The following is a 144,179-nucleotide window of genomic DNA, read 5'->3' as shown; positions in this document are numbered from 1 at the left end:
TCTCGTCTGTCCTTACCCCCAGGTGCTGCGGCCGCCGAGACAGGCCCCGGTGGGGGAGAAGAGCGCAGTCTTGGGAGTACGTGGCGACCAGGGCGGGCGAGAGCCGTGAGGGAACGGCGCGAGGCCGGTGACGCAAGTGATAACGAGCATCACCTAGGAGGCGCACAAAAGGAGGAGCGACGACCGTGAAGGACGAGAGAGGACCAGGCCTGGACTTTATTTTATGTTTTATTATGTTTGTGTGGCCGGCAGATGTCCGTGAGGGTCTGCCGGCATTACTTTCGTTTGTATTTGTTTATTTTGAAGTTAAGTTTTGTTGAATGTTCGCCAGTTCCCGCCTCCTTCTTCCCATATTTACGAACTGTGTTACAGTCACATACAGCAAACATCTCGTCACTATCCACCAGCTGCCTGTCCCCTGAACACACTGTAAAAAAAAACACGGTCTCTATAGTCGCCACAAGCTTCGAAAATGGCAATAAAAACAAACTGCTGCAGCCTGGACCACGAATCATAATAAACATGCTCCAGCCAATAACCGACAAGAATGATTTTAAATGCGCATTCATGACTGTTTCAGGAAGCACGGAGAGGAGGGGAGGAGGAGGAGGGAGGGTTTAGCTAGCTGCTGTTTTGTTTGACAACACTTCAAACGTCAACAGGAAGTTACTCCACCCAGGATCACTTACAGCACCTTTAATCAATAAGTAAAACAAACGGCAGAGAGGAGCGGCAGCCAAACGTGCCAGCGAACCCTTTCAGCTGAAACTGGCTTTAAAAGATCCTACTTGCTCAACTTCCTCTCCATTAATTAACAGAGGCTTATAAAAAGTATACCTGCATTATTAGTCCCACAGCACATGTCTTTAATTTTACTATTAAGCTGCGAATAACTCTCCTTCTCTCAAAGAACTGAGGGGCTTAAATACACAGCGAGAGTAATCAACATAAAACAGAACAGGTGCAGAAACAACCAGGGATTACTAACAATATTCAGGCAAAACAGAGGAAACAGTGAAAACAGAACCAAAACAGAACATACCTATTGTTAGTAGAATATTCAAGCTATTAAAATCCACCTCTACATTGTACATCAAATAAAGTAGAAGTGGTGAAGGCTTTAGACCACTGATATGAACAAATATGTTGAAAACTTTTTTTTTTTAAGTAAAAAAAGAAAAAAAAAAGTAAAAATGTTTGCACCTTTATTCACTTTTATGTACATATGAACATCAACACTGAGTCACGTACACAAATCCATCACAGCATACTCTAATCACCTCTCTAGACAAAACAAACTGATTCTGACTCTCTGTCTCTCTCTCTCTACTACATACACACACTGTAACTCACTCATGCTGTTACTTCAATCAATTCTCCCATCCTGCAATTGTTCCCACAATGTCTCGAGGTGGGGTTCTGTCCTGTTTTCAGCCCACTGACCCCACAACTATATTTCTTTGTGGCCCATTATGAGAATGTGCCCAAGTCACAAAGTGTGTCAGCTGCTGTGTAAGAGATGTTTGTGTTTATGGGATTCTTCAAGCAGTTTATTTTAAGGAAAGATTTGTCATCTTTTTCTCACCCTCCTTTCATTTCAAACCTGTATGACTTTCTATCTTCTGCGCAACACAAAAGAAGATATTTTGAAGAATGTGGCTAACCAAACAGTTTTGGTGACCTTTGACATTAATTGTGTGGATGAAAAACAGAAATATCTCAAAATATGTTCTTTTTTCTTCTGCAGAAATGGTTTGGAATGACATGATGGTGAGAAAATGACAGACTTTAAATTTTTTTGTGTGAAGTATCCTTTTCAGTCATCTCTTCATTCCCTTCCATTCAAGAAGTGTGTGTGTGCGTGCTTTTTTGTGTACTGATTTGTGAACAATAGTTGTGTTAGTAAGGACACTATTAGTTAGGGTGAGATCACTTTGGCTGATAAATTTTGCTAACAACTCATGGACAGATAAACAATCCATCATTGTTCTTGTTTAAATATGTCAGTCTCCTATTGTTTATTTTCCCATATCTTGTCTCAAATGAGCCCTAAAACCACAAGATCTTCTGACTGATGCTGACAAAATATCTGTGTGTGAGTGTGTGTTTGTGTGGTTACGGTACGAACGGAAAGGCATCGTGGTCAGGGAGGGGAGTGGTTGACCTTGTCCAGAAGACTCCCCCTCCCTGTCTGTCTCTCTCCTGCTCTTTCTTTCAGATGGAAGATGTATGATGCCTAATCAGCAACAGACAGAACTAGCACAGGAAACACCTTCCATCTTAAGATGCAGGAAAATAACATCTCAGAGAGAGAGAGAGAGAGTGAGAGAGAGATCCTGTAATCGTCTGCACATCTTCCTCTCTTCAAGGTTCTAATGGAAACCCATCATGAAGGTCAGAGTGCAGTCAAAACACATGCTAAGTTTGTCTGTATGAGCAAATGGGATCATAAAAGATATCATATACTCTTAAAGGGTTAGTTCACCCCAAAAAATTGAATCTGTCATTAAAGGATTAGTTCATTTTCAAATAAAATTTTCCTGATAATTTACTCACCCCCATGTCATCCAAGATGTTCATGTCTTTCTTTCTTCAGTCGAAAAGAAATTAAGGTTTTTGATGAAAACATTCAAACGGTTGAAGGTCAAAATTACAGTTTCAGTGCAGCTTCAAAGGGCTTTAAATGATACCAGACGAGGAATTAGGGTCTTATCTAGTGAAATGATCGGTCATTTTCATAAAAATACAACTGTATATGCTTTATAAACACAAATGATTGCCTTGTACGTGCTTCCACTTTCCGTATTCTTCAAAAAGCTTACGCTATATGTCCTACGCCTTCACTATTCTACTTACAGAAACAAACGGAACTGTCGTTTGTTTATCAGGAAAAAAAATATCAGGAAAATTTTATTTGAAAGTGGACTAATCCTTTAATTACTCACCCTCATGTCGTTCCATGACCTTCGCTCATCTTCAGAACACAAATTAAGATATTTTTGATGAAATTTCGAGAGGTATCTGACTCGTCCATAGACAGCAATTTAACCACCACTTTCAAGGTCCAGAAAGACATTGTTAAAACAGTCGACATGACTGCAGTGGTTCAACCTCAATTTTATGAAGCAACGAGAATACTTTTTGTGCGCAAAAACAAAACAAAAATAACTTTATTCAACACTTCTACTGTTGTTGAGATACGGCTAAGGTTAGGAACAGGTTTCATGATATGATTAGGTTTAAGATGGAAGGTTAGGATCAACAGTGTAATTTTAGATTTAATTACACAAATTAATTAATGTAAAAACATGTATTTACGCAATAATTGCAGTGTATCAAATGATTCATTTAAATGTTAGTACATAGTAGTTTATCACAACATGGTCTGATAAAGTCAAGAGAGGGATCCAAATACAGCAAACAATGTTTGGATAAAGAAAAACTCTACACTCGGAAACACAGAGAAACACAGGTAACAATGACAAGAATGGACAAAGAACAGAACTAAACTGGGGATATAAATACACCGGATAAAATAAGGAACCAAACAAGACACAGGTGAAAATAATCAATAATGAGGGAAACCAAATCAGTGGAAACTAATGGAAACTAAATGAGGACACTACAAATCCATAGTAACAAATGATAACAAAACACAGGAACATAACTAAACACAGACTAAGGGGCCGTTCACACAGAACGTGTTTTTCTATTCCAATGCGCTACTTTCCCATTGTTTTTCTACGTAAACGCACTTGACGGCCAGCTGAAAACGCTAGGCGCTCTGCTTAAAACGCCTATCTGTGCGCGCTTGAGAGCACTTCAACTGCGCAGCGTTTTTTTCCGTTGAGACGCTTTGTTGCTATGATACGGAATATCCACGGCACTGTTACTTATAACTGATTTTGCAGGTAATTTGTTTCAGACTTAAAATGTTGACACAATGTGAAATTACTTTGCTATGTATTTTCGGAGAGCAGCAATATTAATTTCTCATCCATTTTAATGTCGTTGTACAGCAAGAATGTGACAGTTGGTCGGAGTTGTATTTGTCTCGCCCCTCCTCCACTCTGATTGGACGGCTGGCTAAAAAGTGACAGTGATGAGCGCAGCGTTTTACTCAAAGTTGAACATTCTTCAACTCGAGGCGACCAGTAAAAAATGCAGCGCTTGAGCGTGAAAAAGACGCTCAGCGCCTCGTTACGCTCCTGGCATTTAAAAAAACGCGGCGCTCCCATTGAAAACATTTGAAAAAGTACGCTAGCAGCTGGAAAAAACGCTTTGGTGGACACACGGAAATTAATGTGATTGGCTGTAATCACTATAACGGTCGCGTCAACACAAGCTTCAGACACGCCCTCCGTCAAGCGTTGACGCTGACGCCCCGTGTGAATGCAGCGTTACGCTCGCGTCTCGCGTCTTTTGCAGCGACTCTCACATGAGCGCTGTGTTTTTAAGACGCGTGTCGAGTTAAAAGAATTTCAACTTTTACACGCAGCGCCGCTCATCAATGTCAGTTCCAAAACAGTGGACCAATCAGAAGAACTTGGAAGCGGGGCAAGCGTTGCGAGTTGGCATGACAACTGTTTTATATAATGGCAAAATGGCGGAGGAGGTGCTCATTATTATATTATTTTCTTTTTTTCCATGTCAAAACTTGTATCTGTAAATTCTGCAGTTTGCCTATTTATATTATTTCCGTTATTGTCGTTATTGCATCACGTCTCAAAGGCACGTCTCGAGACTCTCGCATTCTATGCTGCGCTTTTTTTAAAACCACTCCTGAGCGCTGCTTCTCACGTTTCTGGACGCAAAGATACGTTCTGTGTGAACGGCCCCAAAGGGTACATTTACACGACAACAACGTACTAAATACAGAAATGTTTTCCCTTTGCATTTTTCGCATATAGACGACAACATTGTCAAAACATTCCCCATTCACACGGATCCACGAAAACAACTAAAAGCACTGTATTATTTATTCCAGGCCAGTAGTTGGCAATGTCACTTTGTAAAGAAACACTACACGCCTATAGACCATTTTCACAAATTTGCGTTTTTGCAGTTTACACAGAGATGATAATGGTATCATTTTCAAAAACGTACTCGGTTACTAACGTAACCTCGGTTCCCTGAGATACGGAACGAGTACTGCGTATGGGGAAAGGTCTCCCTTTTTCCCCGCTGCTGAAGCCTTTTTCAATAACGCAGTGTAACTGCACCGTCATTGGTTCACTCATAGACAAGTTGTTGAACCAATGGCGGCGCGGCATAGCTGCGCGGCCTATGGCGACAAAGCGCGCGAATATTCCCGCCGAAATGGGCGGGGTATAGGGCTATATAAGCAGGCGTTTCGCCATAGGATTTCAGTGTCAATCGACTGAAGCGACGACCCTGAGCCGCAGCCTCGTGGCACGGCAAGTGACGCAGTACTCGTTCCGTATCTCAGGGAACCGAGGTTACGTTAGTAACCGAGTACGTTCCCTTTCGATACTTCACTCGTACTGCGTATGGGGAACGAATTCAACCACGCCGTGCCACGGCTGGGAACGATATAGCTTGCATTTGGCCACCCAGAGGGGGGGCAAAAAGGACAAGCGGAGGCAAAGCCTAACCGAACCCATGGTTACACTGAAGGAAGATACTTCCTATGGTGGCGTGAAGCGGGACCTGTTGGAAGCCGCTAATCACACCGACAGGACCCGAGCTTGTAAGGTCGGGACATCGAGGTGATAGAACCTGACAAAGGTGGACGGCGAAGACCAGCCGGCCGCCTCACAGATGTCTTGGATGGAAACTCCGTTGGACCAAGCCCACGAGGAAGCCATTCCTCTAGTGGGTGGGCCCTGACTCCTATGGGGCAATTAGTGCCCAGTGAGGAGTAGCACAGGTTAATAGCATCCACTATCCAACGGGAAATGCGTTGTTTCGAGACCGGAGACCCTTTGGTGCGGCCGCCAAAACAAACAAAGAGCTGATCCGACAGTCTGAAAGACTGTGATCGGTCTATGTAGGTCCTCAATGCCCTGACTGGGCAGAGTAGCTGCAGCTCTGGTTCGTCCGCCGAGGGAGGAAGAGCAGAGAGCGAGATGACCTGAGCTCTAAACGGAGTTGAGAGCACTTTAGGGACGTAGCCATGCCTAGGTTTCAGAACGACCTTAGAGTCACCAGGCCCGAATTCGAGGCATGCAGGGTTCACAGAGAGGGCCTGCAAATCGCCAACACGCTTTACCGATGCTAGTGCTAGTAGCAGAGCGGTTTTTAGTGTTAGGGGCCTGAGGTCGGCTGAACCCATTGGTTCAAATGGGGCTCCCTTTCAAGGCCCTGAGGACCAACGAGAGGTCCCAGGAGGGAATAGTGAGAGGGCGAGGGGGATTCAAACGCCTAGCACCTCTCAAAACGGATCACGAGCCCGTTTCGTCCCACCGATTGGCCAGCAATAGGAGCGTGGAACGCTGCAATGGCTGCTACGTAAACCTTAAGCGTGGAAGGGGAGCGCCCCATTTCCAAGCGTTCTTGGAGGAAAGACAGTATGGAAGATACGTCACTCTCCACAGGGTCTATGTTGCGTGTTGAACACCAATCAACAAAGACTGACCACTTCTGGTCGTAGAGGCGCCTCGTAGATGGGGCTCTAGCCTGAGAAATGGTATTTAGGACGTCCTCGGGGAGGCTAGTCGGCTCCCATCGAGGGACCAGAGGTGCAGAGCCCAGAGCTGCGGCTGTGGGTGCCAGATTGTTCTGTTTGCCTGAGAGAGGAGGTCCCGTCTCAGGGGAATCGGCCACGGGGCTCTTAGAGAGAGCCTGAATAGCTCTGAGGACCAAACCTGGTTCCTCCAGAGCGGGGCCACCAGAAGGACTCTGTGCTGGTCTTCTCTGATACGCCTGATGACCTGGGGGATCAGTGCGATCGGAGGGAAAGCATAAAGGAGCGTGCTGGGCCATGTGTGGGCCAGAGCATCTACTTCCTTCGAGAAAAATGTTGGGCAATGAGAGTTGTCTTCTGAGGCGAAGAGGTCTACCTCTGCCTTCCCGAAGAACTCCCAGATCGTGAGGACCACTTGGGGGTGGAGCATCCACTCGTCGGAGGGGATGTTGCTCCGTGACAACATGTCCGCACCCAGATTGTTCCTGCCAGGAACATGAGTCGCTCTGAGCGACTGAAGCCTCGGAAGAGCCCATTCCAGCAGTCGTTTCGCCAGAGCGCATAAGCGGCTGGACGAAAGACCGCCTTGGTGGTTCAGGTATGACACCACCGTCATACTGTCTGACCGAACTAGAACATGACGTCCCGTCAAGTAAGCCTGAAAGAACTGAAGGGCTTTCATCACTGCTAGCATCTCTAGACAGTTGATGTGTAGATGGCTTTCCTCGTGGCTCCACGAGCCGAAGGCCGGTCTGCCCTCGCACACAGCGCCCCAGCCCAAGTTGGAGGCGTCTGTTGAGAGCACCGTCCTCCGTGAGACCGCCTGTAAGGGGACTCCGCGTTGGAACCATACTGGATCCATCCAAGGTTTCAGGGCTAGAAGACAGGCCCGATTGACCTTGAGACATAGGCGGCCGTGCCGCCATGCGCTGGGAGGAACCCGGAACTTCAGCCAGTACTGAAGAGGCCGCATCCGAAGAAGGCCTAGCTGCAGCACCGAGGAGGCGGAAGCCATCAGCCCTAGCAGCCTCTGGAAAAACTTCAGAGGGAGATAGGCTTTGTTCGTGACAGATGCCGTGAGCTGCTGAATTGCCAGGGCGCGCTCTGGCGAGACTACTGCCGTCATACGGACCGAGTCGAAAACTGCTCCCAGAAACGAAATTCGTTGAGTGGGGCATAGCGAGCTCTTGGCTAAGTTGACCCTGAGACCCAGGCATTGTAGATGGCTGAGGAGCACGGATCTGTGGCGTTCCAGCTCGTCTCGCGAACGGGCTAAGATGAGCCAGTCGTCGAGGTAATTCAGAACCCGGATTCCCATCTGTCTCAGAGGGGAAAGCGCCGCGTCCATGCACTTGGTGAAAGTGCGGGGAGCCAGAGACAGCCCGAAGGGCAGGACCGTATATTGGTATGCCACCCCTTCGTATGCGAATCTCAAGAATCGTCTGTGACGGGGGGCTATCTGGATGTGAAAATACGCATCCTTCAGGTCCAGCGAGCAGAACCAGTCCTCGGGGCAAATGTGCGCGAGGATCTGCTTCAGCGTCAGCATTTTGAACTTCCGTCTCATGAGGGAGTGATTCAAAAGCCTGAGGTCTAGGATGGGTCTGAGACCGCCATCCTTTTTGGGGACCAGAAAGTAGCGGCTGTAAAAGCCTGTCTCGCTCTCTGACGGAGGAACCATTTCCACAGCTCCTTTTTCCAGCAACGACATGACTTCGGCCCGGAGGACATGAGCGTCGTCCGGATTGACCGATGTTTGAAGCACCCCGGCGAAGCGGGGGGCCGTCGTGCAAACTGGAGCGAGTAGCCCTGGTTTACGATCCCCATGACCCATTCTGACACATCGGGGATGGCCTGCCAGGCCTCGGCCCGAGTGGCTAGGGGTTGAATAATGTTGGGTGACAGACCGCCGTTGAGAGGGTCGTACACCGCGAGGGGTGGAAGAGGAAATTTGCTCTTTTTGTGATGAGGTAAAAATTTGTCCGCCGTGAAAACGGCGTTTGGAGTGGGCGCAACAGGTGTGGGCCCAGCTGTCACTGGAGTATGTTTCCCACGCCCGGAAATAAACGAGGCGGAGGGGAAAGTACCCGTGGGGGCTTTTGGGGTGGTCCGGTCGTAACGGGACGGTCCCCCATCCTCTTCCTGTCCGACGAATCAGGACGACTTCGGAGGCACCGGGTCCAGCACAATCCTGGGCCGGGGTCCCTGGCGCCTCGGGAAGGGAGGGCGCTTCGCAGGGCGCGGCGCTGGCGATGCTCCTGGGGCGGCGCTGCCTGTGTTGCAGGTGGGGCTGGTTTGTTCTGCTGAGCCGGCGCAGTCCTGGGGCGGCTAGACGCAAGCGGAGCTGGAGCGCTTAGGCAAGAAATGCCTCATAGCCTGAGACGATTTCTGCGCGGCAGTAAAGCGCTCAGTGAAGCCATCCACTGCAGGCCCGAAGAGACCAGAAGGCGAGACCGGGGCGTCTAAGAAGGCCGTCTTGTCTAGGTCTTTGATCTCCGTTAGGTTGAGCCACAGGTGGCGCTCCAACACGACCAGGCTGGCCATGGAACGACCGATGGCCTGGGCCGTAGCCTTCGTAGCTCGCAGGGCAAGATCCGTGGCGCTGCGGAGATCTTTGAAGGCTGGCGCGTCGATTCCAGACTCATCCAGAGAGCGGAGGAGTTTGGCCTGGAATGCTTGAAATATGGCCATGGTGTGGAGCGCAGAGGCAGCTTGGCCCGCCGAGGTGTAAGCCCGTCCAGCCAGAGTAGAGGTGGTCCGACAGGGCTTGGAAGGAAGGGCCCTCTTCGTCTTCCAACCCACAGCCGCGGGAGGACAGAGGTGAGCAGCCACCGCTTCATCTAGGGGTGGCAAGCGCTCGTATCCCTTCTCCTCGGCGCCGTCGGCGGCGGTGAGGGCGGAGCGGTGCGTAGTGTGGAGGCGGGCAGAGTCAGGAGCGCGCCACGACTTCGTCAGCTCTTCGTGGACCTCAGGAAAGAAGGGCGCTGAACGCTGGCGAGGTGCTGGGCGGCGGCCTGGCAGAAACCGGTCGTCCAGGCGGCTGCGGGACGGCTCCTCTGGAGGGGCCCACTCGAGGTCCAGCTCTTCAACGGCTCTAGACAGGATGCGGAAGAGCTCGGCATCCATGCCCTGGCCATGCTCGATGGGTTCCAAGGGAGGCGGTGGAGCGGGGTCTTCCGGCTCGCCAGCCCATCCTTCCGCTTCGGAAGCCGCAAGAGACATGGAGTCGTCTTGTTCGTCGTCTGTTCCCCCGAATGAGACGAGGTCACTCGCTTCTGCGGAGGGACGCTGCTCAGGGCGAGAGAACAGAACTGGAGAGAGTTCCCTGGGAGGAGAGGGCGAGGCACGCGGGGGCTGGGCCGGCGTGAGCTCGCTCAACTCCTGGCGCTGAGTCGCTCTACCCCGCTGTCTTTTCCTCGCCGGACCGCGGGAGGAAGGAGACGGGAGGGCGCGGCGGCGAGATCGCCCTCAGTGAAGAAGGCGACCCGCGGCGCAGGGAAGCGAGACTCATACACTCGCAGTGCGGGCATGAGTCTCCAGCGGCGCGCCGTCTGCGTGGGGCTTGCCCAGGCAAGCGACACACTCGCTGTGTCCATCGTCGTCGTGCAGGGGCCCTGCAAGTACCACATGAGTGGCGGGGCATCGTGAGACGCCGCTGCCGTGAAAACGGCAATTGGGTGGCTCTTTTAGAGCGGCGAGGGCCGCGGAAGCTCTTAAAGCGGTGAAAACCGCTGGAAATCGCTCTTTTAGAGCGGCGTTTAAGCCGCGGATGAAGCTCTCAGGCGGCGCGCCGGATGGCGGCAGGGGACGCACAGGAAGCGGCCGGAAGCGGGAAGCGGGAGGCGGCGGCTCGGCGGCGGCGCTAGAAGCTGCAGTCCGCGAGGGCGCCGGCGCTTTCTTCCACCGGCGAGTCCAGGCGAGTCCGCTGCGGGAGCCTCTTCAGACGGCGGCGAGAGCAGAAGGCGGCGAGCTTCTTCGGCTTCAGGCGGAGATCAGCGAAGAGAAGTAGATGTCGTCGCTGAAGGAGAAAACACTGAAATCCTATGGCGAAACGCCTGCTTATATAGCCCTATACCCCGCCCATTTCGGCGGGAATATTCGCGCGCTTTGTCGCCATAGGCCGCGCAGCTATGCCGCGCCGCCATTGGTTCAACAACTTGTCTATGAGTGAACCAATGACGGTGCAGTTACACTGCGTTATTGAAAAAGGCTTCAGCAGCGGGGAAAAAGGGAGACCTTTCCCCATACGCAGTACGAGTGAAGTATCGAAAGGGAACTTGCCCTTTGAATCCGTTTTCAAAAGTTTGTGTTTTCAGGCTGCCAAACACCGTTGTCATGGAAATGAATGGCCAAAACGTATAAAACGTTTTCAGTTTATAGTTGAAAATGGTGTCATGTAAATGGCTCCTAAATGTGACATAAAAACATTAAAGATAAAGTGGGACCAAAGTGTCTTTATCCTATTAATCAGGGTTCTTTTTTAAGTACTAATTGGAACGTTTATAAATACAAATAACATAGAAATAGAATACAATATAGAACTATAGAAATAAAATAGAGTAGAATGTATCTCCTATCAACACACACACAGACACACACACAAATAAGACCTCTTTAATTTAATATCCCCTTTCTCCAGCAATGATATAAGATATTTAGATGTTTTTATACTGAAGTCTCTTGCTTCTAAGATTTCTTCCTGAGAAAAAGACCTCAGAAATCTCACATATCATCTAGAGTTTCAGAAGAGATCCCAACGTCACGCACTGTGTTCAGACCTGTACAAAACTCTGCAATCAAACATCTGAGATTTCAGTATGAAGTTTTTTGTTTTCAGTTATCTGAACTATTTTATTCGCATTGATAAGCAGAAACATACCACACAAAGTTGTTGTGTCATTGAAAGGGCAACCTCTGACTGCAAGGTGAAGAGCAAAGTGAAGCAGAAGCAATGGTTGTGAGTTTCAGCAAGTTTGTTCTTGTTGTTTGCTGAGAGCTTCTTAAAGAGCTCGAGTCAGTTCTTCTTTCACTCACCTGTCACAAGGAATCTTTTGCATCCATCAGTAAAGTCTTTTTATCACATTCTTTGTTACCTCCCCTCTGTCTTTTGATTTTTTTGGACCACCAGGCCTTGTCATTATCCATTAAATGCTTACTTGGATTACAGGACATAAAGCATAGAGTAGCACACAAATCCACACAGACACAAACACACAAAGGATGGTCAATGGGAAATTATGTTGTTTGCTGACCCTTTGTTAGAAGCCATGTTTGGGACTTTCCATTTACCTTCATTTATTTTTATCCCATAAAACTATACCTAACCCTGAGAGAAAAAATGTATACATCTTTATTAAAACATTAACCACCATTATTAAAAAAGTACCCCCACAAAAGTAGATGATTTCAGGTTTTTCTGTCCAAAATGTGATATGCAAACACACACATAAAGTACCATTCATAAGTTTGGGGAGTAAGATTTTTCAGTAACACTTTCATTTAGGGTCCAATTCTCAAATCTCTAATCTAAAATCATCTAATCTAAAGAAATTAATGCTTTTATTCAGAACACAATCAAAGGTGAAAGTAAAGACATTCATATTGTTACAAAAGAGTTGTTTTAAATAAATGCTGTTCTTTTGAACTTTATATAAATCAAAAAAAGTTTTCACAGTTTCCACAAAAATAATAAGCGCACCTATTTTTAATATTGATAATGATAATAAGTGTTTCATGAGCAGCAAATCAGCATATTAGAATGATTTCTGAAGATCATGTGACACTGAAGACTGGAGTGATGATGCTGAATCATCTTTATCATCACAGGAATAAACTACATTTAAAAAAAAAAAAAAAAAAGTTTATAAGTGTCCAAGTTTGGCCACTATACACATTACTTAGATTATTTCTCCACTGTAACTGTGAGGAGTTTAACTGTTTATAATTTTTAAAAAAGCATTACTGAGGTGTGTGTGTGTGTGTGTGTGTGTATGTGTGTGAGAGTATGTGTTGATAGGTGCAATGCAGCTGTCAGCATTTAGAAGATGAAGGTCAGCTGCTTTACTATTAGTGTGTGCATGGAGACCATTCCTTTTTCCTTCCCTGACTGTTGTTCACATCAGCGTTTTAGAGGACATTTCTTCAATTTGTTAAATCTGTCTTAGTGACTCCAACCTATAATGCTAATACTGACTGGCAGTTTACAAGTGCAATATGTCTAAAGAAAGTAGCCAGTGCAAATATTTTTCCACAGTGACCAGTGGTGCTTGTTATTTGTGTGCGTACGAGAGACACACACATGGCTTTGACATTGGCTTTGAGCCCATGTGCCATCGTTAAAGGGCAGTTTGTCAGTGCGCACTAGCAGCAGGCAGACGTAAACACGAGGGTCTGTCTAAAGTGCTCTAAAAGAGTAACCTCTGCCTGTTTTAGAGCACCACAGAGTCTACACTGTAAAAAATGACCGTGATTTTAACAGTAAAAGACTGTAAAAATGCTGCAGTGAAAAACTGTCAATTGGTTTACAGAAAGTTTCTGTACTATATACGGTGAATAACTGTAATAGATCTAACGGTACATTTAATGTAATTTTACGGTAAAATACCGTTTGAAAGTGAAAAATAACAATTCATTGTAAAATTTACAGTGAAAAAACGTAAATTGACATTCCCACAATTCCCTGCGTGATACTTCACATTTGATATATTTTTGTTGGAATAACTCTGTTTCTTCTTAGTTTTTCTCATTTTTTTCTAATCAGTTATGTACATTAGGGTTTTATGTTACATCTAATGTTGTTAAATTAATGTTTATTGCATTTTTAAAATTTCATGCATGTTACCATGATGATGTTTAGTGTGTGTGAATGACACTGTGTGCACCTTCTATATATTGGTATTGTCCTCCTCAGCTTGTGGAAAATCTGCTTGTGATGAACTTTGATTCATCATGTGACTCTTATCACCACTGTGTTTGGTGACTGTCAGTGTATTATAAAGATACAAAACAGATATTAGTACTTCATTAGATTGGTAAATTAACATTATATCAGTTAATGAAATATGTTATTTTACCGTAAATTTTACTGGGATTTTTTACAGTGTACTGAAATCCAATGTTAAATATACATATTTAAAATGTAAAATTCACATGTAACTCCGTAAGTATGTTTACGGTTTGATGTCATTTTTACAGTATTGTTCTGGTAACCACAGCTGCCAGTATTTTTCTGTAGAAACAACAGGATTTTTTTTTACAGTGTAATAATGGCCTGTTACAGACCATAACTTGAGTGTGTATGTGCCAGAGGTCCCAAAAATTATTTGGTCACTTAAGATAGTCTCAAAATAAAAGAATGTTATTGCTTTAAATACTAAAATAGCTTTTTGCACTCTTTAAGCAAAAAATTTAACAACAAAGTCACATGAGATATAACGTGACATTGTGATATGTCACAATTTTAACCCAGCCAGTTCAATCACAGGAATGGATTCATAAATTTAAAAATATTTTATTGTATTATTATTATTATTATTATTATTATTATTATTTAATTTATGAATAGGAATCACTTCAACTGAAATGGTCCATTCCCTTGCTCCATTAAGATAATAAGCTCTTTTAAGAAAATAAGCTCTTTTAAGATAGTAAGTTTTAAGCTCTATTTTATTTATTTTTACTCATTTAAAATTCTGAATTCAAGGATTATTCAATTTAATTTAGTGGAAATTTACTATATATATATAGTATACATATATATATATATATATATATATATATATATATATGTATACATATGAAATTCATAATTCTTAAAAAAAAAAAATTGCTTAATTTTTGTGTGTGAGTGTGTGTGTGTGTGTGTGTGTGTGTGTGTGTGTGTGTATGTGCGTTTCTCCCTTTTTCACATTCCCTTGCTTGGTATGATAATAGCCATAACCTTAGCCTTTAATGACTGCATGTGTGTCTGTTTTAATCGTCTATAAATAATAAAGGTAATAATAGAATCAGCTGTTGAGAAGGAAATACTGAAGGACTCTATCATCCCTTGTGAAAAGAAGTGTGCTAAATTGTATTGAATGTACACTTGTAGTATTTTGTACTTGTACTTTTATACTTCTAACTGATAATACAATATTACCGAAATAAAAGGCAACTTAAGTGTACTTAGGGTACACTTTCATGACTATATTTCTTAAGTACACTTTTAAAAATGCATTGTTGAAATCAAAAGTTCTATCTATTAAAATTATTTAATGGATCTGAGTTAAGGAGTTTTATTCAACCGCTAAACAAGAGAGAGCAATATGAGGAATAGAAAGAAGACGGGGAATTGAAAAGACTTATAATTTGCTGAGAAGGAAAATAGCAGAGTGGAAGGCAAGTGATTTGTGCCAGTTCTTGATTGGTTCTGGCTGCAGTGCTTGATTAAAGGACTAGCATGAAGATAAGGAAGTTTAGAGTGAACATACACAAGCACACGAATACATAAACACAGCTACTGGATGTCAATGAATGCATGGTCTTACAAATTGTTTGTTGTGTTTTACTGACTGCCCACTGAGCAATAAGAACTCCAGGACACACACACACGTGCAAAGAGACGACGTACCGCCAATAATTCTCATGCTAGCACGCGCCTGTTAACAATAAGAGCAGAAGCTATTGTACTTGAGAACAGGATGATGATTGTGCCTCTCAAAGGAGCAAAACAGACGGCCAGATAACAATGCAGCCAGGAAGCTGTAACATTACGTGCTCATTTATCATATACAGACGATCATTAATAAGATCGTATTCTCTTGCAGCACTGAGATTAAATCTTAAAATTTTAAAAATGATTCAAGGGATAGTTCATACAAAAATGGAAATTCTGTCATCATTTACTTACCCTGCATGAAAAGTCAATGGGGTCCAAAACTGCACTTAAAAAAGGACAAAAACAGATATTTTTTATTTATTTATTTATTTTTTTAAATGAGAGCCATTAAATGATGAATGAATTTTCATTTTTGAGTAAACTATCCCTTTAAATGAAACAAAGGGTATTTTTTTTTTTACATTTTTGTAAATGTACTTGCAGATAATATAATATTACTGAAATAAAAGACAACTTAAGTATACTTAGAGTACACTTTCATGACTATGTTTCTGAAATAAAAGACAACTTATACACTTTAATAACTGTTTCTTAACACACTTAAATATACTTTTAAAAGGTGCATTTTGTAATCAAATTAAGTTAAAAAATAAAAAAACAGACATTTAAAAAAAATGAGGGTCACTAAATGGTGAGAGTTTTCATTTTTGAGTAAACTATCACTTTAATTTTTTTTTTTTTTTTTACCAGTTTACAAATACATTTACTCATTATTCAACTGCCATCTTTAAAAAAAAAAACTGTACTTCATATTACTGAAATAAAAAGCAACTTAAGTGTTCTAATTTCATCACTGTTTTTAACACGCTTAAGTACACTTTTAAAAGGTGCATTTTGTAATCAAATTAAGTTAGAAATAAAAAACAGACATTTTTAAAAATGAGGGTCACTAAATGGTGATTTTTTTTTTTAATAAACTATCACTTTAAATTATTTTTTTTATTTTTTACCAGTTTACAAATACATTTGCTCATTATTCAACTGCCATCTTTTAAAAAAACAAAAAAACAAAACTGTACTTAATATTACTGAAATAAAAAGCAACTTAAGTGTTCTAATTTCATCACTGTTTTTTAATACACTTAAGTACACTTTTAAAAAGTGCAGTTTGTAATGACATCATTAAATGTTTTACTTTAAAAAACAAACATTTTTTTAAAAATGAGGGTGATTAAATGATAAAATACTTTTCATTTTTGAGTAAACTGTCCCTTTAAATAAAACATACAGTAAATTAATTTAAAAGGGTAATTTTAAATTTTTTTCCCAGGCTCAGAGATACATTTTTTTCAACTGCCATCTTTCTGTCCATTCAGTCCTGATCATTTGGTCCATTTGGAGCACAAGAGTTTGTCTGTCTTTAACATTCACTGCGGTTTACAGCTACAGTAAAATCTCTGGAATAGAAACACAGCTATCTGGTGAAACAGAGTATGAAATGTTTAAAATCCACCTGTCATTCAAACTGTGACACCTCTGCCTCTCAGCAGGACGCCACTATGGGGGTCTGACAAAGCACATACACACAAGCACAGAATTAGTTTAAGTGGCTGCTCAATAACAACCACATTTGGGTCGCTGTAAACCATATGGCAAAAGAGGTTTTGACAGAGTGTAAAAACAATCTTGGCCTGTAACAGAAACAGCCCTTCAGGGGCTCATGAATAGCACACACATATATTTAGAAAATTTTCGGTGGGAACAGTCTAAAGTTATGAAGCACCTCTCTCTTCAGGGACAATGTTTTGTGTTTGTATAAGGGCTGCAGAGTTTATTCCCAGCATCCTGATGAATGCATGAGCATAGAACTTATATCATATATATTTTGAGGTGGCGTTTGTATATTTAGCTATTTCGCTGAACTAATCGCTAAAGTATCCGGACATTTTATGATTTATTTCTCACTTGTACATATTTCATTGTCAGTGAGTCTTGAGAAGCAAATATAGGAGGTTCTTCTTGATAATACATTGCTTTTTGTGTGCTACATGTATAGTATGTGTGTTAAAATAACAGACAGCTACTGATGAAAGTACTTATTACGGGGCATCAGCTAAAAACAGAAAACCTTTTAAGTGTTTTGGCCATGCATTTACATGACAATGTTGTTTTGGTAGCCCTAAAATGCAATTTTTTAAAAACAACACCATTATTGTCTCTGTAAAAACTACAAAAATGCCGAATTTGTAAGAACAGTGTCATCATGAGCATGCGTATTACTTTTTCAGTCTATAGATGCGTAGTGTTTCTTTACAAAATGACATCGCCAACTACTGGCCTGGCATGAATAATACAGCATTTTTAGATCAGTGTGAATGGGGATCATTTTGACAATGTTGTAATCTGTACACAAAAAAACGCAAAGGAAAAAATTTTCCATTTTTAGTGCATTGTTGTCGTGTAAACGTACCCTTAATTAACAAGACAATGTCACATTATCTGAGAGATTTTGGTGTGTAATGGAGAATATATTTTGAAATATAAAATTAGTTGTTAGTTGAATTAGTTGAATTTTAGCCATTTTGCGAACTGTGCCATTTCATCACTGTTACATTGTTTATTATCTAGAATAAAAATTTATTATACTTAAATTTAGCTTTTATTAAAATTAAAATACCACACTTTTACTATTTTAATATGATACATTTATGAAATTCTTTATGTATTTTCTGAAAATGCAAAGTTGTGATGCAGCCTACTTGCGACATAGTTTAAATAAAAATTATTGTTTAATCTTCCTGAAATCATAGAAATTTGTCAATATTATGTTTAAATTTATTAGCCTAAAAAATGCTGGGTTGTTTTAACCCAAATTTGGGTCAAATATGGACAAACCCAACCATTGGGTTAAATTTTTAAATGCATTTTTAACCCAACGGATGGGTTTGTCCATGTTTGACCCAAATTTGGGTTAAAACAACCCAGCATTTTTTAGAGTGCACCTGTTATTAGACGTGATTTTGCTTCTTTGGTCACAAGTGGTTAGCTGAGGTGCATTTTGTTGTTACATGTGTTAGAATTTCACAGGACCATCCCCTCTTATTCTACTTTTCACGGGAACGTCTAATGCTACGCCCAAATAAACGGTTTATGAATGAGTGAGGAAAATTGCATTTCTTCTACAGATGTAATGGGGTTGCATTCATTTTGTCCGCCAGACTTGTATTTAGCACTGACTGCTTTTGATTAAATCAACAAAATGCATCTTTATACCAGGTGGATGATCAATTTTTCACAGTTTACAGCACAAAACATATAAATACTGGGTGTAATGTGTTTTGGTAATGTAATAATTAAGGTCACTGTTAGCCATTTTGGACCTTTTGACCTGCAGCATTAATACATACTGAATGTACTGGGTTTGACGCAACCAAAAATTTTGGGACAAAACTGTCATGGGTGATTTATTATGCACACAAAATTACAAGCATATGACTTCCAAACTTACTGTGACAGGGTTGAAGTTCTGTAGAGTGTAGGTAATGGAGAAATATGATTTCTTGAAAGTTTAGCAATAAATTATTTAAATGAAAAAACATAATTTTCTTAAAATTTCCTGAGAGTGACACATTTGTGATTTAGTTTATGACATTGAACATTATAACCATTATAACAAGCAATTACTCTAACTTAACATGATGACCAGCTCTTTTGCTTTTGAAAACTGGTCTGAATTAGTTCTCTGTTTACTCTTGCACTGTGCTCTGTCTTCTTTTCACACAATCTGTCTAGTGTGTGTGTGTGTGTCTTAGGTAAAGCTGTGGAGAAGCTTTTGTTTTCTGCAGGATTTGGGTCCAGATGTGTCCGAATTCCTCTAAGGCCCCCAGGAAAGAGGTAACCAGATAGGCGGTAAGCTTTATCCTCATGTTTTAAATGTGCAATGGTGTGAATGCACATTGTGCATGTGTGTGTGTGCACGATTGAGTATTTATGTGTTTCGTTCTCCTCTAATCCTGCTCATTATCCATTCCTGCCTCTCATCACCTTTATCTTCTACCTCTGTTTTTCCTCCTCTCGTTGTTTTTCCTTCACATGTTTTCCCGCCTGTTTCCTCCCTCTCTCCCTCCTTTCCACTATCACCACCTTCCTGATCCACAGCCCAAGGGCTCCACATAAATGCTAGTTATACAAATAATGATTAAAGAAGGCACTTCCTGTTAATTCAGAGATGTGTTGCATAGCAACCACCGAAGAGTGAAAACAGCAACACCAGCTTGTCTTTTGGTTCTCAAGACCTTTAACTCTCATGGCCTGTTTGACCCCAAGACCATTTTAATCATTTGGAAATTGTACTTAACATAAATATCAGGTCAATATGAAATATGATGAAATATGTTTTGAGAGACCACATGCAATGAAGTTTCACATGAAAATGATGAGTTAGAGGTTGATACTTTTTTAGTTTTAAAAAAGTACACTCAAAAAACTGTTCATTAAACGTAATTGAATTAAGGAAAACTTTTCCACACAATTAAGTTAGGTTCATACAACAAGACTACAACAAGTCCATTAAAAAAATAATAGTTTGTTGAACAATCAATTTAGGTTCTTGTGTCAGAAAAATAATTTGTTGAGTGACCTTAATTAAATTAAGTAAAAAGTTTCCATGAAATTTAATTATATTCTTCCAAGAAAAAGAATTAGTTTGGACTGATTTATTGTAGTGTTGTTGGATGAACTTAAATGGATCAAGTTACCATTGTGGTGAAGAGTGAAGCTTGTGCTTAGGTTGTGGGTAACTACATGAGAGTTCCACGATTGTCTGATGGGGGGCGCGGCCACAGACCGTACGCAGATGGCTTAATCTGCATATGAAGAAGAGCAGCACTGTAATCAAGTGCTGCCAATTTAGGGATTTTGTCACTAGATTTAGTGACTTCCCTGCCCCTTTTGAGACTTTAGGGACAAATCTAGCAAGTTCTTGGACAAACCTTATCTAGATTCTTATTTTGCCCACTGATCTCTATTTATATTTATATAGATCAATGAATTTGCCTTTATGTTATCTAGTGACATTTAGCTTCCAGTATTAGCTACTTTTGAAAACATTTGGCAACACTGCTGTAAGCAACTAATCTTACTTCAAGTTACAATAAATAGCTAGTCTGGACCATGTTCACAAAACTTTTTATAGCAATTGTATTTGAATATAATGAACAAGAAGTTACCTGTGCATTGATGCCAACAAAGCTATGGCTCAATGATTAAAGCAACATGCATGATAGTTGAATGTCGAAACACAACACAACTAACAACAAGCTCTCTTCAGCACAGTGGTAACCTCAAAAATTTAAACATAGAAACTCTTTTAAATGTCCAGCATATCTGAACATTAAACACTAACAAGCTTTTCCATTTACTAAAAAAAATACATTAAAAGCATTTAATTTCAACGGTACATTTAATGTAATTTTACGGTGAAATACCATTGAATTCACAGTTTTTGAAAGTGAAAAATAACAATTCATTGTAAAATTTACAGTGAAAAACCGTAAATTGGCATTCCCACAATTCCCTGCGTGACACTTCACATTTGATATATTTTTGTTGAAATAAGTGTTTCTTCTTAGTTCTTCTCATTTTTTTCTAATCAGTTATGTACATTAGGGTTTTATGTTACATCTAATGTTGTTAAATTAATGTTTATTGCATAAATTTCATGCATGTTACCATGATGATGTTTAGTGTGTGTGAATGACACTGTGTGCACCTTCTATATATTAGTATTGTCCTCCTCAGCTTGTGGAAAATCTGCTTGTGATGAACTTTGATTCATCATGTGACTCTTATCACCACTGTGTTTGGTGACTGTCAGCATATTATAAAGATACAAAACAGATATTAGTACTTCATTAGATTGGTAAATTAACATTATGTCAGTTAATGAAATATGTTATTTTACTGTAAATTTTACTGGGATTTTTTTTACAGTGTACTGAAATCCAATGTTAAATATACATATTTAAAATGTAAAATTCACATGTAACTCCGTAAGTATGTTTACGGTTTGATGTCATTTTTACAGTATTGTTCTGGTAACCACAGCTGCCGGTATTTTTCCGTAGAAACAACAGGATTTTTTTTACAGTGTAGAATCTTTTTTTTTTTTTTTTTTTTTTTTTACTGGTTACAGATATGTGTGTGTGTATGTGCGTGTGTGTGTGTGTGTGTGTGTGTGTGTGTATGTGTGTGTGTGGTGGGATCCATGTGGGCGTTTGTGAATTTAACCTTGCAGTGCACATATAAATATGAACCAAAGACAACACTATGGTCTATTAAAGCTTTAGAAGTCCTATATTTGGGCCTATATTATCTGCAAAACCTTCTATAAAAACAACTCTAAATGTTATTTATGTGGAAGCAGACCCCACACAAGCACACACACAGCATCTTCCATTATCCTGAGTCCAGAGCTCTTCCTGCTTTGCTTGCTGCTTTATCCATTCAGGGGACGAAGGGCAAAGGAGAGGGGCAGGTCAGAGGTCACTAAGCCCTCAGTGCAAGCAGGGAAACACCTTGCGAACCCTGTTTGTTCCTGAGAGAGTGAGGAAAAGAGAGTCCATTTTAATGATGTTGAATGGTATATAGATTATTTCATGATCTTTGTGGGTGTATCAGGGTCAGAAATTAACGGGGGCTTAGGGCAATACAACCAAAAACCAAATGTCCCCACAATGTAATATAAACCTGAGTTCACCAGCCAGCGGTCCCCACAATTTAAATTGATTAATACACATAGTAAATGATGTTTTTGTGAGAAAGTAAAAGTGTGCACAGTTTCCTGTGATGGTTAGGTTTAGGGTTAGGGGTAGTGTAGGGGGATAGAAAATACGGTTTGTACAGTATAAATGCATTCCGCCTATGGAAAGTCCCCACAATTCACAGAAACACAACATGTGTGTGTGTGAGTGTGATCGCTGCGTTTCAGTTCAAGCGGCACATGAACCGATCATCTCTTCCTACTAGTAATAAACATGGATTAACATCAGTACAAACTGTTTTTTAATTTCAGTGATAAGGCGCTCTTCTGCATGGACTGTGCACGAGCACCAAGAGAGCACAATTGCATGCCACTGATAACAGCGGCAACATCAACGAACGCTCAGCATGATTTCAAAAACAACACCTTCCAGCACCAGATCACCTCTTATTTAACAAACAAATTAAATGAATGCTTTGCTATTCAACTGGAGATGTTTCATGTGTATTACGTACATCCATGCCGCAAGATGTTTCAAAAAGTGGTAGGGACAATATCAACGCTGGTGAAAAGTGGTGGGGACATGTCCCACCCGCAAATTACGCATATGGCACCACGCGGTTGCTGCAGTTTTGTCGGATGCACATCCATGATGTGAATCTCCCATTCCACCACATCCCAAAGGTGATCTGTTGGATTCAGGTAGGCTTTAGTGTTTAAACAATGCTCAATTGGTACTAAAGGGCTCAAAGTGTGCCAAGAAAATATCGCCCAACTCACCATTACGCCACCAGCAGCAGCCTGAACCACAAGCCAGGATGGATCCATGCTTTCATGTTGTTTACGCCAAATTCTGACCCGACCGCCTGAATGTCTCAGCAGTTCACACTTACAAAAAATTAAATAGAGTAAAGGTTGTGCGAATTTGGTGTGCTGTCCGAGGGGTGGGAACTTCTCTATTTTTACATTTAGCGTACTGCCAGTTTTCCTTGTCTTCCCGGCACTTCCGACATGTTGCATGTACGGAAGCCCGCCGCAGCCTGTCTTCTCCAGTAATGCGTTTTAAACCAAGCACTTCTCCAGTAATGTGTTTAGGCTCTTTTATTTTTTCACTTCAAGCACTGGGGGTGGTGGAGAGATGCTGGAAAACTGTCATGGAACAGTGGTAGGTCTGCTGTATATATAATCAAACTGAGTTGATTAACTGAATGTGCTCCTCCTGTGTTAATTAGGTTAATTATCTGAACGTACTCCTCCTGAACTTTGTTAATAAAACATCATAAATTGAGACTCATTAGACCAGACAACATTTTTCCAATCTTCTATTGTCCAAGCTTGTGCGAACTGTAGCCTTAGTTTCCTGTTCTCAGCTGACAGGAGTGTGTCTACTGCTGCTGTAGCTCATCTGGTTCAAGGTTCAACATGTTGTACGTTCAGAGATGCTCTTCTGCATACTTTGGTTGTAACGAGTGGTTACTTGAGTTACTGTTGCCTTCCTATCAGCTCCAACCAGTCGTGCCATTCTCCTCTGACCTCTGGCCTCAACAAAGCATTTTCGCTCACAGAAATGCTGCTCTCTGGATATTTTCTCTTTTTTGGACCATTCTCTGTAAAGCCTAGAGATGGCTGTGCTTGAAAATCCCAGTAGATCAGCAGTTTCTGAAATAACATAAATTGCGAATCGAATGACAAATATTGATTTTATACAACAATAAGTCCAAGTCCAAGATCAATATACAAGAAGTTAATATTGTGTTTTAGGATTGTGATTATTGTCTGTTTTTACTCTATTTCGCCTACAAAATTTGTTCTAAACAAAGAGCAGAACTGTTGCGCGCCTCTAGACCCAGGTGAAAAAAAAGTACATTTCTATAATATGCTTCAAGTGCTTTATTTTCATTCACTAATTTTGTACTTAATATACTAAAAATTCTTCTTTAGTACTTCTTAAGATCATCTTAAGAACATATAATTGTACTCAACTGTGCTATTTTGAGACAGTTTGAAATATGAACTAAAATGTGCTTTTAATATACTATCTCTGTATTTTAAAAAAAAGTATTTAGATACCACTTATAGTACATTTGAACCCATAGTGTAATTTATTGCATGAAAATAGAGCACTTTAAGTACATTATAGAAGTGTATAATCTTTTTTTTCACCTGGGGAGTCTAGACCAAACACTGGCGTTTGTTAAAGAATGAATCACATTTATGAACGAATCAGTTGAGAATGAATCAACTAACAATTCATAAAGACAGTCACTTGCTTTATTCTGGAATGAATCGGCTGTTTTGACTGAATCAGTTGAGTCACCACTTCTCCAGTGTAATAGATTCTGTTGATACTGTTTTCATTTGATTGCTAACAGCCCTATAGTGTCTTTTATTCTAATGGATTTTAGTGTAGTGTGTATTTGAGTTTATTTGCAGTGGTGTACGTGTGCTTTTCAGCCTCTGACATGGGAAGTTTTTATGTATAATGGTGTAATTAGGGTCAGAAACGGGAGTCAGCCACCATTGATCCCCTGATGCAATGGCTTCCTCTATAACAATGGTCTTATCTGATCCAGCACTCAGCATTCACACAGGTGTGCCTGTATGTGCGGCCCCTTAAGGACACTATGTATGTGTGTGTGTGTGTGTTCATGCACCATTATGTGTGTCCATTGGAGACAAGCTATTTATGAGCCACATAATTTATGGAGGATTCTCAGGAAATAGTGCCATTTGTGTCTTATGTGTGTCCCTATTACCTACATCTGATATATTTAGCAGGATACTGAACTTAATCACGTCATTTTAACTCTTTGTGTGTGTGTGTGTGTGTGTGTGTGTGTGTGTGTGTGTGTGTGTGTGTAATCATGAAAAAATAAAACATTTTTAAGTGTTTTGTTTTTTAAGTGGAATATGTAAGTATGTACAGCATTTACCCGTCTTGATCAGTATTTCATTACGATTTACGCTTATATCTGCCTTGTCAAGCTAGTTATTCATTTTTTTAGTTATTACTTTTTTACAGTAAATAAGCACAAGCTTTGAATGCAAATAATGGTGTTGTAGTGCAGTGAAATTTGCTAGTTAATGCCGCCATTTTGCACTGACCCACTGAAACATTTTGTTGTAACAGTGTTGGCATAAAACATATTTTGAAAGACAAATGTCATGATTTATTATTTTTCAATCAATGTTTAACTTATTTCAATGTACAGCAGAACTGATTTAATTGAATTTACTCCATTATTGTTACTTTTCAAGACTGTAACCACATATTTGAATTGGCCATTGAAAAAAAACTGTATTTGGTAAATATTTTTGCATGAAAATATGGAAAGGAAGAACACAATCAAGAAATGTCAAAAGCCACACTTGAACTCACATCACCCACATGAGCAACATGACCACTGCTTCTGAACATGTGTCTTAACTCCAGTAAATGGCTTTGGGAACATTGCTTTTTTTTCATAGTTGGAACACAAGTAGTGAAACTTGAGAATTTCCAAACAACAACAGAGGTGACAAATCTGCCTGGAAGAGGACGTGTCTATATCGTCTTAATGCACGGTGAGGAGGAGTGTTTGAGTGGCCAAAGACTCTCCAAGTATCACAGCTGGAGAACTGCAGAAATTAGTTGAGTCTCGAGGTCAGAAAGCCTAAATATATCAAACAGGACCAGCTTCTATGGTCAGATGAAACTTAAAAAAAAAAAAATTTTTTGGCAGCGTACACAAGATGGGTTTGGTGCAAACAGAGATAAAAAAAAAAAAAAGTAGCCCATGACCATAGTTAAATATACTGCTGGATCTTTGAAATAGTGGGCCTATTTCTGCCAGAGGTCCTGGACATCTTGTTCAGACACATAGCGTCATGGATTCTATCAAATACCAACAGAAAAAATCACAACCCGACCGCCTCTGCTATTAATCTTATAATGGGCCGTGGTTGGATCTTCCATCAGGACAATGATCCAAAACAAACATCAAAATCAACACAAAAATGGGTCACTGAGCACAAAATGAAGCTTCTGCCATTCTGACCTGAAACCTATAGTAAATGAGTGGAGTGAACTGAAGATGAGAAGCACCAACATGGAGCTGGAAATTGGAAGGATCTGGAGAGATTCTGTATGGAGGAATGGTGTGTGATCTCTTCTCAGGTGTTCTCCAAACTCATCAGGCATTTTAGGAGAAAGCTCAGAGCCGTTATCTTGGCAAAAGGAGGTTGCAAAAAGTATTAAAAGGGTGTAAAAGTACACTAAAAGTATAAAAGGGTGCCATTAATTGTGGCCAATATGTATAGGAGAAAAACATTTACTTCTTTTCTTTTGTTTGTTTGTTTGTTTGTTTGTTTTATAAATTATCAAAAAGATTAACAATGCAGATTTATTTTTACAGGCTTCTTTGTTCATATTTACCAAGGGTGCCAATAATTCTGACCATAACTGTAATTACTAAAAAACAGCCCATAAGGAAAGTCACCCAGCTAACAAAAATATGTTCTAAGAATGTTTTGCTAATGTTCCCATTAAAGGTGCCCTAGAATTAAAAATTGAATTTATCTTGGCATAGTTGAATAACAAGAGTTCAGTACAATGAAAAGACATACAGTGAGTCTCAAACTCCATTGTTTCCTCCTTCTTATATAAATCTCATTTGTTTAAAAGACCTCCGAAGAACAGGCAAATCTCAGCATAACACCGACTGTTACGTAAAAGTCGGGATCATTAATATGTACGCCCCCAATATTTGCATATGCCAGCCCATGTTCCCAACATTATGAAAGGCATTAGACAAGGGCAGCCAGTAACGTCTGGATCTGTGCACAGCTGAATCATCAGACTAGGCAAGCAAGCAATGACAATAACAAAAAATGGCAGATGGAGCAATAATAACTGACATGATCCATGATTACATGATATTTTTAGTGGTGTTTGTAAATTGTCTAAATGTTTCGTTAGCATGTTGCTAATGTACTGTTAAATGTGGTTAAAGTTACCATCATTTATTACTGTATTCATGGAGACAAGAGCTGTCGTTATTTTCATTTTTAAACACTTGCAGTCTGTATAATTCATAAACACAACTTCATTCTTTATAAATCTCTCCAACAGTGTAGCATTAGTCGTTAGCCACAGAGCATAGCCTCAAACTCATTCAGAATCAAATGTAAACATTCAAATAAATATAATACTCACATAATCCGATGTATGCATGCAGCATGCGTGACCAACACTTTGTAAAGATCCATTTGAGGGTTATATTAGCTGTGTGAACTTTGTTTATGCAATGATAGAGTCGAGAGCTCGGGAGGGGGCGGAGAGCGTGAGCAATTAAAGGGGCCGCAGCCTGAATCGGTGCATAGTTAATGAGGCCCCAAAATAGGCAGTTAAAAAAATTAATTTAAAAAAAATCTATGGGGTATTTTGAGCTGAAACTTCACAGACACATTCAGGGGACACCTTAGACGTATATTACATCTTGTAAAAAAACGTTCGATGGCACCTTTAAATGATCAAAACGTTATTTCTGAACCTTCTCTAAACTTTGTTTTAAAAACACATTTTCTTGGTTATGTGAACATTAAGGGAACATTCCATTTGATCATTTTGCAAACATTGCAAAGTTCCTTTTGAATGTTCTCTGAACATTCTGAAACAAGTAGTAACATTTAAAAAATATTTGATGAACGTCCAATTAAAACATTCCATGAATGATGTATAAATAATGCTTTTGAGGTATCATTTGAGAACATTATGAAAGTACAGAGCCCCACATGACATGCAGGAAAAAAAATAGTAGGCTAAATTGTGTGAATTTGGTCCCTCAATTTGCTAAATCATGCACACAAATCAATTTACTTTCTTTTCCTGCATGCCATGTGCGAGCTCCGAATAAAAAAGCCCAGATAACCCTGAACGTACATTCAATTAACTTTACTGGAAAAATGTTTGTTCATAACCTTGCCAGAACATAACTAAAGTTCTGAGAACATTCCCTGTTAGCTGGGCATATGGCATTTTCATTACGGCCTATAGATTTAAGGGAAACCACGAAAAAGAAACACCATTTTAAAACTCCCTTGGCTATGGCTCCAGGTGAGTATGCATGTTATCAGACTCATCAGTGAGGGCAGTCTCGGGGTAAAGAGTCAAAGAGTCGGGTGGCTGCCCGCAGGCGCCATATTTCAAACATGCCTTCAATAATGAGCTGGGCTGGACTGACCCAGAGCTACAGAATGGCAACTCACTTAAGAGGAGGTGAAAAAAACACATTCATTGACAGAACAACTTGTCGGTATCCTCCACTATGTGATTACTGAGTACACATGGGGGAGAGCGAGGGGGTGAGCAGACACATGTTTTTAGGGATTTCAAAGACTCACAAGACTCTCTACATCAAATCAGAAGGGAATGCTAACTTGCTAAGCTAAAAGGCAAACAAACCATCATGATTGCCTTTTAAATCTCAATGAATTAGCTTGCAGGCCTAAGTCAACAGAAAGATGGTGATCTCTCTCTCTCTCTGTGTGTTGGGGTGTTGAATGGCACATGGGTGTGATATCGTCTGAGGAGGTTTCTTGGTGTTTAGCATACTCATATGAACACTTGGGACGTTGTCTTTACAACAGAGAGATCCAAACAACCAATACACAAAATACAAGGGAAAATTCTCCCTTTCAGTTCAAGCGGACAGCCTCTTGAGACTCCTTCTTTTTCATTGCCTGAAGTGCCTCTGATGACACACAACAGCACAGAAACACACACACACACGCACACCTTGTGTAATTTGTGAGGTTTGAAGTTCCACAAATCAAGCCATGAGATCAGATCTGACGTGTTAGGTGCCTGACAGCTGTATACTTCAAACAATCCCCAAATTGCAGCTCACACCCCTCCTGTAGCTTCACCTCTGCTGGCTTCAGCCATGCCAAAACGCTTGGTCTGTGTTTGAATGTGAGTGTGCATGCATTCAGACGTGTGTGTGTGTAAATGAAACATCACAGCTCATGAAATGGAGGACCACTCTAGCCTGCTATGTAGCAGCGGTCCGGTCAGCTGTACAAGGGCAAAAAACAACACAGCTGCTATGGGGTCTCTCACACATACTCACTCGCAGGCAAAGTTGCGGTTTCTTGTGTGGTCTTACTCTTCACAGCTGATAGAAAAATAAAACTCACTAAAATAGTAACTATTGGAAAACTTACATTTACTTAAATTGCATCATTTTATTTTATTTTATTTATTTTTAATTTTCTTTTGCCAGAACAATAATGAGGAAAAATGTCTAAAAGTCATGAACTTTTTTCTTTGTGCTCTTAAATTGTTTTATACCTGATGTACTATATATAATTTGATTTGATGATTTATGCTGATTGTTATGTTTGATATATTTCAAGATTTTATAATCCTGCCTTGGCCAACTTAAAAATAAACCTCAAACCCCATTTCAAATAATTCTGTTCTTTCTATTCATCACTGAATCCAGAAAAAAAGCATTCCCATGAAATTTTAAGCAGCACAACTGTGTCAACATTGATAATAATAATAAATGTTTCTTGAGCAAATCAGCATATCAGAATGATTTCTGAAGGATCATGTGACACTGAAGACTGGAGTGATGATGCTGATGATGATTGCCATCACAGGAATAAATGACATTTTAAACTATTTTAAAACAAGAGTTCAGGTAAATTGTAATAATGTTCCAGAAATATACTGTTTTTACTTTTTTTTTTTTCTCCAAATAAATGCAACTTGGGTGAACATATTCTTTCAAAAACTTAGTAATCACATACTCAATAACACAATACTCTCAATGTGTTTATCTTTTCATTACTGTTTACTTTGGTAAAATATTTCCAGTGTATGGCAGTTTTTATGCTGATATGCTACACATTTATATCAAACTCAACCTCTGAATTAACCTCTGACCTCTAACCCCCCAGTTAACCCCATCCGGTCAGTTTGGCTTCACTTGAGCAAGTACAGTATTATCAGTGTGATAAAATGTCCATGAGTAAATCACACTCAAACAAAGCTTTCACTGAAAAATTTTGATTTGTTACAACAAAGGGCTTTTTGGTGAAGATCTCAATTTCATCTGCCTAATCTGGCAATTAAAGGTGTGTGTTGAGTGTTTGAAAGCCGTCTGGCTAATCTGACCATCTGCTTCTTATCAGTGTTTCTTTTATTTTTAAAATGTGTGGATTTATTTATTTATCTTAAGGATCTATTAGAGCAGCAGGCAGCCACATCTCTCCGCAGTCAATCAGATAGCAGCCTATCAACCTAGCTGTGTGTGTGTGTGTGTGTGTGTGTGTGTGTGTGTGTGTGTGTGTGTGTGTGTGTGTGTGTGTGTGTGTGTGTGTGTGTGTGTGTGTGTGTGTGTGTGCCTGGTATTCCTTATACATTATGGGACCAAATATCCCCACAAGGATAGTAATACCAATAAATTTTGACCTTATGGGTATATTTTTTGGTTCCCACAAGGAAAACAGCTTATAAATCTTGTAAATGTAAAAGTGTTTTGAAAATCTAAAATTGCAGAAAGTTTTCTGTGATGGGTAGGCTTGGTGTAGGGTGATAGAATATACAGTTTGTACAGTATAAAAATCATTGTCTACATAGAAATCCACTAGAGGGCGCAGTCTCGTCTGAGGGCCTGCCAGCTTGATTTAAGCAGGAAACTGTCTGTTGTTTTTGCCAGGCTGTCTGCTGTGGGTGTGTGGGGTGTTTTAGTTTCTCCCGATATGAAGCACTGAGGTCCAACAAAAACAACATGCAGAGGAAGGGGTGAGGGGCAGACTGGGGCAGGGCAAAGGATTATGGGGGCACGGCAACCCAGTCGCCTTTTTGAACAGCAGGAGCTCCTCACTGACTTTATGCAAACTTCAAAATTATAATATTTATGGTTACAAGTAATATTTCAACAAATATGAAAGGCATGATTAATAATGCCAAAATATGAACCATGACCTCGCTTATTCCTTGCCTTTAAAGTAATTTCAAAGTATAAGGCAGTGAATTAATCATCTAACAGGTGTTTTGAGGGATAAAGACCCATGAGGGATCTGATCTACAAACCTATGAAGAGCATTTTCAGTATATACTTTAAAAAATAAAGGCTTTTAAAGGGGGGGTTTTGCCATAGAAGAACCATTTTGGGTTCCCTAAAGAACCTTTCATTGAACAGTTCTTAAAAGAACCATTTTTTTTCTTAGTGTGAAGAACATTTTAACAAACTAAACTAAGAACCTCTTTTTTTACAAGTGATATGTAAAGTATTGGATCAATCTGTTCGATATGCATCATTTTCTATTTGTTTTCAAATAACCACCTTAAAATGTGAGGTGAGAATGTCGTTCAAAGTGAGTTCTGAATCTAAATCTTAAGATGTTTACAAACTGAAAAAATAAAGATCATACCACAGATTCATTGTGCTGTATCTAGAATGTTCTGATGCCAAAAACTGATGCCACGAGTGGACATGTGCAGACAGTATCCTCAGAATAAATGGTGAACATCCTTTTATTCAAATGTATGCTTTGCCATAAGTGCCACTATTCACACATTTTATATCTAATCTGATGCATTTAAACAAATTTGTCAGAGATGCATGTCTTTATTAGTTCTCAGTGTTAGTCACACATTTACTTCACACTATCAGTGAAGTGTTATATACGCTTTAACTCATTTTATTCCTTAAAAAAATGGTTACAATCACACTTGAGTAGAAGATACTGACAGCTCATTAAGTGACTGAGAAGATCTGCAGATGATCTCATCAGGGACACTCTGGTAGGTTTTGATTGATGGATTACACTCTGATCCTGCTAAATGTGATTGCACATTAATTTAAGGAGCATCGTGTGTGAAACAAGATAAATAGTGGTGGAGATATATGAAACGACCGATTTAGCTCATGGGAACTTCTTGAAGGATACTCATCTGTAGAACATCTCAGATGTATAAGGAAAAATAAGTTAGGTGTAGCCTATAGTTTTCCTGTTTGTTTTGAATGGGAATTGCTCTCTATTCAGCCTAAGCTATTTCGCTTTAACTGCCCTTTTTCAGGTGCTGCAAATTGGGTGTAACGCGTGAACAGCGCGTCCTTAAGAAACTCGTTAACGTCAAATGCGTCGTTTCCTTTTGTTTTTGTTTATTTTGCGAGTTTGTGTCTGCTATTATCATGCAAATAAATGCAAGAAAGTGCGAATTAAATTCACACATATCCAAATCCTTTTTCTGACATGTAATCTAATCACCAAAGACACTCAGAGCGCTTTATAATATATAGCGAATAATGTTTTTTTTGTTTTTTTGTTTTTTTTTTAGAATCGCTGAAATGAATTGGATTTGGGCTTTTACGAATAAATATCAGTATAGATCAGAAGTTCACAACGTAAATAAATAGCAATTTATATGATGTAGGCTAATATTGTTAAATGTAATTTTTAACGAGTCTGTCTTTTTAAGAGTTTGAATAATGTGTCTGCAGGTAAATCTCTTCTTTCTATTAAAGAGTCTGCAGTGATGTGTCGTATAGTGTAAGTAGAGTGTTTGAAGTGACTGCATGTCACCTTCATGTAATGTTTGAGTGAGAGGAAATCACAGAGCAATGCCTTTTTTGCATTATCATTTGGTCCCAGGCGCTGGTTTCACTGGGAACCTGTCCGAAACCTGTTTAGGCTTGCCATGTTTAGTTACTTTTTACTTTAGTGCCATATACTTGTAGGGAATAATAAGCCTATTTAGACTTGCTGTTTTTAACCATGCATGTAATTTCTCCAAATGGAGGCTTTTCTCAAAACATGCTGCTTAATTGTAACAATCTTTTAATTATTATAGCATCATTGTTTCCATTCATTTAACGTGTTACATTAATCCAACTTGTCAAATAATTCTGTCACACCTGAATAAAAGAGTCCTCTCTCATTCTTCACATAAAGTGTCGGAAAAAATGAACGCCTCACTGCAAGTTTTACATAAAACATTGAGGTAGCAATTTAACTAAAGCTCATAGTGTGTTGACGGAAAATAGGCTACCAAAAATAGCCTAAATGAATTTATTCATTTATTTATTCGGCCAGGATGTTCAAGTCTGCATGACATGAATGAACAAATGTTTAGTGTGTGGAAAAGTTAACAACATCCATTGAAATTCTGCGACTGTGACTATACGCTGTTTCTTTTTTTTTTTTTTTTTCAAATGAGCGGTAAATGAGACGTGACGCAAAAATATTTTTTACAATTTATGCTAAATCTAACTTGAAAGACGAGCAAGCCATTACTTTTTCATTAAGAAGAAAAACAAGAGTTAAGCTCACTTTGTTGACACACTCGCTCCTGTCGACTGCGTGGCCCGGGGGGGTTGGTGTGCCGTGGTGGGTGGGAGTGTGTGTGTGTGTGTGTGTGTGTGTGTGTGTGTGTGTGTGTGTGTGTGTGTGTGTGTGTTTAGTGGAGATAAGGGGGTTCGATATATGGGTTCAGAGGGAGGGGTGAGAAGTCTGGAGTTTAAAAAGACAGGGCGCTTCTCTCCCTCACACAGACGCGTTCAGCTTCCAGTGAGGGAAACTTACCACAGACTCTTGTTTCAGACAGAAGAATCCAAACATTCCCACTGAACTCTTTCAAATTAAGACCAGAGATTCGGATACAACTGCCGAACTAGAGATTCGGATAAAACTGCCAAAAAAAAAAAAAAAACTGAAGGACTCAAAGCTAAAGCCTCCTCACCAAATGGAGCCAACGCCGGAATACGTCGACACTTACGACTATTATGACTATAATGAGACTGTGTGCGACTATTCGGAGTGGGAGCCGTCTTATTCTCTCATCCCCGTGCTGTACATGCTCATTTTTATCCTCGGTCTCTCCGGGAACGGCGTGGTTATCTTCACTGTCTGGCGCGCGAAATCCAAACGGCGCGCGGCAGACGTTTACATCGGTAACCTGGCGCTTGCGGACCTGACGTTCGTCATCACGTTGCCGCTGTGGGCTGTGTACACCGCGCTGGGTTACCACTGGCCGTTTGGCGTGGCTCTCTGCAAGATCAGCAGTTATGTGGTACTTGTCAACATGTACGCAAGCGTCTTCTGTCTGACCTGTCTGAGTTTTGACCGCTACCTTGCCATCGTCCATTCTCTGTCCAGCGGCCGGCTAAGATCCCGTGCCACCATGCTGGCATCGCTGGGTGCTATCTGGTTCCTCTCATGCCTGCTGGCCGTGCCCACACTCCTGTTCCGCACTACGGTGGACGACGCCGGGAATAACCGCACCACCTGTGCGATGGACTTCAGCCTGGTCGCTCACAATCAGGATCACGAATCCCTTTGGATTGCGGGTCTGAGCCTTTCCTCCTCCGCTCTCGGATTTCTTCTGCCTTTCTTGGCCATGACCGTCTGCTACTGCTTCATCGGCTGCACGGTCACCCGCCATTTCAGCCACCTGCGCAAGGAAGACCAGAAGAAGCGGCGTCTCCTCAAGATCATCACCACCCTGGTGGTGGTCTTCGCATTCTGTTGGACACCTTTCCATGTGCTGAAAAGCATGGATGCGCTGTCCTACCTGGACCTGGCGCCCACCTCATGCGGCTTCCTACACTTTCTGCTTCTGGCTCATCCGTACGCCACGTGCCTGGCATATGTGAACAGCTGCCTCAACCCGTTCCTCTATGCGTTCTTTGACCTGCGGTTCCGCTCGCAGTGCCTGTGTCTGCTGAATCTGAAGAAGGCCATGCATGGGCACATGAGCTCCATGTCCTCGACCCTCAGCGCCCAGACTCAAAAGTCGGAGGTGCAGTCGCTGGCCACCAAAGTGTGAGGGAATTCAATGAGAAGAACAGAAAACATGAAGTTGATGAGAAAACACTGGGTTGAAGGGGTTAAAAAAGTGGAAATCTACTGACGGCTGGTCCGTTCTGACTGGTGCTGAACTGATGGACTTTGGAGAACATATTGCTTTATGTTTGTAAATAACACTCATAGTTTTGTGTACTCTACTGTATTCATGGATGAGTGGCTGGAATGATGTGACTTTGTATGAATGCATGTGTGAATTTATGTTCGCTGACACCTTCGTCAGCTTTGACACACTCAAAAACACGCACACACAGAAATATCCAAGCAAACAGGAGGTCAGTTTTGTCGAAAACATTCAAACTGTATTCTGACCGCAGTGATGCTGCACTGAGGATGAACTTGCTTGTGTGGTTGTAAGAGTGTGTGATTGTGTTGAAGCCTGTATACACTGGTGTAGAGATGCAAATTGTACAGTATTTTCGTACTATTTTCCTTTCTGTTAATTTGCAATGTTCAGAAATGTGTTCAGTATCTGTAGCACTTGTTAAGAGGAGATATAAAAATTATAATTTTTGTTAAACTCCCTGATGTGAATGTGTGTGTTTTTTTGATGAGCGGATCAGTGTGTGTGAGTGTGTTATAGTGCAAAGGTGATGCTGCTTCATTAGATAGTTTAAAGCGCAGACAGATAGTCAGGGTTTGGGAGGGGTTGGGAGGGTGGTTGGGGGGTGGGCAGACAGACAGATGGCTGGTGACAAATGTCTCTGGGAAAAAAGGAAGGCAAATGCGGAGGAAGGGAACAAATGTGTGGGGTGTAAATGGATATATATATACATGAAATTATGTTATATTTTTGAAACTTCTGTAACTAACTACTACTACTGTATTAAATATGTTCCTTAAATACAATACCGTCTTAGCGTCATTAAACATTATTATGGGTATGTATTGGTGTGCGCACTGGAGTTCACATTGAAAGTCCATCCTTCCTTTTTCCAAATTGCTTATCCTACCACTTAATTGTATTGAATGTGCACTTGTAGTGAAGTTCAAATCTTAAAAGTATATTTTAAAAAAAACTGTACTTGCAAACAATATAATATCAATGAAATAAAAGGCCACTTAATTGTACTTAAAGGGATAGTTCACCCAAATTTCATCATTTACTCACCCTCCATGTTTTTCCAATCCTGTATCAGTTTCTTTATTCTGTTGAACACAAAAGAAGATATTTTGAAGAATGTTGGTAACCAGACAGTTGACGGCACACATTGACTTCCATAGTATTTTTTTTTTACTATGGAAGTCAATGGTACCGCCAACTGTCTGGTTACCAACATCACCCATTTTTGGGTGAACTATCCCTTTAAAGAGAGTACACTATGGTTTTTTTTATCACACTTGAGTGCACTTTGTAGTAATGTCAAATTAAAAATGTTACTTTAAAGTAAATTTTAAATCAGTGTTTAATATTTTGTTGTGTTTTATTGCACTGACAACATACTAAAATATGTAAAGTACTTGATTATAATGTAACTGTTACTTTACATTTACAGTTAATATATTTTAAATCGACTAAATTGCTACTTCATCATTACAAATGTGTAATTACAAATACATTTAAATACATGACACAAGTCATGTTTTATTTTAGCATAAAAGCTCAAGGCTCAAAGCTCATAAAAGCTGTCAGTACATGTGGCAGTAAACTTTAACTGGGGTATTTCAAAGAAAATAGAAGTAATTATGAAATTACATACAAAACATTTACTTAATTTATTCTTAAGTGTGTCAAAAAGCACTCTTAAGATCAACTAATTGCACTTAAAATAAATTAAAACTACAATACATTTTATTTTTAATTGTGAAAAGCATGCAGTTAAGTGTCCGAAGACATTACATTTGGATCACACTTAATTATTTTATTTTTCTATTAATATGCTTTTTAAAAGTATGCTAAAGTGTAAAAAGTCACAATGTAAAATCTAAATTTATGCTTTGCATACATCAAAACAACAACAAAGATGCATAAAAGACTTAAAGTTCCTCTGAAAACCAGGTTCTGTAGATAGACTGAAACTTTTCTTACGTTTGGTGAACATACAGAGAGTTTCAAATATCGAAAAGAAAAAAAACCCCTCAAATATCTGATTTGTAATAAAATTAGAGAAACCAACATAACGGGTGGGGTGGTCCACACATTAAAGACCAGTCTTACAGGCCTGGAACACACACACGGTCTACTGATGGTGACTAATTAACAGTGACATTGTGAGGCCCCTATGATTTCTAAAGAATGAAACAGGATGGATACATATCTGTTTGAAGCTATGTGTAGCTATTATGGGGCAAGTGAATTTTTTTTTTTTTTTTTGAAAAGATGACCGTTAAAGAAGGGGGAAAGGGACGCTACACACACTCACATAGAGGGACATCAACCAATAACAACAGAACCGACATGACCAATAGGATCCAGACACTTTCAAATCAAAGAGAGCGGAGAAAAAAGTGAATGGACAGAGTAACAGAGAAAAAAGACCTTGAGCACTTGTCGAAGCCCCTCGTAACATGCAGAGTCCCATGATAAATATCGCCAGATTGTTTTTGGCAGACTGTCTGCTATACGCACTGTCTGGAAGAGAGATATGATGAGGTAATCTCATTAGCTGGATAAACCAGACCAATGATGTCATCTCAAAAAAATCATAACAAACCTTAAAAGCCTGATGCATTTGTTCACAACGCACTAAATGTTAAGCAGCTATTTCACATATATTCTTTTCACATATATTCTTTCCAGTGACAGTTTACTGTAATTGCAATAGCATAAAGTAAATGCATTTGCAATCGTTTGTCAGATGCTTTCATCAACATTGATTTAGAAATGAGGAACATTGCAAGCAGTTCATCATAAGAACAAAAAAAACTGCATTGCTCAAAAAAAAATTGCATTACTCAAGAGTTTTACATAAGCTTAAGCAGAAGTGAAATACATAAAAAATTATAGAAAAAGAGCATCAAGAATACGGAAAGTATTCAGACCCCCTTAAATTTTTCACTCTTTGTTATATATATATATTTTTTTTCTCATTAATGTACACACAGCACCCCATATTGACAGAAAAACACAGAATTGTTGACATTTTTGCAGATTTATTAAAAAAGAAAAACTGAAATTTCACATGGTCCTAAGTATTCAGACCCTTTGCTGTGGCACTCATATATTTAACTCAGGTGCTGTCCATTTCTTCTGATCATCCTTGAGATGGTTCTACACCTTCATTTGAGTCCAGCTGTGTTTGATTATACTGATTGGACTTGATTAGGAAAGCCACACACCTGTCTATATAAGACCTTACAGCTCACAGTGCATGTCAGAGCAATTGTGAATTGTGGCAAGGCACAGATCTGGCCAAGGTTACAAAAAAAAATTCTGCTACACTCGAGGTTCCAGTGGCCTCCATAATCCTTAAATGGAAGACGTTTGGGATGACCAGAACCCTTCCTAAAGCTGGCCATCCGGCCAAACTGAGCTATCGGAGGAGAAGAGCCTTGGTGAGAGAGGTAAAGAAGAACCCAAAGATCACTGTGGCTGAGCTCCAGAGATGCAGTCGGGAGATGGGAGAAAGTTGTAGAAAGTCAACCATCACTGCAGCCCTCCACCAGTCGGGGCTTTATGGCAGAGTGTCCCGACGGAAGCCTCTCCTCAGTGCAAGACACATGAAAGCCCGCATGGAGTTTGCTAAAAAACACCTGAAGGACTCCAAAATGGTGAGAAATAAGATTTTCTGGTCTGATGAGACCAGGATAGAAGTTTTTGGCCTTAATTCTAAGCGGTATGTGTGGAGAAAACAAGGCACTGCTCATCACTGGTCCAATACAGTCCCAACAGTGAAGCATGGTGGTGGCAGCATCATGCTGTTGGGGGTGTTTTTCAGCTGCAGGGACAGGACGACTGGTTGCAATCGAGGGTAAGTACAAGTACAGGGATATCCTGGACGAAAACCTTCTCCACAGTGCTCAGGACCTCAGACTGGGCCGAAGGTTTACCTTCCAACAAGACTATGACCCTAAACACACAGCTAAAATAACGAAGGAGTGGCTTCACAACAACTCTGTGACTGTTCTTGAATGGCCCAGCCAGAGCCCTGACTTAAACCCAACTGAGCATCTCTGGAGAGACCTAAAAATGGCTGTCCACCAACGTTTACCATCCAACCTGACAGAACTGGAGAGGATCTGCAAGGAGGAATGGCAGAGGATCCCCAAATCCAGGTGTGAAAAACTTGTTGCATCTTTCCCAAAAAGACTCATGGCTGTATTAGATCAAAAGGGTGCTTCTACTAAATACTGAGCAAAGGGTCTGAATACTTAGGACCATGTGATATTTCAGTTTTTCTTTTTTAATAAATCTGCAAAAATGTCAACAATTCTGTGTTTTTCTGTCAATATGGGGTGCTGCGTGTACATTAATGAGGGGGAAAAAAATCAACTTAAATAATTTTATATATAATAAAAAAACATTAGCTAAATGATGATATGTTTGGGGTTCTCAGTTTCATTCAGAATCTAATGGGAATCTTATGTTTCAGGGCTTTTGTGCCAAACATAATAAACCAAGCTTTCAAAAAGGAGTTTCAAATGAAAAGGACCATGCTTATTTCATCCTGCCAATCACAACACACTTTTCTTCACTCTTTCGACAAGTCTTCCAGCATCCCTTCAGCAACCCAGCTGTACGTTTATTTCATTAATTAGGTCCAGGGGGAAAGAATGCTTGTGCCCATCGATTAGAGACTGCAAGAAAAAAAAAAAAAAAAAAAACAGTGAATTGTCCTTTTTTCCAATAAAATAGGCTATATGAACACATGGACCTGAGAAAAATCATTGATAAATCATGTCATCATGCTGGGCATTTTAATGATTTTACTGTGATTGTGTGTTTGGTCAGATATGCAAATACAGAAATACATTCATACTCAAATGCCTCCGTGTGAAAACAGCAGCAGGTGCTGAGCTACAGTGTTGGAGTGTGTATTCAGGGCTGTTATAAACCATTAACCTTGTCTCAGAGTTAGATTATGATATACATGCATGTATGTGTCCCAGCTGCTAAGCTTCATAATAAAGAGCAGAAGTGCATACCCTCTGTCATCACTACTCAAACTCACTACTGCTCACATCCCCCAGTCCTCGACAGGTGTGTTTCCTCACTGGATTTTGCCGTCACTTGGGCATCCTATGTCATGCCTTCAAACTTACATTGAACAACTGTCTAAATGCACCACGATGGACAGCTCTCAGGAGGCTTGGGTGCACTTTATCTGACCGCACTCCCATTCCTGACAAAATGATCTTAATTGGAGAAGTACTGCAATTTAAGTGTGTCATTATGTTTTATATTAAAATGTTACGTTTGTGTTGCAGCAAGTTATGAAATCCATTTTTTTGCCCAATCAGGAAAAAAAACTGCAGCTTTATTTCTCGTAATCATGACTTTATTTCTCATGACTTCATATTTCCCACTTGTGACTTTTAATGTCTTAGGTCACCCAAAAATTTAATTTCTGTCAATTAATTACTCATTCTCATGTCATTCCAAACCTGTAAGACCTTCGTTCATCTTCAGAACACATAATAAGATGTACTTAATGACAGAAATTTAATTTTTATGTGAACTAACCCTTTACGGCTGTAATACACTATATGACAGAGTTTTGCTCTGATTTACAGTTAGAAGGAGTCTACACTAGTTGCTAAAAGTCAAAGCCAGTCTGCAAATTTTGGGCAGTCGGAGATGACAAAATTTCACAGAAAATCATATAGTGTATGATGGGACAGACTCTGATTTTTAGCCTCAAACTGTGATTATTTCAATTCAAAGCAAATCAAAGAAGTTTCATATTTTGAGCCTATTTTTGAACATATATTTGTTTTTATTTGTCATTTTATTTGTCTCCAAGGAGGCGAATGTTTCTGCATGAGTTTGTTATGTTTGGAATGACTCACATAACCAGACATTTGCATAATGACATAAGGTCAGCGCTCTCAGAGTGACTTCCCTCAAGATTTTCCTATGGGGTTTTATAATGGGGGTTTTCAATTTATGAGTAAAATAAGGTCTGTGGTAAACATAAGTTGACAATACTTGAACGTTTTGCACTACAAGGTAAACTGCACACACCGATATCGAAAAGGCATATTATGAAGTTTTGAAATTTTAAAGCTGTTTTTATTTTTAAAAATGTAATAAGTAACTAGCAGAGCTGGGTAGTAACAGATTACATGTAATCTGGATTATGTAATCAGATTCCAAAAATCAAATACTTGTAATCAGGGTAAACTACTTTTTAAAATACTCGTAATCAGACTACAATTACTTTTTATGGATTACATAATTACATATTATTTAGACAATGGCACTAAGTTGTTCACAATTCATTGATTCTCCTAATTTTTCTTTATTTTTTTCATAATAAACCTGCTGCTTATATACGTTCATGATTCTTTGAGTTTTTCCGGCGGTGAGGGGGAGGGGTGTGGAATCGTGCACAGAAATCAGCAACAACAAGAATATTTGTTTTTGTAATGTTGCTGTTTTCTAAATTGACTTAATTTTAAGGAAATATGTTTTAAAATCATAAAATGTGATTTTGTTTTAGTCAGTGTTACTCTCAGCAAACGCTAACAGGTACTTTAGTGTTAGTATTTTGAAGTATGAACTCTCCATACATTAAAAAGAATCTGTTGAGGCTCTTGTTGGTGAATAGAATATATTTTTGGACTATATTTTTTCTTTGTATCTGTGAAAATAGTACAAGATTATCCTACAATATATGTGACATCAAATAAGGGTTAGCACAAAAGTAATCTAAATGTAATCCAAAAGTGGGTCAGATTACGTTACCAGAAATGTGTAATCTAAGAGATTATATTACTGATTACAAATTTTGTCATGTAATTTGCAATCAGTTACTGATTACAATTCATAAGTAATCTACCCAGCTCTGGTAACTAGACAAGAACATTTGGGATGTGAGTGGAAACTAACCAAAGTCTGATATCAAACAAACCCGCATCTCAAAATTAGCTATTCTCCTGAAGTGGTTTTCGTGATTGGATGACAATCCGTTTCAAGTATGTGTGTGTTGATGAATCTACTGCATTTGTCTCGCAATATGAGGTTATACTGCGCAATTGTGACTTTATTTCCAATTACTTTCAAATTCTCATTAAACACTAATTTTCTCTGATTTTATTGTCAGGCCTAATCCTGCTATCAAACAGAGTTCTCTTTTACTCTTACGGACAGACATCAGCTGCTCTCATCACACACCCGCACACATTCACACACAGAACGACCGACGCAGTAAGTGTCAAGTCAATAACGCAATGTGTCTGGCCTAGCTTGACAATGGAGCCTCTCATCTATAAAAACACAGAGGCCATCTTTGAGCAGAGCTTTGCTGAAAGACACACACTCTCACAGGAGAACATACTCAATGAGTTGTAGGGTTACTGTGAGATGGAGCACAGAGCACTCTTAGAATGTGTAACACATTAGCTCCTGGATTTGAGTGTTACACAACTGTCCGTATGACAGATGAGAGTGATGTCTACTCTGGGAATTCCTACATTTTCTATCTTGGTTTCTCTCAGATAAATCACATATGATGTTTGGCATCAGATCAAGTGTCTAAACTAAGCCAGATGGGTCTTATTTCAGTCTTTTTTGATATCGCAGGTTCATCATTCATGTACAATCAAAAGAAATCATCCTTTTAGCCTCCCTGTCATGATGTTTTCTCTCATTTATGGGTAGAGTTGTACCTTCTTTCCATTCTGAAACCAACTTGTCTGCTAACAGATTTGTTCATTTAATCATAATCTCCATACCTTGAAACTCCCATGAAACTTTTTACCCACTTTTCTCTCATCTCTCCTCTCTTTCCCTCTTTGTTCAACCCTGTGGTTTGGACTCTTTTGATGTTTAATGTGATTTCTACTCCTCTGTTTAAGCTGTAATGAGCTCTGGGAGCCTAAGGATAAACAATTTTACCACAGAGAGGTTATATGTTGTTTTATAGCACCCATCTACTACTATGACTTTGGCTTTATATTTCAAATCCTTTAAGTCAAGATGAAAATGTTAATGCAACCCAATGATTCATTGAAGCACATTATTATTATTAGAACAGATTACTTTAAATACGTTTGACAAGAGACCAGATAAGACACTCTGTGACATTTAAACAAAAGAATACAAATTCTGAATCATTCTGCTGGCACATGTACAGCATGACTAGTCAGCCAGAGGGGTTTTGTGTTGTTTGGGTTAAGTTGTTAGAAATAATCTACAAAAGCCTTGTGAAGATTTAAGGCTGAATTTTGATAATTTTCCAGCTGTTTCATGGTGTTTAGGCCTAAGGGGACATTAAAATAACAACAGTGTACTGAAAACTGAAACGTTTTCCCTTTGCGTGACAACAACAGTCAAAACATACCCCTTTCACACGGATCCACGACTAAAAATTGTGTATTATGCATCCAGACCAGTAGATGGCGATGTCAGTTTGTACAGAAACACTACACGCATATATATATATATAAAATGAACATGTAATACGTATGCGCACGACGTCACCGTTTTCACCAATTCTGTTTTTGTAGTTCACACATCGTTTTCAAAAACTTGCCTTTGAAATGTTTTCAAAAGTTTGTTTTCATCCACCCAAAACGCAAATGAATGGTGAAAACACACAAAACATTCTTCGTTTTTAGTTGAAAATGATGTCTTGTAAACATCCCCTAAATGTCCTGGAAAATTTGATTCAGAGGAATCTACAGTATATTGCGTGTGAGCTTACAGTATTGTGTGACACGGAATGTTTATCAAACTAATTTTAAACAGACGTCATAAGAAGTTACATTCAAGCCAGAAACACACACGCACTCTCTCTTTACACAGGTGTCTGTGATCTTTCATTCATGAATACATATTTGGCTCCAGCTGCAGATGCTGTTTACTATCGAAGCTTGTATGGCAAGTCTAAGGGGTCAAACCTGCTTTAGGATGTTTTTTCTGAGTGAGACTACTTTTCCTTTCTACAATATTGCATTCTGAGAGCCGAATGCAGCTATTAAGACAAATCTTGTAATTGAAGAAACGGTGATTTGGATGAGTGATATCCATAATAATGAAGGAGACAAGCAATACACACAGCTGATGTGGATGATCCTCTTACACAATGTCAAAACCAAAGGAAAAGCTCGTTGTTGAATTGTATATTCTTTACAACTCCCGGTGACCACACCCAGAGAGGACCAAACCTGTCCATGTGTGAATTCAGATCAGACAAAGGCTGAAGTGGCCCCTCCATTCAAGTGCAGACAAAAGCTAACTAAACTTGTTTGCACTGACTTTCATTCAAGTTCAGTGTAGTTTTTCAGGCAACATTTGAGGGTCTCATTGTATGTGCCTGTATGTTTGGCTAATAAAAGATAATATAGATAATATAACACAGCAAGCAGAACAATAACCATATTGTACACCAAAATCACCATCTCTCATCCAGTTCCTTTTGTGTTGCACAGAAACAAAACATCATATGGGTTTGGAGTGACATACATTTTTGTAATATTAAAATATTGCTCCAGGTGGTATTCTTATTTTTTATCATTAACATATTAGGTGTATTTTTTGTAGCTTAAGTTAGATTTCTTTCAATAAAAAGTAATACATTTTTCATTAATCAACAAAGCAGCTATACACTGCAATAAAACGGTTATCCAAAAAGTGATATAAAGATGAATGAAAATGCTGTTAATGTTTTTCACAGCAGTTTTGTATTTTAAAGTTTTATTTGTATTGTTGGCTCCTTTATGTTAAACTGCATATGTATTTCTTCATTTGTAAAAAGCATAACCATACACCACAATCACCATTCTTCAAATATTGCTCGAAGCAGTATCATTTATATATATATATATATATATATATATATATATATATATATATATATATATATATATATATTCAATATATATATTTATATATATATTTAACAAAATAATAGAACAATGTTGCCTAAGTTAAATTTCTTTAAAAGAGTAGTTTCATTATTCAACAAAACAGATAAGACTGAAAGTGTATATATATATATATATATATATTGTGCACAAAATAAAAAAATAAATTGTTCTGCATCACCATGCAGTTTAATATAAAGGTGCTCACAATTTTAGCAGTTAAGTTTTAAAAAATAATAAAATGTTAAAATATTGCAAAACTGCTTTGAAAAACGTTAACAGTATTTTCTTTCATATATATGTAAGAAAGTACTGTTAACATTTTTTAAAGCACTATAGTTTAAAAAAAATGGTAATAAAATATGACGATCTCAGAGTTAAACTGTGTCAGAAAAAAATAATCTTAATTATGTCAGATAACACTTAAACAAAACATGGTCAGATCAAAGTGTCTGAATAACTTTTGGTTCCCAATTTTTTGTCAATTTTTACTGGTAGTGCACCGTATGAATTTTTGGGTATAATATATCACAGTTTACTTTATTTTGTTATCCTCGCTTACATAAATGAACTATAGTGTCATGCACTCTAGTAAAAATATTTTAAAAATATCAAAAATTTGTCTGAATAATTTTTGTTTGACTATATATATACAAACACATCAGCTTCCATTAATAATGTGTGCGGGCTGCGTGTGTGAATACGTGTCTTTGCGTGTGTGTGATACGACCAGGAGGGGTGAATCTCTGACTGCCCTGAGAACAAGCAGCTCTTCCTCTCACATTGTGCTTCTTAATGGATTAAACATGTTGTTTCCCCAGGATGCTACAACTGGGTCAGGATTTGACCGTTTGAGATTAAAGCGCAAGAAATGCACATGCAGCGCTATCTGCAATCGCAACACTTATATAATTCCACTATACCACAGTGAGAAGTTAAAAAAATATGCATAAAGTATTAATAATTGGACAATATTACATTATGAAAGATTAAACACAAGGTGCATGAACCACAGTCAGTCTGTCTTTCACTGGAGCGAGATGTGGCTGCATCCGATGGTGATTTTGGCGGGAGGATGTCGTGTGCTTATATGAGTGTGTCTGTATGAGTGCCCAGCTGGACTGGCAGTGAGAGCAGAATCATTTAGCTTTCTAACGGGCAGCCAGGGGTGGACGGCCCGCACAATGCCATCCTCTCACGAGCACCTAAACGGCCTCTTTGTAGCTCCAGGAGGAAGGATGAGTCGTCTCTGCATCCAGATCCGGCCTTGCACACTCCAGCACACACTCACATACAGGTGTTCAAACAGACTAAATTTGTGCTGTAGCATTCCTCTTCTTTCCTAGACTCCTTTTGCTCACAAACAAAACTGGGTCAGCACCTTTATTAAGCTTTCTTAAAAATAAAGGTGCCAAAAGGAGTTTTTCACTCTGATGCTACACAGCAACCATTTTGGGTTCCCCAAAAAACCTTTCAACCCGATTTGGACTATTTTTTATTTCTTAGTGTGCAAACATTTGAATCATTCTTAAGACATTTTTTTGCACTATAAAGAATCTTTTGTGCAGTGAATGATTTCACTGATAAAGGTTCTTCATGAAAGGTTCACCAATGCCAGTAAAGATCCTTTATCTTTAAGAGACAAACAATAAGGGTATGGGGAGGGGGGTATGTATTATCGTATTGCAATGTATTTTTCTCACAAAACTGTATTGATATTCTCATAAGAATAAATATTTTTATTTCAATTTTTCGCATTTAGTTTTAATTTTTTACATATTGGAAAAAGACATTGGCCACCATTCAGTTATTTCCCTAGTATATTTGACCAAAATCTCAAAACAAGCCAAAGATATAGTTCTAACAAGTCCAATGGAGATGAAAAAGAAACAACTGAATTAAAGATCCCAATATGACACATTAAACATAAAGAATCATATTACTATATAATGACCCAGATATCAAAATAATATCATGCCAATTAATATAATAAGAGATTCACACCCTACACAAGTTAGACCACTTTTTAAATGTTGTGTTTACATTCTTAGCCATATTTTGGGGACAAATTTGTACCCAGAAATAAAAATAAATCTATCAAAACCTCTTTTTGGGGACATGCTTTGTTTTTTTTTGTTTTTGTTTTTTTGGTAAAAATAGTATAAATAAATAAATAAAATTCTCTACAATAAGGTTGAAAAAAGTACGGAAGAGGATTAGGGCCAAGCAATAATAAAAAAATTAATACCATCTCGAGATTAAAGTTGTTAAATTTTGAGAAAAAAGTCGAGATAAAATGTTGAGAAAAAACTTGTTAAATTATGAGAAAAAACTCCTTAAATTTCGAGAAAAAAGTTGAGATAAAATGTTGAGAATAAAGTCATTAAATGATGAGAAAAAAGTCGTTAAATTACGGCAAAAAAATTGTTAAATTATGAGAAAAATTTCGTTAAATTTTGTGAAAAAAGTAGAGATAAAATGTTGAGAATAAAGTCATTAAATTAACGAATTTATTCTTGTAATTTAACGAATTTATTCTCAACATTTTATCTCGACTTTTTTCTTGAAATTTAACGAGTTTTTTCTCTTAATTTAACAAGTTTTTTCTCAACATTTTATCTCAACTTTTTTCTCAAAATTTAACACCTTTTTTTCGTAATTTAACAAGTTTATTCTCAACATTTTATCTCAACTTTTTTCTTGAAATTTAACAATTTTTTTCTCATAATTTAACGACTTTATTCTCAACATTTTATCTCGACTTTTGCAAAATTTAGACATTTTTCTCAAAATTTAACAAATTTGTTCTCGTAATTTAACGAGTTTTTTTCATAATTTAATGACTTTATTCTCAACATTTTATCTTGACTTTGTTTTTTAAATTTAACGAGTTTTTTCTCGTAATTTAACGAGTTTATTCTCAACATTTTATTTAGACTTTTTTATCGAAATTTAATGAGTTTTAACAACTTTAATCTCGAGATGGTTTTATTTTTTTATTATTGCTTGGCCCTAATCCTCTTCCGTAGTTTATTTATTTAAATCCATTTATTTATTTTAATATTTTGAAAATAATATGTATTTTATTCAATTTATTTATGTATTTCTGATTTTTTCTTTGTAGATTAACATAATAAATTTGCATAAAATAAATATATGTTATATATTTTTAAAGTTATATTATTTAAAATATTGTTACGAACTTCACAAACACAACATTCGGTCGTAACACAGAGAGCGACACATTGTACATTATATATAATTTATTTTAATTTTTTTTTTTTTTATGATTTAATTACTAGCTGTTCATTAAAATTACAAACCCCTTGTAGCTCCTTCACAAACCGCAGTTTTAACCCTGACATAATGTAATATTTAATAGACTCCATGTTGTTGAAGATAATATATTTTCTTTCTCTTTGTATTTTTATATTAATATGGTACAAGATTATCCTATTCAAATCATATGTGATAAATGAGTTTTTAAGTTTCTTTTAAAAAAGTTTTTTTTGATTAAGTCAAAAGTAATCTAAAAGTAATCAAGAAGTAGTTAGATTATATTACCTAAAATGTGTAATGTAATGGATTATGTTAGTAACTACAATTTTTGTTATGTATTTTGGAATCAGTGACGAACTACATTTTGTAAGTAATACCAGCAGAGTTTATTTAGTAAAATAGTGAATCTTTTCATTATTTATTTGTGTATTTTTGCATTTTTTTTAGCAGTTATTTCTTTCTCCAAACTTTTCCACAAACTCTAGCACTCCCTCATGGCCCACAAGTGGCCCACAGTTATATGGAATATCCCATTTAGATAACAAAGCAAAGTGCATGTGTGTGTGTGTGTGTGTGTGTGTGTGTGTGTGTGTGTGTGTGTGTGTGTGTGTGTGTGTGTGTGTGTGTGTGTGTGTGTGTGTGTGTGTGTGTGTGTGTGTGTGTGTGTGTGTGTGTGTGTGTGTATGTGTGTTTGCGTGGTCTGGTTAAATTCAGTCAAAACACAAAACTGTGTCCAAACTGACTGGAGCTCTTTAGCAGCCTTAAAACCCTTTACTTGTCACCTCTCTTTCTTCATCTGTCACCTAGCAGACATCTCTTTCCCTTCACACACACACAAATAGACACACACGTCTGCCTCATCTGGCCATTCCTGCGAATTCCCTGCCTGTAACAACAAACCGCCATTCCCAACTTCCTCCTGACAGGTGCTCCCAATGAAAAGACCTCCAGTGTGAGAGATACATGGCACCCCATCAAAGCTATAGAGTGACGGGAAGTGAGCAGAAACAGAGCGAGAGAGAGAGAGAAAGGGGGAGAGAAAGAGAGATGACCCTCTCTGAATGTCTTGAGAAGCAAAGCAGCATACCAACACAGTCATGCTTTAGTTAACAGAGACATCACTGATCACCCCGAGCATCATCTGAGGGTCTATATGCAACTGAGCAACTACAATGAAGCAGTCATGAACTCAGGCTCACCTGCACTTCCAGCAGAAAGATCACAGCACATCAGTCAGGAGCCAAAGAATAAACTACATGCACTTATTTTGATTAGGCCTATTTAGCAGCACAAGGCTGTTGGAAATAAAGGCAATTCATTATTATCCATAAAACATATGATTACAGCTAACTAAGTATTAATGAGGTATATTTTTCAGCTTTTCTTACTATAGTTTTAATACATAAGGTACTGAGGTCTTTTCCAGGTCTTGACCTTTATGAGCCTGATCAACACTGCCATCTGCTGATACCGGCAGTGTGTTACAAGTTGACTAGTATTTTAGTATTTATCAGCCAAGGCCAGTGTTGCCAAATAAACGTGTGTGAATTAAACGTGGCTGATTAAATACTAAAATACTAGTCAACTTTTAATACATTAACGGTATCAGCAGATGGCAGTGAAATGCTTTTGAAATTGGCTTGTTTGTTTGCTTTTTTATCTGTGGGTTGAACGTGATTTTTAACCCCGGTGTCATGACAAATTGGGTCCTTCCTCGAAATCGGGTCTCCACAAACTGTCAGTTAATGATATTATATACAAATTATGTTAATTTAAAATATGCATGTATAGCTTACTATATAATGCATAAGAAAACAAATGAGTGCATAATAAAACCAACTAAGCATAATTTCTTACATTTGACTAACTGTTAATTAATACATAATAATTATAATAGCCTATTAAGTGATAAATCATTAATTTGTTTTATTTATAACTGAAATATTTAACACTTAAAGGTGGGGTATGTATTTTTTCAACAACGCTGTTGCACTGTTGATATTTGAAATCGAATCTTCATTGCTCCGCCTCCAGCACTCGCCCTCCAATCCTAACCGCCCTGCTCCGAGTCGGTCTCGAACCGGACCCAATACACCTTTTTCACATATCCGGGTTTCTCAGAAGCAGAAGTCGTCATAGTTGGGTAAACTTTTGTGGTGAATGAGAGAGTGTTTCCATTTGAGCAAATAGCAAAAGAAAATGTTTTTGATTTTGCTTTAGTCAGTGGGTTAAACGCCATTGGGCAAGTGGCCATGATTGGGCGGGTTTTGTTATGCAAACCTGGCAACCCTGGCCAAGACTTTCATCTTGAACTACATTACATGATATATGCATCCGTTTCCTCGATTTATAATTCATGCACATGATTTATAAATCGAGGGAACGGAATAGTAAATCCTGCACACGATTTAGCCTACTATTTTTTTTCCTGCATGTCATGTCCCGAGCTCCGTAAATGTATGCTGAGAGTGAAGCAGTGTTATTTTAGTATCATTAATAAAGGGTACTAGCCTAATTTTTGTTAATATTTTAATTTAAAGGGACAGTTCACCCAAAAATGAAAATAATGTCATTTATTACTCACCCTCATGTCGTTCTACACCCGTAAGACCTTCGTTCATCTTTGGAACACAAATTAAGATATTGTTGATGAAATCCGATGGCTCAGTGAGGCCTCTATTGAGAGCAAAGCCATTCAAACTCTCAAGGTCCATAAAGGTACTAAAAACATATTTGAAACAGTTCATGTGAGTTCAGTGGTTTTATCTTAATATTATAAAGCGACGAGAATACTTTTTGAGCGGCAGAAAAACAAAATAAAGACTTTTCAACAATATCTAGTGATGGCTGATTTCAAAACGCTGCTTCAGAGCTGTACGAATCGAATCAGTAAATCTGTGCGTGATTTCAGCAGTTTAGCCGTTTGATAGGAGATCCGAATCTCTGATTCAAAACAAAAGATTCATAAAGCTCAGAAGCTTAATGAATCAGTGTTTTGAAATCGGCCCCTATAGATATTGTTGAAAAATAGTTATTTTGTTTTGTTTTTGTTTAACTTTATAATATTTAGTACTTCAGCTAGCTGGAATACAAAAAGATTAGGTTTTTAAAATGTTTAATTTCAGTTAGGTAATGTCTATTTCATTTTCAATTTTTTTTTAATTTCATTTAATTTTTAATTGTTATAGTTTTAATTAACGATAATAGGCTTGGAGTAGTAAATATTTGGATTTCTTGATTTCGTCACGCAGATGAGAAAATATATATCATAACTTAAAATAACAAAAATCTACATGTAGCATCTGTATAGTGCTTTCTAAAAATGTGTTTAACAATCCTTTATATCTTTAATCAATACTTTTTTTTCACAGTTTCAGTAAGCGTAATTTCAGCAATGTATCTCTGCAGTTTAAAAAGATTGTATTCAGTTACTGGGCCAGCCAGAAGTCAGCTTGTTGCTCAGTTGTCTTCCTCAAGGGGGCGCAAGGGGCTCAAAAAGTCCAATCCTCTAGTGAGCTGCATCGACTGCATTCAATCACAAGACATTTTTTCGGACAGTTTGTTCTATTCTATTTTGTCTTGTTCTATATAAATTTTGTACTAGAACTCGGACTCGAAAGGTAAGGGACCAGCAAAAACACACAAGTGTAGCTTTCATTTCATCCTGCCATGCATTTGAGAAATGATAGTAAATTCAATTTTAGCTGAGTTACATAATAAAGGCTACACAAGGCTACATGTTTTCTCCAGAATGAGTAAATCTAACTAGAGACAATATGGAAGTTCTGAGCTCTTTAACATTTGGAAAGTTACTAAATACAAAACAAAGAAAAATCTCAGCTATAATCCTCTTAAAACTGTTACACAATAAGAAACAATCAGCGCTTTACACATTTTTATTGGGCAAATGCTCATTTTCTATTTGACAAGTACTTTACAAGGACACAGAAAAAAGAAATGATGTGAGATTGTCCAAAAGTGCCATAAAATAAAACATGGGTCATCTCCCAGCTCTAGCATCTTATAAAATATAAGGCTTCTTTTAACCCCCATTAAGTGGGGATATTTAAAAGATTCACAAAGCATAGCAGCCCAGACCCTTATAGGATAAAAAAATGAATTGTTATATAAAATATAAAAATATGATGCTCTGATTTATTTTACATCCATATAACTGTCACTACATCAGAACTACTTCAACATGAAAAAGCACAAACTAAAATGTCTGCCAGTAAAACAGCACCAGTAACGTACCTCTACTTTTAGAAATGGTGGATAGTGCCTTTTTGTCATAAAGACAAAAATGGACTTATTATCAAACACATATTTGTACATATTTCAAAATAATAACCAACTTAGCAAAAGATATAAGACACACAAGTGTAGATGATGGCCTGAATAATTTGAAATACACAAATATTTTCCAAATAACTTTACAGTAGATGTGCAAAAACCTAGAAAACTCTTAAAATTACTCTAAAGATTAATACAAGATTATATATGTAAACAAATTATACCAGCCTGTTTATAATCGCCTCTTCACAGCAAAAGGACTTTTAAAATATCTCTATTAAAAATAATCAATCCACATTTTGTATTCACACGATCAAAACATGCTGAACAGAGAAAAACAAAATATTATACAATATTTATAATATAGATTCTGAGCTGTATAGCCACAATCAAGAGCAAGACAACACTCCCAAAAAAGCATTATTTCTGCATCTATCCTAAACAGCAATTACATGTTTTCATATGGCCTGGCACATAAAGGATAATAGAACCATCTGCCACTGTTTGGCTGAAATACAAAATGTAATTTGCATATCAATTTCCATCAATTTTAGGTAAACAGGTATTCAAAATGTTATACAGTCATCCCAATGACACTTTAAGCTGCGTTTTAAATAAAATATTAAGTATGAAGGGCTTTTCACACTTGAAAGTTAACTCTGGGTCATTCTAAACCCCGGGTTAATGGAATCCTGGGTTATCTTCACATTTCACACTGCTCATAATTTACCCGGGGTTAATTTTTTTTTCAACTGCTTACACAAAATCCTTACTTGTCACACTGAAACCTGACACTCAAACACCAGAACCTCACGCCAAATCTGCAAAACTAATTCTCTGCCTTTTCAATTTCATAAAACACTTTTTGCAAAACACAACACACAATTCTCTATGTTACAAACAAAAATATACAGGAAGTATCTTGATTTCCTTTTTCAAACAACCATTGTTTCTGTCCAACCACACATGGTTGATGTATTTCTTTTCTTTCATACTGTGTAATTCTGTATTCACAACCACAAGTGCTTACAGTAAAAGTAAATAGTTTGGTTTCAGTCTTGCTTTCGTGTTTACAGTGAATTTTTCAACATCTCTCTGCCAATTACTTTCAATCTTGTACAGAAATGCACATAGGAGCTCATGAAAGAAGAGCTTTAGGTTTTGAATAACTGTGATTATGATATATCCAAAAATAGAATATTATGGCAAATGTGTTTGCAAAGTAAGACAAATGTTTGCTTTTGAGATGTGATATTTTGAATGCAGTGCTTCATTTTGAAAGAGATGTGAGGCAGTTTGCATTTTGTGCGTGCAATTCTTGGATTTGTGTGTAAAGTTTTGAAAGAAAAAAAAAAAGAGAGAGTTTTGAAAATGTGTGCAAGCAGTTGAAAAAAAAACTGAAACATGTATCAAGAACCAGTTCCAAATTTCCAAGAATCATGAATTTGATAAGACACACATCTCAGTTCTGCTTATGTGTGTGTGCATTTCAATTTGACCATTCAAGCGCAAGAATACACGAAAGAGAACTCAATTGGGCACTCGCACGCTGTTTTCTGTGCTGCGCACACATCCAAAGCGCGAGCCCACTTGAATTCAAATTCAAAATTATGTCAACATATCCTCTTAAACACAAGAAAAAGCATGTGTAAGTATATTTGATCCGTGCGTCCAGTCTTAAAGTGACAGCAGCCTAATAAACCTTCTGTCTCACATTAATGTTAACAAAAAAAGAACAAAAGAATAATCACTCACTGATCATGACGGAATAACTTTTGTAACTTTAATAAGAATTAACATTTTATTTATAAAAAGTAAACTATGCAGTGTTATTTATATTTGATTACAATTTTAATTTCTGACCTTTGTTGAACTGTATATATTTGTGCTATTGCTAATTTGTTTTTTGACGAACTTAGTACAGACTAAGTCTCTTCTTCACTCCAACTGTCGCATTCTCTCTCACTTTGTCATTTTTACTAATTTGATTAAACCTGCTTCTAAATTACTGGTGCAAATGTGAAACTTTCCTTTGCATGGCATTAAAATTAACTGTCATACAGTATGCTTACATTTAGACTTATATGCATTATTCAGACTTATCTACTTTATGCAGTTAAGATGAAAAGAAAATGAGTCTATTGTTATAATACTGAAAAACATTATTAAAGCTTACTACGCATTTGGATGTAACAATTTGGCCTTGCATTCACACGGGGCGTCAGCGTCAACGCTTGACGGAGGGCGTGTCTGAAGCTTGTGCTGACGCAACCGTTATAGTGATTACAGCCAATCACATTACTTTCCGGTGTTGCACGAACGCAGTTGGCTGCGACTGCTCTAGGGTATTTGCATAGTGCGATCTGATTGGATGACGCCTGCGTTGGCGCTTGAAAAGTTGAGAAATCTTCAAGTTCTGCCGCAAGTGAACGCAACGCAAGTGAAGCGACGCGACGGAACCCACAATTCAGTTCGGCAACGCATGACGTCACCCATTCAAAGTAAACGAGAAGCGTTAACGCCGGCGCCCGGCGATGATGATACCATTGAATGACTATTCAGTGATTCAACTACTGACTCAGGATGTTAAAAAAGCCTACATTTTTTAATCTTTATTCTTTTTCAGTGACTGTTTTTGACTGACACTTTTCTTGCCGGAAGCATCCAACGCGCTGAGAGAGAAATGAAAGGTTCCCCAAGTTCAGGCAACCAACAGCAGCAGGGAAATAATTTTGCAGTTACAACAGAGTGATGGTACAAATTCCCAATCCATCTGTATGAATGTTTGTATGTTCACATAAAAAAATGAAACAAGGCATCACAATATTGTGATACTAACATATTGCAGAATCCCTGATTCCCACGTTCTAGTGTCTATAAATTTCCGACAACATTCCATATTTTGGAAAAGTGTTTGGTGTGAGAACAAGGACTCATAAGTGCGTAGGCTAAGCAAAATTCACCTCTCCCCTGTTATCCAGTTGGTTTTGCATCTGAGTGATTTTGGCCAGAACCTCCAACTCCTCGTTCTGCCTCTCTGTTTTGTGGCTGACCAGTGAACGGTAAAAATGCACAGCGAAAACGATAAACACCAAGCCAAAGGGCACCATGATGGTGGTAGAAGCGATTGCCGCGGCTTCCCCCGGGCTTATGCCTAGAGTTACATTCTCTTGCTTGTCAGGTTTTCTATTCTTCAGAGGAAGGAACTTGACCCAGCAAAGAAGAACCACCTCTGCGAGAAACAGAAGGGTGCCTATGACGGTGGAGAAGGCCCAGGCCAGCTCGATGTGACGGTGCATCCGCTCATGTGGAGATTCCCTTATGGAGTTGAGGTTGTGGACGTTGCTCACGGCTTCCAGGTTGGGCAGGATACATGTGCTGATCATCAAGGCAAAGAGATGGACGGCCACCAGCACTGTTGTGCAGGCACTGAAAGCCACCAATAAACCAGGAGGGTAATTGTGATCTTCCTCCAACTGCACTTCCACCATTGCTACCTGAAAACACATTCATTGGTAACATCAGAGCTCAATAAACATGTTTCAGCAACTGAACCAAAAGACCTTCGTTCATCTTCCGAACACAAATTAAGATATTTTTCATAAAATCCAATGGCTCAGTGAGGCCTCCATTGACAGCAAGATTATTAACACTTTCAGATGTCCAGAAAGCTACTAAAAACATATTTAAAACAGTTCATGTGACTACAGTGGTTCAACCTTAATGTTATAAAACGACGAGAATACTTTTTGTGCACCAAAAAAACAATGTTTTGTTTTGAATCAGTGGTTCGGAGCGTGTATCAAACTGCCATAATCACGTGAACCATTGAAATTTTGAAACATTTCGAAACACTTATGACGTAAAGAAGCCTCGTTTACAGAAACCATGTGACTTTGGCAAATTGATACATGCTCTGAACCACTGATGATTCGAAACAAAAGATTCGTAAAGATTCAAAGCTTCATGAAGCAGTATTTTGAAATGGCCATCACTAGATATTGCTGAATAAAGTCATTTTTTGTTTTTGTTTTTTTTTTTGGTGCACAAAAAGTATCATAACATTAAGGTTAAACCACTGTAGTCACATTAACTGTTTTAAAATGTCTTTAGTAGCTTTCTGGGCATCTGAAAGTGTTAATTATCTTGCTGTCAATGGAGGCCTTACTGAGCCATCGGATTTTATCAAAAATATCTTAATTTGTATTCTGAAGATGAACGAAGGTCTAACCGGTGTGGAACAACATGAGGGTGAGTAATAAATTATATAATTATAATTTTTGGGTGAACTAACCCTTTAATACATCAGACCACATGCACAGCTTTGAAGTCACTCTACTGAATTATATGAAATTGAAAATTATTTCTACAATTATGAGTTAAAAAACAAAACAAAAAAAAACATTTTTTTTAAACTAATCATTAGCTATTGACATTTATTTCTGGCATACAAGAAAAAAAAAAGGAAATAACTACATTTGAAATTACATGGTAGTGTTATTTTAGTATCATTGAGATGCTATTATAGTTTTTAGTAATATTCTGAATGTTTTTATTTTTAATTTTTCCATTTTTATTTTTGTTAAGGTTTTAGTATTTCTATTTATTTATTTATTGCCATTTTATTAAATTTTGGTTTTAAATACATTTGTTTTTATTAATTTTTTATTTCAGTTTTAGTTTAGTTGGTTTGATATATCCAGTTACAGTAAATGAAAGTGAGAAGTGTTGCCTTGGAAACTAGCGTAAACATTTTTTTCCCCAGTTAACATTTATTTGACTTCAATTAACAAAAATCTTTTTTACGGTTTTAGTTTGATATTGTTAGATTAAAACATTAATGTTTGCATCTAACGTTACCAATGTGTCTGGATCTGGAATTGGATGTGACCAATGTGAATTATATAATCCCAATGTAAATGGATCAGATAAACTTCCAAATATATTTAAATTATAAATTGAAATTGAATGTTTAGAATGAAATTGTGACAAAATGTTGAAGAATGTTGTTGAATTAGCTCATTTTAAATTGAACAAGCAAAAACATGTATCCATTCTCTGAAAGCAATTCTCAACATCTATGCAATTTTTTTTCCTGGAAAACAAGATAACTATATTATTGATTTTAAAAAAAAGATTTTTTCCAGCATGGCAGACACATTTTTAATTTGGCAAACAAGCGGTTTGCCAAGTCTTCTGTGAAAGGGGCCAGAAAGCAGCCCAGCAAGTTACAGCCACAGATATGAAAATAAGCTTCGAAGTCAACAGCAGGTTGAGCAGGTAGAAGTGCTCTACTCTTGTGTAGTACATCTAAACAATCTGAAATGTGTAATTATGTTTCACCGATCTCTTAAGAGACAGACATTTATGATCTGCAGTTTCTTCATGCCACACCTATTCATTTCATTTCCTGTTTTTCTGCACTGATAGAAAACAGACTAAGCTCAAGCACAATAATCACTATATTAAACCTTTTGCCAATCGCTTTACACACATTTCCGGGAAAAAATGGTTCTCAGGTGGATGGAGAGTCTGTTCAGCAGGGAAACAGTAGTAAGAAAATATGCTTATAAATATTCTTACAGTAGCAAAAAATAATATTCTCACCAACTTTTAAAGGGGAAGAGACAATGCTTCCCATATCTTTTGTTTTTGTAATCAAATGATGTGGTGCGTTCAATCAAACTCTACAGTATTTTAGTGTAAATTCATCTCTACAATATGAACACTGAGCACGACGTGCCCTCATATTAATATTTTTGCATTTTAGTTTACTTTTGTAGGATTTTGTGTTGCGTCACCACTTGATTTCTATCTAAAAGCAAAAAGTGTTGGTGTATTGTGAAAAACTCTAAATGCCATCAGGGAAAAGCTGTATTCATATAAAACACAAATGTCAATTTCTTGTAAAACAAATTTAATAGTATTTCAAGTCTTTTCTATAGTGCTTTTCACAAAACAACTTTACAGAAATGTATGGCATGATGTTAACAATACCTTGATGCCTAATTGTTCACATTTATCAGTTTATTATTTTACACCTATCACTGGTAACAGAAATACTTAACCCATGGTTCTATTTCACATTTAATTTATAATGGACTTTTATCAGTTTACTTAACACTGTCAAAAAGGAAGTGCATTTCCTGTTACCATGATGTAATGCCATTTCCTGTTGCCATGATGAAATGTCATGCAATGGATCTTCTAGCAAACGGAAACCTGTCACAGTGAAGATATTGGGGCCCTTACAAATGTTTACTGTAACTGCAGATGTTGCCAAAATTCTAGTTATTGTAACTATTATTATAGTATATTATTGTACTAATTATTAATACGACGCCTCCTTTCAACATTGTAAGAAGTTTTAATACTGTATTTTTGATATTACTGGGGGTCAATAGTATACCTTATGAAAATGAAGACCTCTTTATTTTACTGTATAACAATTAATGTAGTGATTTTGGTAATTTTGTGTATACTATGATTACCCAAAAAATGAATTATGTAAGAGACAAAACTTATTAACAAAATTTATTTATTTAACTCTTAAATGTTAACCTCGGGTCTTTAGTGTCCCGGGACGTCATTCACTACCCTCCTCCTCGTTCATTTTTTAAAGTTGGCATCAACCTTCTTGGTATTCCTCAAACAATTTATTATAAAGAACATAAAAAGAAAAAAAGCATAAAATTATAAAAGAATGCCTATTTTTGCATTCATTTTTTGTAAAAATTGTATAGGGTCACTAGCGACCCGAGGTGTGTATTAGTGTACGTATATTTTTTTCTGCACAACAATAACTGAATCTTAGATGATGGAATAAGTGCAATGTACCTTTATTCCACAAGGTGGCAATGTCTGATACACAATGCTGAAGTGACGATTCATTCAGACAAAAAACGAAAGAACAAGCAAAACATGAAATGGCTCAGCGATTTACTGCAGAGCAAATACTGAACGCAATCAAATATGACTATAACTGGATTGATCTGGTGAAGCTGTTAGCGATCGAAATATTGATTTTGAAGATGTTGAAAATTATATCGTTTTGAGAATATGTTTGAGATCGCAAATGGGCTCATATTCGTGACCTCAAACTTAAAACTAGCCTATTATTTGCTGAATTTACTGGGAAATGAGCTCTGACGAGGACAGTGATGATGGCAAAAAACATCTGCTCACACGGAGCCCTTTCCAGCTCCAAAAGGTAACAAAATATGCTTTATTTTATTCTTCTGTAATTGTTATTCTAATATCAGAGGAGTTTTATATTATTGCGACAGGTAGAGATCTTTCCGTGTTAGATATAGATCCGGGTCGATAAAGACGCGAATATGTAAGAATGATTGGCGAAACAGTCATGCATTTAAGGGTTAATAAATAATTTAACAAAAATTATTTATGTGTGGAATGTCAATTGAATTTAGCAGTGTTCTGGTTAAACAAATCTTTTAAATGAATGAATCGTTCGCGTTTACTCATGTTTTTCGTTCACTCAAAGACAGACTACAGCAGTAGCCAATAGCATTCGAGCTCGTATTGTGAAGCAACATTTCATTGGTTATGCCAGCTGAACGAACACGCCCCCTTCACTGACTGAATCGCTGAGATTCGGAGCAGCGCTAAAAGAGAAAAAAACTCTTTCGTGAAATAACCGAATTAACTCAGACAACCAGTTATTTAACGAGAATCTGCAAACGGACAACACGATAGGAAGACGACTTTCGTTTAGGATGATGCTTTTCGGAGTTTCTTAATGGATCGGAGGGTAACGTTACGCTATTGAATAACACAAACAACACTCTTGTCGCCCCCTACTGGCACGCCAATGGAAAGTACAGAAAAGGGCCACTGAAGGTAACCACTACAAGGTAATGAATCTTTTTAGTCCTGACTGGAATGAATCAAAATCCTCACCACTGAGGGCACCAACAACTAACACTTTTAAGAGATATGTCGAAGAAAGACTGATGTAAAAAGCTCAACTCTCTAGCCCTCTGATTACGCTGTATCCATGACAGGTGTCGTTTGCAAATCAAGGTGATTGACATGTCACGCGTCGTATTACAACGCTATAACTCTGGAAAAGTTGCCAGGCTTCCGAGCGTTTTTCATTTACATAAGTTTTAAGTAATTACTTTTATTAACTCACCATAGCAAAGCCGGAGAGCAGGGCAGAGGTTCTGCTGGTCGCCTTCAGCTTAGCTCGACTCAAGTAAAGTTTTCTCCATGACAAAGCTTGAAGGGAGTGCTCGTTAGAACTCATCGCGCTCCTTTTGTTGTTAGTCCAGAAGTTATGAAACTTTATGGTTTAATCTGAGATCGCCTTTGTATCTTCTTGGTTACCCTTCGTACGTTTGCTGGAGCCCTTCAACGCGATGTGACATACTCAGATTGTAAGATGACTAACTCCAGTTACCCTCTTCTACATTCTGTTTCATGAGAAACTACAAGTCGAGCTACCCACAACACACCGCTGACGATCACTGCGCAGCCGACGGTTTGTGGGATTTGTAGTCATGCTGTATTTGAGCTGTCATGTCCTAGAATTTTGTTGCCACACACACACACGCACATACATATATGGATATATAGATATATCTTGTCACAGATTTTACATTCCATCAGTAAGAGCAGTGTTAAAGTTGAATTAGCAGATCTTTAGCACTAGCCTGTACATAAGATATTGCAATCCACACAACAAAATGGGAGACATATGAGAGTTCAAAAGAGAACAAACTGTTGTTCTGCATTTGGCTCATGTGTGACCAGGACAGCAAGTCTTCGTGGTCTATCGAGAGCTATGGTATCCAGGTAATGTTGGCATACCACCACAAACCACATCTGATGATGCAAGAGGAAGCTCTCTGAGAGGGATGTCGAGGCAGGTACTAACCTGGATTGTATCCAAAAAGTATAAAACCAAGGCTGCCCTGTTTCCACCAAAATTTTTTGTTGAGAGCACCACTGTACAGAGTCAGTATTCATGTTCGGGCTGCTATAGCGAACACTTGTCTTGTGCTAGTGCCAAATGTCAGTTTCAATGGTGTCAGCAGTGCGAATCTTGGGCTGTGGACAATGTGAAACATGTATTGTTCTCTGATAAGACCACCTTCACTGTTACAGTGTGGAGAAGCCCCAGAGAGGTGTAACACCTGGACTGTCACTGCCCAGAGTGAAGCACAGGGGTGGATCAGTATATGGCATTCCCTACTGTGCTTGATGGGCGCGTCACTGGCAAGAACTACCGAACCATTCTGGAGGATGCAGATGTGCACCTAATGGTTCAAACGTTGTACCCTGAAGGAGGTGTCGTGTATTAGCATGATAATGCGCCAATGCACACAGAAAGACTTGTGACAGAATGGTTTGATGAACATGAAAGTGAAGTTGAACATCTCCCACGGCCTGCACAGTCACCAGATCTAAATATTTTTAACCCACGCAGGGGTATTTTGGAGGAACAATTCAGAGAACGTTTTCCTCCACCACACACTCACGCACACATACACACACACACACATTATTACTTATTAGCACACTTCATTCTTGACCCAAAACTTTTTAACCATTAAACCCACCAGAGGTTTCAATGTCTGTCTTGCCATTTTGTTTTTCTAACAGGTGCAGAATCTGAACATGGCATCAGGAATCTGTATGATGAAAGACTAAGGTAATCTCTCTACCTCATCTTTGGTGGTTTTTGTTTGTCTATAGCCTTTTTACAACTGATTATGATTACACAGCCAAATATAGCAGCTATATGGATGCTGTTGTGTGTAAGATACTAAAATGGGGTCCTATCTATATTTAAAATTTACCAAAGGTTTGACATTATAATCGTTACTGTGGTATTTGTAGACTATAATAACCACAGGTCAAACCATAGATTGACCCCTATTACAAAGGTTACATCAATGTAATTGTAGTTTGTAGGTCATTTATTAATAAAAACAGCAGCCCCTACATATTCAGATGATATAACTACACTGCCATAATTGTAGCAAAATGATTGAGCTTGATAGCATTAATTTTTAGCATTAATCAGCATTATCACTGAAATACCATACTATAGTTAGTGTTACTGTAGTAACACTATGGTACATTTTCACAATAGTTTATTTTCATTTGACAACGAGGTCACACTAATGTTAACTAATGAACCTTATTGTAAAGTGTTACCAAAATATTTTCAGCTAGTTGCCAAGGCAACATTTCTTTTCATTTAGTTTATCTTGAGGTACTAAAATAACAAAAGTGAATACAAACTGTGTAGAAAAAAGTAATAATAATAGTAAAATAAAAATAATGTCAAAAACGCATTACAAAATGACTAAAATTTAAATGAAGATTAAAACAAAAATAAAACGAAATTCAAGATATTAATTAAAAAAAACTATAATAATGTATCGGTTGTACTAAAATAACATTCCTTTTGACTCAAAACCTTATAGTTACTGAAGTCCTTGCGACAACTTTGCTATGTGACAATAGCCCCGCTCTCCCCTATAATGCCTGATGTTCAAGACAGCTTCATACAGATATGCTTTAGTTATTTTTATGTTAACACTATTACATAAAAAACTTTTAATATATAGCCTATTTTTTATATATATGAAACACTTTTTTGTATTTTACATTTACATTATAATAGTATCTTTGTGACAAATTGATTTCCTTTTTGAGTATTTCTGATTACAATTCAACAGATTGTTCTGGAGATTTCAGTCTTTTGATTTAAATCTTAATATTTGATGAATGCATTTTGTATTTTAGTTCGAACAACATAAATGAGGATGCCCAAAACTGCCATTCAGCGTTTCGTTAGAAAAAACGCTGACTTATTGAGATTTCCTAAATGAAACAGAGGCACTTAAATGTGATATATTTGACCTTTGTCATTCAAATGAGCATCCCACCATGTTTCACTAACACTGCTGTATAAGACTTTCATGCACCAATAGTTGCAGAAAGCAACACAGCAACACATTAGACCGAAACAATCAAACCCAAGTTAACCGATAACTTCCTGTATTTGTAAGAGGAAGACAACATCAGACCCTCTGAATCACTCGCAGAGCGAGACCTTGCTCTCGCATGGTAATGTCAGTAGTCCTTTTGTGTGCAGCAGTGCCTCCCCTCCCCCTCTCCATCTCCCACCCAGACCCACAGTACAATGTGTGCTCTTTGTAGGCAAGCCTGTAACTGGACGCCAGGTGGTCTGTGATTGGCTGAGTCGAGGCCCCCTCTCCCCCGTCTTCTTTTTCTGGTGCATATGCATGAGATAGCAGGCTGGTGTGTGCCTGTGCAGCTGCCTGTTCCAGACAGGAAAAGAGAGGGAGAGAAACAGGAGCGAGACATTGGGGAAGGTTAGAGGAAGAGGAATAGAGAAAGGAAATCTGGTGAGGAGACGGAGGGCGACTGTGATTGGGGGGTTGTAGCCATGTCTATGTTCTGTTTGTCTGGCTGGCTATGAGATCAGGCAGCTATGGCCATGTCACTGAGCGCCGACGATGAGGATTACGACTCGGACACAGCCGAACAGGTCAGCTCTCTCTCTCTCTTTCTCCACATACACACAAACAATTAGCTGCCTTCTCAGGTTCCCTTCCTCGTAGCACCATGCCTTTCAAACAAGGCATGTGTTTTCTCCACCTCCTCCTTTGCCTTCCTCACCTTCTTATCTCTCCATTGTTTTTGAGTTTTGCTTTATTGCAGCAGTAATAATAAGACCGGAGAGGTTTCCTTGCGACAGGAAAGAAAACACTGATACAACAGAGAAGAGTGGTATCACCACTGAGCCTCTGTCTTATTGTTTGTCTCCATTGAGCTTCAGCTATCAGTTGTGATTGGTTTGACACATGCATGCTTCCTTTAGAAAGACTTGTTTTAAGGAAAAAACATGCTCTTATTGTTTTACCTTTGTGTTTGGATGTGTTTATACTGGTTTGTCTCATTTGTTTTGTTGGGAGAACTAAAATGTTGTAGATATAGACTTTTTTTGGTTGTGATGTACTATGATTTTCACACTTGTGCAGGGTTTTTAGGGAGTACAATCTGTATTAAAGGAAGACTAAAGTTCCTTTAAGCAACAGCATGACTGGACATGTGTTGCCCTCAAGTTCCCTTCCCATGATTCTCTGCTGCTCAAACTGTTTTCTAGGAAATGGAACATCACGCTTGGTTTGTTGTTTTTAAATGCGGACAAAATCTAGACTAGAAAACTGTTTTTCTTTTGCACCCATTTGAAAGGTTAAAAACTTATTGGGGACACAAGCGTAATGAGTGTAGTATTTTATTTTCCTAGGGAACATAACATGCTAATTTTTTGCAAAAGACACCTTTGAATTATATATATTTATATATATATATATATATATATATATATATATATATATATATATATATATATTTATATATATATATATATATATATATATAATATTTGTGTGAGGAAGCATGCACATATGTGGATGTTATGGAACCAAATAAGCCACATGTGCTCACTAACAACACAAATAATGTGTGCATTTCAAATCTCTTAATCCCTGTTGTGACGTATAACTGGATCCCGTGTCTTTAAAACAGTTTCTTTGGCTGTTGAAGACTGGGGGAGGGGACGAGCAAAGTATGTGTGGAGTGGGGGGGACAATAGGAAGGCCCTGCTGCTCTTGGGCCCCTGTCTTGAGTTCATCTTGGATAGTCTATAAGTCAAAAGATACATTTGCTTAGACTCTTTAGACATGTGTTTGGTCTAAGGGTGTGGCCATTATAGCGAATTGTTTGAGGGCAAATTTCATGGACATTAGCATATTGATGTATCATATCAATCAGAAGTCATTTCAAATCAAGCAACTTTCTGTAAAACGTAGTGAATCCACATGACCAACTTGAACCCATTATGAAATCTGCATTGGGAAATCTTTCAGCTTCATACAAAATTCCTGATCACATGGGTTCCTATTGAAATGACTGAATTTCGTTTCAAAAAGAAAATTCGCTAAACACCGGTAAATGTGACTGCACCTTAAAAGGTTAGTTCACTCAAAAATAAAATTTCTGTCATTAATTACTCACCCTCATGTTGTCCCAGACCCGTTAGACCTTTATTCATCTTCAGAACACAAATTAACATCGTTAAAATAGTCCATGTGACTATAGTGGTTCAACCTTAATGTTATGAAGTGACGAGAATACTTTTTGTGCACAAAAACAATGAGTTTATTCAACAATTTCTTCTCTTCCCTGTCAGTCTCCTACGCTGTTGAGTCAACACAGTGCAGCACTTCCAGGTTCTACGTCAGAACGGCGACTCATTATTGGCCGGCTCCTGCATCAGCATCACACACATGTTTTTGTGCTCATGTGTACTGCGACGACCAATACTGAGTCGGCATTCGGACATAAACACGGAAGCACTGAACTGTGTTCACTACGTCAACAGCATATTATTTTTGTTGTGTTTTTGTGCGCAAAATTATTCTCGTTGCTTCATAAATTAAGGTTGAACCACTGGAGTCATGTTGACTATAAAACTACAATTTAATACCTTTCTGGACCTCAAAAGGTGCAATGACGTTGCTGCCTATGTAAGGTTCAGAATCCTTCAGATTTCATCAAAAATATCTTAATTTGTGTTCCGAAGATGAATGTAGGTCTTACGGGTCTGGATGACATGAGGGTGAGTACTTGACAGAAATTTCATTTTTGGGTGAACAAACCTTTAAAGCTTTAATCGATTAGACGGATTTAGTTAAATTGCACAGTGGTTTGATCTTCCAATGTTTGTTTCTTACACAGAACACCTCAACAAAGTTCAATATGTTGTCACTGACTTGCTCATCATTGTCGTGCAGAGGCGGTAGTTTTCACTCCTCTGCTAGATCAGTGGTTGCAATGAGACCTTATGACTCAATGTGTCCTTTGACTTGTGTCATGGCATGGGCATAATAAATTACCAAAAATTAAACCTATAAACTCTCAGCCATCCCCATGAGTAAACATATTCACACAGACTGTACATTGGTGTGTAGGATGTGTAGATGATCGCATCTACAACATGAATGAATGTTTTAGGAGAATAGTGTTTTTGTTTGTGATGCGTGGTCATGTCAGAATGAGTGACCAAACTTAATTTCCTATCATTCTCTGTTAAATAAAGCAAATGTAAATGTAAAGCATCAGTTTCACACCTAAACGACATCCTTGCTCTGCATTTTGTTGCATTAGAGCTAAAAAGCTTCCTGTCTTTTTCAGGAAGTAGACGGTGAGAAATGAATATGAAATTGCGCAGTGTATCCATTTTATTCAGACTAAAATTGCTTGAACAGACATAGCAGCATAATTATTATGTATTATAATTATTATATATTATCGTAATTATAATTATTATAGCTGGGAACTTCCCATGAGGGCTTGAATGCATGTGGATTTTTTCAGAATGGAGAATAATTATATATAAAAAAAACATGTCTTTATGTTAACTGCATGCTGATAGGAATGAGGAGCCCTGCGGAGGTAACATGATGTCCCTGTAGACCATTGTGGTGGAATGATTCCTTCCAGACCCAATAGCAGATCATAGATTATAGACTATTGACTGGTAGAACATTACAGCCACCCTGCAGAAGACATTAAAATCAATGAGGCTCCACAGAAAGAATAGTCTGTGCTATTTATTTATTCATCTATTTTGCTGGACTCACATAGATAGATCTCATAGACTTCATATCCATTGATTTTTGCAGCATATAATACAAAAGTAACTGGAGAACATCTGAATGACCTGGTGTTTTACTTTCTTCAAAAGGTCTGATCTAGGATCAGCTTCATCAGTCCAAACAGTCATTTGTTTGAGGTTGAGATTACATCTTAGGTTCTCATACACGTTTAGCCACTGAAGAGCTGATTAATATTGCCTGTGATACAGCATTCTTCTTGAAATGTCTATCTTTCATATTGGGTTTCACACTCGGACCGCAGGAATAGAGGTCACAGCTGTGATGTATCACACCAAAGCACAAAAACACTGTTGTCCTTGATAGTAAGCATTCTTATAGTCAGCAGTCTGTACCGCCCTGCAGTCCCCTGAATCCGTTATGATGCAACATGGTGCCAGGGAATGGTTGTGTTCTAGTTGTTTTGGTCTGAAGGAAATTATGTCGTATAGAAGAAGACAGGGTTTTGCAAAGGCAGGAATACCTCTACAGTAGCATTTGCTTTTTAATGTCTAAAACATCCCATTAAGATGAATATAACACCATTAATCTTGACTGAATTTCAGTTTTACTATTTAGTCCCTCAGAGGAAATATCTCAGATGTAATGCAACGGGAAACGAAATCATTAAAATTGGACGTTGAACCCAATCGTCAACCACTTCCCCCTTCTGAGCCAATTAAATGTTGAATAGACGTGTTCCTTCACTCCACCAGTCAGCAAGAACTGCTGTGTTGCCATGGTTACATTGCAGAAGGACAGACTTCCAGTACTGCACTGCAGTTTTGTGCTTGTGTTGTAATGTATTCATTATCTGAGCTGAGGAGGCAAGATAACGACACTGTGTAAATGGAGAAAGCTGATATTAGGATTATTTTAGAGAGGATGATGATGCTAATATAAGACACAGTAATGTTAAGCAAGATGCTGTGAAGTGTGAAAAATGCAAGCTAACGTAATAAAGAACGAATTGTTCTCTCATATATGCATCTGTAGCACCTGGTGAAAATCCCTTTTCTCCTTTACAAGACCACTTAAAAAAAAACACTGTAGGAACACTTTGACAAATCTGAAAGTTAGTCACTTTGGATAAAGCTAAATGTAATGCAAATTAATTTTAAATTACCTTACTATGCAACTGACATAATGTAAATGTCAACCTAATGCTAATTTTCAGTATTTTATGTGCTATATGTTATACTGGGCTATCTGGAAATACATTTCTATTTTGATTTGGCGTTGTTTCCAGTTTCATTTATAGATATAGTAGCGATTGCATCATGGCTCAGTGAGTCAGAGCTTATGCAGTAATGCTAGACCAGAGTCCTGAAAACTACTAATGGGTAGAATTTAAAATATTATTACATTTCCAAAGTACTCTTGCACATGATCTCCTCTGTAACCAGAACAAATTCGCTAGAATCCACTATTTCGGCTGCTTATTACTACATTAGAGAGCAATCGCAGTGATCCAAATAACAGAGCAGCGTAATGAAGTTTTTAAATAGGTTATATTCCAATAGCTGAGCTGCATATGCAATTCAAAAGAGGTGCACAGTCGAGTAAGAAGTGATGATAAACAATAGCTTTCAAATCTCAAGGGTGGAAGAATAAAGGATATGAGCATAGATTATTTTAAAGCATAGCACATAGTGCAGTAGATTCATACAGGGATGGTGGGTGGGTAAACAGTCAATAAGAGGGACTGGAAAGAGCGTTGAAACAATGGAGAGCTGTATAATGTGCAGAATGAAGGCATTACAGAAGAGCACCGGTGATACTCAACACTTAATTTCTTCGAGTTAGCTAATCACATTTGAACCAGGTGCCCCGTGCCATTTTTGATACTTTTTTTTTTTCCAAGCAAATTGTATAAAGGAAACCAAGTGGGCTGCAACTATGCATTTTTCTTGCTAGTTAAACATTAAACCAAAAGTTTAGCCTATTTAGCCAACAATACAGCAAAATTAATTAATATCAAATCTCAAATAGAACCAACTCATAACAAAATTCTGAACCAAAAACATGAGCATTTCACCCATGTTCCCAGATGTCTAGTACTCTTAATGAATGCTAGATTTCTAAAGAGATATAATGAAAATCACAGTCTTTTTCTTTTTTTCAGATCTCTATTGTCGCATTACAGCAGTAAATTCAGATGTGTGAGTGCACAAATGCTTAAAGGGTTAGTTCAGCCAAAAATGAAAATTCTGTCATTAAAAACTCACCCTCATGTCAAAAGCAGTACAGCGTTATGGCTTCTATGCCGGTGCTGCACTGTTTACTATGTCAACAGCGTAGAATTGTTGAATAAAGTCATTATTTTTGTTTTTGTTTTTTGCGCAAAAAAGTACTCTCGATGCTTTATAACATTAAGGTTGAACCACTGTAGTCATAGACTATTTTAAAAATGTCTGTACTACCTTTATGGGCCTTGAAACTGGCAATAATGGTAATGAGCTTTCAGATTTCATCAAAATTATCTTAATTTGTGTTCTGAAGATGAACAAAGGTATTATGGGTTTGGATTGGTTCACTTTTGTGTAAAGTAACCCTTTAGGAGAAAGAGAGGCAGGGCAGGTGGATTAATAAATGAGTGAACTGAAGTCGTTTCACCCCAAAATCAAAAGAAAACCATACAATTTGTATTTTGTAAAACAATACAGTAAATCAAAGAATCATCATAACTGTCAGATTGTACTTTTAAAAGCATGTAGGAGATTATTCTGTTTTAAGCCTCAAATTTGCCTTTAGATTGGAGCTGGACCATATTTTAGTGTTTCATGGTCAACAGTGTCTTCTTTATGGCTGTAAATCTATTTTTTCTTTATTGTTGAATTTTTATTCTTTTTTTTCCCATCAGCAACGGCTACCGAACAGACCCAAGCCTAAAATGGCTGCATCAACAGCAACAACTCCAGCAGCAACCACTTCTTCATCCACTGCTACAGCGGTCAAGCTGCCATCCAATCGAACCTCCTCTGGAGCTCGCCGCAGGCGCACACGATGCCGGAAGTGCGAGGCATGTGTGCGGACGGAATGTGGAGAGTGTCACTTCTGTAAGGACATGAAGAAGTTTGGAGGACCTGGTCGAATGAAGCAGTCTTGCATTATGAGACAATGTATAGCGGTAAGAAGCTCAATTCAAACAGACACTGAAATGATTCATGTGATCCATTAAATCACAACCCCATTTCAAAATTTTTTACCTGAGAGACACCCATTTTTAGACTGAAAAATAAAATGGATTATTTTTGAAATCTGGTGTTTTTAAATAAGAATAAAATGTAGGAACAGCCTTTGTGAGGAATCAATTTTAACCAGACTTCAGAGCTGTTTACTTTCAGAAGCTTACTTCATAGAGAAAATGTATGAGGAACTGGTAGATTTCCAAGTAGATGTAGCAAATGGAGATATATCAATATAGACAATTTAATCATTTAGCAAACTGAAATCCAGAAGATATGCCTGAACTTTACAACCAAATTTAAAGGGATAGTTCACCCAAAAATGAAAATTTGATGTTTATCTGCTTACCCCCAGCGCATCCAAGATGTAGGTGATTTTGTTTCTTCAGTAGAACACAAATGATGATTTTTAACTCTAACCGTTGCAGTCTGTCAGCCAAATAATGGGAGTGAATGGGAACTTGGATCAATAAGAGTCGAAAAACCTTGCATAGACAAATCCATATTAAACCCTGCGGCTCGTGACGACACATTGAGGTCCTAAGACAGAAAACAATCGGTTTGTACAAGAAACCGAACAGTATTTATATCATGTTTTACCTCTAAAACACCACTATGTCCAACTGCGTTCAGCACTCGCTTAGTGAGGTCTGATCGTGCTCTGACAATGGCAGTGAGGTCTAGCATTCATTGAAGTATAAGCGCGAGACCTCACTGCCGTTGTCAGAGCTCGATCAGACCTCACTAAGCGAGTGCTGAACGCAGTTGGACATAGTGGTGTTTTAGAGGTAAAACATGATATAAATACTGTTCGGTTTCTTGTACAAACCGATTGTTTTGTGTCTTAGGACCTCAGTGTGTCGTCACGAGCCGCAGGGTTTAATTTGGATTTGTCTATGCAAGGTTATTCGACTCTTATTGATAGAGTTCCCATTCACTCCCATTATTTGACTGACAGACGGCAACGGTTGGAGTTAAAAATCATCTTTTGTGTTCTACTGAAGAAACAAAGTCACCTACATCTTGGATGCGCTGGGGGTAAGCAGATAAACATCAAATTTTCATTTTTGGGTGAACTATTCCTTTAAGGTAAAAATAATTCAGTTTAATAGTTTAATTTTATTAACCATCACCGTAAAATGTGCGTATACTTATATATGTGTGTTTTATTTTATTATATTCATATTTTTTAACCACAAAACTGTTAATATTCTGGATGTTAATGTGTTGGCATGTGATTCCACAGCCTGTGTTGCCGCACACAGCAGTATGTGTGGTGTGTGGTGAAGCCGGTAAAGAAGACACACTTGATGATGAAGATGAAAAATTTAACGCCATGCTCATGGAGTGCTCCATCTGCAATGAGATTGTCCACCCAAACTGCCTCAAGGTCAGACTAACTGAACCCTAACCTAACCACTGACTTAAAGGGTTAGTTCAACCAAAAATGAATATAATGTCATTTATTACTTACCCTCATGCCGTTCCACACCCGTAAGACCTTCATTAATCTTCGGAACGCAAATTAAGATATTTTTGTTGAAATCCGATGGCTCAGTGAAGCCTGCATAGACAGCAATGACATTTCCTCTCTCAAGATCCATTAATGTACTAAAAACATATTTAAATCAGTTCATGTGAGTACAGTGGTTCAATATTAATATTTTTGGTGCACCAAAAAAACTAAATAACGACTTATATAATGATGGCCGATTTCAAAACACTGCTTCAGGAAGCTTCGGAGCGTTATGAATCAGTGTGTCAAATCAGCGGTTCGGAGCACCAAAGTCACGTGATTTCAGCAGTTTGGCGGTTTGACATGCGATTAACGCTTAACACTAATCGCTAACACGATTCGTTTAACGCTCTGAAGCTTCCTGAAGCAGTGTTTTGAAATCGGCCATCACTATATAAGTCGTTATTTTGTTTTTTTGGCGCACCAAAAATATTCTCGTCGCTTTATAATAATAATATTGAACCACTGTACTCACATGAACTGATGTTTTTAGTACCTTTATGGATCTTGAGAGAGGAAATGTCATTGCTGTGAATGCAGGCCTCACTGAGTCATCGGATTTCAACAAAAATATCTTAATTTGCGTTCCGAAGATTAACAAAGGTCTTATGGGTGTGGAACGGCATGAGGGTGAGTAATAAATGACATTATTTTCATTTTTGGGTGAACTAACACTTTAAATACTGTTCTAAAGTAAATGGGAAGCAGTGTATACTGTGCTCTCTTTTGTTTTGTGTGGGCGGAAAAGGAAGGAAGGAAGATATTGAACTGAAGTGCATGTTAGTGGGTGGCTCTGTTTTTAACACCCTTTAGTTCCCTTTTAGTGTGTGGTGGTGTAATGTAGTCACATTGCTTAGTGAGAATGTGTCTTCATAAACCGTCTTGGACATCTCGGTCTCTTGCTTGTACAGGTGAAGGATGCAGCTGGGGTGGTAAATGATGAGCTTCCTAACTGCTGGGAATGTCCAAAATGCAATTATGCTGGGAAAACTGGAAAAGTGAGTATTTGGGGAACAGCAGTGCAGTTGTTTGGTAGTTTACAACAAAGATTTTAAGAAATGATTGGAGTTATTAAAGTTCTTTATTATCAAATTTATATGGTATACAGTTAAGCAGTGATATGTTTTTGTAACTTTTTTCATTAATTTCATACTTTATGAACTTGTGTTGCCTCACACATTTAGTTCCTGTTTTAATTTCTTACGAAAAGCAATGTAGGGACTTGTGTTTCTCACTCAGAATGATAAGGCCATAAGAAAACGGCCAAACCATATCTAGATGCAAATAAAATGCAAATGTGATAATTTTAATTCCGTTAAGTAACTGACAGTTTGTCAAGCTCTTTCCCTTTGTATAAACTCTGAAATGTTTTAGCAAATAAGTTGGAAATGTTATCTACAGGAAATAAGTTATACCATTTAATTCTTGGTGAACAGTCCATAACATTCATAAGGTATAAAGATGTCTTTTGTATTTTCTTGCCACTCTTTGGCCTGCAAGCAAAAACGGGGCCCAGGCTTTAAGTACGCATCCAACCTGCCAGGGTCCCTGCTGAGGGAGCAAAAAGCAGGACGTGACGGTAGAGAGGAAGGGGACCAGACATCAACAGGTGCAGCATCCATCAAGAGGAAGAGTGAGAGGGAGGAAACTCCCAGACTGAAGACTGAGGATCTACCCTCACGTCTACCCCCACTCTTGACCCCCAGTGGCCTGCCAAGACCACGATCCGAAGTGCCCAACTTCTTGAGGAAGAAGAGGAAGTTATTTGACGATGATGAAGAGGAAGAGGAGGCTAGTGCTAAAAAGAAGGTATACAGACAAGAGTTATTTGCATAAACAAATCTGCTGTAGTTTTTCATTTACTCACTTTGTTAACATATTTTTTAGCCGAAGAAATCCTGGAGGCCTGAAGAGTCTTTGATTCCCAAACTCTCTCACATGAAAACAGAAGAGGAGGAAGACAACTCTGATGAGGAGGAAGAGAGGCAGGAGAAGCGAGAACCGCCCCGCCGTTCATTTAAGAAAGACTACAGCACAGTGAGAAAAGAGGAAGAGCTTGAAGAAGAGAGACGGGAGGAGAGAGATTCGCCTTTCAGATCCCTAAAGGAGTTTAACACCCTAAGGAAAGAAGAAGACCAAGAAGAAGAAAAAGAGGAAGACGATGAAGAAGAGGATGAGGAGAGTAATGGCAAACGAGGCAGGGACAGCAGCCCTGCACTGAAGAACCATTCTTTATCGCTTGAAAGTGACGCATCACGGTGCAGCTCCCCAAGGGCAGGGCCGAGCAGCGAAGGCAGTGAGACGCAAGAAAAGGCACCACGCGCTCGGGCGAGGCGACACCGCCGTAAGCCCCCTAACCGCCAGCTCAGTGCAGAACTCAGCAAGCAGCTTAACATGGAGATCCGTCGCACAGAGCATTCACTAGCCAATGAGAACCAGCAGCCACTCAAGAGCGAACCAGAGGACAGCGAGAACGAGGAACCAAAGAGGGGCTTACGGAACGGGACTACTGGGAATGGAGGAGGAGGTGGTGGAGGAGTAGAAAGGGGAGCAGGCGGAGAGGGAGGAGGGGAGCGGCCACACTTACGAGCAAGGGAGATGAATGGAACGTCTTGGGAGCTGCGGCACTTCTACCCTCCTCAGATCACCCCACTTGGTTTGAACCGCAGTTCACCCACAGTCAGACCACTTCCTGCACGTTCCCCTCCCAAGTGTGTTCAGATGGAGCGGCATGTGATCCGGCCACCTCCAATTTGCCCTCCACCTGATAGGCTACCACTAGCTGATGGGCGTAATCACATTGCTCCCAGAGAAGCATGGTTGGCTATCTTCGGTCACTTGAGCCATCGTGAACTTTGTGTGTGCATGCGCGTGTGCCGGACATGGAATCGCTGGTAAGAAAAACCTAAAGGCTGGTTTATCTTTTCACACTTCAAACATGAGACTTCTTATCTCTGGCCCTGTCCCAAATGACACCCTCAGCACTTCCGGTCCTTCTCAATTAGTTGTGGGTGACATTTTGGTACTGTTAAGTAATACAGTGTTTCCCAACTCTATTCCTAGGGGCACACCAACAGAACACATTTTTAAACTCTTCCTGTTCAAACACCTGATTCGACTCATCAGCTTATTAAAGGGTTAGTTCACCCAAAAAAGAAAATGATGTCATTAATGACTCACCCTCATGTCGTTCCAAACCCGTAAGACCTCCGTTCATCTTCAGAACACAGTTTAAGATATTTTAGATTTAGTCTGAGAGCTTTCTGTCCCTCCGTTGAAAATGTATGTACGGTATACTGTCCATGTCCAGAAAGGTAATAAAAACATCATCAAAGTAGTCCATGTGACATCAGTGGGTTAGTTAGAAGTTTTTGAAGCATCGAAAATACATTTTGGTCCAAAAATAACAAAAACTACGACTTTATTTAGCATTGTATTCTCTTCCGGGTCTGTTGTATATATCCGCTTTCACTCCACAGTGACGCTGCTGCTTCTTCTTCTTTTTCTTTCCTGTTTTACGGCGGTTGGCATCCAGCTTATTGGTGCATTACCGCCCCCTTCTGCTCCGGACAGTGACGCATTATCTGGTGCGCAGAGCTTCGTTTACAGTCTGAGGGAGACGCACGCTGTATTCAAGCTATTCTACATTGTATTTAGGTATTGCTATATTTTTTAAAATGGCGCGTAGGTGTGCATGTCGCGGATGTCCTAATCGCGTCACTGTCCGAAGCAGAAGGGGGCAGTAATGCACCAATAAGCTGGATGCCAACCTGGACTACTTTGACGATGTTTTTATTACCTTTCTGGACATGGACAGTCTACCGTACCTACATTTTCAACGGAGAGACAGAAAGCTCTCGGACTAAATCTAAAATATCTTAAACTGTGTTCCGAAGATGAACGGAGGTCTTACGGGTTTGGAACGACATGAGGGTGAGTCATTAATGACATAATTTTCATTTTTGAGTGAACTAACCCTTTAATAGGGACTCCAAGACCTGAGATGTATGGGCCACATAAAGAAGACCAAAATATGTACTGTTGGTGTGCCTCCAGGAAGGAATACTGGGGTAGTAGACCATTGTAAAATCCAATTTCAACCATGAAATGACAAATAGGACACCCTACAGCAGGGGTGTCCATTCCTTCCTACGGATGGTCACCTTCTTGCAGAGTTTACCTTCAACCCTAATAAAACACAACTTAACCAGCTACTCAAGACCTTCAAGACTTTGAAAAACTGTGCTGGAGCTAAACTCTGCAGGAAATTGGCCCTCCAGCAGCAGGATTGTACATTCCTGCCCAACAGTCTCATGGACTTAGCAGACATGCGCAAACAAAGGTGCCATTTTGGGACGGTCCTATGTATGATTGATTATTACAATGACATTTTATAGTTGGTCACTATTAGATCTGTGGATTTATGGTTTTAATTTATATATTTTTATTCATCTGTTCAGGTGTTGTGACAAGAGATTATGGACTCATATCGATTTAAAGCGTTGTAAGTCCATCACCCCACTCATGCTGAGTGGAATAATTCGCAGACAGCCCATCACTTTGGACTTGAGCTGGACCAACATCTCCAAGAAGCAATTAAGCTGGCTTATAAACCGATTACCAGGTCAGTGTTCATGTGAGCGAGTATGTAGATCCACGTCATCCAAATTTGTGTAGCTATCACTAAAGGCCTGTGCATTTGGATGCAGGACTGAGGGTGCTTCTCTTATCGGGTTGTTCATGGGTGGCCGTTTCGGCTCTCTGCACATCTAGCTGTCCTCTACTGCGCACTCTAGATCTGCAGTGGGTGGAGGGGCTCAAAGACCCCCAAATGAGGGACCTACTATCCCCTCCGACTGACAACAGACCAGGTATTATACAACACTTCAGTTCGATATGCGCATATCCAAGAATCAGAATCAAATGCATACAATACAGAATGCATATTCTCTAATTTGGCTTTCTCTAACAGGTCAGATGGACACACGCAGCAAACTACGAAATGTTACTGACCTGCGTCTGGCTGGTTTGGACATCACGGACAGTTCTCTGCGTCTCATAATTAAAAATATGCCTCTACTCTCCCGTCTGGACTTGAGTTACTGCAACCATATCAATGACCAGTCAGTAAACCTGCTGACTGCTGCAGGGACCACCACTAGAGACTCCCTAACCGATGTCAACCTTTCTGGTAATTGCACTGTTTAAAAATTCAACCACAAATGCCATTTGTAATACTAAAACAATTAATATTCCCCACAAGTTAATATCCCTTTTTCACCAACACAGTGCTGGTTCCAGAGCTGGACCAGAGCCCAATCTTGAACTGTTGTTTCCATCATTATTCCCTTAAGGCTAATTCACACTGCTCCAACGCCAACAGATGTGTTTATTGGGTTAGATGTGTTTATCAGATCAGTGTGTACCCGTTGGTGTCTCTTGCACCAAATTAACATATTAAATCTGTGTTTGTCAGTCGTGGAATGTCTTAGCAGTGATGTAATCTGATGATTGTCGCATTGGTTGGAATAAAGTGTCTGCAATGTGAACTAGCCTCTAAACCTGGTTTCGAACCAAAAACATTAGCAGCTAGCGGGCAAGAAAATGACATAACTATTTAAAGTTTCCAAAACAACAACTCAGTCTGGCTACACTGACACAAAAAAATGCTCTTATTTTAATCAGTGAAGATGTCAATGCAGAAAGCGTTGTGGGCAGATTATGTAATTTGGCTCATAAATTAGTGGAATTATGGGCCTTTTCAGAGTGAGATTCCAAGGCACCGGTATGGCAAGCCGTTTTAACTTTTATTCATTCTCAGGATATGAATTGTCGATATCAACAATTCAATTCTTGATATCAGGAATTACATTTCTACGGTGGCCCAGTAGTGCACAACACAACAAAATTAAAAAAGCAAACACAACACAAAGAAATCGAGTCACAACACAACGAAATCGAGCCACAACACAACGGAATAAAGCCACAACACAATGGAATAAAGACACAACACAACGGAAATGCTCCCGACCACTAGGGGGCTCTCAGAGCTCGGTATTGCTAGTATTCCTTGCCAATGTTTTATAGAGTCGGCAGTGATATGAATACCACAGTTTCAACAGTATATAACACTGTATATCGACATGAAATATTAATTCAAAATCATTCGAGTGCACAATAGCTTCATATTTATACCTGTGAATGATTTGACGCGCTACCACAGCGAATGATGAAGGGAACGTCTGCCAATTCCACCAAGTGGTTAAAACGTATAATTTGTATTCATTAAAATTACTTTTAACATTTAAAAACAGACATGTTCAAATTACAAAGCTTGTCAGTCTTACCAACAGGAAGTAACAAGCTTTGGAATTTGAACATGTCTGTTTTTAAATGTTAAACAAAATCATTGTAATGAATACAAATTATACGTTTTTACCACTTGGTGGAATTGTCAGATGTTCCCTTCATCCGTGGAAGCGCATCAAATCATTCACGGGTATAAATATGAAGCTATTGTGCACTCAAATGATTTTGAATTAATATTTCATGTCGATATACAACGTTTACATACTTAACTAATCATGGTATTGATATCTTTGTAAGACTGTCGACTTTATAGAACATTGGCAAGGAATACTAATATTAACAAGCTCCAAGAGCCTCCTAGTGGTCGGGAGCATTTCCGCTGTGTTGTGGCTCGATTTCGTTATGTTGTGAACTTATGTTTGCTTTTTTAATTTCGTTGTGTTGTGCACTACTGGGCCACCGTACATTTCCACTAGTAACAATGTAAATTCTTGATATCAGGAATTGCATTTCCACTAGTTAAATCTAGAATTCTTGATATCTGTATTTGTATTTTCACTTTTGAAATGTCACCATAGACTGCCATTCAAATTCAGTTGTTGATATCAAGAATAGATATTTGCACTAGTAACAAGGTAATTAATGACATCAAAAGTTATGATTTTTACTAGTAAGAATTGTATTTCTGATATTGGAATATCAACTAGTAAGAAATCAATTATTGATATATACAATTGAATTGGAATGGCACTAGTGAAAACACAATTACAGATATCAAGAATTCTAGCTTTTACTAGTGAAAATGTAATTCTTGATATCAATAATTAGCATTTTAACTAGTGAAAATTGAATTGTTGATGTCAAGAATTAACAATGTTACTAGTAGAAATGTAATTCCTGATATCAAGAATTGAATTGTTTATATCAAGACTTCATATCCTGAGAATGAATAAAAGTCAAAATGGCTTGCCATACAACAGCACTATTTTAGAGAAAAATAAGAGAACAATTACTTAAATGTTAAACCTGTGTATCACAAGAGTTGCATTGGTATACTTAGGACCAGTTTGGGTTCACTGAGTCTAATGCTGTAAAACTGTTAATTCCCCCTCACTGATTACTAATCTCTTCTTTCTTAATTCTGTCTTTAGTGTGCAACAGGGTCACAGATCAGTCACTGAGTTACTTCAAACGCTGCGGAAGCATCTGCCGCATTGACCTGCGATTTTGCAAGCAGGTGAGCCGACAGGCATGTGAGCGCTTCATCGCTGAGATGTCCGTCATCGTTCCCTTCAAACTGCAAGAGGATAAACTGCTCCAAAAACTACACAGCACCCCCTAGTGTCTGGGAGGAAGTGAACACCAGTCTAAAATGATACCATGTATCAGGTGCACTCATGTGTTCGGACTTGAACTGGATTCGCACATTTTTAAAAAAAAAAAAAGCACTGCAACACGTATGTGGACAAAGCGTTTTGTCAGACATGGAGCAGACACATTGTACTTAAAGGCACATAATTCTGCTCCTATTCTGAATGGTGTATCCTGATGATGGACTTTATTCTTCAAATTCTGTTAATCTTTAAGAGGAGATTTATATGTGTTATTACCAGGAGATTGTATTTAAGTTGTTGTGTAGTAGAAAGCAGAGGAAGCAATGGGTATATAAACACACAACATCCACAAAATGCTCACTGGATACCCAGACAGCAACATAGTGTCAGCCCAGATCCGGCCCACATCTGGTCCGCGTGTGATCCACATGTACAAGATCTGGGCCACACTATGTTGCTGTCTGGAACAACACTTAATTCATGAGAGAGTAAGCATGTGTGTACATTATTCAAAACCCTCCAAACAGTTTTTTGTATAAAAGATGTATCAGTTCAGATTTCTGTGCTGTTTGGTTCAGTCCTGGATATATGTATTGTTCTTTTTGTTTTTTAATATAATGGAATTTTTAAATATCTCTGTCCATTTTATGTCATCAGTATTGGAATTTTCCAGTCTGATCAGCATTTTTCAGTCACCAGTTTTGACTGCTTTGAATTTCAAGTACTTGCTGTTTTAATCTCAAACAGGTATTGAAGTGAAATTTGTTATTATGAGGTCTATTTATAAACCAGTGCCATATTCCATCTGTGTTGTTTTACACAGTTGTAACAGGCAAGCCTTCAGCTATCAGTAGCCTGTATTTCATAGCTATGCCTGTGTAGAGCGCAGTTCTACAAGTGTTAGACCAAACAAATTGCTGATTATTTAATCTTGTTAGCTCAGTAATTTGTTTTGTTCAACACTATCAAGTAGTTCTGCATTTTATCCATGAGGTCAAACAGCACTTTGGTGAACGTCCATGCAGTATTTGTCTATGAAAGTCATCATGTGCTTTTTATTCCTTCCACAGTGATTATTATTGTAAAATGGTAATTGTTATGATGACAGATGATTTTAATGGTGTGTATTATTGTGAGTTTTGTCTCAGGATGATGACTGTCAGAAAGAGGAAGTCTGCCATTTGATCTAAGCCACCATACTTGTACCACTATAAATTAAGGCGCTGTTCGCCATCTTAAACCTTCTAATGTATATTCGGCTATTTATATTTGTATGTAATTAAAAAAAATTACTGTGAGGCATTTGAAAAGGGAAGTTATTTTCCACAAAAAAAAAAAGTGCCTGTATTAGATATGAAATTTGAAATGTTGCTTAAAGCAGGGAACATTTTAAAGCCAATGTGAAGTGCCATTTTCAGTCTGTTTTACTTTCATAAGCTTGCATATTTCCAAGTGGGGGAAAAAAAGAGACATTTTCAAAAAGTTGATTTTGATTTCTGCTTTAAATTATCAGGAAATTTTTATTTGATAGTGGACTAATCCTTTACTCTCTCCCATGTCATCCAAGATGTCCATGTCCTTCTTTCTTCAGTCGAAAAGAAATTAAGGTTTTTGATGAAAACATTCCAGGATTTTTCTCCTTATAGTGGACTTCAGTTGGCCCCAAACAGTTGAAGGTCAAAATTGCAGTTTCAGTGCAACTTCAAAGAGCTTTAAACTATACCAGACAAGGAATAAAGGTCTTATCTAGCAAAACGATGGGTCATTTTCTAAAAAAACTATTTAAAATTATATACGTATTAACCATAGACTCTTGTCTTGAACTACCTCTTCTTCTTCTTCTCTATTAGAATTCCAGCAGTGTAGACACTGCTAAGTGTATTACTGCCCTCCACAGGTCAAAGTTTGAACTAATTGTTATATACTTGCACTAGCATATTGTATATGACAATTTAGTTCAAACTTTGACTTGAGGAGGGCAGTAATACACTTAGCAGCACCCTTATTCCTCGTCTGGTATCGTTTAAAGCCCTTTGTAGCTGCACTGAAACTGTAATTTTGACATTCAACCGTCTGGAGGCCATTGAAGTCCACTATAAGGAGAATAATCCTGGAATGTTTTCATCGAAAACCTTGATTTCTTTTCGACCAAAGAAAGAAAGACATGAACATCTTGGATGACATGGGGGTGAGTAAATTATCAGGAAATCTTTATATGAAAGTGGACTTATCCTTTAAATATTTCTGATTTCGATACTGATTTAATAAAGATGCAGTGTGTACATTTCAGCGGCATCTAGTGGTGAGGTTGCGAATTGCAATATAGAGACACTACGGTGGCCAACACAGGACAAATATGTTGTCGTCTGAGACAGAAGAGAGCAGCTAGTCAATCAAACGCGCTCTGTAGAGCAGTTTGTCCATTTAGGGCTACTGTAGAAACATGCTGGTGCAAAATGGCGACTTAACATGTAAGGCGACCCACGGTGTATGTAGATAGAAATGGCTCATTCTAAGGTAATAAAAACATATACATCATTATGTAAGGTGTTTATACACCACTGAAAAGATAGTTCTGTATATTATATTGCATTTCTGTCAATTGATCCTCCTCAAATTTACACATTGCACCAAATAATGAACGAGTACAACAAATTGACATTTAAGAATCACAAATGCAGTACAATCCAGTGCAAATCTTTCTTAGCACTTTTATTTAAGTGTCACAAGTAACTAAGAACATACATACTGCTTTATCTTTTTTGTTAATTCTATATTAAAGTAACAGCAACTGATCAAAAGAAACAAATATCAAATTATTTTTTGTTAAGAAAAATAAGCTTATCTGAATAGGTATTTACACAGGAATTAAAGACATGTCAGACATAACAAATGAAACAAGGATGTAATGAATCCAAATAAACAACTAAATGTTACATAAATCCCTTATTATCTAAAAAATGCCACACAAAAAGAGGCTGGTATTGCTGTGGTGCAGCTGATGCTTCAGCTCTATGCAATGTGCAATGATCCAACATCTAATCAGGTTTAGCATACACATTAACAATGGCTACAAAATATGGGTAGATCATTTGTTTGGGTCATCACTCTCAATCGATGACTTTTTGTTTTATTTTTAAGGTTTTCCGACTTACATTAATTCAAGTACTAACAACAACTGTAGTGCAATGGAGACACAGAAATGCACCTTTTTGGCACCCATATCATCCCTCTTCTTTTACCCCGTTTAAGTTACGGTTACTTTGCACATACATAAAATGCACATTTTCAAATTATATCGACAGTTATATTGTACCGGTTTATGGTCCTACTTTTCAAATATGACACCCAATACATTTAATTACTTGGTGAATACAAAACAGTTCCATTCTCTCTTATTTCTCACCATTTACACTGATTTAACAACAGGTTTATAGACTGGTTTTCTAGTCACATATTTACGAAACCAGCAAATGTCCTAAGACTTTTGACAAAGAAAGGAAGTCATATGATTAAAAAACAGAGGATTAATCCGTTGAGGACCATGAAACATTCATTATGCCACTTATAATTTGTTGAATGGTACCAGTGTCAAGTTATCAGAGGGTACAATGTTACTTGCAGGAAGAACTTTGTTTCCTGTTTATATTATGAATCCTCTTGGATTTTTGAACAAAGGCCCATTCACAGATGTTGCAACAAAATAAGAAATAAAAGAGCAATAGGAACATTCAAATCCTTCCATCCTGAGTTATGGTGCATGTTGATGAAAACACTTGAGTAATTCTCATTATTTTGTTCTTTTCTTGAGCTTCTCACAGTGCTTGCAAGTGACATGTGAGCAGAATGTGTTCAAAGCTGTAGGACATCAAGTCAAGGCTGTGAGGTGTTGCTGCTGAACAATTGCATATTATTACAGAGCCTCTTTGCAGAGCTTGTGGAATGTTTTTACTGAAGCATTTATTGACAAAGTCATTGTGGCCTACTGTCTGAAGGCTTCCTGAAACGCCATGAAAAATTAAGCAGAGAACTTTATCTTCTGCACTAATCCGATGTGAAGACGGGCACTTGCTGGATGCATCCTCACCGAGTCTCTATTGCAGTCTGCAGGTGAAACAGGATGTACTCCCAGAAGTATTAAGACTTGAAAACATGCACAGCCCTGATAACGTATTGTCTGCATATAGGGCATTCGTTCATGCGCTTCCCGCATTTAGTGCAGGTGACCATGTGACCGCACTCCAGCAGTACACAGTCAATTACAGCGTCCATGCAGATGCGACACAGGTTGTCGTCAGTTGATAACTGGGTCCTGCAACCATCTGTAGTGAGAGAGAGGAAAAACAGATGAGCCATTACAACATGTGCTCAAGAACAAGACCTTGAGTTAATCAGTGGCTTCATGTCATATCTGAAGAACCAATCACAACCAGAGATGGCCACAATTCAAGTAAGATACCTCCAACTAGTGATGCACTGAAATTGACGATGAAATATTTGGCTGAAACAGCAATAAAAATAAAAAACAAGCCTTAGTTGAAATAGTTTAATTGCCCGAAACAGTTTACGCTTCTTCGATGACACAGAACACGTTTTTCCCCATTGTTTTTCAATGTAAACACACTCTAGATGAGCACATTTTTAGAATTTCTGTGTCTAAGTTAAAGGTCCCGTTTTTCGTGGTTTTTTGAAGCTTTGATTGTGTTTATTGTGTGCAATATAACATGTGTTCATGTTTCACGTGTAAAAAAACACAGTATTTTTCACATAATTTACTTATCTGTATACCGCTGTTTCCACTGTCATAAAAACGGGCTGATGACTTCCTTGTTCTATGAAGTCCCTCCTTCAGAAATACGTAACGAGTTCTGATTGTGCCAGCAGTTCCTGTGTTGTGATTCGACAGCAGTTTAGCGCTCCTTGCCCGGAAAGGTCACGCCTCTTACCATAACGTGTGCTGCACATAGTTTTACATGTGGATTATTGTGGTGTTGTGCCGAATGAACACAAAAGACAATAATTCCCGAGAGACTGAACTCTTAAATCTCCACAAGCAGCGACAGAAAATGTACAACATTAGCACTCACTCAGAAGAGTACCTCATACGGAAAACAGCCATATACATAAACATAGTCCCCTCTTGTGGCCATTATGTGCACTGCAGTCCAACATTAACTATTGCAGTAAGGATACCACAATTATAATTTTCGGGAACCGAGTTAAACATGAATTGTAACCATTGATCTCCAAGTACAGCGTCCCTGGGAAGGCCAAACAAAGGTGATTGGACTGCGGGATGAAAATAACACAGTTTCGACGACATGGCGACAAACACACTTTACAAACGCAACTCTTGTGTATTCCTGTGGGCGGAGGTTAGTCAAAAAACTGTTTTAGTGACGTCATTAAAGGAGGAAGTAGAGGGATGTAGTCCAAACTGGCCGTTCGATGTAGGCGACTTCTGTTAAATAAAATATCTCGCTTGGCATTGAACTTTGAGCTTTAAAATTTTACAGATTTTATTTATACTCTAACAACAACAACATTACACACTAACTAAAGTTTGAAACATGGGATCACGAAGAACTGGACCTTTAAAAGGAAGTAGAACAGGCAAAGGTCTTTAACCATTGAACAAACGTTTTTCGCAGCATCTCACGCATGACAAAGCATTCTAAAAACACGGCTCTTAAGCAGGGTTGCCAACTCTCACGCATCTGGCGTGACACTCACGCTTTCAGCATCAATCTCACGCTCTCACGCACACGCAAGAAATGTCACGCCAAAATCCATTCTTCTCCCCTCTCAATCCGTTACATTCTGTTGATGACTAGACCACAGCGTATTAATGACAGGAGAGGAGTTTAAGGCCCACAGCTGTTACATCTCCCTACAACGTTCTCACTGCAGTATTCTCTGATCGTTGATTGGCTGAAAACCTTGCACCCGATACGTCAGTTGCGTGTGAGAAGTGAGAGAGAGCCCCGGCCGCGCGTGCGCACTCAATATACAGAGCGGCCAAAGCGTCAAGCACAGAACGTCTTTAGCACTCCCGGATCGTGCACACTCCGCCGCTGGCCAGGCTGCTTCTGCTTTACACACCATGGCCGTTATTTTCTCGAGAAAAGGAGTTTTCGAGGTTACGTAAGTACGGTAACCGAGTACGTTATATACGTTTTGTTATATAACAACCGATATGACAACTTTAGCACATTTGTCAGCTATACATTCATTCAGTGTTTTCCATTAATGACCCTCTGCTGCCGCCACCGTTTCATAATGAACTGAAAATTTAAAACATACTTTGCCAACGAACTAAAATCGAAACTGTGATATGGCGTTGTGCCTTTATAAAACAGCAAAAGACAGCGATTAAGTATATATACAGTCTGTCTGTGCTGCGTGTTTGAAAGAGAAGAGCGCGCATTTGTGCACGCGATCAGCTGGTGATCTGGTGATCAAAATAAAAGCTCAAGGATATCTTTTAAAAAGAAATGAGTACAAAAGTATTGTAAAAAAAAAAAAAAAAAAAAAAAAAATGTTTGAACCCTTTTTAATGTCCAGGTACAAGTCAATGCTGTTTCTTTGTTCAATTTGCACACTGTACATGGGTTGAAGCTCTTAATTTTGAGTTTCCAGAGTGCACCAGATTGATGCATTTAACCTTAAAATGTACAAAAATTTTCTTCCGGGGGGGCAGGCCCCCGGACCCCCCTAGCGGAGGTACATCTAACAAACTTTTACAAATTACAGTGTCAAATAATGTACATTTTCATACGACAACAAAAGCTCCTTTCGTGTCATTAAAGCTATTAATATAAAATTGAAATGTCTTTGGACAACTATAGATTTGGAATAAGCCCCTAATGTTTACAATGTCTGGCTCCGCCCCTGTCAGGTAACAAAACTGACAAAAAATAAAATAAATTATTTCACCCCAATGATACTAAAACATGGACTGACATTGATTTTTAAAATTAGGGTTACCAAACATTTTCTCCGCACACGCGCAAACAGAATTTTTTACAAAGTCTCACTCCAGCCAAAGTCCCAAAGTTGGCAACCCTGCTCTTAAGTTAAAGGAAGTAAGGGGCCGTTCACACATTCTCTCTCGAAATCGATTCTAAGCCTAGTTTTAAACAGCAGATGGCACTGCATGCTTTAGGGTGTTTTCACACCTATGAATCGCTTGTTTTGTTCCGAAACAGGGGCTAAATTTGTTACAATGTTGCATTTTCTTCTTGGTTCGGTTCGCTTTCACATGGCAACATTTCAAAGCGTACCGAAATGCGTTCAGGCAAGTCACATGTGAGTACAACTGTCCTCTCATTGGTCAGAGTTTTCGCTGCGTCAAATTGAATTGAACTTGAATTTCGCTGCGTCAAATTGAACAAATTGAATCGACCTGTTGTCCAGGTGTCTGTCGAGAGAGACCATTTGAATATAATAATGAAGCAGAGTGGGAATTGAGACTTCGTCAGGACAGCATTCTTGCACTGAGAAGTGTAATTACACAACAGAGGCGCTCGTTGGTTTTCAGATATGGTAAATAATGTGCTCACTCACAGAATCAGACATTACTGCTTTTTATATCATATTTTCCATTATGAAAATGATATAATTTGGTTCGCTGGTCTGTTAACTGATTCCCTTAAGGGGGTCGCACACCGGACGCGAAGCTCGGCGCCGCGCCGCGCAGCGCCACGCCGCGTCTCAGGTATCTCACACCGGACGCGCACATTCTATACGTGCGAGCTCAATTTTGAAATGGCTTCTGACAGAAGAGCTGCACGATGAAAGCTTACTTTATTTATTTATTTATTTGTATTGAATAATAGCTGAAAATCACATTATGTCTGTTATTGTTTTGTTGTATCGGTTGTCTAGGCAACTATGTTACATTGTAGCAATATTATTTAACTAACGTTAACTAGCTAGTCCGAGTAAAAACGTTAGCAAAACAAGTTATTTCGGTAACACTTTACAATAAAGTTTCATTTGTTATCATAGTTAATGTATTAGGTTAACTAACATGAACTATGAGCATTTGTTACAGTATTTATTAAGCTTTGTTAACTATGTTAGTTAAAAAACAGTTGTTCTTTGTTAATGTTAGTTCAGTGTAACTAATGTTAAATACAACTTTGATTTTAATAATGTATTAGTAAATGTTGTAATTAACTTAAACAAAGATTAATAAAGGCTGTATAAGTGCAGTTCATTATTAGTTAATGATAACTAATGTATAATAATATATAATATATTTAATATTTCGTATTTTGTGGGGATTTCACAGTACTAAAGAATATTAACTTCTAAATTATGCAGTATTCAACAGACATAATTACATTATATTATATATTTATCCAATGTAGACTATGAAGGTTTTTGAATGCCCTGTTTTTTATGTCCTCCTCAAACAGATCAAATATTGACGGACAAAAAAAAAAAAAAAAAAAAAAAAAAAAAAAAAAATGCTGCACTGCTACTTTTACGTCGACGACTGAAAAATAGAGGCAATCGAATTTGCCTGTGCTTTGTTATTTCGCATCACTGAGGTTAGTGTATGGAAAAATGGCACAAAAGAGCAAAATAATATATTAGAAAGGGCTACGTTTATTATACATTTTCCCCAAATATGTTTAGACCTTACTCAAGCTGTTGAACCCAGAATGTAAAACAAGTGTATCTTGTAGCACAGGGTGAAATCAGTATGTACATTGACGATTTGAGTGAAATATAATATAAATTTAATATAAAACCTTGAAGTGGCGCTCTGTGGCGCGGCAGGATTTTGAACAACTTCCTGAGTCGTAGCTGGGCGCCGCGGACAGGCGCCGAATGTCGCCGCCGGTGTGCGTACTCTCATAGAAAACAATGTGTTCGAATTTTAAAGACGTGGCGCTACGCGTCCGGTGTGCGACCCCCTTTAGGGTGCGTTCACACTTGTCATGTTTGGTTCGATTAAAACGAACCCTGGTGCGGTTGCTCGGTTAGTGCAGTTCATTTGAACATATGTGAACGCTGCCATCCAAACCCTCGTGCGCACCAAACAAGCGGACCGAGACCGCTGAAAAGATGGGTCTCGGTCCGCTTCCAAACGAACTCTGGTGCGGTTCGAATGATATATGAACGCAACACGGACCAAAGACATGTAACCGAACCAAAAACAGGAAGACGAGACCCTAAAAAGGACAGAATCGTCACGCATGGTGGTTTTCTCGTCATAGTCGCGAGTTTGCCCATGACAGGCATCAGACGCGCGTCTCCACGCAGCAGATTGTTTGTGTGTGTGACGGATGGATTCCCGCCGCGGTTTTGACTACTTTACACATTTTATAAGCTCTTCACGAGTTCCCAGCTGGCCAAAATACCATCACATGCAGGCTACACACAGCTACACACACAACGAGCGCATTTACCTCAGCACACAGCATTGTTTTGGATGTTCGGCAAGTTCCGTTTTAAAATAGGCAATACGTCATAAAATCCGACCAATCACGTTGTGAATGTATCCCCATGCCTTTAGGTTCGGTATATTTTCGTTCGGTGATAAAATTACCAATCTGAATGCTAATCGGACCAGGACTAAATGTTTTGTTTTTCTTTTTTGGTCCGGACCAAATGAACGGAACTACAAGTGTGAATGCACCACACGCACACACCACTTGAACCCTCTATAAAATAATAATTCATAAATGTCGAAAAGGCTGAATTACATGAATTAAATTAATTACAAGGGTGTTTGCAGTGAGCCGTTTACATCAATCTCATATTATAAAAGCATTCTGAGGTGAAGAATTCTGTAGTAAATTGTCAGAACGCTCTTCTTCGTGAGCATTTGAGTGCGCGGTTAAAAAAAAAAAAAAAATAGCCTAGAGTGCCATCTGCTGTTAAAAGGCCCTAAAAATCAATTACCGAAACTTTATTTTGTGTTTCGGTAAAAACATTCATTTCAGTGCATCACTACATCACAACTCTTGCATTGTGCAGTTTACATAATAAACCCTAGTCATACAACAAAATAATATTCGATGAAGGACATGGATGAAATGGGATAATGAGGGTAAACAGTCAAAGAATATACATGTTTATGACCCCAAACCCTACCAATAAAATGCATATTGCATTATTAATCATTTACAGCAGTGTAAACAATGACACTTTACATTTTTCCTTTCTTTTTTCTTTGATAATTCATGCTATCTGGCACTGGCCATGCAGGGAGGGGGCTGAAGTGCAATGACATCACAAACTGCAGTGCACCGGTGGGTGTGACCAGGGAACATTTCCACCAATCGCAAGCCTTACCTCCGATTCCGCCATTGCAGATTGGAGGGGGATAAGCTACCACTTAAGTGGGAGGAGCAAAGCACAGCTATTAGACTCAGCTATGAGTTATTAGTTAAACATTCTATTTAATTTACTGTGAAAATCTGAGCTGATCATTAATAAAAATCAACTCAGACCCACACCTAAAAAAGCATTTTGCGCTCTTTTTAAGTCAGACTGTGAGGTGAAGTAATTTCCTACCTGCAGTGATGGGGTTGCTCACATTTTCCACTGAAAGGGAAGAAAAAAAACAAGCACCTTTTTATAAAAAAAGAATATACATATATTTTAAAGAATTTGTAAAACTTTCATAGACAGTATTTTCTCAATTAATTCACAATTGGCAGGTATGGTAAAAGGTAATTTTAGACACTGTGTGTTGCAGTTCTGTATTTAACACTCACTAGATTTGCGATTGTCCTCATTTTCCCGGTAAAGCCTCCTGACGCGCTCCACCAGCTCCCACTTCTCACAGCATCCGGAGAAGCTCACAAAGTTCCTCGCGAGGATCTCCTTCAGCTGCCGGACGGTCAACTGCTCCACGTCATCAAGGGAGGACAGATCTGACAGAGACGCTCTAGCCCGCCGCCGCGTCTGAGGACTAACCTGATGGTAACAGCACATTCATGTTATATAATCTCTGCAATTTAAGAAATTGTTATTTCATCTATAACCAGAAAATAGGAAATAAAATTGATTGCATTGTGACCTGTGTTGTTATTGTTGACTAAAAGTTTAAAAATTAAGGGGAAAACTTAAAATTTTATATATATATATGACAAAAGCAAAACAATCTTAAAAAAAAAAACAATACTTAAACTACAAACATTAAATTAACACTGAATGTGACAAATTTACTTGAATACACAGTTAAAGGTGCTAAAGAGGATATATATATTGCAATATTACTTGAAACTGTCTTTACTAACTGATAAAAGACTTTATTAGGTGCACTGAAAGGAATAATATTAATATACATCATCTGTGCACGAGGTAGGGCCTTAAAAACATCAGCCAATCGTTTACATGATCATCACGTAAACGATTGGCCCTCTGGCTTGTCAATCACTGCCGTGACGTTCCTTGTGCGAGACGTGCGCAGCTGCGCGCTCCAGTAACTTTCCACACTCTTTGTCAGGAGACAGGAGTAACAACTGCATATTATGAGTTACCTGCGGTGAAACCGACATAATGAATCCACTAACACGACACAGCGAATGCCGGTGGTAAACACTCATGTTCCAATACACGTGCACAAGTTCTTGGAGGCGTTCCCTCGAAATGAGCTGTGAAGGAGGGGGGTTGTTCTTACGCATGTGCTCATTTCAAAAACTCACTAACAGTATTTGGTTCTCAGTCGACAAAAAGATCATCTTTAGCGCCTTTAAAAATGTAAAAAATGTCAATTAAAGTCAATTTAATGGCCATCAGGACAAATTGAAGACCAAAGATGTGTGGAGATGATATGCTGCTTCTGACCAGCCCATGAAAGTACGTATTACAGTTCTTGACCATGTTAGTCCTTTCGATTACAAGTAAATGACTTAACTCACCTCGGGTGTGTGTTCTGCCTGGTCAAGATTAAGGAGTGAAACTGAAGTGGAGTCCTCAATATCCTATCAGCAAGGAACATTTACACAGAAAGAATATAATTAGCCACTCATGCTAAGAACAGCTTTAGAGAGGACTCACCACTGACTGCCACAAGTAAACAAGTTAGCCAATTATCTTTCAGTTACAATCCTCAATCCTTTCAGTTACAAAAACTTATCCTCAATGATCCAATAGCAGCCTTCAAATACATGAGCAGAAGTTGTGTTGAAATTATTTTAACTATTTTGCCTCATTTAACTAATGGTAAAAAATAAATCTGCATTGAAATATGATACTACTTAATCATAGGTATACACAAACTGTATTTGAAATTAATAATATCAATAGAAATATACAAAAGAAATTACATTTATTATAATTTTATTTGATAACATGCACGACACGGATTGGGTCTCTTAAAATGTAAATGAGTGTAATGCAAACATTATCATATATGACTGAAGTATTTAAGTCTGTCAGGTAAAAAAAAAAAAAAAAAAAGCTTACTGATGTAATTCAGTCAATCTGCCATTTTCTTGCAACTGTTACTCCTGGTCGGAGGCTTCTGTAAATATTTCGCTTATACATACGAAGACCACTTATGTGTCAAAAGATCAAGGTAAATTTGATTTTTCATGTCATGGCCCCTTTAAACAGTAGTGTGCTATAATGGTCACATGACCTTCATCATATTGCACGTTTAATTTAGTGGTGCCCAGTTATCATGAAAAAAAACTTTGTATTGTATTTTGTGTTTTATTATTAAATGAATGAAATTTAATAAAAATTAAAGATATTTACAAAAACATTATTATCAGTTCATTAGACATTTTGAAAATGGATGTTTGAGTCAAGTGCATTGTGGGATATTTGCAGCACAATGCTCTCTGGTTGTTACTGCTCATTTTGGCAAATGTATTAGGATATTTCATGCATACGGAAAATTAGCACAGGGTATCTGCAGATATGAACAAGTTAAATTTAAGACTTAAGACCTTTTTAATACCACTTTACATGAAATTTAAGACCTAACCTACGATGGAAACACACACATTATTTTATATGTGTGTGTATATAATTGTTATTATTAAAGTACCTGCGAAATGTACTGTAAAATGCAATTTATTCCTGTGATCATTTTCAGCATCCTTACTCCAGTCTGCATTGTCACATGATCCTTCAGAACAATTACAATTTGATTTGATACTCAAGAAACATTTATGATTATTATCAATGCTGAAAACAGTTGTGCTGCTTCATATTTTTGTGGAAACGGTGATATTTGTTCGTTTTCTTTGAAAAACAGGAAGTTCAATAACCGCTTTTATTTGAAATTATATTACATGTATTTATCAAATATATTATTTATTAAAATATATTCTGTAACATTTTAAATGTCTTCACTCTTCACTCACTTTATCACTTTAAAGTAGATTAAAGTATTAATTTTTGTATTTTTTAAATCTTACCAGAAATGTTTAAATTCGATTTCCACAATTTTAAGCAGCAAAAGCTGCATTTTAACCTTAATAATATAAATAGTGAATGTTTCTTGAGCAGCAAATCAGCATTTCTGAAGAATCATGTGATACTGAAACTTCTCTTTGTAAACAACAGAATTAAAAATCATTCTAAATGCAAATTTAAACATTACAAGCAAAGTAGCATTTACAGTTAATCGAAAATGAAAACACACACCTGCTACAGCAAGCATGCTATATAATTAAATCACAGCCGTTGCAAATTATATATTTAATTCCCAACACATTCATAAAAAAAAGTTACCGAACACGTTTCAGCGCTGATTCTACTCGCATTTGGTGCGTTGAGCCATTTGAACTCTTTTAGGGACCGTTCATATGTCGCGTCTAAAAACGCATGGAAAACGCGTCGGCGCCGCTTTCTTCTTTCCAAAGCGCTCGGGCGCTGCGGTGGCGTCTGTCGTTACTACGCAACCATGAGACGCGCTCTCCATGACGAGTTTGTTTCAGCAAATGATATATGGATTACCAGCACCGAAAATCACTTTCAGTAGCTTTGCCACGGCAGATTTATTTAAAAATGTGTATCCGTGTACAACTCTGATCAGATATTCCTACATCTTTGCTGAGCTTTGTCCTACAGATGGCGCCGCGCAGCGCTGGACCATTCCGTCGGTGACGTATTAGAAAACATAAAACATACATAAAACATTTTCGCAGTAATTTTACGAACGCACCCACAATAGCCTAGTTTATGTACCTGTTCGTTTTTTTAATAAAAATGACTAAATGTAAAAAATTAAGACTTTATAAAGCCGTGATAAGACTTTTTAATACTTTTTAAGGGTCTTAATTTTCCCAAAATTGATTTATCACCTTTTAATACTTTTCAAGACCCCGCGGATACCCTGTAGCATACTGGAATGTATGTCAAATAGTCATGGTAACAGATGAGAATAATCTGGACACACCTGATTAGTGGACTCTGAGCTGTTGCTCCTACTGATTTGTTCTTCTTGAGTTGGAGAGATAGCTGAGAGAGGGGAAGTGGGCTCTTCAATTGAAGGAGGTGGGCTATACAGGGGGCGTGATTGCAGAGAAGGCGTGTCTGGATCATCCTCACTTTCTCCACCTTGATGGCAAAGCACCAAGTCCACAAGGTCCTCTTTCTCCCTAAGAAAGATTTCAAAGTATTCAAACAAGTCAAAAACAATAATGAAATCAGCCCTATTATTAATAATACCTGTGTGAAAGTACCTGCAGGTATCAGTGTTAATGTTGCGTAACACAAGGTACTGCCGCAAGTCTTTAACACGCAAACGCATGAGCTGTGGACGCTGGAATGAAGTGCCCTTCAGCAGCTGACAAGTTGAGCATCTGCGCAGGTTTTCCTGAAGTACTGAGCACAGCGAACAAAAACTCTTCTTACAGTCACAACAGATGTGCTACGGTGGAGAAAAAGAGGGAAATTGTGCTTAATCAAAAAGGACAAAAAAAAAGAAAGGCTGCAATAAAATTAAAAACTCTCATCTGCATTTGTAAAGACAGGAAGATTGTGGATTATTAACTGCCTAACCCTTCTATATATTTTAATAATGTTGGAAGGCACTTACAAACCTTGTGAAAAAGTGTGCTTAATTGTACTAAATGTGCACTTGTAGTGTACTTCAAATCTTAAAAAAAAAAAAAAAAAAAAAAAAAAAAAAAAAAAAACTGTACTTGTCTTGCAGATTATATAATGGTAATCAAATAAAAGGCCACTTAAGTGTACTTAAAGGTGCCATAGAATTGAAAATTGAATTTACCTTTGCATAGTTGAATAATTAGAGTTTAATACATGAAAATGACATACAGAGAGTCTCAAACACCATTGTTTCATCCTTCTAATGTAAATCTCATTTGTTTAAAAGACCTCCGAAGAACAGGCGAATCTCAACATAACACCGACTGTTACGTAACAGTCGGGATCATTAATATGTACGCCCCCAATATTTGCATATGCCAGCCCATGTTCAAGCATTACACAAGGGCAAAACGTCTGGATCTGTGCACAGCTGAATCATCAGACTAGGTAAGCAAGCAAGAACAATAGTGAAAAATGGCAGACGGAGCGATAATAACTGACATGATCCATGATAACATGATATTTTTAGTGATATTTGTAAATTGCCTTTCTAAATGTTTTGTTAGCATGTTGCTAATGTACTGTTAGATGTGGTTAAAGTTACCATCGTTTCTTACTGTATTCACGGAGACAAGAGAGCCATCGTTATTTTCATTATTAAACACTTGCAGTCTGTATAATTCATAAACACAACTTCATTCTTTATAAATCTCTCCAACAGTGTGTAATGTTAGCTTTAGCCACGGAGCATAGCCTCAAACTCATTCAGAATCAAATGTAAACATCCAAATAAATATAATACTCACATAATCCGACACATACATGCAGCATGCATGACGAACACTTCGTAAAGATCCATTTTGAGGGTTATATTAGCTGTGTGAACTTTATGCAATGTATTATAGAGTCGCGAGCTCAGGGGCGGGGAGCGTGCGCATTTAAAGGGGAAGCATGCTGAATCGGTGCATAGTTAATGATACCCTAAAATAGGCAGTTAAAAAAATTTATTAAAAACAATCTACGGGGTATTTTGAGCTGAAACTTCACAGACACATTCAGGGGACACCTTAGACTTATATTACATCTTGTAAAAAAGCATTCTATGGCACTTTTAAAGAGAGTACACTTTCATGACTGTTTCTTAAACTTAAGTGCACTTTTAAAATCTGCATTTTATAATAAGTAAAATTAAAAGTACATTTTAAGCTTTAAAAGTACACTTATTTTGATGCTACTTATTTTAAAAGGGGGTATAAAGCTATTTCATGCATTCTGACTTATTTACACTGTTAAAGAGTTGCATTCTCATGCTAAACATGGCCAAAGTTTCAAAACACAAGATTTAAGTATGACGGAGTATTTCTGTGTCAAATCCAATACTTCTGGTTTCAGTACAGGATTATGAGTTTTTTTTTTTTTGTTTTTTTTTTATGTGTCCTGTATGACATCAAAAGAAAGCAGAATATGGAAGCCAAGAGATTTTTCAATAATGGCCTTGTCCCAATTCAGGAGCTGCACCCTTTGAAGGCTGCAAACATCATCGAGGCAGGCTCATTTAAGAAAAATAACTGTTCGATTGCAACATAAGAAAGAAATTACAGTATTTTACACCTCACAGTGAATTTTATTATGGTTACTTTTCTTAAATATGACATCCTTGATGACGTATTCAGCCTTCAAATGCGACCTCTGGTGGATGCAGCCTCCAAAATGAGACGCAGTTTTCTCAAACAACAGAATGAAATTACATACAAATATGTACTTAAGTCCATCTTAATTACATTTAATATAAAATAAAATAAAGCTACTACACATTTTCATTTAACCGCAAATATCTTGCAATTAAGTGTCCGAAAACATTACATTCTATTTGCACTTAAGCATGTTCTATCAAAGTATATTTTTCCAAAATTAGTAAACTTTTTAAAAAGTAAACTGTACTTCTTTTTCACAAGGGTAAAGGCCCCATGAAATCAAATGAGAGATTTGTGCACATTCAAAAAGTACACACACACAAAAAAAGCTTAGCTTTTGATTGGACAAAAATGTGTATATTTGCCTGAATGCAAGATATGTCCCCTGCCTTAATAGCACCCACCACCAAATAGCTATATTTGCCTGGCTGTGATTTACTGTAAATTTAGTTTTAAATGTACAAGCGGTCAACATGGTCCTAACTTACAGATTCAGTAGGAAAAACATCAACCATTTCATGGGGTCTTTAATATAATAAATGCTTTTAGGTTTAATATGCAGAACAAATGAGATCATATGGCAAAGACAGGTGTGCAGGTCTACCTACCCTTCTCCTAAAGACAGAGAAGGCTTGTCTACAGGACTGACACACCAGGCTGGTATTAGTGGAGCTTGTAGGCGGGTATGTAGAGTATCCCGCTGTGGGAGCGAAACGAAACGGCCCCGCACCGGCCCCGAAACCTGGCTGCTGCCCTCTCACGGCCCCGGTACCCATCACTTCATTCAACAGACCACAGCATGATGCCCACATGGACGAGGCCCCCGCCTGCACAGAAAACAATCACAAAAGACTTTCATGATGACAGTTACCTTCATTGAATAGGTCTTTTCAAACATTTGACATTTTATTAAGACTAGTGCTTTCAATCGATTTAGTAGTGTGTGAAAATTCATGTTTATGGCATGGGGTGTAGCAAGCTTAAAGCAGTTGCCCAATCACAACACATTGGTCTAGCCAGCCAATCAGAGCACATTGTGAGACTGGAACATAGCGTTACTAAAAGACTAGGGACAGAGGTGATGCAACATTGTAAATAGTGTGAACAATAATGTTTTTTAAACATTCAACCATGAAAACCTATTCTAACTGACCATAACAGGTCCCCTTCAAACATAAAATATTAAATCACAGAAATTAACATGTTATTTTTGACAGCCCTAATTATAACATCCATTCAGAATGTCCTGCCCTGAAATAGTTCCCATTGACTGGGATCAGTCTCATTAGAGAAGGCTGGGAATAGGGCTAAGCCATAACAAGGGATTACAGTGCTTTAAATGACTTGTGACTGCAGCTAGAGCTCTTTAGTGACACTCAACAGAGTAACCATGGTGTTTTTATTTTCATAGGGAGCCAACAGTAGAATCAACTCCCAATTGTCACGGTGTGGCACAGTGAAGGATAGGTCCTGTTGCTGGGTCTCGCCTCCCAACAAATGAAAACATGACAGCAGAAGATTTAAAAACAAACAAACACATTGCTGATCATTGCATCACTGAATACACTACATAAACTATATGACTGCTATATGTTGACTGATATACACATATATTTAAGGCATGAAAGATGTCATGAATGCACAAAATCACGCAATACAAATAACGCACGAGATGCTAAAGTGGAACTCATCTGTTACTTATCGAGCTGATAGCAAAGAGAGCAGATTAATAATGCTAGCATGACACACAGCCAACAGAGGAACAAGCTCAAAAACTCAACGAGCATTATTAGACATTACTGTACCTTCATAGCAGCTCCAGGACACCACGGGAAGTCACCCAGCTGTATGTGAAGGCAGCCTGGCCATTGCTCATAAACGGCTAACTCCTCATTTACAGTCGCTGTCTACAGCCGCACCAGGTTCGCTATGTAACTAGAACGTAGCGTTTTCAGCCAATCACAGCGGTGGATATCCTGTGACGCAACACCAACCAACCAATCATCTCGTACCTCCAGTAGTGCAGCGGAAGTTCGCGCATTTCGATTAGAGTTATTACACTTGATGTAATGGAACTGTATATTATGAATATTTTTTTAGCATGATAGACTTAGTTCGCATCCTAATAAAGCCTTATTATTAGTTTTACAGAATTATTTTTTGAGTTGAAAGTTTATGTTATCAGCATAAAGAGTAGGCTACTATTACAACATAAATAGTGTCTGAAGTTTATTTATTTGTGGTTTAACATTTATTAACACTCATTTTTAAGCAGTGTTTATTACCAGATTTACTGAATAATTCACGAGTGTCACCTGAGTCTCAGGTCACTGTTGCTGTTCCGACAGATAACAATCCATAATTGATAAAGCTTTTTTATGTTTAAAGCTGTATAATCAGATTCAGAATTGTTGTTTAATTATATTGGTAAATGTGTTGGTGAACTTTTTTAGGCTTTGTGGATAGTTCAAAAAATTCCCCAGACATCAAGTACAAATGTGAGGGGTGAATGTATTTTGAAAAACATATCCAATGCTCTTCATGTCTTCTACTGATTTATGCTGATGAAAAATTAAAAATGTAGACATAGTCATCACTTGACAAAATCAACTGACATCATGAAAATATATTAAAGAAGTAAAAAATAAATTTAAAATGTATTGGACAGTATGCGCATGATAAATTGGACATAATAATATAATAATATTCGAAAACAATGTATATTTAGATTTTGTTCATGTATATGAATAATTTACATATAGTAGGATTTTTTTTCTTCAACTAAATGTAATGCCAAGCATGTCATATTCTCAACATTTGCGACCTCTTGTGTGCAGCTAAAAAACCTTTAAATGTAGTTAAACGTTAAATGCAGACTAAACTTATTTGTCGCGGAAATATTAAAAATTAGCTGAAAAATCTGTGAATTTATAATTAGCTATATGTTGGAAAATATATAAAGGTGATAATATCCACTCGTGTGCTGCAGGCGCGGCGCGTCCTCAGGAATCGATTTGTCAGCGCTCAACCCGATTCGCTAATGAATTGTTCTTTTGAGTCGGATATTTTCACTAAATCTTTTGAACCGTTTTGCAGAGTTGATTTTTAACAATTTATCCACATCGGATTGAATTGGTCTCGAGTCTCATTACCTAGAACGGTCTTTTTTGAACATATCCAACTCGAAACGATCCATGTTAACAGCTCAGCGACTCATTGAAACGGACTGTTCATAAGAACCGATTCAAAGAACTGAATCGGACTTCTGAGCACTAAAACATGATCGATTCTTCTGTGCTCTACAGTGCGTCCTGAAATGTAAACGGAACTGGAGGGTATTTTGAAGAAAAGGCCGTCAGATTGTTAGCATATGATCCATGTGAATATATTCATAAATGTCTGTGTTTCATTACTAAACTAATGTATTGAACATAGTGGTTATTATTACAAATTTTCACATGGAAGAAAGCCTTCAAATCGCTATTAACGTTACTGCATTTGAAACACGGTTGATGTTTTATCGTATTATCAAAATAATGTAAGCTAGATTATTTTAGCTTGCCATATAACAGCATAGTTATATCAAACTAGAGTATTTACTGCACCAATACACTTAATTTTATTGATCTTTGAGGAATATAAGTCCCGAGAGGCAATGGCCAGTGTGCATGAAAGTTTGTATTTCAACCCCATGATGACAAATGGGGTTGTTCATGCCAATATCTTCGGGATAAAGGATTGGGTCACTCCATACAAGATCGCAGTGTTAGCTTTACTGTATGAGATGTCCACAACCAAACCAATGGCTCTTTTGGACAGAAGACGCCTGAACAAACTCATCCTGCCTTTACAACAGGTAACGTATGCATTGTTGTAGGGCTGTTTCCTTTAACCGTTTAAAATAATAATAATGTAAAACATAGATAATGTAATGTTTCTGGGCACATAATTTTCTAGATAAAGTTAAGCTGCAGGTGTTTGATTTGTGTTTGTGATCAGGGTGCAGATTTGACCCTGGAGCAATTTGTGAAGATAGTGGAGGAGTGCTGTCTTCGCATGGTCAATGCTGTTAAACTCAGGTACAGTGTTTATCTTCTCTTTATAAAGAACTTTATACTTGGGTAGGTTTTAATGTGTTAATCGTTTATATAATCATTGCCCTCTGTTTTTCAGGTTGTTTTTAATGGCTGACGGAGAGTTGCAGGACATGGAGCATTTTTTCACTATCCTGCCAAATGCTTTCAGTGACTCGGAGGCATTCAAAACTAGTGTTGTTGGTACGAATATGTGTTTCTTTCAGGGCTGTAACCACAATTACCATCACATATTGCCCAATTTTTAATATTGTAATCATTTGCTCACCCTTATTTCGTTCCAAACCCGTACGACTTTTGTTTATCTTTGGAATGCAAATGAAGATCTTTTAAATGAAATCTTAGAGATTTCTCTCCTCTGTTGACAGTCTAGCAACTACCATTTTGATGCTTCAGGTTTAAAGTTCATAAAGAGGTTGTAAACTAATCCATATGGATTGAGTGGTTTAGTCCAAATTTTCAGAAGAGACTCGATGGCTTTATATGATGAACAGATTTAATTTAGGCTTTATACATACAAACATTCATCAACTCACACATCAGTTGTGGTAAATGAAAGCTCAAGCATGTTTGCTGGACACGCGAGAACCAATGAGGTTCATTCTCGTGTGTTACGCAGCACGTTTGAGCTTCTACAAGAACCATTGAGGTTTGTTCTCACGTGTCAAACAGGTTCGGCTGAGCTTCTGTTTATGTTCGCTGATCAAGGTTTATATGTGATTAAAAGCCTAAATTCAGTATGAACTTTTTGAAGCATCAAAGTGTCAGTTCTGTAGGCTGTCAATGGATGGACAGAAATCTCTCAGATTTAATTTAAAAGATCTTAAGTTGTGTTTCAAAGGTGGACGAAAGCCTTAATGTTTTTGTTTTTTTTCGGGGTGGGGGGGTGAAATAACCCTTTAAGAGTTCTAGGTCTGGATTTGTGAAAATCTTCTTAAGAAAAAGGTTCAAATGGTTAAAATATATTATAAAATGTTCGTAAGTGTAATTCTTGAGAAATTCTTTGAGAAATTCTAAAATATTTTCCCAATTGTTTTTTTGTTTTTTTCGTAAATGTAAAATGACAAGCAGTGATGTTGTCAGATTGTGTACTTTCACAGACATTTTCAATTTTTAGATTCTACGGGCCCTCCAATATGATCATCCTCATGCAAGGGACTCTGGCCCTAAAATTTAAAAGACTTTAAAAGTTATATATTTTCAAGTATAAAGACCCAATTAATACTGTGGAAAAATTAGTGTTATAAATGCGTCAATTATGTTACATTGTGTTTTTTTTCTTTTTTCTTTCTATTCTCTGTAGTATGGTTATATGTATTATTTAAATCAATTTATTTATTTTTATATGCATATTTTACAAATAAATTGATTTGTTTTAGTTATTTTAATCAATTTATTTACTCATTTTAATCTATTATTTTAGTCAAATTATTTCTTTTTGAAGTTTTTTATTGTTTTTCACACTGCTTTTCTTTAAACCTTTCCTCCCCCCAGCACTCCCTTGTGTCTGGACATTTTTCATGGAGTTTCATTACAGCAAATTCAAAACTTAAACTTACCTTATTTGTCCATCTATTAACTCACTTTAACTAAAGCATCTCATGATGTAAAATGGTTCAGATGAGATCATGTTCTCCATTAAAGTTCATTTATCACTTTCTAACTGTATAAGAGAGTGTTGTTAAAAGAGGTTATTTTGGGGAATACAGAATATCTTTTTTTCTTAAGTTAGCAAACATGAATGAGTAATGAGTAATTAAGAAGAGCTTTTTTTCTCTAATCTCTTTCTGTTTCTAGGTCTGTTCATGCGTCAGATGCTGCTGGCCTACAATAAACTATCGTTCAGTCAGGTATATAAGCTGTACAAGTCCCTGCAGCAATACTGTCATCGTGGAAATCAGCCCGAGCTGTCCGCTCTGCCCGCCGAAGACATGGAGCTGACGAACACTGAAGACCCCAGCGCCGACCGCATAGACAAAGATGAGCTGGACACAATATCTCTACACCAGTCTGAACTGAGGTCAGAGGGAATTACGTGTTACTTGTATTATTAGTGGAATCGGGGTTATATTATTATTTCAGGGTCAGTTTGATCCATATTACATTTTCAAAGAGCTTGAAACTATTTATTTTGTCTTGTAATTTTGTAACTTTCTCATTTATGGCCTTGAATGTGTATGTAAAGTTTGAACAAATGTGTTTTGGAAAGGCTTGACAAATTTTGGTTACATCAATTGTGTTTGGGGTTAAATTGGCTACCAATGGTTTTATGCAATTTGCCAAAAATCAACACTTTAAAAAAACAGCAGTTTCTTGTCATTTATCTATCTTGTCTAAGACTAAAATATGAAACGCATGAGAACTTGACTCAAAGACATCCAAAGAAAATTCACTGTTTCTTCATCAATTTGAGTTTCACAGTCAAAACATCTGAAAGGATGTTTTGGGTTGTTAGTTTTTTGGATCTCACTGAAAAAAAGTGCAAGAACCCAATTTTACCCTCACAAAGGTTAGAGAACCAGACATAACAAATGTCAGAGGCTATTTATACAAAGTACAAACAGTAATAAATACTACTTGGACTATCTATAAATATTTTTAGATACTATTTATGTGTAGTTGTAGTTATTTGCTCCTCAGTGTGCAAATAGTCACTGTCACTACAAGTATTCATGAAAAAAAAAAAAGTATTTTCTTTTTGTGTCAATTCAGCTAATTTTTACAATAAAAATATGTGGATCAAATTGACCCCTAACACAATAGAAATAGATGGGGAAAAAATGATTACGTTTCTTACGTATTAGTCTCTGTCAAACTTTTTTAAAAGTTTTTTTTTAATTTTTTTTTTTAATTTTTTTATACATGAATCTTTAGTGTTTTTGATAACGTCTACTTTTGGCAAATTGCATGGAAACCAATGGGAAGTCAATTTGACCCCAACACAAACAAAGGGTTATTGAATAAGAATGGACATGACTGGGGGCTTTATTTCCTGTTTTCATCAGATCTGACGAGACCCAAGGTCCTTTATCTCAGAAACAAGCAGAATACTTCCTCGCACGACAGGTTTGTTATTACCTTGGTTTTCATAAACACAGCTGTCCATGATTTATTTTGCCCTGTATGATTGCCACCTTGTTTTTTCCCCAGGCGTACCTCCTGAAGAACGATGAAAACAAGGCCATGTCGCCAGCCAAGTTACAGGACGAGCTCAACAACATTCTCAAGTTCAATCCTGACTTCGCTGAAGCTGTAAGCTGAAATCCTTCATTTCAAGAGACAGATGATGAATCTTTTTACTGTCACTGAGCCTCTCTCTGTGTCTCCACAGCATTACCTCAGCTATCTGAACAGTATGCGAGTGCAGGACATCTTCATCTCCACTCACAGCCTCCTGCACTACTTTGACCGCCTCATTCTTTCCGGTGGAGAGGGGAAGAGCAATGGAGATGAAGGCTATGGCCGCAGTTTACGATATGCTGTCCTGAATCTGGCAACCTTGCACTGTCGTTTTGGACACTAGTGCGTATTAGTTATCTAGATTATGTTTTGAGCACTGCATTGTGTCAAGAACATTTCATTTTTGCTGGGAAAATAAGTGACAGCCAATAAAAAAACTGAACTGTTGTTATATGACTAAAGCTGTTTGCAAATGTGCAGTCAACAGGCTGATTTGGCTCTACAGGAAGCTATCCGCATCGCACAGGAAGCAAATGACCATGTGTGTCTCCAGCACTGTCTGGTAAGAACAGTTTGTCTTATTCCTTGCCTATTTTTAATTTTAAAGGTTATTAGAATTATCATTAATATATGCAAAACTTCATTTTACCTCTATGACCTTTCAGTGACATGCGCTTGTCTCAGTTTGAACTATATAATGTTTTCAACATTAACAATAATAAATGTTTCTTGAGCACCAAATCAGCGTATTATGTTGTAGAATGATCTCTGACAGATCATGTGACATTGAAGACTGGAGTAATGATGCTGAAAATTCAGCTTTGATATCACAGGAATAAATCACATTTTAAAATATATAACAGAAAATACAGGTTCCGGTCATATAATTAGAATATCATCAAAAAGTTGATTTATTTCACTAATTCCATTCCAAAAGTGAAACTTGTATATTATATTCATTCATTACACACAGACTGATATATTTCAAATGTTTATTTCTTTTAATTTTGATGATTATAACTGACAACTAAGGAAAACCGTCACTTACTGTGGAAACTTTACACTGGACCTCAAGCAACGTGGATTGTGTGCCTCTCTTCTCTTCCTCCAGACTGATTTCCAAAGGAAATGCAAAATTTACTTTCATCAGAGAAGATAACGTTGGACCACTCAGCAGCAGTCCAGTCCTTTTTGTCTTTAGCCCAGGCGAGACGCTTCTTACGCTGTCTGTTGTTCAAGAGTGGCTTTACACAAGGAATGAAGAAACCCATGTCTTGCATACGTCTGTGCCCACAAGAAACCCATGTCTTGCATACGTCTGTGCGTAGTGGTTCTTGAAGCACTGACTCCAGCTGCAGTCCACTCTTTGTGAATCTCCCCCACATTTTTGAATGGGTTTTGTTTCTCAATCCATTACACTTTTTTCTACCACATCTTTTCCTTCCCTTCGCCTCTCTATTAATGTGCTTGGACACAGAGCTCTGTGAACAGCCAGCCTCTTTTGCTATGACCTTTTGTGTCTTGCCCTCATTGTGCAAGGTGTCAATGGTTGTCTTTTGGACAACTGTCAAGTCAGCAGTCTTCCCCTTGATTGTGTAGCCTACAGAACTAGACTGAGAGACCATTTAAAGGCCTTTGCAGGTGTTTTGAGTTAATTAGCTGATTAGAGTGTGGCACCAGTTGTCTTCAATATTGAACCTTTTCACAATATTCTAATTTTCTGAGACACTGAATTTGGGATTTTCCTTAGTTGTCAGTTATAATCATCAAAATTAAAATAAATAAACATTTGAAATATATCAGTCTGTGTGTAATGAATGAATATAATATACAAGTTTCACTTTTTGAATGGAATTAGTGAAATAAATCAACTTTTTGATGATGATTCTAATTATATGACCAGCACCTGTAGTTATTTTAATTTGTAATAATATTTCACAATATTACTGTTTTTACTGTATTTTTGATCAAACACAGCCTTGGTGAACAGAGATGTATTTCTAAAATATAAAACCTTACCAACCTCAAACTTTTAAATGATAGTGTGTGTATGTACTAGGGCTTGCATAGAGTAGTCGAGAGGCCGACTACTTCAACCACTAGTCGGCGCTGTCGGAAACAATCGACTACTCGAGCGTACATTAACCATAAATGAATTTTTAAAAAGAGAGATGCGTCACAATATTGTAAATCTTTCCATTTTAAACCAAAAAGCGGAGCCAATGGATATCACACAAGAAGCAACGTACAAGCTTTGCGCAATGCCGGTGAAAGCTTGGTCGTTAGGCTATTCAAAGTGAAAGTAAAAAGTGACGGAGCTGCCTGACGCTGCATTAATGGACCATATTCTCTCAGAGATGAATTTCAACATAATATGCTGATAACGGTATGTAGGCCTATCCATTATTTTTCTTGTGGCCCGTATATGGTGAAACAAATTAGAATAATAGTATTTCGTATTTTTGAAGTCGGTGCTTGAAGTAGGCTAGCTCTTAATTTTCATTGATGACTGCAGTCAGTGTTAGAAAATATTATAGTCTAATTAATAATTTTAATTATAGGCCTATAATTCATTGTATAATAGACCTAAAAAAATGTTTAAAACATTTTCAAAGATGAGCTAACTTAATATCCTAATCTTTTATTATCCTCAGAGCACGTCAGTTATGTGGTGATGCGCTATGAAATTAATATTAATTTAATAATGAAAGTAGCCTAATCTAATAGTAATAATAATAAACTTAGAGGAATGTAACAGGCTTACATTAATTGGAAATGCCAAATCTTCTTAATATTGCCAATATTTGATGCTTTGACAATATCTCTGGCTATCGTCTATACATGATCATCGTCTGTTGACGCAGCCCGGGTTATCGCGGGTTTATTTGGCTTTACTCTAAAATGAAAATTAAAATATGTAATGTCATAACTATAATGTTTTGAGAGTTTACTTATAATTGTTGCATTAGGCTATGAATTAATAAACATTTATAAGAACTATTTAATGTCTTTTCATTTACAGTAGCATGAACCACGAGTAGTCGAGTAACTCGAGTATTGTTTTGATAAGAAATCGACTAGCAGAAATCAGTAGTCGTGCAACCCCTAGTATGTACTGTATGTTATACTTTACAGTCTCTGCTGTATTCTAATTTTTTTGAATTTGTGATTTTAGAGTTGGCTGTACACACTAGAACAGATGAAAGGATCTGATAGTGTGGTACTAACTGAAGACTCTGTGAAAATTGCAGCTCACTTTTGTCTCCCTGTAAGTAACTCGTTAAGATGAACCATTTTAATGCCCTTTTATGGAATATAGGGAAATGCTTTATATAACAACAAGACATAATAAATGTCATCAGGCACATTAAGTGCATATTAATCTCTTGCAACATCATTATACATTGAAATAAAAAAATTAACGTTCTCTGTTGTGTTTCGCAGTATTTAGCTTCTCTAGGCATTCAGTCCCTGGTCCAGCAGGGAGCGAAACAGGGCATGTCGGCCAACAAGCTGCTGGACGCCCTGCGAGGAACCGACATCATGCACTGGAAGCAAAGCCTCTCTGAGCTGATAGAAATCAGCCTGGCACAGACCACCTCCATATGGAGGATGTATGGGAAAAGGTCAGATAGCACAGAAACCCTCTTTTTATTAAAATTTTAAAGAATTGTGAAGTGAAATTAAATTTCCTTTGATTCTACTTTAACTGTCATATGTAAATAATGTCTTCAAACAGACTGTAAGGGCTCTCACTTTCATTCTCCATTGATATTAGCGCCACAGCTGATGCAGTTTTTCAGGTTTGATGTAGTTTAAGCTGAATTTATTTGCGTTCTCTGTAGCACTATGGCACGGCAGCAGGCTCAGCTCCTGTTGAATATGAACAGTCTGGAGCCGGTGAACTTCAGTGTGCAGCAGAACAACACTGAGGCCTTTGCCGTCGCCCTCTGCCATCTGGCTGAACTTCATGCTGAGCAGGTACTGACCTCTCACACAAGAACATAAACACAAATACTTTTTGTTTTGCTTGATTTCATGTATTGTTCTTTGCCTAAATGTATCGAATGCTAAATTAGCATGTTTGGGGTTTTTCTTCGCCTTCAGGGCCTTTATGCTGTTGTGACTGACATCATGAAACACTTGAAGCAGCAGTTTCCTCCTCATACCCAGCATGCCAAGGTAAGTCTGCCGAACACAATATAGATGATCAATCACAGATCAGCAGCCACTATATGATTTTATTACTCTCTCTTTACCAGCTCTGGATGCTATGTGATCTGAAAATTCAGTTTGAGAAGGCTATGAATGATGGGAAATACCATTTGGCTGAACCCCATGTCACAGCGATCTCTGCCTTAAACAGCACTGAGGGATTGTACAGGTGAATAACTGCACATAGTATACTTTTCTAGTAGATTGACCTGTTCAAGTGATTGCTTTTATTCTTGTCTGTTCAGGAAAGCGCAGCTGCTGAAAGCTCTGAATCAGACGTCTGAAGCCTCTAAGATTCTGCAGCAGCAGTGTGAGAAGAGCAAGAACACAGAGATGATCATCAGGTATCTCTTTATGAAAACTCATGGTCTTATTGTGAACGGTTCATCTGTGTGTTGTATGGATACTTGTACATGTCTTTGTGAGGACGGTTTGAGTTTAAGACCAAGATAGAGGATAAAGTGGGTAAAATGAGGACATTTTGGCCAGCCAAATGTCTGAGACCCCTGTTTGACCTTTAAGACTTGGTTTTAGGTTTAGGGTGAGGCTTTGGATTATTCACTTAGGGTGTAGACTGACCAATTTATGTTCAGTGTGAGAAGAGCAAGAACACAGAGATGATCATCAGGTATCCATTTATATAAAAGAACAGTCTGAGATCACACTGGAAATCTGGGATTCAAGATCTAATTGAAACCTGGAAATAAGGAATGATGTAGTGTTTAGAGGAACTGAAGTCAGGATGAAATCATGATCAACTAGCACTTTAATTGCCATCACAGGAATAAATTACATGTTATGTAAAGTATATTAAAATAGAAAACGGTTATTTTAAATTGTAATAATATTTCACATTATTACTGTTTTTACTGTATTTTTGTGATCAAATATATGCCGCCTATGAGCATATAAGACTTATTTCAAAAACATTTGTATTTGAAAATGTGTATTAGTAATGTGTATATCATTTTCACTTTATATTAAAAATCTTAATGACCCAAAGTGTGTATTTGAAATCTTGCTGAAACGGCAGTGTTTCCATATCTGTTTTTAACTCTTGAGTGTGTTTGTGTGGCAGGGTGATGCTGGGCTCTGCAGAACTTCACTGGGACTCGTCTGGGTTTGCGTCAGCTCTGCCGTTACTTTTACAGGCTCTTGCTCTGTCCCGCCAACACAACCTCCAGAGCTTGACCTCAGAGACTGTGTTACACCTGGCATTTACACAGGTACACCAACAAGAACCTTCAGTTTGTGTTCAGACACCTGATAATGACTGACAAACGCTCACAAACATCTCCCCGTTGCTTGATTTCACCTAAGAATTCATTGAAGTGTTTTCAGTACACTTGTGTGTTTGTTGTTTCTTGAAAGATGAAGGAATTGTGTAATTTTCTGTTAGGAGTGTCTGATGTTGATCATCTCTCTTCATAGCTGATGTTGGGGATCCCTGAGCAGGCTCTCGCGCTGGTGCAGGACGTGTTGGAGTCGGTTTTGGCTCACGGTTCTCTGATAGACAAGGGCAGAGCTCTGCTGCTGGCCGCTCGCTGTCAGATGGCTTTAGCAGGAAGTGCCGCACAGGAACACAGACTGACTGGTACTGCCGGAGTCCTGTTTGTCACCATCTCACTGTATTCAGGTCACACTTCATATGTTTAAGTGAAGTATTTTCTTTCCTGCAGCACTGGATCAAGCCGTACACACTTTAGATGAGGCAGCGGTGTATTTCTCTCGTCTTGACTGTAAAGAGCGAATGAGAGACATACACTACCTACAGGCACGATTACATCACACCCTCGGTAACGTCTCTCAACGCAACAAGTGCGCCATGCTCTTCCGTCTGCTGGATCAGGAGCTGCCGTCGTCTGGGATGACTGTGGTCAATCGTCTTTAGAAAACCTCAGCTGTGTGTGTTTAAGGGTTAGTTCACCCAAAAATGAAAATTCTGTCATTAATTACTCACCCTCGTCACACCAAACCCATTAGACTTTCATTCACAAATGAAGATAATGGAGGGACTGAAATCTCAGATTTCATTTAAATTAACAACTACAACTTTGACAGTTCAAATTTCATAAAGAGATTGTAAAACTAATTTGAAGAGACACAATGGCTTTATATGATGAACAGGTTTAATTTAGGCTTTTATTCACACATAAACATTGATCAGAGAACATAAACAGAAGCTCAACTGTACATGCTTGATGAACAAGGTTCATTGGTTCATCAAGCAAACATGCTTGAGCTTCTGTTTACCACAACTGATGTGTGATTTAATGAATGTTTATGTGTGAATAAAAGCCTAAATTAAATCTGTTTGTCATATAAAGCCATTGAGTTTCTTTGGAAAATTTTGTCTAAACCGCTCAATTCATATGGATTCGTTTTACAATGCTGTCAACAGAAGTACAGAAATCTGATTTTATTAAAATATCTTAATTTGTGTTTTGAATATGGAAGTCTTACAGGTTTGGAACATGAGGGTGAGTAAATGATGACGATTTAATTTTTGGGTGAACTAACCCTTTAATGAACGACACCAAACATTGTGTCCTGTACCGTGTGCATTTAAATGTGTAAAAATGTTCAGATTTTTCAAAGTTCATTGTTCTAGTGTTTTTCTCAAATAAAGAGATTTCAGGAGATCTGTTGCCTGGATACAGTGTTTCCCCAAACAGAGTTCAGAAATATTTGACCGCTAAATGTCAGTTGCAGAAATTCTATATAAACTTGTGGAAATTTCTTTTGAGATTCTCCATTTACAGTAACTGTATGTATTTATTGGTAAGCTATTTGTAATTACTGTAATGTTACACAGTCTTGTATACAGTAATGAAGACATTTTTCTCCACCTGAGAGAAGCCTAACATGATAATGTTGTGATAAGAGCTCTTTTGTGTTTAGTGTAGTTTTTCTGTATTTACAAAACATTGAGCACTGGATACACATAAGTGTCACAGAACAAGAACCAATCAAATAAGACCTGATCACAACGGAAAATACTGTGGTAATGCAAACTCTTACAACAGACAAAACTGTGGCAATGAGGATGCTGATCATCAATCATTTGACCTCTAATCCAAAGGTGAGAGAGCAAATCCAGAAATACAGAGCAAAATCCAGTGAGCAAAACATGGTCTGAACACAGTGCGTCGCCAGATCTCTTGCGGACTTTCTTCAGCATGCAATGACTGCCAAACAAGTCAACTATTCTTACAGAGATACAGAGCAAATGAATGAATGAACTTCAAAGAATATGAACACTTCAAGCTAAATTAAAACAGTTGTGACAATTTTGAACAAAATGTGGCCAAAAAGGAAAACATTTTGGAGTTTGTTTCAGTGATTCAAAATAGCCTGCCAGCAGGAAAACATCTCACCGGCTGTTAAACACCTTTGAAATGCAAATGGTTCATGATGAAGATGTATTAGATGGATGTGCTCTGGGCTGCAGTAAGCAATCTTTGGGCCTGGCAGAAACCATCCATTGTGGTTGAAATTGTGTCCTTCCCCGTCAGCTAAAATCGTCTTTCAGTTTGCCAGTCCCCAGCAGTTAAAACTGTTCACAACAGCTGGAAACTCCTCTGTGATCTAGTTGACTGATATCTAAATGCTGACAGTCCTACAATAAACACACAGACAGGCACATATGGAGTCATTACTGAAGTCATATCACATCAGGAGATCCATTTAAAAAAGGCAGAGATATTAATATCGGCCATTTATTTTTTAATTATATTAACTCTTAAGTGAAAATATACTCACATTAGTATGAGAGTTTCTCCAGTTTAATATGTGGATCAGCCTTTAGATCAGAAAGAAGCTCATTTGTTGAATCTTCTAGTTCATTCAGAGACAGATCCAGTTCTCTCAGGTGTGAGGGGTTTGATCTCAGAGCTGAAGTCAGAGCAGCACAACCTTCATCTGTGATATCACAACTCCACAACCTGTAGAGAACAATGACACACTCTTCATTCTTAGATCATAACACAGATTTTTTATTTATTTATTTATTTTACATTTGTAGATATTTTTGACAGACATTTATAGATATATTTACATTTTTAGATTCTCCAGATTTCATCAAAAAATGTCTTAATTTGTGTTCCGAAGATAAACGAAAGTCTTATGGTTTTTAAATTGTTCAAAATCTTGAATACTTTGAAGCACAGACCCACATTTGGTCTCTTTTTAATGGAGACACTTGGCAGATCACTGTAGAAGTGAAAAGAATAATGAAAGCGAAAAGTTATAGAAGTTTACGAAAATGTAAAATTATATTTTTAATATTTTATATACATTTATATATTTTACAAAACGTGCAACTCTAAAACTGCAATAAAATCAAAGTAAAAAAAAAAGCTTTCACAAGGATTTTGGGTGCAGTACCAAACTTTTCCACTAGATGACACTCATTGGTGACCATATAAGGACTCTTCCATTTCCATATGGTTTGAGTGATCTAAATTATACATTTCCAGAATTTTCATACAATTTATTGAGTAGACAACCTATTCAGAAGTAGCATGGCCAGTTTGTTAGTGTTTGATTTGAATTCACAAACATAAAGACATGCAGAAAGTGACATTGAAGGGGTTAAAAAGCCACATTCAATTATTAGTTATTTCATAATTGTTTTGCTCTTTCTGCATTATATAATTTTTTTCTGATAATTAAACATAGTATTTTTGTTCATGCATTATTTGATTGCTTACAGTTTTTATTTTTATTTAGTTTTCCTTTGCTGCACATTGGTGTAAATAAATATGATCTAACACTCATAATGAGATAAAGGATCAAGAGAACATGTTGATTCTGCGTCTTCAATGGGTGCCATGTGATGTGATGAAACATGAATATGGATGAAATCAGCTTGTACGGGACATTTGAGCGTCTTTTAGTTATTCCACAAGTTGATGCGTATCTTCTCATCTTGTATTCACAAGTATACTTTATCATGGTTTATTCTTCCAAGTAAATAAAGAATCATATTTCCTAAATACAGCTAATCCTCTTGCACAGCGATGTCTTAACAACTTATTCATAAAGATACTATACTTGAGCCAGTTTATGCTGTATTACAATTATGATAACAGTCAAAGCTTTTTGTTTTCCCACTGTGCGTCTGAATCTTTACTGCATGTGCAGTTACCTTTTCATGTGCAGTAAGAATAAATATAAACCAAAGAAATATATTCACATTAACAAAAACATTGTTAAACCAAATTTACATATTAAATGTGAAAATATAAACTCTGAAATATAAAACATGGCTCTTACACAGCTTCACATATTATTGTGCTGCTGCTGAATATGATTATTGTGAAACATTTATTAATGTTGATTATAATCCCAAACACTGATTTAATCACACTAGAAACTACTGGAGAATGTGTCTGAGATCATGTGACTAGTAGAGAGATGATCTTACTCCAGTTTCTCCAGTTTACAGTGATGATTCTCCAGTACAGCAGAGAGAAGCTTCATTGTTGAATCTCCTAGTTTATTTCCAGACAGATCCAGATCTCTCAGGTGTGAGGGGTTTGATCTCAGAGCTGAAGTCAGAGCAGCACCACCTTCATCTGTGATATTACACTTCCACAACCTGTAGAGAACAATGACAAACTCTTCAGTCTCAGATCATAACACAGATTTTTTTTTTTTTTTTTATATTTGTAGATATTTTTGACGGACATTTATAGATATATTTACATTTTTAGATTCTCCAGATTTCATCAAAAAATATCTTAATTTGTGTTCTGAAGATAAACGAAAGTCTTATGGTTTTTAAATTGTTAAAAATCTTGAATACTTTGAAGCACAGACCCACATTTGGTCTCTTTTTAATGGAGACACTTGGTAGATCACTGTAGAAGTGAAAAGAATAATGAAAGTGAAAAGTTATAGAAGTTTACGAAAATGTAAAATTATATTTTTAATATTTTATATAAATTTATATATTTTATAAAACATGTGCAACTCTAAAACTGCAATAAAATCAAAGTAAAAAAAATGGAACAAGTTGTGTTCCAAATTTGCAGCAATATTTAAAAAAAAAAAAAAAAAAAGCTTTCAGAATGATTTTGTTTGGGTGCAGTAACAAACTTTTCCACTAGATGACACTCAGGCTTCATTGGTGACCATATAAGGACTCTTCCATTTCCATGTATGGTTTGAGTGATCTAAATTATACATTTCCAGAATTTTCATACAATTTATTGAGTAGACAACCTATTCAGAAGTAGCATGGCCAGTTTGGTAGTGTTTGATTTGAATTCACAAACATAAAGACGTGCAGAAAGTGACATTAAAGGGGTTAAAAAGCCACATACTAAAGTCATGTTTTGAAAGTAACAGGCAAGACAAACACAGTAAATACTAAAATAATATCAATGTGAAAAAAATTCTATTTTCCATTCAATTATTAGTTATTTCAAAATTGTTTTGCTCTTTCTGCATTATATTTTTTTTTTCTGATAATTAATCATAGTATTTTTGTTCATGCATTATTTGATTGCTTACAGTTTTTATTTTTATTTAGTTTTCCTTTGCTGTGCATTGGTGTAAATAAATATGATCTAACACTTATAATGAGATAAAAGATCAAGAGAACATGCGATTCTGCGTCTTCAATGGGTGCCATGTGATGTGACTGCTGAATGTAACTAAAGGCACATAATTTGATCCTAGATTGTTTATTCATCTCACCATTGTTATGTTCTAAATTATGTAAAGGCGATTCATATGTATCTTACATACTGTTTGGAGCTATGTGAAGTAACTGTAGCTTTGTAAAGTTAGCATTTTTTCAATATCTGTGTTCATTTGTGTTACAGTTTCATAAATTGGTCTTCAGTAAAGAGAGTTTAACTCTGATTTCCGTCTGCGTCCTTTACTGAGCCTTTGTTTAGCTCGCTGCCAAAGCAAAATAAGAAAAACGCAAGCTGAGGGCAGAAGAGTGAAAAGATTGACTTCGCATCAAGAGCCTTTATAGTGGACTACATGCACACTATCTTCTGAAAGATCTAGAATGTCACACTCGAAGCACAGCCAGGCATCTAAGCTGGAAACCAGGTCAGAGGCTAAATCTTCAGCCAGTAACACTTCATCCTCACGTCGCTCCTATAAATCTAATGCAAGCCAAGCTGCAGCTGAAGCACGCGCAAAGGCAGAGGCCGCACGCACAAGAGCTGAGTTTGCAAAGCGTCAGATAGACATGGAGATCGAAAAGGCTAGGATCGAAGCAACGCTGAACGCTCTGAAAGAGGAGGGTGAAGCTGAAGCAGCTCTCGCAGCAGCAAGGGTGTTGGAATCTGCAGCAGTTTGTTTAAACTATGAAAGTAAAAGGGGCAGTTCCGTTGCTATGGAACGTACTGATGAATACATTAGAAGGCACTTTTCTCTGAATCAAAATGAGAAGAAAGAAGATGATCGAGCGAGTGCTGAGCACAAAGACATTCCTGGAAACATCCAGATTACTCCTGATGCTGTAAATAATATGAGCAGACATGAACAAATGGGGTATCAGCATACAAGGCAGCCAAATTGCTTTCCTTCTCCTGTGAAAAAACCCTGCTCACCAAGTACGCCAGCACCTCGATCCAGTGAGGTGTCTGATCTTGCACGCCGTGATATTCTCACTAGCAGCTTTAAAGTGTTTGACAAGCCAGAGAATTACATACCCTGGAAAACAGCGTTTATGAATGCCATTGATGGTCTGAATCTAAAAGGCAATGAAGAGCTTGATTTGCTTATCAAATGGCTAGAAGTTGAGTCCCTTCAACATGCTCTGAGAATAAGAGCAGCCCATGCACATGATCCTGAAGCAGGCCTCAGGCACTTGTGGCAACGTTTAGACAAAAAATATGGTTCCCCAGAGGTAATTGAAGGATCTTTATTCCAACGTTTAGAGAATTTTGCTAAGATTTCTCACCAAGACTTCAATCAGTTGCATGCACTCGCAGATCTCCTCCTGGAAGTGCAAGCAGTGAAAGAAGAAGGCAATATACCTGGTCTTGGATTCCTCGACACAAAGGGTATAAACTCTATTGTTGAGAAACTGCCTCACAATCTTCAGGAAGCGTGGATAGTTAAGGGAACAAAATACAAGAAAGACTATCTATTTCATTATCCACCTTTTTCATTCTTTGTTGAGTTTGTTAATGAGTATGCTGAAATGAGAACAGATCCCAGCTTCTCTTTTCAATCTTCCAACACATTGCCTCTTAAAGCTGAAAAAATCCCAATAAAGCAGTCAAGATTCAGATCTTCTATCTCTGCCAGCAAAACGGAGGTTCAATCAAACACGTCTGTAAGTTCCGACATCAGTTCAGTTGACCTGACAAGACATTGTCCCATCCATAAAAGGAACCACTCACTAGTGAAATGAAGAGGTTTCAGAATGAAGTCCTTACCTGAAAGAAAAAAAGTTTCTCAAGGAGAACTCTATCTGCTACAAGTGTTGCGTTTCCTCAGATCACAGGGCTAAAGACTGCAGGAGGATTATCCACTGTACAGAATGCAATAGCAATGATCATGTCTCTGCACTTCATGATGGTCCAGCTCCATGGTTCAAAAATGAACCTACTGTACCAACAGAGGCTCAAGGCGGGGAGCAAGAGGAACCAACCTCCACAGTGACCACATCTGTCTGTACAGAAATATGTGGAACAGGGCTACAAGGAAAGTCATGCTCAAAAAACTGCCTAGTCAATGTTTACCCTGCCGGTCGTCCTGAGGAAAAGAAGCGCATTTACGTCATGCTAGATGATCAAAGTAACCTCTCTTTAGCGAGATCAGCCTTCTTTCGCATGTTTAATGTTCAAGGTGAAGTCTTCCCTTACACGATGAGAACATGTTCAGGCACAGTTGATACTAGTGGGAGGAGAGCAAAAGACTTTGTGGTCGAGTCCTTGGATGGGAAAGTGTCAATGAGTCTTCCGACACTCATAGAGTGCAATTCGATCCCTGACAGTAGAATGGAAATTCCTACTCCTGAAGCCGCTGCTTACCACCCTCATCTTCAATCCATTGCCTCTCAGATACCTTCACTAGATCCTGCAGCTGATATTCTCATTCTCATAGGGAGAGATCTAATCCGTGCACACAAGGTCCGCAAGCAGCGCAATGGACCCCACAATGCTCCATATGCCCAACTCCTCGACTTGGGATGGGTGATTGTAGGAGACGTGTGCCTCAGTGGAGCTCACATACCCATGGTGAGCACATTCAAAACTAGTGTGCTTGAGAACGGCAGGCCCAGCTTTCTCATGCCTTGCAAAAACAGCATCTGTTCTAAAGAAAGGTTCACTAGTGAAGATCCCAGGCTCTTTATAAAGAGCACAAAACGATCTCATGACATTGGAAAGCATATCTTCAAACAAACCAATGAGGATAATATGCTTGCACTATCTAAAGAAGATGAGGCTTTCCTGGACATTATGGACAATGAATTCACCAAAGACGATGCAAATAGTTGGGTGGCTCCACTCCCGTTTCGCTGTCCCAGAGAGCGTTTGCCCAACAATAGAGACCAGGCTGTTAGTCGTCTCTTATCACTTCGTCGTACTCTGAAAAGGAAGACAGACATGAAGGACCATTATGTGGAATTTATGGAGACAATGTTCAAAAAAGGACATGCTGAGATTGCTCCCCCTCTTAAAGACAACAAGGAATTTTGGTATCTCCCAAGTTTTGGTATTTATCACCCACAAAAGCCAGGGAAGCTCAGGATAGTGTTTGATTCAAGCGCCCAGTACAACAACATATCCTTAAATCAAGTTCTCCTTAAAGGTCTAGACTTGAACAACAGCCTGATAGGTGTGATCATCCGCTTCAGATCAGACTCCTATGCTGTGATGGCAGATATTGAACAAATGTTTCACAGCTTTCTGGTCAAAGAAGAACATCGAGATTACCTGCGCTTCTTGTGGTTTCAGGATCACAACCTTGATGGAGACATTGTGGAGTACCACATGAGGGTCCACGTCTTTGGCAATTGTCCCTCTCCATCGGTAGCTGTATACGGGCTCAAGAGAACAGCTGTAGAGGGAGAACAGGAGTATGGAAGTGATGCAAGGCTCTTCATTGAGCACCATTTCTATGTAGACGACGGGCTGAAATCGTTCAGTTCGGAAGCGGAGGCCGTTGATGTATTGAGCAGAGCTCAACAGATGCTAGCACGATCCAACCTCCGCCTTCACAAAATCTCATCCAACAGCCACGTCGTCATGAGAGCCTTTCCAAATGAGGATTTAGCGACTACTTTGCAGGGCCTTGATCTTGGGGTAAACTCACCAGCCATTCAACGAAGCTCAGGATTGTGCTGGGACTTGTCAACAGATACATTTGTGTTTCAAGTTTCCATCAGCGACAAACCTTACACTAAGCGAGGAGTGCTCTCTACCATCAACAGCTTGTACAATCCTCTAGGATTTAAGAGATCAATTAGCAGCTCCATTTTTAACTGTGTCACCTGTTGCAAACTGAGAGGCAAGAAACAGCAGCAGATCATGGCAGATTTACCAGCCGATAGATTACACATAGACCCACCATTTACATTTGTGGGTCTGGATGTCTTCGGTCCATGGCCAGTCGCAGCCAGAAAAACACGAGGATGCCAAGCAGAAGCTAAAAGATGGGCAGTCATATTTACTTGCATGACCACACAAGCTCCTGCAACATAGCCCTGCTAGGCTCACACATGAAGTTTTGGTAACATTCATGGCAGAAGTGAGTGCAATTGTGAATGCTCGTCCCTTAATTGCAGTCTCCACTGATCCAGAACAACCGATGATACTAACGCCAGCAATGTTGCTCACGCAAAAAGTTGGAGCCCCACCAGTACCACCTGGTCAAATTGAAAATCACGATCTATGCAGAGCTCTGTGGCGTCGTGTTCAGTATTTAGCCAATGTCTTCTGGGGAAGATGGAAGAATGAATATTTGAGTGGACTTCAAGGACGTCGCAAGTGGCGTACAGCTAAGCCAAACCTACAGAATGGAGACGTTGTGCTTTTGAAAGATGCCCAGGAGAAAAGAAATGACTGGCCAGTTGGGATCATAACTAAAACCTACCCAAGTGAAGATGGCAAAGTTAGAAAGGTTGAAGTAAAAATCATAAAGAAAGGTGAACAAAGGTTCTTCCTGAGACCAGTCACAGAGGTTGTTCTTTTGGTTTCCAAGGAAACAAGTTAGATTGGTAGCCTAACAATCTTGACTGTACGATGTTGACATTTAATTACTGTTCCGTAAGTCTAGTGTGACATCTATTGATGTCAGGCGGGGAGTATCCTGGCCCTGATAATATTTTAATTTACTTTGTACATACTGACACCTAGTGGTGCCTTTAAGAACTCTGTCATTTTAGTAGTACAGCAGCCATATTGGATTTTCAGAGCTCATGGTGCAGAGCATAGAGGTGCATCCACGTTCATCCTTGTTGTTTTGCTCTTGAAAAGGCACAATCTGTAAATTTAAAAGCTTAATCTATGCAGTAACATATGATTGTTGATTTTTGATAAGTTGTGTGTATGTTTTAGAACTATTTACATGTGAAATGCTGAATGTAACTAAAGGCACATAATTTGATCCTAGATTGTTTATTCATCTCACCATTGTTATGTTCTAAATTATGTAAAGGCGATTCATATGTATCTTACATACTGTTTGGAGCTATGTGAAGTAACTGTAGCTTTGTAAAGTTAGCATTTTTTCAATATCTGTGTTCATTTGTGTTACAGTTTCACAAATTGGTCTTCAGTAAAGAGAGTTTGACTCTGATTTCCGTCTGCGTCCTTTACTGAGCCTTTGTTTAGCTCGCTGCCAAAGCAAAATAAGAAAAATGCAAGCTGAGGGCAGAAGAATGTATCAGATTAAATTCCTACATAAGTAAAATTATAAAGTATCCGTAGCCGTAAAATGTGCGTTATAAGTCAAAAGTAAAAGTATTGAAGAGTTTAATGTACAGGATTTTTTAAATCCTTTGACTTAAACCAGGTCTAACCACTAACTGAGGTCTAAACCAGGACTATATACTGTTATCACAGAATCCTGTTCAAACAGTTCTAATGTCAAAAAAGATAAATTACTGACATTTACAATGCACATTATCCTTTATTATTAATAGTATGCGGTCCGATTTTTCCCCTTGCGTCTGTCGTTGCTTTGCAACCATGCAGCTTTACAGGGGGTATGGCTTATCTAAATGAGATGTAAATGAGCCCTATTGTCACTCCCAGCAGGTGAGAACAGGAGAGAACTGCAACATCTTTAGGTCATTTTCTGCCCTTTGAGCTTTTTTGAGTGCCTACCTTCAAATGGCCACAACTTCTCCAAATATTATCAGATTTTCATGTGTTACACATCGTTGGAAAGCTTGGAGACTACACTTTCAGAATCATGAATAACTCAAAATGCCCCAGAACCGACTTGTGTCCCTACTTTCCGTGACTGGTCACATATTATTCTGCTGCTACTGAATATGATTATTGTAAAACATTTATTAATGTTGATTATAATCCCAAACACTCTGATTTAATCACACTAGAAACTACTGGAAAATGTGTCTGAGATCATGTGACTAGTAGAGAGATGATCTTACCTCAGTTTCTCCAGTTTACAGTGATGATTCTCCAGTACAGCAGAGAGAAGCTTCATTGTTGAATCTCCTAGTTTATTCTCAGACAGATCCAGATCTCTCAGGTGTGAGGGGTTTGATCTCAGAGCTGAAGTCAGAGCAGCCCAACCTTCATCTGTGATATTACAGTTACTCAACCTGTAGAGAACAATGACACACTCTTCAGTCTCAGATCATGACACAGATCAGATAAGGAATTACCTTATTTAAAGTTTGTATTTTTTATTTACCTTTAAAGATAATAATAAACTCTCAGGCAACTAGGCAATCTTGAATGACAACAACAAACCATCTCAAGCACAAACTGAGGACTAGATATACACAAGGTGGAAAACAGAAAAGGGGCCTGTACCATGAAGCTGGATTAGCTGGCTAGCCCGGTCATTTTCAGATTAGTTTCTGCCAATCCTGGGTTTTAGGTACCATGAAAGTAACTTGTTCATCGCCATGGTAACTTACGCTCCACGGCAAACCTGCTCCAGGGCAGGTTATCTTCTGGTTTAGAGATCTCAAACTGAAATTGGACCAATCGGATGTAAGCTAAGTGACACTGACACACCCAACACAATAAAGTCAATCCCCCAGTTTCTCTTCCTCCAAATTAAAAGGCACTATATAGTAAAAACAAATATTTAACGATGAAATTGTCTGGCTTTAATGATAATTACTTAGAATTATTTTATGATTTATATATGATTTGTATAATTAAATTATCTATATTTTTATTACACACACGCATGTTTAGTTTAACAGTTCTTTTTAAGCATTTAGTTTCAATGATTATTAATATATACAGATCATATGTAATATAAACAAGGTGTAAAATAATATTAAATATGACTACATGTGACCATGTATGTTTCAGTTTCTATTGCTATATATTATCAACTATATAAACTAACTTCACAACTTTCACTCGCACTGATAGAGAAAGATCATTTCTTTTATTTGTCCTCTTTCACAGACAAGTATTTTCCATTAGTGTAAATGTATTTAAATTCTTCATTTTCAGCAAAAGAGTTTTGAATCGCGCCGGCTCTCTCGCGAGAAGTGAATCATAGTTTCTCTCTGTTGCAAGGCATGTGATTGGCTGTTCACCACTGATGTCACACATTCATGTGCATAGGCTTTGATCCTGAGTTTGTGGAGCATGAGTTAACAGAGAAAGTTGATGATCAGCAAGACTTCACTTGTCTTTGTTTTATTTACCATTTGACAGAGGGGGCTTAAAATGTCCAAACTTATTGTGGTATTACCGGGCTGCACAGCTGAGGTCTGTTATGTTCTACTTTTCAACAAGTGAGTCTCCACACTGGACTGAAATCTCACAATCTAACCCTACCTCTTCCCTCATACATATAAGTCACATAGTCCAATAAGGGGTAATCGGTTCTTTGCACCAGCAAGAGCTGATGCTACATTAAAATTGTGGCAATCAAAGGGACTTAAAATGATTCAAGATCTTTCTATGACAGATTCTGATATTATGATGTCTTTTGAGGAGTTGAGGCTTAAGTTTGGCCTCAATATGAAGCAGTTTTTCAAATACCTCCAAATTAGAAGCTTTATTAAAGCAAATCAAGATAATGTCCTTACAAGACCCCTGCATTCATCTTTGGAAAAAAATATGATAAAGGATAATTAAAGAAAGGGTATCATATCTGAATTTTATGGGTTGCTGACATCTCTCTGTTTCACAGTATAAGTTGAATGCAGAGAAGGAAAACTTGCAGTTTGAAATTTCTGATGAGGATTGGAAAGCAGTTTGTATTAAAGCTCAAACTATGTCTATAAAACACGTCTTAAACTTATACAATATAAATGGTTAATGCGGACATATGTAGCACCGGTGGAATTAAATAGATATAAAAACATACCAGACATATGTACAAAATGTATGGAAGCTAGAGGAACTTGGTTTCATTGTATTTGGCAATGCAGAAAAATTAAATTATTCTGGGAAGAGGTAAAAGTAATAATTGAGAAGATCATTTCCAAACAAATTTTACTGGACCCTAAGCTTTTTCTCTAGTCTTTATAGATCTCAGCTTGCTTTATGCCAAAAAATGTGTCGCTCAATACTCAATGGTTAAAACAGATGTTGTCAAGCCTTCCATTAGAAAAAATAAGTTACATATTAAAGGCTAAACAGCATGCATTTGAAAACATATGGAGCCCTTTCATTAATTATATTAAGGATTTTAATTTAACAGATGAAGAAGTGGAAGATTAATCTTTGTGGACACTGTGGTTCCAACCTTGTAGAATTGAGAAATTCTTCAACATATATGTATATTTTTATTTTTGCATTCATTATGACTATAACAGTCAATTTTGAATAGATTATCATGGGCTAAAACAGAGGGAACATTCTTGTTCTGAGTGTTGTTTTTTGTTTGCTTGTTTTTTTCCTAACCCTAACCCTAACCCTACCTTGCTGTGTGTTGGTGAAAATAAATATGATCTAATAATAACTTAAAGGATCAAGAAGGACATGTTGACACTGGGCCTTCAATGGGTGCCATATGATGTGATGAACGAATATGGAATAGCAAACGCACACCTGGAGAGGTGCTAGTTGAGAAAAATTGCAGTATAGTAAAAAGGAAACAAATGCACACTCACTGAAGCATATAGACTGATTTAATATACCAACGTTTCGGCTCGTAGCCTTTGTCAAGGTATAGTTTAACAAGAATGGAGAATAGAGGGTATGCAGCAACGTCACTTTCCCGCTGGAACATGTGCCCACAGCTGGACTGAGTGGCAAAAGAACTGCTTCATGACTGGATTTAGCAGGGGAAACTGCGAAAACGCGAGTAAAACAAACGATTTCACTAAAGGTTGAGCTTGAAAGTGTTCCTTATAACATGTCAAATAAACCTAATCAATGGATATTGACATGCAACCAGGAGTCGTGTTTCCTGACATTTATATGTGCCTGATTTTGACGCTGAGGAAAAACATAAAGCAAATCTGTCTGTGAATTCTTTATATAACTATAATATGGTAGGTCTAAATCAGAGTTATCACTTATATCAATGTTATATATATCGTCATATAGTCCAGCCATAAAACTTGTATAGTTTTTGTCAGTGTTTATTTAAAAACACCCAATTATGCAGAACATGAGATGGTAAATATTTAATTGATGAGTTGTCAAAACAATATAGCAATAATGCAATATATAGTGTATGATTTTACTCCAACATTTTGACACAAAATGATAACAGCAAAACATGTTTCTCTGCCTGGAGTCCAGCTGTTTCTGTGAAATGCAGCAATCCATTTGCTTGTTTTGTTCTATAGCTTTCAGCAGTCTGTAAAAAATATACCTCAGATTTCTTGTCAAAGCTATTTGTACAGTCAGTCGGAAAGCTCTTTCTCATTTTGGATGTGTTTTGTGTGTTTTTCGCTGCATTCACGCTGAAAACCAATGCTGCCGCTCAGTCTTTCTGCCACTCAGTGGACGTGACCGCAATCATAACGGTCGACAGTGACTTCACGTGCATAACCTCTACAGCATAGCCTATATGAACGTAATTATACACAGCTGAGAGCAATGAGATCAGAACATCCAATGAGTAACTAGCAGTTGGATTCAAACATGAGAGGTAACAAACTCAATAAAACTATACAAGCAAAATATAAAAATAAAATTACAATCCAGCAAATTAATTTTAACATCCACAAAACATTTTACTGAAAACAAAAACATCAGAATAATCATTAAAACATTAAATAGTAATCACAAAAAGCTACAGAAAACAACTTAAGTCAACATTTAAACCATGTGGAGTCGAGGTTTTTAGTTTATGAATCCAGAAAGACTCCCATTTGAGTTGAATTTGGTCCAAATCACCACCTCTCCTTGGTGAAGATATTTTCTCGATTCCTATATAACGTAATGAAGTAATAGGATGATTAAAATCAGTGAAATGTACTGCCAATGGATAATTCCTATTTTTACATCGTATAGTATACGATGTTCAGCAATGCATGTTTTAAGTTCTATACTGGTTTTGCCTACATATGATTTACAACAAGGGCAAGTTATGAGATGGATAACTGCTTTGGTTTTAAAGCTGATTTTTCCTTTGATAGGGATCGATTTACCGGTATGTGGGTGTTTAAACGATGTACAACGATACGTATTGACTACACGAACCACATTGGTAATTTCCATCTGGAATAGGTGTCAGTGTCATTTGAGTTGTTGTTGATGGGGAAGATAAATCTGATCTCACTAAATAATCTCGTAAATTTCTTCCACGTTTAAACACAGTGAGAGGGGAATTATGGACAGATACGAGTCTTGCATCAGATTGGAAAATGTGCCAATGTTGACAAATTACCTTTTTGATTTGTTCTGAACGTTTTGTGTATTTTGTAGAAAACATAACAGAGAAACTTTTCTTCTTTATTTCTTTTTTCATTAATAAATCTGAACGAGACTTGTCTTCAATTTGTTTTTCTGCGACTTGAATTTGATTAACCTTATATCCGCTACAATAAAAAGATTTTTTAATATCAATAAGTTTCTTATTGAAATCATCCTGTTTACTATATTCTTTTTAATCGACACATTTGGCTATAAGGGAGGCTATTCTTTAAATATAATGGATGGTAAGAGTCCGCTCTCAATAACGTGTTACGAGCTGTTGGTTTCTTATTAAGATCAGTATACTGTATAAGAAATTGTCATCACGAACTATCCATAAGTCCTAGAAACTAATTTTATTAGAATCATAATCCATAGTAAATGTAAAAAAAAATCAGAGCAGTTATTTAAATATTCATAAAAAGAAGTTAGTTGTGCAACATCACAAACGCAGTCATCCAAGTATCTCTTCCAAATTAGTATATTAGAGGAAAAAACATGATTTGAGTAAACAAATTCTTCTTCAAAGAATAGCCTCCCTTATAGCCAAATGTGTCGATTAAAAAGAATATAGTAAACAGGATGATTGAAAAATGAAAAAAATAAATAAAGAAGAAAAGTTTCTCTGTTATGTTTTCTACAAAATACACAAAACGTTCAGAACAAATCAAAAAGGTAATTTGTCAACATTGGCACATTTTCCAATCTGATGCAAGACTCGTATCTGTCCATAATCCCCCTCTCATGGTGTTTAAACGTGGAAGAAATTTACGAGATTATTTAGTGAGATCAGATTTATCTTCCCCATCAACAACAACTCAAATGACACTGACACCTATTCCAGATGGAAATTACCAATGTGGTTTGTGTAATCAGTGTAATTATACGTATCATTGTACATCGTTTAAACACCCACATACCGGTAAATCGATCCCTATCAAAATTAAAATCAGCTGTAAAACCAAAGCAGTCATCCATCTCATAACTTGCCCTTGTGGTAAATCATATGTAGGCAAAACCAGTAGAGAACTTAAAACACGTATTGCTGAACATCGTATACTATACGATGTAAAAATAGGAATTATCCATTGGCAGTACATTTCACTGATTTTAATCATCCTATTACTTCATTACGTTATATAGGAATCGAGAAAATATCTTCACTGAGGAGAGGTGGTGATTTGGACCAAATTCAACTCAAACGGGAGTCTTTCTGGATTCATAAACTAAAAACCTCGACTCCACATGGTTTAAATGTTGACTTATTTAAGTTGTTTTCTGTAGCTTTTTGTGATTACTTTTTTTTTTTTTTTCCCATGTCAGCATTTCATTTTTAATTGGTTTACTATTTAATGTTTTGATGATTATTCTGATGTTTTTGTTTTCAGTAAAATGTTTTGTGGATGTTAAAATTAATTTGCTGGTTGTAATTTTATTTTTATATTTTGCTTGTATAGTTTAATTTGTTGAGTTTGTTACCTCTTGTGTTTGAATCCAATAACTAGTTACTCATTGGATGTTCTGATCTCATTGCTCTCAGCTGTGTATAATTACCGTTCATATTTAGACTATGCTATTCTACATTCTTGTTAAACTATATCTTGACAAAGGCTACGAGAATGTGTCTGAGATCATGTGACTAGAGAGATGATCTTACCTCAGTTTCTCCAGTTTACAGTGATGATTCTCCAGTACAGCAGAGAGAAGCTTCATTGTTGAATCTCCTAGTTTATTCTCAGACAGATCCAGATCTCTCAGGTGTGAGGGGTTTGATCTCAGAGCTGAAGTCAGAGCAGCCCAACCTTCATCTGTGATATCACACCTCCACAACCTGTAGAGAACAATGACACACTCTTCAGTCTCAGATCATAACACAGAACAGATTAGGAATTACCTTATTAAAATGTTTTTGTTTTTTTATATTTGCCATTTCCATTTACTGTATAAATGTGTGTGAATGTATGTGTGTGTGTTTACATATTATTTCTGTTTAAATATTTTAAACAGAAATAATAGTAGCACTTTTTTTTTACAGTCCTGTTCTGCATGTACATACTACGTACTTATTGTAGCAATTACAATAACTGGGCTATAACTAGGTATTAACACTAAACCTACCCCTAAATCTAACCTCAACCCATGTAGTTACCTTATATTACAGTACTTACTTGGGTAAATACACTGTAAGTACATGTACTGTAAAATAAAGTGTAACCGAAATAATCACTAGAGAACGGTGAACATCATGAACAGTATGAATTAATTTATAGGGATGCACCAGTACCAATATTGTCATTTGTGTCAGTCCTGATACTTGTGCTCGTTCTAATTAAAATGCAACATCATAAGACCAATTCCACACAGCATGTGCACACAATGAAACACAAACACATTTACATCACAGATATCCTTAATCTCAGTTATCTCCATTCTGCTGTCAGTTTGTTCTTTGGTCAAATTAATAGGATATAAAAACAAACTCAATATTCACATCTGTATAGCTGCTATGTGAGCTGATAAGTGAAGCACATTAAGTTTATCAAGCAGCGACACAAATGCACATCCCTTTCTCACAAACATCGCTGGAAATCTTGTAGTTGTTTGTTTGGATATTTCAAGATAAAAACTTGAACTGAAAAACAAAAGCAATGGCAAAATGAGACTTGCCCAAATGTATATGCTAACCTTATTGCAACACTTTACATTTATGCATGAATATGAAAATACCTTGATGCATATAATTACAATAATTAATGGCAAGTTCAGGATGTCTAACATGCAGCAACTTCTATATATTGTGAACAGGTATACTGGTCAGGTGCCATCAAGTCTGAAAAAGCTTATATAATTGGCCGTTTTTAAGACATTTTAAAATTTATTGCAGTATCATCAAGTTCATTCAGACAGTGGAACAGATTGATGGATTTATCTGGAGAGTGAGTGGCCTTGATCTTCTTCTTGATGTACTCAACAGTTTTCTCATTGCTGTCAAAGCTGCTTCTTGTCTGTGTCATCATTTCTTGTAGAAGAATCTGATGAGACTCCACTGACAGACCCAGAAGGAAACGCAGGAAAAGGTCCAGATGTCCATTTTTACTCTGTAGAGCCTCATCCATAGCTCTCTGGTGCAGCTCAGATAATGAAACCTGGTCTCCATGAGTTGTTTTTTTTCTTTTATTAAGCACATTTATGTTGTTGTTTGTGAAGGAGAGGTGCACATATAGAGCGGCTAGATGTTCCTGAATGCTCAGATGAACAAAGCAGAAGACTTTCCCCTGATACAAGCCAAACTCTTCTCTGAAGACATGAGTGCACAATCCTGAATACACAGATGCTTCTGTCACATCAGTGCCACACTCTCTCAGGTCTTCCTCATAGAAGATCAGATTGCCTTTCACAAGCTGCTGAAATGCTAATTTTCCCAATCTGAAAATCATGTCTTCATCTTCTTCTCATAGTGCTTCTCATGTTTGATGTTGGTCTGAAGGATCAGGAAGTGTGTGTACATCTGAGTGAGAGTCTTGGGAATCTCTCCACTCTCTGCTTCACTCAACATCTTCTCTAGAACAGTGGCTGAGATCCAGCAGAAGACTGGGATGTGACACATGATGTGGAGGCTCCTTGATGACTTCAGGTGTGAGACGATTCTCTCAGCCAGACTCTGATCAGTGATTCTCTTCCTGAAGTATTCCTCCTTCTGTGGGTCATTGAAGCCTCGCACCTCTGTCACTCGATGGACACACTCAGAGGGAACGAGATCAGCTGCTGCTGGTCGTGAAGTGATCCAGACGAGAGCAGAAGGAAGCAGATTCCCCTTGATGAGGTTCATCAGCAGCACATCTAATGAGGCTGATTCACTGACATCACACAACCTTACATTGCTCTCAAAATCCAGAGATAGACGACACTCGTCCAGACCATCAAAAATGAACAACACATTATGTGCATCACTAAAACTGTCAGTTTCTTTTATTTCAGGGAAAAAGACATGAAGAAGATCTGAAAGACTAAGTTTTTTGTCCTTCATCAGATTGAGCTCTCTGAAAGAAAGTGGAAATATGAGCTGGACGTCCTGATTCTCCTTTCCTTCAGCCCAGTCCAGGATGAACTTCTGCACAGAGACTGTTTTACCGATGCCAGCGACTCCCTTTGTCAGCACAGTTCTGATGGGTTTGTCTTGTCCAGGTAAAGGTTTAAAGATGTCATTGCATTTGATCGGTGTGTCCTCTGTTGCTGCTTTCCTGGATTGTGTCTCAATCTGTCTCACCTCATGCTCATTACTGATCTCTCCACTTTCACTCTCTGTGATGTAGAGCTCAGTGTAGATCTCATTCAGGAGTGTTGGGTTTCCCTGCTTTGCTGTTCCTTCACACAGACACTGAAACTTCTTCCTCAGATTTGATCTAAATGTGTTTAAGGCTTCAGCAATGTTAGAGCCATGGCTGTAAAATCAAAATATCAATAACAATGAGTTAAAGAGGTAATATGTATAGATCAAAATTTATGTTTGAGAAATGTGTGATGACCCATTGCCAGGGGTGCACATAAGTTTTTCAGTCTGGTTATCCTGAGTACGGAGCCCCGGACATGACATGCAGGGAAAAAAAAAAAAAAAAAAAAAAATAGTAGGCTAAATCATGTCACGATTTACTAATTTGTGCCTGTCACAGTCTCCATCTGTCCTGGTCTTCACAAACTCCATTTCCCATCATCCTCCCTGGCCCACACCTGCACACACTTTCTCATCACCTATCTTGATTAGCCCATCACTCGCACCTAACACTTTCCACAATTCACGACCTGCATTACGGTGTCTACCCTGCTGTTTGTTTAAAAAAAAAAATATACATCCATCTACATTCATCTCTGTGTCTCCGCCTATCTGTCCGTAACAGTGCGCACGATTTCATTTCTTGCATGTCATGTGCGGGGCTCCGTACCTGAGAGCACCCACTGTGACCCATTAAATATTAAAAAATAAAATAATAATAGTGTTATTGCACTTTATGTAGTTACTTTTTTAAAAAATAAAATAAGTTTGACTGGTTATATTCTCTGTGTCTCTGTGTCTAAGACAGTGCCTGCATCTCAGTGTGCATATCTATCCTAAATAGTAGGCTATGTGACATTAGTAATATTCAATACTATTTAGGGTGGATAGTATGCACATTGGGATGCAGGGTGTGGTTTTCACGATGTGCTGGGGAAACGATCATCTGGCAGCTCCGTTATCACTCAGACCTGATCCTCTGATTCATAATGAGAAGCAGGACTGCTTGCACCCTGGAAATTTCTGGATATATATATATATATATATATCTCCAGAATATATGTTAAATTCAGGGATCCTGCGAACTAGCGATCTGCGAGGGGGCGTCCCCGAGGCCCGCGACTGATGTGACCGCTCAAGGGTGCGGAGGGGACCTTGCCATCAGAGTTTGAGCTCGCGAGGACTTTCGGTTCCTGAGTTATATCAAAGACTATAGAATAACACAAGATGTGTCACTCGTATTGTTTTGAATGGGAGAAAGTGAAACGCGCAATATGGCGGAATAAGTCCCGCCTTCTCTTAAAAAATACATTTTTATCATGCTAAAATCTGCATATAGTTCCCAACCAAAGTATTGTTTAGTGTAAAACATTCTGAAGATTGGCAAACAGGCTGTCCATTAATTAAATGATTAGCTATTTCCCCACAAAAGCTGTTTAATCAGCATAGTGAAGCCTCTCATCCATTGACTTCCATTCAAAAAACAGCCTCCGGTCTCATTTCCTGCGTACCGCGGGGGGCGGAGCGTTAGCTTTAGCCGTTACACTTTTTTGGCTAAAGGTTGCAGGCTTGCCTTCCAGTGGCTTTGCTAATATCTCCATAGTGTGAACAGAGTACATATAGATGGTTCAAATGATCCCGGTGCTGCCTGGATTCCACAAACTTTTTCATGCTTATTTAGAATTGTGTGGCATATGCTCACCTATTTTCATGAAGTTCCGAGTTTTCATTTAGGATGTAGGCGTTGAGTATATTTTGCCACACCCATTTTCTAAATGACCCTGTTATAGCAACCCAAATGATAAAGTTCAACTTTTTTTGATAATTATTGATCTAGAGAGTCCAGGGAATTGTCCTGCACTGGTTTTCTAGTTCACAAAAGTAGGTTTTTCACATATTTGCGAATAATTAATGAACAATTTGATTGACAGCATTGGTTCTTGAGGCAAAGTTGTTCATAATGAGGAGATCTATCAAATGATATGCATATTGTCTGTAGGTGTGAAACTCCACATGACTAGAGGCGACCACATGACAGAGGCATAAAACTCGTTACCGCCAACTAGTGGCCAATTTCTTTCAAAATTCTTACAGACCTCTAGGACCATGAGTCGAACATGCCCACCAAGTTTCATTCTGATCAGCCTCCGTTAACCAGCCCTGCGTTCCAATGTCCATACTATCCATCCTAAATAGTATGTGAGATTAAAATAAGTGTGTCCCAAAGCATAGTATGTTGAAAAGAGTATGCCAAAAGTCCCCGGATGGTCTACTATTTCCGGTAGATTTTCAAAGTGTGGATCCGTGCACACTATAAAGGCTAATATTGCCCACAACCCATTGCGCATTTGACGAGGATTCAGTTCAGAACTACAAACACGAGTAAAAAGTGTTAAAAAACTACAAAACATGGCGGATATACGCGATTGACGCTGAGAGATTTGAGTGACTAATAATCAGTTTAACCTGACAGAAAATATATATTTAATGTTATATGTGTTATTTTTCATCTGCAAATACCAATGTGGACTTTTATAAAGATCCGAATGGCCATTAACTTTTAAATGCATCATTATGCATTAATATGAGGAGAGTTCTCCACATGAAAGACTCGCGACTGCAGATCAACGTGCTGTATTTCTCTCCGATACGGTAGGAAATTAACTAAATTAAATGTGGAGGATGTAAGATGATTGACAGGCCAGTTTACGGTGACAGGATGCAACAGAGAGAAAAGACGCGATTGTATGACGTGTTAGTATGTCCCAAAGCTTGTCTACTGTTTTGCTACACACTCAAAAGTAAGTACTTTTTGTTCACAGAAAGAGTACATACTTTTAGGGCGTAGTATAAGTAGGCGAATTGGGACGCAGCACTTGTCTAATAAGGGCGCAGAATTCACTGGGCAATGGCAGCCATGTTTTTTGAGATACACCAATGTCCTCATAGACTATCATGCCCCAATAAGACAATTTTCAACTCAATCAGACTAACGGTCAGGTGGTTATAGCCGTTTTCAAGTTTTTTCCTGTTATAGCGCCACCTAGTGTCCAATTGATGCAATTATTTTATCGCGACCAAAGCTTAAGCCCATACACATGTGTACTGATCTTGGTAAAGATTTCTCATTTCGTTCTCGAGTTATAGCCGTTTTAGTAAAAGTGGCTCCGCCCTCATCGTACGTTTTGGTGCCCCTTAGCGACCCTGAATCAAAGTTCAACATTTTTTTGATAATTATTGATATTCCCATTTCAGAGAACATTTATGCACTGGTCTGGTTCTGATCGGGCGAAAACCTAGGATTAGTTCACAAAAGTAGGCAAAATTCAAAACGGCGGAAATTTTTTCCAGGCGGAAATGAAATCGAAGATATACATTTTGTCCATCTTGAGCCAAGGATTCCAATGATATAAAACACTTGACAAATAAGGAGTTATTAGCGATTTTCAACTTTTGATTGCTGTAGTGCCACCTATTGGCCGATTTTGACGAGTCCTACTACCATTTGACAAAGTTTCAAGTCTCTAGGCCTTACGGTTTAGGCTGCCTGATCAGTTTTAGGGAATTAAAAATAAAAATAAAAAAAATCTAATAATTTATAATAATCTAATAATCTAAAAAATCGAATCTAATAAAAATCTGAGCAATTACAATAGGTTTTCAGCACTTCGTGCTTGAACCCCTAATAATGTTCGTCGTATGGTGATACGAGTAGGGGAATTGCAGAATAAGTAGCAGTTTAGCCTATACTGTATTACAGCTGGTGAAATAAAGCCACCCGCCAGTAAATTCGAATGGTTTGAGTGGCCATATAAGCTACAAACAAGTAGAAAATAATTTATTTGTAGATTATACAACAATAACTTGGAAAACAGACAAAACAGAAAAGGTAAGAAGTGATATTTGAGAAAAGAGCATATGAATCTAATAGCCGCAGGCCAATATTGGAACCAACTTTACCCTTACGTGATTTTCGATTCTTGTGAAAAAGTGTAATCCCTTCTTTCTGAGAGCCTGCTCTGCTCTGATTGGCCAGGCAGCCCAGTCTGTTGTGATTGGTCTACCGCGTACAGTGCAATTCAGAAACAAACGACCATTACCATAACTGATTCAGCCCTGTATGCTTCCTACAGCTCAGCCAGTAACGGGTTAGATTTGACCATATCAATCTGAGCACAAGTCTGATGATGAAACATTAGAAGAAATAGTTATTCAACCCGAGCCTAATACACTACCCAATTTGAGGTACATTATGAGATGTAATTCCTCACTATCAGCATTAACAAGTGTATGTCCATCAACAAACCGATGTGTATATATCTAATTTATTGCGGTGCACTTGTGGTAACTTCATCAATAACTGTATCAATAACATCGCATACGTTAGCCCAGCACTAAAGTGAATGACTGATTTAAAGCTGCAGTCCGTAAGTTTTGCCTTTTTGTTGCCATCGCTGTTTGAAACCTGCAGTTGCAGTTATTTGTGGAATTATCATCTTTATGTAAGTTGTGGATCGGCACGGCTTCTCAGCACGAAACTGTTAATGTTAACAACATCAGCATTGCGTGACTGTGTATTTAGTGTGTATTAGCGTTATCTGTAGATTTCCTGAAGACTTTTGCTTTTGACTACAGATGAATCTCCAGTTGATCACTGATGATTGTCATTTGGATCTTTCTGGATCACAATCCGCCATCAAAATGATAAGTTTAATTATTGCAGCTGCTGTGAGAAAAGGCTATAAATGATCCGCTACCAGTAGCATCCTCACATGATATAGCTACTAGCTCGTTCTTTCTGTTTACAGACGTGACGTAAAGACGAATGGCTACATGCTCGAATTTTCCAGTGGAAACCCACCAGTACCAATTTTATAAAAACATAATTACAAGCTTACTGTTGTGAATCAGGCTAAGGTAAGGAGATAGTTTTGAACACTGGCTGGTTATGTACTTGCTCAATAATAGATTTTGGATCATTTTTAACTTAAAAAAAAAAAAAAAAAGTACGGACTGCAGCTTTAACATTAAAGTTTGTAAAACAAATCTTGCTCCATTCTTTATCATTACGATCATTATCATTACAAAGTAGTAAGAACGACAGACAATCTGCATTAATGGACACAGTTTTAGGTAATAGTGGCCAACAGCTGATTAGAAGTATTTCACTAAGACAGTAATAATAGCCGGAGACATACACAATATAGTTAAAACACAAAACTATGTATTTTTAACACTCGGTATAAAATACCTTAACAGGTTGTGATTTAACAGGTTGTAATAAACAGGTTGTGAGCAAGAGCAAGTTGGTACAAATAAAGTGGGTCCTGTCCCATCTTTAATCACTGATTCTTCACAGTCTCATACTTTGGAAGTAAAAATAAACTGAATTTCCATCCGCAGCACAGAGCACAGCGTCTCGTCGACATGTTATCCACACGAATGAGCTACAGCATTTAAGGGGGGTTCAAGTTTTCATGGGATATCCACGCAGAACATAGCCAGTCATTATGCAAATGTGTTAACTTGTGACGTGTGAACTTCGCGAAATGGGATTCAAACTAAAAATAACTCATTTAAGAGGTTCAGACTCTTTCTTTTGAGAGACAATGACTTTATTTATGAAGCACTTTCAGCTTTACAACTTTGCTGTCTGTTGTGCCGGGTGAAGTCAGTGAATGTCAGTTTTGAATTTTGCTCTGAAACCAGCTGATTTATACATTCAGTTTAAAGCAAATCTTATCCAGTATGACAGTTAATCAATCTAAAATGCTGATTGTGCATTAATAGCTGTCAACCATGTCAGTACGCAAATGAGCGGCCTGAATTTATTTACCCAGTGCATTTTTAATTTTGGTTGCGCATGCGCACCTGTGTACCACTTATGTGCACATCTGCTCATTGTAGTTTCTGCAACAAATATAAAAATCCTGCATTACCTTAAACCAGGATCCATTTTTTCATTAAAGTCCTGATTAACGCTTTCATCATGTTTCATTTTCTTACTGGCAGGTTCTGTTATGACTGGTCTGAGTGGAAGGAATGACCTTAAAAAAAAAAAAAAAGACATTTGGATATTGGTGAAATTCTCATCAAAATCATTATGCCAACACTTTTATAATGTACTTATTAACAGTGCTTGCTCCATGACACAGATGTGATAGTTCACATTTTAAACCTTGTGGGAACTAACAATCAAGCCTCATCTCAAAACACCTCCACAGCTGGTACCCAGTTGTGAGTCTTTTCAACTCCCTTTTGTTCGATTAACTGTCTGATTCAATGAATCTCTGTTTTATATGTAATCTGGTCAGCAAAATTAGATTTACAGGATGTTGTTGCCGATTATAGACTGGCTATTTGCTAATTGAATAATTTTACCCATATTTATGTTTAACAGTGTTTTATAAGATTAATACATATGACTTACATAGTGACTTACACAAATATGAAATAAAAAATATAAGCATATTGTATAAGGTTATACCTGAGATGAGGCAGTGTCTCTCTACTCCTAAAATGTAGTGGACGTTCCATAGACACGTCACTCTTCATAGACACACAGCTGGGATCCGATTTCTCCTGCTGGACTGAACTGTAACAGAGAACAGATTTAGTTTAATAACCTTTAATTACTGAATTCATCCTATATGGTGAGAATACATCAAATCACATATTATATTCACTTAACATCAATAAGAACTTTGAGCAGACTTAAATTTAACTATTTTTTAAGTTACTTTTTCTTTCTATAGACTCACATTTTATATAATATAAAGGTTAAAGGTGCCCAAGAATGCTTTTTCACAAGATGTAATATAAGTCTAAGGTGTCTCCTGAATGTGTCTGTGAAGTTTCAGCTCAAAATACCCCATAGATTTTTTTTAAATTAATTTAATAATAATTAATTTAATAATATTCGGAGCTGTTCACGTCCTCGGACTGGGAATTATGCGTTTCCATGGCACCACTATCAACGCCTAAATTAATCTACAGCGGTCAGGTGGTACAGCGGCCACATGGTACATGTGGGAGCTTTCAGAAAACTCCCAGCTTACAAGCTGTAATTACGAGCTCTACGAGGACGTGAATGCCTTTTACAAGCTAGAATCTCGTAACTACAGGAATTACGAGGCCGCGTGAACGCACCTAAAGTATGCATATTTCAATGCATCTTTTGTGTGTACGCAACGTTTATACATGAGGCCCCAGGCAGCTACATTCACTAAAATAGTTGAACATATGATTAACACAAATGCCGCTTAGAATTTTGAAGAATCACAGAACACACTTTAAAACCCAAGACACCACATTTAATTTGTGTTAAGATGAAAACTATCAAAGACACATCAAAACCAGTAAGTTTTTCAGAGAAAGATGAATGCGGAAGTCACATGCAAAGCCTCTTTTGACAAAAACCTTTATCAAAATGTACCTAAACTCAGAATAAAAATCCTCCACTTTTTCCACCAGTTAACAGATTCAATTCCTGGATGTATTAACATGTCTATTGAACACTTTGTTAGTCCATATTGTAAAGAATCAGTTATATCGGTTTAATTTAACTAGCAACACACTAACTCTAAACATGTAGCCTAATTTCAGTTTTATTCCACAAAATGTCACGTAACTCTCAAGTCAAATACAGTAACGCAGTGGTTCTCAACTCCGGTCCTGGGAACCCACTGCTCTGCACATTTCCTGTCTGACATACTCGGTTTAATTCATGAATCTCTTTCTTTATGAGCTGATGATCTGAATCAGGTATGTGAAATAAAGGGAGACATAAATGTCCAGGACCGGAGTTAAGAACCACTGCATTAAAAACATATAGAGTATGTGTTTCTTCAAATATGGGCCATTTTGACCCTGTGGACTTTTATTAAACACTTTACACTCTCATTAGTTTAATTTGTCTACTAATAATTTCAAGCATTGGACAAACAAGGTTGATACATCACAGAAACACTTGCTTTAGTTTTGTTTCTGGAAGTTATAAACATGTTCACAAACATGTCATTTCCACCATATCTCAATTATGTATGTGGAAATTGCAATTGTATTTTTTATTTTATTGGGTTTGTTGTTGTTGTTGTTGTTGTTGTTTTTTACAGTTCCTCTGCTGTGAAATGATTTATATAATTTAGTAACGTAATATTAATGTGGTCAAGATTTGGAAACTTGATCAATTTCACAGCTGTACAGTTACATAAAATTAAACAACACTTAAGGCCATCTGTCAGGCAGAATCAACAATGTTTGTTTCTACTGACATTTTGATTAAGTTCATGTCATTTGTACTTACTGTTTAGGTCAATACTTATTCTACTACAAAATGTCATTAAAACAACAACAACAAAAGGTTAGGACTACCTGAGATGTGGCCATGTGTGTCCACTCCTAATATTCAGTGGATGCTCCATAGACCCGTTACTCTCCATAGACACACTGATTTCTCCTGCTGGACTGAACTGTAACAGAACAGATTCAGTTTACTCTTTCATATCACTGCATTTATCAGAATAATATTAAAAACATCTTAACTCGTTACTTGTTTTCATTTCTATAGACACATATTTTTCTATAAAAGAAAGTTTCTTTTAATATCTTGTTTATTCACATTACCTGCATCTTCGAAAAAAAATCTTCATCTCTGTATGTTTGTGTGTCATGGTGGAGCTGAACACTTCACACAGAGGAACAGACAAAGATGAAAATGCTCGAAAATATATCAAATCCAATACATTCTTTAAAGAAAATATGAATGCGGAAGTCACCAGCAAAGCCTCTCGGTAGCTCCCTGAACACACACCTTAATCAAAATTTACCCACATACAAACTCAAAATCCTCCATCTTTTCCACAAATTAAAAGCTTTTTTATCGTTTATATTTAACGCTTTAATAGTTTGTATTGTAAAGTAAAGTTTCGTTCTTTCAAAATGGCAAAACAGCAAAAGTGAAACTCATGTTCATCTTCTTCTTCTTGGTGTTTTGCTCAGTTGGCATCCAAAACTTTGCATTACTGACACCTGCTGTCTTTTGTTGAACTTGTCACTTGTTAATTAGATTCGTCCTTCCAGTCCAGTCCTCCTTAAGAAACAAATATTTACTTCCTTGATAATTATTGCCACATTCTTCTATACTCTTTACATTATACTGTCCTATACCCATTCCAAATTTGGACGTAATATTGGAGGTATCTGTACATGATTCTATTGTGAAATATTTTACTAGAATTTGTAATCAAGCAACTGATTGTATATTTTTATACTCTGACAAAGAGAGTGGATTATTTGGTGTTAATATTGTTCTTGCTTTTACATATATTTTTCCTGAGGGTTCCAGTTCATATAGAAATAGAAAAGAGAAAAATTGTATTATTTCTTTAGAAAATGAAATCTCAAATGTGCTGGATCAAGTAGGAGAAGATGCACAATTAATTATTACAGGAGATTTTAATGCTAGAACTGGTAATGAATGTGATTATATTGAGTGTGATGATTCTAAATATAGCATGTGGTAGATATTACAAATGATCCTTTTGAATGGTATAGAAAATCGAAAGATAAGGTTGTTAACTCGCTGTCTTTTAGACATGTGTCGCAGTTTGAGTATTCATTTTGTAAATGGAAGAGTTGGAAAAGATATTGATGGTGACTTTACATTTGTGTTTGCAGTTGGATGCAGTGTGATTGATTATTTTATTATATCCAGTGAACTCTTTGAATATGTTAGAGATTTTGAGATCTTACAAGTAGATATTTCTGATCACTTTCCATTATTATATACAATGAGAGTAAATAGAGTTGAATCAGGGATTAAAATGAAGAAAGTTAGTCTTGCTAGACCCTGGATAAGATTTAGATGGGGAACTGATGGTGAAAGGCAATTTTTGCAAAGACTATCTTATTTATTGAATGGAAACTTTTTTAGTAATTTTTTTTACTGCAAAGGAAGAAAAAACTAACATAACAGCTAAAATCTTGACAGATTGCTTACATGAAGCAGGCAGATTTCTGATTAATAAATTTACATCTAAAAGTAAGGTGGTGGGATGAAGATTGTTTATTTCAGAAAGCTGTAAAATATGGTGCATCACATATGTTATGCCCTTTTATGCTTTCTTTATATAACAAAATATTGGACACTGGTGACTTCCCAGAGGCTTGGTGTGAGGCTGTGATTTGCCTATTATAATATTTTATAGTCACTTGTTCAGAAATATATTACGAAGCGAAAAGGAAGGATGTACTGTATATTTATTGATTTTTCCAAAGCCTTTGATAGTATCCAGCATAGTCTCCTGTATTTTACTCTCATTAAGAACGGTACTGGTGGAAAGGTTTTTAGTGTATTGAAATCTGTGTATTCTAGACTTAAATCATGTGAAAGGAACTGATGGTTTAACAAATTATTTTAGCTGTAGCATTGGCGTACGACAGGGCTGCATGGTGAGTCCACTTTTGTTTATTCTTTTCCTAAATGAATATATAACAATGTTAAAGGAAAATTGTAAAGGTAAAGGTATTCAGATTGAAAGTATCACAGAAGTACAGACCTTGTTATACGCTGATGATTAATGTATCAGATACAGTTGGAGGGTTACAGAAAGAAGCTGAACAACTGGAACTATTTTGTAGCCTTTACGGAATGACAGTGAATCTGAGTAAAACAAAAGTTATGAAGTTATTCAGAAGAGGGGTTTTTTTAAATAAGGATGAAAAATGGTATTTTGCTGGTCAACAGATTGAAGTGGTTAATTGTAACAAATATTTGGGTATGTGGTTCACACCCAGATTGTCATGGTGGAAAGCCCGACAACACTTAGCAAGTCAAGGTAAGAAGGCAATGCTCTCTTTACTAAAGTTTGTTCGTAAGTATAAAATTGGATGTAACCAAGCCTTTTATTTGTTTGACCACATGGTAGCACCCATATTATATTATGGAGCTGAGATATGGGGCTTTGAAACAGTAGAGTGTATTGAAAATGTTCAGTTATCTTTTTGTAAAAAACTCTTTAATATCAGCACAAGTGTGAGCAATGTAGCTGTCTTGGGAGATCTGGGTAGATTTGTATTGTCCATTATATGAAAAGATGTATCATGTATTGGATAAAATTAGTGTCTATGTCTAATCATCGTTATCCAAGAAAATGTTATAATATGCTCTTTCATTTAGATGAAGTAGGTAGAAAAGCATGGGTCTCCTGCATTAGAGTTTTGTTGTATTTTTATGGTTTTTCTTGGGAGGCTCAAAGTATAGGTGATATAAATACATTTACATCTATTTTGAATCAACGATTGAGAGAAAAAGCACATGATGCATGGTATACATCAATTTTAGAAAATATGAAATTGAGTATATATGCACAATTCAAGTCCTTGATAACACAAGAGAGCTACATTGCATGTGTATAATACACAGCTGGTACGATCATTGTTATTGTTTAGATGCTCAGGTCATCATTTGGCTATAGAAACTGGTAGATGGAGAAACACACCTATGGCAGAGAGAATTTGCAATTACTGTTAACTTTAAAATCTTCGGTGATAGAACATGAGAAACATTTCCTGTATGATTGTTTCTTTGTATGAATTGCGTAAGAAATATTTAGGTGATCTTGCTTTTGTTGGTGATGTTTGTATTGATGTGTCACATGTATGTAATTCTTAGTATGGAGATTGGCATTGTTTATACATCATGGAATGAAGAAAAGAGTATCTGTTATGCTTTTGTGATTCTGTGGATCTATGGGCCGAGAGGCCATGTATTCCTGAAATAAACTTGATTGATTGATTATAGCCATTCCTTGTAACTGATGCCTCAACTCTTGTTTCAACAAACACCTTTCTTGTGTAAATGTCCTGCATATGAAGATGTTCTTAAATGTCTCCTCCTGATACTGGATGATGTTTCCCCATCATATGAAGAGTTCCATTTAACTTGCAATGCCCAAATCTCAGTCTACTCATTACAACTTGTACTTTATTTTGAATCATGCACAGATATTTCTCATATTTGCCACATTACCTTTTTCCACACTAAACTCTTCCCTTCTGATTTTGATCATTTCTTTTCAATGTCAAACATGTTCTTTCTTTGTTGCCTCTTTAGTCAAGTTTAGCTTTCTCATTTCACTGGATGCTCACATGTTCTCACTTCCAAATTTAATAAAATAAAATTATTGGTCTTCCAATATTTTATACATCTTTAACATTAATTTAGATATTTCATCTCATCTTAATGGCTATGTATCATCAGCATAACAGCTGATGAAGCTCTTATTTGCATCTAGTTAGTCCAAAATGCAGCTGCTAGAGATCTTACCAGAAAATGTGATCATATAATCCAAATTTTTATCATCTCTGCACTGGCCTCCTTTAAGTTCGGTCTTGATTACAAAGATTTATGCTTCTTTAAGGCCCTAAATGGTTCCTGTAGATTTAACTAAAGATCTTTTATCACACTAATCCATCAAGCTTTTTAAGGTCACAAAACTCTGGACTTTTGGCAGTACTAACTAAAGGAGGCATTTGGGCCCTAAATGCTGGAATATCCTTCCTGATGATATTCAGGGTTCAGAGACACTCTGCTATTTTAAATCTAGATTAAAGACGCATCTCTTTAGCCAAATATTCACATAATGCATCGTCTCACCTTGTATTAGTTATATCAGATCAAATGCAAATGATTATCTGTTATTTAAAATGGTATGCCAAATTACTCAAAATTAAATACTTTATTAAATGTTGAAATATTTAAATTAATTATTAAAAACACAATTAAATTGTTAATAAAAAATATTCAATTAATTATTAAATAAAAAAAACTTTTATTTCATTTTAGCATTTGTTTGTGCTCATTTTTAGCATTATTTTTATATTGCTTGTGACATTTAATTTTCATGGTTATGGTTGTGATGTGGTGAATTCTTTTTTGTGAAGTGGACTTGTGAACTATAGGATCACGGTTATATTTCCAGTACATTTTATTTGTTATAGCTTATGCTGTTCACCAAAAGACATCAAAACATATTTCTTGCCCCATTTAACACTTGGCATATCAGATATCTCGCAGTTCTAAGGAAAAAAAAAAAATCAGAATTGCAAATTTCTTTATAACATGCAACTGTGAGTTTATATTCCACAATTCTGAGGAAATAAAAAGTCAGAATTGAGAGATAAAAAGTCACTATTACCTTTTTTCATTTTTTATTAACCTGTTTCCTGTAACCAAGCTTCCATAAAAAGCAATCAAATTATAATATATTTTATTAACAACTGAAGTGTGTATTTATTTAAATGTTTCAACATTTATTTCATGATTTCATTTTGAGTAATCTGGCCCTCCATACCTGTGAACAGATGACGCTGACCCCTGCAAGGACTTCAATTCTCTGACTCTGAATCCCCATAAAAAAAAATTTCCTCATATCACACAATGTAATGATTACATTAATGTGTTAATTGTTTCTGAATATATGACATTAACTATTTGCACGATTTGTATAATCTCACAACTGTACATTTCTGCCATATGCACAAAACTTTGACACAGTTACCTCTGATAACTACAGAGCCCCGCACATGAAATGCGCAAGAAAAAAGTAAATAGTGCGCAGGATTTAGCCTAATATTTTTTTTTTCCATGTCATGGGTGGGGCTCTGTAGTAAACAGATTGCTCTATTCATAAAGCTGCCTTGGAACAATACGTAGGCTATTAAGAATATATGAAAATATGAATTGAATTGAACACAGCAGTGGACAAACAAGATTAGTTTTGTTTCTGGAAGTTATAAACATTCCCACAATAGTGTGATTTCCATCTCAAATTGTGCATTCTGTTTACAAGTATTGTCACGTTCAGCTCCATGCTGAGCAGGTACCTGAACTCACACACCTACATGAACACAAATGCTACTTGAGCAACATTTAATTAATCTGAGTATCATCACGTCATTTTAGCCAGCTGTCAACAATCAGTAATCAACGTATCTACCCAATCAGCATGAGTAAAGGCCTATACATAAACACAGTCAACTCACCCATATTCCTTGTCAGTTTTTTCAGCATCCCTCCACCACCCAGTCTCCTCACACTCGTCTGGTTACTTCCTAACCAGAAATATGGGGGGAGTACTTTGGGTTCAGGCCAAATGCCGAGCTCAGAGCCCTCTCCTCGGACAGCACGCCAAATACGCATACCATTACGCATACTATTATGCATACTATTTATTATCTGATTATTTGTAAGTGTGAACTTGTGAACAGAAGATTATGGAGGCAGCTGACGTTGATGGAGGAATTTGCAGTTTTACTCACAGACTAGAATTCCTGTTCATGAGTGAGGTGAGAACCAGACCTGTTATACCAGCTAACAGATTTTTGTTGTAAGAAATGTTAAAATGTCTGTTTTAAAAGGTATGATGTTCCTGAAACATTCTTTCAAACATTCAAACACATGCTGTTAACAAGCACAACTACTACTGACGTCCAGAAACAGCCTTAGATGAAATCAACTGAAGATATTAGACATTAAATCTCTCAAGATCTCATCAGAGCAGGATTAACTCCACAAACAGCTTTACCAGCGTCACTTATTACTAACCAGATTGACTTTATTTCTGTCACACATCTACAGAAGTTCTTTTAAGAATTAACAGAGGTTTAGATGTTGATTTGTTGAAAATGTTTAGTTTGAGGTCACCATCATGGTGATCATTGTTTGCTTTAGTTGGGCTCTTGACCTTTGACTTTTGTTAAGTTACTTTTGTTCAGCAATTGCAGTCATTTTCAGAAAACATTTTTGCATTGATTATGATAAAGCAGTTCAACATGTCTGCTTTAATGGTCAAATAACTGCATTAAAGTGGTTAAACTTTTTATATAGATTTGTTTACTTATGGAATTGAAGCATAAAAAGTAAAAGATAAAAAAAATAAAAAATAAAGATGATTTATAACAGTGAAGTGTTTTGTGTGTCCAAAACGTTTTTACACCATTGTTGTGTGTCATATGCTGAATGTTTATGTCTGAGTGTATAAATAACACAAAACTTGGTAATAACAGTGTTATTTATACAGACATCAACATTCAGCATATGAAATGCAACAATGGTGTTACAAATGATCTTTATCACGCAAAACTACATACAAAAACAGTTGTTTGAACCATTTTAATGCAGTAATTTGTCCGTTATTAAAGCAGATA

The 144,179-nt window shown here is 37.7% G+C and overlaps 5 protein-coding genes and 1 pseudogene across 13 annotated transcripts; 3 read left to right on the top strand and 3 right to left on the bottom strand.

The window, feature by feature from the left end:
• The first annotated feature begins 33,560 nt into the window (after positions 1-33,560).
• Positions 33,561-35,712, top strand: aplnra (apelin receptor a). The gene has a single exon (XM_067395187.1). The coding sequence runs from the start codon at positions 33,743-33,745 to the stop codon at positions 34,823-34,825; it is 1,083 nt and encodes a 360-aa protein (XP_067251288.1). The 5' UTR covers positions 33,561-33,742; the 3' UTR covers positions 34,826-35,712.
• A 16,280-nt stretch (positions 35,713-51,992) lies between these two features.
• orai1a (ORAI calcium release-activated calcium modulator 1a) lies at positions 51,993-60,822 on the bottom strand. The gene is made up of 2 exons (XM_067395186.1): positions 60,560-60,822; positions 51,993-55,901 (listed from the first exon to the last, which is right to left on the bottom strand). The coding sequence occupies exons 1-2, from the start codon at positions 60,671-60,673 to the stop codon at positions 55,353-55,355; spliced, it is 663 nt and encodes a 220-aa protein (XP_067251287.1). The 5' UTR covers positions 60,674-60,822; the 3' UTR covers positions 51,993-55,352.
• Positions 56,682-81,313, top strand: kdm2ba (lysine (K)-specific demethylase 2Ba). Of its 6 annotated transcripts, none has more exons than XM_067395181.1 (12): positions 56,682-59,614; positions 60,852-60,907; positions 62,032-62,080; positions 69,988-70,254; positions 71,559-71,702; positions 72,740-72,827; positions 73,321-73,637; positions 73,716-74,722; positions 76,289-76,452; positions 76,538-76,699; positions 76,801-77,019; positions 79,289-81,313. In XM_067395181.1, the coding sequence occupies exons 4-12, from the start codon at positions 70,018-70,020 to the stop codon at positions 79,477-79,479; spliced, it is 2,529 nt and encodes an 842-aa protein (XP_067251282.1). In that variant the 5' UTR covers positions 56,682-59,614; positions 60,852-60,907; positions 62,032-62,080; positions 69,988-70,017; the 3' UTR covers positions 79,480-81,313. The 6 variants fall into 6 exon arrangements, with proteins under 6 accessions (XP_067251282.1, XP_067251284.1, XP_067251283.1 ...); XM_067395182.1 differs by lacking the exon at positions 56,682-59,614 and adding an exon at positions 69,250-69,309 and having other exon boundaries at positions 60,811-60,907; XM_067395183.1 differs by lacking the exon at positions 60,852-60,907 and having other exon boundaries at positions 56,682-57,957.
• Positions 81,314-82,105: 792 nt separating this feature from the next.
• rnf34a (ring finger protein 34a) lies at positions 82,106-98,125 on the bottom strand. 3 transcript variants are annotated; one of them, XM_067395176.1, is made up of 9 exons: positions 98,001-98,125; positions 96,804-97,022; positions 94,135-94,322; positions 93,849-94,050; positions 91,357-91,419; positions 90,208-90,409; positions 90,005-90,034; positions 89,783-89,824; positions 82,106-83,793 (listed from the first exon to the last, which is right to left on the bottom strand). In XM_067395176.1, exons 1-9 carry the CDS (start codon positions 98,004-98,006, stop codon positions 83,609-83,611), a joined length of 1,137 nt encoding a protein of 378 aa, XP_067251277.1. In that variant the 5' UTR covers positions 98,007-98,125; the 3' UTR covers positions 82,106-83,608. The 3 variants fall into 3 exon arrangements, with proteins under 3 accessions (XP_067251277.1, XP_067251279.1, XP_067251278.1); XM_067395177.1 differs by lacking the exon at positions 82,106-83,793 and adding an exon at positions 83,820-84,358; XM_067395178.1 differs by lacking the exon at positions 89,783-89,824 and having other exon boundaries at positions 82,111-83,793.
• A 1,389-nt stretch (positions 98,126-99,514) lies between these two features.
• LOC137027203 (anaphase-promoting complex subunit 5-like) lies at positions 99,515-109,585 on the top strand. 2 transcript variants are annotated; one of them, XM_067395137.1, is made up of 17 exons: positions 99,515-100,051; positions 100,195-100,274; positions 100,369-100,472; positions 102,087-102,309; positions 103,295-103,355; positions 103,440-103,541; positions 103,621-103,811; positions 103,950-104,031; positions 106,645-106,737; positions 106,914-107,095; positions 107,315-107,450; positions 107,577-107,651; positions 107,732-107,853; positions 107,930-108,028; positions 108,763-108,910; positions 109,116-109,278; positions 109,364-109,585. In XM_067395137.1, the coding sequence occupies exons 1-17, from the start codon at positions 99,851-99,853 to the stop codon at positions 109,573-109,575; spliced, it is 2,274 nt and encodes a 757-aa protein (XP_067251238.1). In that variant the 5' UTR covers positions 99,515-99,850; the 3' UTR covers positions 109,576-109,585. The 2 variants fall into 2 exon arrangements, with proteins under 2 accessions (XP_067251238.1, XP_067251239.1); XM_067395138.1 differs by lacking the exon at positions 109,364-109,585 and having other exon boundaries at positions 109,084-109,188.
• Positions 109,586-111,164: 1,579 nt separating this feature from the next.
• On the bottom strand, positions 111,165-137,913 carry LOC137026462 (NACHT, LRR and PYD domains-containing protein 3-like; annotated as a pseudogene).
• Between the last annotated feature and the right edge of the window lie 6,266 nt (positions 137,914-144,179).

This window comes from Chanodichthys erythropterus, chromosome 9 (genome assembly GCF_024489055.1).
Source record: "Chanodichthys erythropterus isolate Z2021 chromosome 9, ASM2448905v1, whole genome shotgun sequence".
Classification (NCBI taxonomy): domain Eukaryota; kingdom Metazoa; phylum Chordata; class Actinopteri; order Cypriniformes; family Xenocyprididae; genus Chanodichthys; species Chanodichthys erythropterus.
The sequence above is the reverse complement of the archived record's forward strand: the minus strand, read 5'-3'. Positions and strand labels throughout refer to the sequence as shown.

Coding starts and splice junctions, on each gene's coding strand:
- kdm2ba (XM_067395179.1), top strand. CDS start 63,896: ATGGCCATGTCACTGAGCGCCGACGATGAGGATTACGACTCGGACACA. Junction 76,453..76,537: donor GCTTATAAACCGATTACCAG/GTCAGTGTTCAT, acceptor ATTTGGATGCAG/GACTGAGGGTGCTTCTCTTA. Junction 76,700..76,800: donor TCCGACTGACAACAGACCAG/GTATTATACAAC, acceptor TTTCTCTAACAG/GTCAGATGGACACACGCAGC.
- LOC137027203 (XM_067395137.1), top strand. CDS start 99,851: ATGGCCAGTGTGCATGAAAGTTTGTATTTCAACCCCATGATGACAAAT. Junction 104,032..106,644: donor TGTGTCTCCAGCACTGTCTG/GTAAGAACAGTT, acceptor TTGTGATTTTAG/AGTTGGCTGTACACACTAGA. Junction 107,451..107,576: donor CTGAACTTCATGCTGAGCAG/GTACTGACCTCT, acceptor CTTCGCCTTCAG/GGCCTTTATGCTGTTGTGAC.
- rnf34a (XM_067395176.1), bottom strand. Junction 94,051..94,134: donor ATTAACACTGATACCTGCAG/GTACTTTCACAC, acceptor AATCTTTCTTAG/GGAGAAAGAGGACCTTGTGG. Junction 89,825..90,004: donor GAGCAACCCCATCACTGCAG/GTAGGAAATTAC, acceptor CTCCCACTTAAG/TGGTAGCTTATCCCCCTCCA.
- orai1a (XM_067395186.1), bottom strand. CDS start 60,673: ATGAGTTCTAACGAGCACTCCCTTCAAGCTTTGTCATGGAGAAAACTT. Junction 55,902..60,559: donor TGCTCTCCGGCTTTGCTATG/GTGAGTTAATAA, acceptor ATGTGTTTTCAG/GTAGCAATGGTGGAAGTGCA.
- aplnra (XM_067395187.1), top strand. CDS start 33,743: ATGGAGCCAACGCCGGAATACGTCGACACTTACGACTATTATGACTAT.